Here is a 144179-nt window from a genome sequence, read left to right as displayed (position 1 = left end):
GTTTCGGGCACCTCCCTCACTTCCTGCCCTGCCAGACATGCTGGAGCCAGAAGCGGGCTTCACTGGTGAATCCCGCCAAAGATGAAACTAATAAAGGGACCAAACCTGGTTTGGCAAGCAGATTAAATCTCAAGAATGACCTTTCCAACAAGAAATGGCAAAATAAGAAGACCAGAGCCATTTTGACAAAATGGGCACCCATGGGTGCTTTACTGCAGCTGCAATTGCTGCCCGCGGTACAAACACACACTGGTAGGAAAAAGTAAACCACTGCCAGCAGCCATAAATTGAAGAAAGGGTAACATCAAAATGTTACATGAGTAACTAGACAAAGGGACACCTCCAGCACCGTATTGTTAGATATTGTGGCTGGGTCAAGAAAGTTACAAATGTAAGTAAAGTCAATTTCACTTAATTGCTCTTGGAAACAGTAGTTTAACCAGGAGAAGGTATTTAAACTTTGGGGGAATCTGGAAGACTTCCCTGCGCCACTGCACTGGAGGTGCTGTGTGTCACAATGTAAAAAGATGATGCCTATGGAATTTGTTAGACTCCAAAATCAAAAAAAACACAGAGTCTAAATCACAGAAAAATACATGAGAGAGTGGGGAAAAGGTCTCCAGGATAAAAATTAAAAGTCCTAAAGTCCAGCAAAAGGAGCTAGGGGTCTCTAAGGTAGAAGGGTATTTACAAATTTCTAAGAATTCTCCCTTGCACTCCCATTTTTATTTTAATGATATATTAAAATTAATGTGAGATGAGCAATAGGATGACTCTGCACAATGCCATAACATTAAACATATTTTAAGTTATTTCATTTTGATTAATGCAAGGCTTAAGTGATTCCAAAGAAAAAAAACAAAGTGTTAGCTTTTGTTAGCAGGCTTTAATAAAGTACTTCCTTTACCATTGCTTGCTGGTAAAACAAAAAGGCGTGCATTCTTATGAATCCAAAGAATATCACTGACAGATGTTCTAGAAGATTAGATGTTCCAACTGGAGCTAAATATTTATTACCTCCAAAATATAAATGGAAATGTAAGTTTGTGAAAAGCCTCTGGTTGACACACACAAAAAGAAGTGGTTTAATTATGGAAACATGGGAGCAAATTATGCGGTACACACTATATTTAAACCAAGCTTACACTTACTTTTGTTGGTGTACTGACTGTGTCTCAGTGGTACCCTGAACCTCTGACAAGCTCACCCATACACAAGGGCTTCAATGAGTGTAGCTATCAAGCACATTTCTCTGAAAAGGGACAACCTGACAATTGTTAGTGTAATGCAGTGCACACCTTAGGAGTTCTTAACATCAATCACATCCTCTTGAAAGGTGGGAGAGGGGTTGCCAAGTTTCTAAATAATATAAAAATAAATAGCCTAATTGGCTGTCTGTGCCTTTACCATAATCGTATTACTAGAACTTAATAATTAAAGAGCTATTAGCCATAAAAATTGTTTTATTCAAATATGTACCATGTGCTTTTACAGCCAACACATGTTTCAACCTACTACAGGTCTTCTACAGGGCTATTTCTTATTATTTGACACACCAGATCAGCCTATCAGGAAAATCAGATATTTATTGTGAGATTCACTCTGACCGTATTTGAATAGTTTTGTGCCATATTTCTCTTTCATTGGTTAATATAGATTTAACCATATTCTTCCAATGCGGTCTCTCAAAAACAGTCTGCATCTGTCGAATTTCTTAAAAATTCCATTTTGTTTCAAATGTATTCTGTTAAGATAATTTTCTTGAATGTTGATAGATTCATGGGTCTCAAAAAAAAATGTTCTGATACAACCGTAAATTTCTGACTTATTCAGTTGCCAAATCCTCATCATGTCTCAATTCCTATGACCGCGGTGTTCCTCCTAGCTATCTACCATGTTCTAAGAGTAACAGTTCAGTAATTGTTCTAGTACTAAGATAATGGTAATGGCGCAGAGGGACAGTTAGGCTATTTGTTTTGCATGTTTGTTTAAAGGTCTTGAGTTTGAGCCTTGACTAACATAGGCCATTGCTTGCCAACCATTTCATAAAATCTAGTTAGAATACTTATTCCAGAAAAACAAACAGATACAACAAATAAGTTTGGAAGAAGCTCTGACCGATTGCAGCCCACATCTGTTCTGGTTCAATGTCAATGGTGGCTGATGAATATTTTCAGGGGAGAGCCACTGATATCTCCCCAAAATGATCTTGAGCAAACAAGTGTACTAATGATGCCTTAAATGTAGGGAGCATTGGGGGCATAATACATCCACAAAGGTTTTTATAATAATAAGTTGAACTGGTCCATTTTGCAGCACACTTTTTGAGAAACATTGGGTAAAAAGCCCTAACATGTACAATTAGCTCACTAGGATAACGCACAAACCTCCAGAGTCATCCTTAATGTCTATCTTAATGGCACTGTCATGGAACAAGGTCCTCAGGCCAAACTCCTCCTCTTCGATAGGCTTTTCCCTTGCCTCATCAACTTCCTCTCATCTCCTGCTGTCCCTTCCTCTCATTCCTTGGCTACCTTGCCCACTCCTCCCTCCTCCTCTGCCCCACTTCAGGCTACCTCAACTCCTCTGCATGGAGTACCTGTGATTTGTACAACTCCCCGGAAGGTCTTTAAGGCTGGCAACCTTATGCATCTTGCCACTCTCAACTCTTGCTCTGCTGTCAAACACTCCTCTGATATCTGCCACCTCCTCGAAGAACTGGACCTGGATGTCCTCTGTCTTACTGAAACATGGTTCACAACCAGCTCTGTCACAAACTTTGACACTCTCCTTCCAACGGCTACAAAATCCTCTCCGCACCCAGATCCAGCCAGCCTGGAGGTGGTGTAGCCCTAATCTTTCCTGGATTCCCGCCACTATCATTCCCACTCAGATCTACCCCTCTTTTGAATGCCTTGTCTGCAGGCTCTCAATCTCTCCTAGCCAGTCTCTTACTATTGCTGCTCTAGGTCGGCCCCCTGGTCAAATCACCTCTTTTCTCTCTGAGTGGGTTGAACTCTCCTCCTCTCTCCAGGCCTCAACCACTCAACTCCTCTTCCTTGGTGACCTCAATATCCATCTCAACTCTCCCTGTCCCTCATCTTTGCTCTTTGGTGACCTCTGTGATTCCCTCTCTCTCTCTATCTTCCTCTTTGGCGGAAACACATTCTGCAGGTCACACACTTGATGCCTTGATCTCCTCTGGCCTCCCTCTCTCGATCGCTCTGACCACTCCTCTCTTCTGGAGTGACCACTGCCTCCTCTCTTCTCATCTCTCACTCTCTTCCCCCCAAGGCAAGCCTACCCCTACACTGCCACCTACCTTCTCAAACATCTGGCCCATGAAGGTCATGTCAGTTGAGGCTTTTGCTGCCACCTCCCCCGCCCCCTCCTCCTCCGGCTGACTCACACCTGGACACAGCCCTACACATCTCTACTGTTCTATTTCTGATACTCTTGATGCTCTTGCCGCTGTCATGAGGATCCGCTTGAAGTCCAAAGCCAAGTGCAATTCCTGGTATGAATCCGACCTAGCTACACTTAAACGTAAGCGTAGGGGGCTCAGAGGAAATGGAGGGCTTCTTGTTTATCCTCTGACAAACAGTCCTGTTGCCTGCTCCAAAGGCAATACTGACTCTCTGTCCTCACCAAGAAGAGAGTCCACATTCAAGCCCGTGTCTCAGCAGCATCTAACAACTTGGCTGAACTCTTTAAAATATGCAAGGAGCTGGCCAACCCTGCTGCAGTCTCTACCCCTCCTGTTGCCTCCCAGGTTCTTTGCAATCCCCTTGCCTCTCACTTTATCTCAAAACCCAAGGACATCCTGTCCACCCTCTCCTCCTCTTCCCCCCTTCTGCCCTCTCCATCTGTGCTTGCTGACCCACCCTCAGCCACCCTCTGCCCCTTTATCATCCTTTCCTCTTTTCTCCCCGATGAGGTTGTGAGGTCGCTAGACAAATCCGATCTATGAAACCCTCGTCAAAACAGGTTTATCCCTGTTCCTCTTAAACCATCAAGGACCACATTGACACCCTCGCCCCAGCCCTTGCAGACTTTTGCAACCAGTCCTTTGCCTCAGTATCCTTTCCCTCCCTTTGAAGCACTCCCTTGTGCATCCTCTTCTCAAGAAACCCACTGATGATCCTTCTTGTCTGGCAAACTACCACCAAATTTCCATTACTCCCTTTCTGGGCAAACTCCTGGAAAGGCTGGCCATCTCCCAGCTTAACCTTCATTCTGATTCTGTTGGCTGTCTCCACGACCACCAATCTGGCTTCAGAGCTGCCAGAAGCACGGAAACTGCTCTCCTGAACATCCGTGAAGATCTGCTCTCCAACCTTGACTCTAACATTCCCTCTGTCCTCATCCTTCTCAAGCTCTCTTCTGCCTTTGACAAGGTCAACTATACCATCCTGCTCTACTGTCTCTGTAATAACCTGGGTATCACTGATCAGGCTCTGGTCTGGAAGACCTCTTTCCTCTCTGATCGACCCTCCCAAGTCATACTGGGGTCCTTCCTATAGTCTATTTCCCTCTCTTCCTGTGGTGTTCCCCAGGGGTCTAACCTCTCCTCCTGGCTTTTCAACCAATACCTAGCAACTCTTGCGCACTGCATTTCCATTTTCTGCTCAAATTTCCAGTGCTACGCTGACGACACTCAACTCATTTTCAGGCTGCCCTCGGCTGCGTCCTCTCCCTCTCTCATCTCTGATTGCCTTACTGCCATTCAAAATTGGTGTTCCGCCAGTGATCTTTGTCTGAATGCCAGCAAGACTGAGATCCACCTCATCGGCACACCTTCTCCTTCCTTTCCCCTCACTCTCTGGCCGGCCTGCCTTGGCCCGCCTCCTATCCCCATCTGCGAGGCTAAGAACCTTGGGGTCATCTTTGACTCCACACATTCCTTCTCTGCCCACAATGCTGATGTCTCTAAAAAGTCAAACTTCCTACTGCACCTCCTCAGAGGTACTCTGCCCTTCCTCTCCTTCCCCCAGAAGCTCACTGTCTCCCAAGCTCTGGTTCTCTCCAGGTTGGACAATTGTAACAGCCTCTTTCTAAACCTACCTGCCTTTACTCTCTGCCCTCTGCAACTAATCCAAAACAGGACTGCAGGACTTGTCCTTGGCCTCAAGCCCTGGTATTGTATCTCTCCAGCTCTGAAATCTCTCCCTTGGCTCCCAGTGGATGCAATGATTCAATTAAAAACCCTCTGCATTGTCCACAAGGCTTTCTGGGGCCTGGGTCCAAAATACCTTCAGCTATCCCAACGCAAATACCTCCCCTCTCGAGATCTTCACTCCTCTACCTGTAAATCCCTCAGGGTCAGTTGTTTTTCAAAGAAACGTGCTGGGGGCAGATCTCTGTCTTTGGCTGGGTCCTCCCTCTGGAACAGCCTCCCTGCCACTCTAAAACTTGAGGCGAACCCTCCCCAGTTCTGGAAGCACCTCAAGACCTTCCTCATTGCTTCTGCATTTGCCCCCCCCTCTGCCCTGCTGTTCTGTTCTGCCTGGCACTGTGTACCTGGCCACCCTCTGTTCTCCGGGCCCAGGTTCCTGTTCATCCTGCCACCCTCGCACACTGCCCCGGGCCAGCCCTTGCACTGGGGTCTGTATCTGTACCCATACAGTCCCCCACTTTTTTATTTTTTTCTTCCTGCACTTATCTGACCTACCCTGTCAGATAAGTACCCTTAAACTCAGCACTTGCCACTTGCGGGCTGCACTTCCACTTTTGTTGCTTTTATTATTTATTTATTTAACATTATTTATTCTGTTCTCCTTTTGCTCCGCACTTTCCACTTCTCCACCCTTCTTTGCACTTTTCCCCTCCCTCTCCCCCATGCACTTGCACGTTCTCAATGTTACTGGGCTTAGTAAGATCGTTGTTTTGTTCTCCCCTGTTCCCCTCCCTTGCCGTGTCACGCTCTGAAACACTTGTGTATTAGCGCGATATAAATAAAATATCAATTTAATTTAATTCAATTCAATACAATAGATGCTAGATTAGAACAGTACGCAAGAGCAATTTTAATTTTTTTATAATGCCTGTGTCCAAAATATATTCCAGCATTGCCGCTGTAAAACACTTTCATGTAAATGCACCCACATTATGTGCCAGCATTTATACTGTGAATTACTGTTTTGATGCTGCAGTCAAAATGTATGGCATGTCATTTTATGTTATGTTACCAGGATGTATATGTCGCCATGCTGTCATTTGCATGGTGTGCAAAAGTTAACGTCATCATTCATATGGTAAATTGCTTTGAAGATGTTTTGCACAGAATGTATGCCAGCCTTAGCACTGTAAATTCATTTCATGAAGCTTTATCCACTATATATAACATTCAGGATACTGCACCCACAATATATGTCAGCATTGCAACTGTGAATCATTTCCATATAGCTCTGCCCACAATATATGCCAGCATTAATATTGTAAATCCCTTAAATGTTCCACTCACTTATGTGCCAGGATTGCCACAATAAATGAAGTACAGCTCACAATATATGCCAGCATTTAAATTGTACATCCCTTTTGCTGTGCACACAATACATGCCATCATTGATGTTGTATGTCATTTTTATGATGCAGTGCCCAAAATGTATGCCAGCATTTTTACTGTAAGTGACTTTCATGCAACAGAGCACTTTACAATGATGGGGGAAGAACACAGTTAAGGAAGCAGAGAAAGGGGAGAAGGTAGCTAACCGGGAACATGAGGATAGAAAATTGGCAGCAAGGGATCTACAAGTAACTAGGGGAGGAGATTGTGGGGAGCTGATCACTGAGTTTCAGATACGGTGGGAAGTGGAGGGTGTGTGGACCTAGGTGATAGGGAGGAGCCATTCCTTGAAGAGGAAGCTCTTGAGCTCTTTCCTGAACTATAGAAGTGATGGGGCAAGTCTGATGTTGATGGGGAGGGAGTTCCAGAGTCTTAGAGCGTAGACACAGAAGGCCTGTCTTCTGGTTCTTTCCTTCCTGCACCATCGGAGTTCAAATCTGCACATTTCCATACTTCTGATGGATTGCAGGCATCCAGAGATGCTGAGTTTCTCAATTAGTTATCTTGGGAACTTCAGGGGGACGGTCTTGTTGATGATGCAACAGGATTTGTAAATTATTCCTACTCGTAATGGGAACCAGTGCAGATCAATTATGTTCGGGTGATGTGTTTGAATTTGCTGAGTCCTTTGATGAGTCTTCCTGCAGCATGCAGACCACATCTCAGGGGTGCCAGGGTAGTCCCCAGAAAACCTTACAAAAGGGCATTTCCACCCTGCAGGTGGTAGACTACCAAGGCTTGGCAAGCAGATCTGAATTTGTTTTCTGGGATGATTTTCGGCAGGAGAGAAAGTTGGTATAAAGCCATTTGTGTCTTTCTTGCTATGTGCTGTTGGAACGTGAGGTGTCTGTCGATTTTGAACCCAAAGGACTTGGCAAAGGTGGCCACTCTCATGATGCTGCCCCCGCAATGTATGTCATAATTCCAACTGCACCCCAATTTCAAAGGTTTTGAAATAGTGGTATTGAAATTTGTTAGTTTACAAATGAGTATAGTACTCAAAATGTGTCAGTAAATGTGATTTATTCTTCTAATATTTCAATGATTAGATTGACTTTATATGGTAAGAATTGTATCTGTCAGTTTGGTTGAAATGTTAAAGTGAACAGTTTTTCTTTACAAAAGTGAATGCATTGCTCCATGTTTTAGCTGTCACTTTGTTGTTCTAAATTAGGTCTGAGTACCTGTTGAAAGATAGCTGGCAGGGAAATTGGATTGTTGTTTATTGAACGCAGAACGCTGCATTCTATTGTTTCCCTGGTCGATTCTGAAGTCAGAATGTTCGGAATGTAGTCAATACCAGTAGTTATTGACTCCATTCCAAACATTCAAATTGGCTAAGTGAGGTCAATAATGACTCGCGTGTGCCACAATATATTATTGCATGTTTAATGACACAAATAAATTGGGCCAATCAGTCACTCATCAGCATGCAGAGAGATACATACATACAATCATTCTGGCCCGTACATGCCAACTCCTGGTCCCAATACATTGACCCCCTAATAGGCACATAAACGCACGTCGGAGGTCAAAAGCCCCACGTAGCATTAACGCTACACAGCATGCAGAGGCATAGATACATGCCAGCTTTTGCACTCAAGCTGCTCTTGGGCGGCAACAATTTAACTTGCATTGTAACCAGCACGCTGGCACCAGCATAAAGTACAGCTAGCGTTGCGCCACCAGCAAAGTCAGATACAAAGTCCCATTCCGAACTCAGAATTCCCTGGAAGCTGTGTGTCCCATTGCTTATGTGTGGCAGGCAGATCATTGGCTTACTGTTTGGACCATCATCATCAGTAAGGCAGTATTGTTTAAACCAATGTCAATGATGAGCCTGTAATCCCTACTCCTCTCTTGCACTCTGGTGCTCTTAGTATTCTTCTAAATATATATGTTCATGTTTTTCGCCAATAAATTACGCATATATGAATTAAACGTGTACGTTATTTGGTAATTATACGAATTATACCAAACCCTGTTAACCTACTATTATTTCTTTTTGTTTACGTCACAAAAGGAAACCTTGAGAGGACAGCCATCTATAATGATACAGGTCCGTATGTCGCTGTCGTTGTATGCTATTAATAGGCATCAGGACACTTGTACGTTTTTTCAATACACAGATTTCTAGAAAGCACATGACATTTATACCCGACGTTAGTAAAAATGAATTGAGTTGCAGGCCAAAACCTCTGTAGCGTCTCATAGTGAGTAACCACACCTTTACCCCTGACCACATTGTTCTGGTGTGCCTGTGTGTTACCAGCGCCTGTGCAATTATTGTTTTACATTCCCATTAATAGAAAGGCTTGTGGCAGCTAGTTTGTAGTAGAGTGCTCTTTGGGTGATCAGCAAAGACTCACCTCACTCATAGGCTTCCTCAGAGTTAAACTCTGCCTTCAGAGATTACTGTGCAATTGGCAATCCCGGGTTTGAGTCCCATCTGGGGCAAACTCAGCATTTCATTCTTCAGAGGATGATATATTGAGTATCTTTTTGTTGGATAATATCAGCTTCTTTCATTACATTTCTAAGAAGTGGGGGCTAGCCAACTTTGAAAACTGCCATCACTATTCTCAGTCTGTCCACTTATCTGTGTTAAGGGATGTCATTGTTGGAGTGCCTCCAGCAGCAGTTACGGTCTTCTCTACATGTGCATATCACATGCATTCGTATTCTTTTGCTCGGCCTCTCTTCCTTGTGTTTTTTCCATTGAATGTGATCTTATGCAAAGCAGCTCACCAGCTAAGTCTTAGAGTCTAGCCAAAGGTGGATCCTGCAAAATTCGTCCTCTAAAGTTCGGTGGGGTTGGCCCCTCTCCCCCTCCCCGCCCCCGTCCAGGGGGGCGTACAGCTCTTCCTCAAGGAAGTATGGTGACTGCTTGCAATAGAAAATATAAGCAGCTATAGCATCTGGGGATCCCAACAACAACATTATTACTGAAGGACGTGGGTTTCTCGGAAACACAATCTTTACTCAAGAGGGGCTCAGCATAACACATTTGAATACCCCTAGGTTCTAAAAACCAGAACTTGGGGTGTTCCTGCACCTTCAAACCTAAACATGTGTGCCCTGTTGTACTTGCACCGATGTACCAAGACACCCAGTTGAGCAGGAAATGTGCTCTGCAATGGCATAGACTATAAATTGGCAACAGAGCAATTCCCCTCTGCAGTTCTTTGAAGATGTTCATCGTCCCTCTCGTGTTCCTCTCGCCTATTGCCCACGCAGACTTTGTTCGTAGGCCCTTGATTAACCAGCGCCTATGACTCATAAGAGCTCTCATTGCTAAACGAGGCAGAGCAGCACTTTATCGCGGGAAACACCCTGCATGACTGTTTTCACGCATTGTAAGTCATTTGCAACACTGCGAATATGCTCTGACAAGTCAGTGGTGTTCTCCCAAGGTGAGTAGTGAAATTTTTGCACTGTTTTATCGCGCAGACACATTAAGCATTAAGTGATTATTTTTTTTCCTGAGCTGCAGTAATTTGTTACGTGTCCCTTACTTTCCACAGAGCTGGCATGTTGGGGCATATGCTTTTATTTTTATTTTTACTATTTGAGCCTGCCACGGCTTAAAATAAAAACTTCCATGTGATATATATATATATTATTATGTTTTATTCAGTAGAATTATACAATCCATACGTATTATACTTCGCATATGAACGTTTTTTCATTAAAGGATTTCACAAATTCTTTAAAATTCCACAATTGATTTGGCATAAGTCAATAATGCATATAAAGGGATGGCATATTGAAGTGTGATGTCATTGTCTACTTGCATAACACAGGTTGTAAACAGTATGGGCTGCCTATATGTGAAAAGAGAGCTCAGTTGCTACTGCCATGTAAAAGCAAACCATAATACATGTATGTTTCACTCTGTGTCAGAGCTTAGCCACCATAGTGTGATGAAACCCTGTACCCTGGGGGTGGGGGATGGTTAACATGATTTGTATGTGTTTGTATTTTATTTCAAGAGACACCTCCGCTTCAACAAGTTAGACAGTCCCTTTCAATACACAAGCAGAATAATGTTCACACTCGTGCAAAATGGAAAATAGCTGTAGAACTACAGAGCGACAAGCAATCTATGTTTGTTCACTGGTATGCGTCATATTTGTCAGTTGCTAGAAATGCGTTAAGGGTTTACTGTTCAGTCAGGTGAAACGGACAGAATTTCACCCTGCCTCTGACTCTTTCTGGGTAGAGAGGACTGAATCCTTCTTGATGTGATTCTTCTTTTCAAAACCACAAAAAGCAGGATGAATTTGTAGAGGAGGAGCCAAGTGCCTCTACCGGAAGTACTGCCCCCATTTTGCCTACATGTTGGCAACCAGAAATTGTGACATGCGCAAAGTCAATAATGGCACCTATACCGCAAAGAGTCCTTGAAACAAGGTATCCATTGAGAAAACCTTATTTGATGTACCTGCGAAGAAATGACAGTCTTCTGAAGGAAATTCCGGAACAAATATGAAGATGAGTGAAAGAAAAGACTGTTGACTTCACATGAAGCAGAAATGTTGCACCTAGAAGATATGCCAATGAAGAGAGTACATAGACCTTATAGATTCTGATGGCGAAGTAAAGAATTGAGCAACATTTCAAAAGCAAAATAAACATTGCACGTACGGAGAGCACTGAAGAAACTGCAAAGCCGTTTTATAATTGTACAGATGCAGTAACGCAAATAGACTAAATAATCATAAGGCTGGCTATACGTAGTAAATAGACTGGAGGCGGTGCCGCCAATAAATAAATAGGTGTGTATAGAATCTGGATGTTCCACAATGAATTTATAGCAAATTTGGATACCATGAATTGAAGGGCTGAAAGTGTGGTGCAGTTGAAGAAAACAGCTGACTGCGAACGAAGATTCGAGAAGACTTGTCCGGCCCAGTGTCAAGGGTTGGGGCAGCCTGTTAAAACTGATATAATATTGTTTTGTCCTCATTTTATATGTTGGCCTATGCCCAGTCGCTTTGCGAGGAAATCCGTATTGCAAGGACGTGACCTTAACTGAATCAAGCCACCATTTTAGGTTAAAGCCGCCATTTTAGTTTATCGTGTAAAGTCACCCTGTGGCCTAAAATGGACGACCTGTGTTCTCTTGTACTTGCTTTAAACTCTTCAACCTCTGTAGGAGAGTTAATGTCCAACCTTCCTGCAGGCTACATGTTAGGGTCATGTAGACCTTGTCCTTTGTTGACCTCGGGATCAAGGTATTACTTGAATTGGCGATGTTAACCTACAAGTATACAAGAACAATAACGCTATCTAAACACGACATGCGAAACATCTGTTTGACCTGTATTAAAGCAATGTGTAAAGAGTGTAAAGTTAAACCCAGAGAATAATAGTGTTTGTTAGCAAATGTATTAAAAAGTAAACCGCATGCACGAGATATGTAAATTAGGAACGAACCTGGCGCGACCCTAGCCCAGTACATGATTAACTTGTAGGAGGCTGGACATTGTTAAAAAGAAACTGTATAAATACGCTGATGTCCAGCTAGCAATTCCTGTTCACTGCTCACTTTGTACCCTGCTGGTGTTCTCTGTGATGTATTGACGGCCAAATAGCTATTTGTGTACTTTGTTTTGTAAACTGTACAGAATTGCAATAAAGATTCTGGGAATCTTTACAAGCCTGTGTCGTTGTATTTCTCTTTGCATGGTGTAAAATCCTTAATATTGTATTTTCTGATTCCACAAGCCAAGAAACTGGTTATCTATTCAAGGCGATACAATGAATGTGAGAAGCAAGACGGACTCCTGTTGAGGTGTAATGAAAAAACACTAGAAGTGCCAGGTTTTATCCATTTAATAGTGTTAAATGCGAAGAAGGAGCTCAAAACATGGCCTCCTGTCAATATGAAAATAGACTTTGGGCAAGCTACACAGAGACCAGAAGATAAGGCCAAGCTCACACTCCCTTTTTTTCTCAGGCACAGTGATCCTTTGCAAGGCCGAGTTCAAAGGACTAATTGAATGGCAGACAGTAGGGGTGATGATGGATGTTGGGCTAATTGGGTGGGGAGGTAGGTCCAACACTCCAGCACCTGAGGAACCAGCTTGCATGCTTTTAGCGAGTGGAATATTCCAGAAGAGTACAGGCGTGCCTACCAATTGTAGAGGGCCATGTAGCAAAGAGCCCTATGGTTTGAAATCCATGGAAAGATTGTGTATTAGTATGACACGGAAGATGACTTGGACTAGGGTTGGGCATAGTTGTCCACCTGACTGTAGAGACCAAATCACAACCCGTACCTATATAGAAAATATACTTAGATGTTCCCCTTAAGCCTATAACAACTCCAAGTAGGTTTTCTTACTTTGCCACGTAGTGTGACGTCAATGATGAAAAGTTTTTGTTAAAAAGCTGTGTTTTTTCATGTGAATCATTGAGAATGCTTCTGTGGCGTCTGTTGATACGCATTGTACTCCCTATTTTAGATAATTGTTAATAAAATAGCGACAGTTTTGCCAACTTCCTGAGTCTGTCTGATTATTGGTGCGAGAGTAGGATCTGCATCCCCATCCATCCATAGAGTTCTACCTCATTTTAAAGGGCCTACATGTTCACTTGGTAGCAGAAGGAGGATGGTTCAGGCCCATCAGTTAGTAGGTCTTTGGTTTTTTGAAAATCAGACACCATCTGCAATCTAGCTAGAGGATTGTGAGGTTTCCTGTGGAGAGCAGCCGATATAGAACTCTTGCAAGAAAATTGATACAGGTGGGACAGAAGTAAGGGAATGGGGTTGCGGTGATAAAGAAAAGTAACAGGGGTTTGTTTAGTATATGATGAGAAGCCTGTGAATGAGGAGCGTTCTATAGAGCCCAGTTTCCTAGCTCCAGAAGCTTTAGAAGGAGTCATTTCAAAACCCAAGTGGGTACTTAGGTGGGACATAAACAGGTTTATGATAGGGAATGAATCAAACTCCAATCGCAGTATTTTTAGGGGCTAAGAGAAAAGGAGTACTATGATGAAAATGCGTAAAGTTGACTAGTCTGTCTTTTTGTGTATTTTGTAATTGAAATGAAGTGTCGAAGAGCGACAAGAGTAAATTGTGAGGTTAAAGAAGAGATAAAAAGTTGTTACCTATTGCTTAGTCAGTGTCGGCGCTGACTGAATAAGATATGTCGAGATAATTGAGAAGTAGAGGCTGGGAGCGGTGAGGTTGGAGCACGCTCCTTTTTGTTGTTTTTCTATAACATATCTGTGTAACTAAACGGTAAGTATTAACAGTTGATTGAGACTTGTCACAATGGGGGATGTTATTCCATTGATACACTTATGCAAGACGCTGCCAAAGCACGTGCCTAAACTCAAACAGTATAGTGTGGAGTGGTTAAAGGGTACAGCAGAAAAGATGTTCATGCCATGGCCACAACGGGGATCGCTGTCAAAGGCAGTTTTGCAACACATGACCATATAGTTTCAAGCTGAGTATATACAGAAGAAATTGGAAAAGAGGTTAGCTATTTTAGAACTCTTGAAGATGTACCAGGAAGAACGGGAAGATCCACCTCCTGAGGACTGGATGCTTAATCAGAGTAGGGAGGAAGGTGCTGAGACTTCTGCTCCCCTTACCTCACCGAAGTAAATGGTGATAGTACAAGAGATGTTGAATTATAACTGTTAAGGGAATTGAAGGCGGTGATAGGATAAGGGACTAAAAGACAGGAGGAGATCATTAAGGTCTCACAGGATAGGGAGGAAAAAAGTGAACAACCAAATATAACCGCAGACATAGAACAAGAGATTAAGAGATAGAAAGGAAAGAAGGATAAAGCTGACAAGGTAACGCTCGTACAGAACAAATGGATGGGTGGACAGATATTGCTCAAGCTCGATGGGAAAGTATTGAGGAAGTTAGGCAAAAGGAAGATCAAGATGAAAAGGATAGAAAAGACCGGGAAAGAGAGAAAAGACTGTAAGACGACATTTAGAAGAGAAGGAATAGGCAGCGGCAAGAACAGATGTATCAAGAGGAGCAGCAAAAAAAGGAGGAAAGGGCAGAGGAGAAAAGGAAGTATGATAACAGGCAGAGAGCATTTCAGAATGAGACAGGCAAGAGAAGAAGACAGAAGAGGAGGAAACACAGAAATTAAGGGATAAAAGAATGCAAAGATGAAGCTAAGAAGAGCGCAGAGAGAATGAAGAAGGGAAGAGAAAAGACAGGAAGAGGAAAGGGTTAGATAGTTAGCAAGAAAGCAAAGAAATGGAGCGAAAAAGCAGACAAAGGGAACACAACATTGATTGCATTCAGAACAAGTTAATGGAACCAAGCGCAGTTATATCATGTGCCCATATAGAGAAGTTCTTCCCGTCGCAGGGAGCAATGGCAGGACCATCTAGGATAAACCTAGAGGAGAATTTTGATATAGGGAGTATCGGGGAGAGGATCGATAAAGCAGCAAATTGGGAAGCCGAGGGAAGGGAGTACAGACTCTGGTTCTCCAATCACAAAGCAAGGAAAGAGACCCATTTAGCCTCGAGCATAGAGCCAATCTTTGTTCAGGCTGACTTTAAATAAGGTTGATGGGGACAAAAGCCATACTAGTTGGGGACCAGATATGTCAGAAGAAGAGAGAGAAACCTTCCGTGGAGAGGAGGGAGAAAGTGCATGTCGTCCCGAGGGATGTCTGCAGACAGACAAGGAAGTAAGATGGTCTGATTTAGAGCAACCTAAGTATAGGACGCCAGATCCCATAGCATATCCAGAGCACCGTAAAGGGCAATCGCATAGTGAGAAGGGAGAGTCGCACCATATGTGAGCAGGCTGATGTCATTTCCAGGAAGGAGGCGATGAGGAACCATTATCCCTACTATGTATAGGTAGACGATGGGAGCCGATTGTGGATTTGGGTTCACACAATTCCCTTTATTGGAAAAAAGAGGGGCCCGACCACAGTATATCCCGTTGCCACAAATGGATATGGATAATTTAAGGTGCAAACTCCCCAGTTTAATGTCTGGGGCGGGGAAATTGATTTATGAGCTAGAAAAGCTGACAGGAGGAAATACTCTGGCAATAGGGGACATTAAGGGTCTCTTAGCAGCCTTTCTTCTGGAAAGGGCTGATCACATTTGGACACGAGCAGGCTATTTAAGTGTTATGGCACAGAATACAGATCATGACTGGGCACCATTTAATAATTGTAGAGCAGATGTCTGGAGAGTGCTCAGAGTACAGTATCCTTATAAGTCAGATATGGGTACTATTATGGCTCGTAAAATGAAAGATGACGAAGATCTGCTTGCTTATATTCAAAGTATTCAGGAACATTGGACTTTGGAAACAAGGGAGCCATGGGGGAAATCTGTGCCAGTATTTTACCACATTCTTTGTCAGGTATTGCCAGAACAGGTACAGAGAGAGCTCAAGAAATTAGTGGGAATGGAAGCGAAGCCATGAGCAGAGATACAGTTGACTATAGCACATCACTGTCGGCTGTTACAAGAGAAAAATAAGAAGAAGGAAGATGCTAGAAATCTTGAGGAAGCCAAGTTAGTTCAGCAGGAAATTGTCAAAGTATGCCATAGAAGGAGCAGTATTGACAAGCAGAAAGGGACTGAGAATGCAATAAGCAATGGGTACATCTCAGGAGAATAATCAACGCCAGATGGACCATGGAGGAAATAGGTTTATGCTGCGGGGCAAATGAATGGGCTACAGAGGAAGGGGTGGTTTTCAAAATAACCAAGGCTGGTGTCTGAATATGCAGAATGATAACCAGAATGGGCAAGGGGGATTTAACCAAGGGTGGCTAGTTAGAAGTGCTCCCCCTATATGTCGGACATGTGGAATGAGAGGGCACATCACACAAACATGTGGAAGCCAAGGATATGTACAGAATGGGCAATTCTCAAGAGGGGAGACAGCATATCCTCCAGCATATAGCTCTCAGGTATGGACTGTGTGGTAACACCAGGTTCCCCGACCCTCTCCTCACCTGAACTGGTATGAGCCGTAGAGGATTCTTCCGTCTCGCCTGAGGAGAGTCCTTTCCTTCTTTGTCGCCAAGTTTCGCTGGTCTCCTTCTGGTAAATCCATCCCTTCTGCTTGTAGTTGCAGGTATGGACTCCACCGGAAGCCACTCTGCCAGAAATGTGGGTAAATCTGGCAGCGGGGACCCCAGGGAGCCCACCCCAGACCAGGGAAAAAGCTTGTCGAAAAAACCCTGGCAAGTTGTGACGGCGTATACCAGCTGAAGACTTCAATTCCCAGGATGCACTGTGATGCGAATGCGAGCATTAGCAGGAGTTCGGCGAAATGGAACAGCAACAGTACAGCAAAGATTGCCAGGCGGAGAATCCAACAGAGGAGTGGTCAGACGAAGGTAAGCATAGCACACGGCTGAATGAACAGGGAAGCACGGAACAGGTAGAAAGTACGAGACACAGGGAACAACGTACTGGGAAGAAGTCAGAAGGAGGGAAGGGCATGAAAGCCGGGAAAGGAGAAGGAAGGGATCCCGTCTGAAAACGGGAAGAAAGGAAAACACATGGAGCGTTAGGAAAATCTTTCCCGTAGCACTGGAAAGTTGCAACGCATGCGCGTTAGCTTCTTCCGGGTATTTATAGGCTGAAAGACTAGAATGCGCCTGATGTTTACAAAGGCGGTGTCCGTCTACCATTTCCACCTTCTCCATACCCGCCAGGGTCGGCTGCTCATGACAGTATGACCCCTCTTCAGTGCTCTCCCTCCCGGTTTTCCGGGATGGAGATAATGGAACTTCCGAAGCAATTTAGGAGCAGAAATGTTCCTATGTGGTTCCCATGTGCATTCGGTCTTTGGATACCCTTTCCAAAAGACCAGGTACTGCAGAACTCCCTTCTTGTATCTGGAATCGAGAATGCCGGATACTTCATAATCCTTTGTAGAATCTGGGGTCTTCTGCGGTGGTCTTTGTATCTTTCTAGAATGGGGATCTTCACGGTAGGCTTTAAGAAGCGACGTATGGAACACTGGATGAACCCTCTTGAGACTTGATGGGAGATTTAGCTTGAATGCTACTGGATTGATCTTAGCTGTTATCCGGAAGGGACCCAGAAATATGGGTGCAAACTTTCCTGGACAAACCCATCTGGGTAAGTATTTAGTAGACAACCATACGCGGTCTCCTATTTCCCACTGAGGGTTCGGGCTCCTTTTGGGATCCGCCCATCTCTTGCAGTCTTGTCGGGCCTTCTTGAGATTAGTGGACGTCTCCCGCTGCAATGTTTGTATCGTGTCCAGTAATTGATCTACTGAAGGTGTATTGGTAGGAAGCAAACCAGACAGTGGTATATGCTTGGGTTTGTATCCGTAGGTGCACTTAAAGGGACTCATTCCAATGGATGTATGGATGGCATTGTTATATGAGAATTCAGCCAGCGGCAAAAGATGGAGCCAGTTATCCTGTTCCTGGTTACAAAAACACCTAACATACTGTTCTAAGGTGGCGTTTAGACGTTCTGTTTGTCCGTTGCTTTCTGGATGGAATCCTGAAGAAAGTGCTCTCGTTATTCCTAACATGTTGCACAGAACGGTCCAGAACTTGGATGTAAATTGTGTCCCTCTGTCGGAGACGATAATGTTGGGGAGCCCATGCAGCCTCACTATGTCCTTCAAGAAAACTTCTGCGGTAACACTGGCAGTAGGGAGTCCTTTAAGTGGAGAAAAGTGAGCCAGTTTACTAAAGGAGTCCACTGTGACCATTATGGCGGTGTATCCACATGAGTCTGGTAAATCCACAATGAAATCCATAGAAATGTGTTGCCATGGACCACCTGGAGGTGCTTCTTGTTGAAGAAGACCCAAAGGTTTATGGCAGGAGTATTTACTCTGAGCGCACACTGGACAAGTCGCTACATATTCTTTTACGTCTTTGATCAGAGAAGGCCACCAAAAATGACGGGATGTAAGTTCTATCGTGGCCCTCTGACCCTTATGTCCTGCTGACTGAATATCATGGCACCATGATACCGCCTGTGTTTGTAGGTCTCGGGTAGGTAAAAACAGGGCATCGTTTTTGAAGAGAAAACCACCTTTCTTGTTAAGACTTGTTTCCGTACTGGGGTTTCTTTGTTGTCCTGCCTGTACCTTCTGTAGAAAAGAGTTGATTGTGTTGATGAATGTCTTTCCTGCTAGTATGAGTTCCTGTTTGTGTGGCTCTTCTGCTTCTTCGCAAAAGCTGCGAGAAAGGGCATCTGCTAGAGTATTCTCTTTCCCTGGAAGATAGGTGATAGAAAAATCAAACTGTGAAAAGTAGTAGGCCCATCTGGCATGTCTTGAATTACGACACTCCATCTGTTGTAAGACCTTAAGGTTTCAATGATGGGTGCGAACTAAGAAGGGAACCACGGAACCTTGGAGAAGATGTCTCCATTCTTTGCAGGCCTGACGAATAGCTAGAAGCTCCTTTTCTAGGACTGAATAGTTCCTTTCACTTGGACTTAACGTCCGTGAGTAATAGGAGACAGGGTGTTCCAAATCATCTTCTTCCTTCTGTAGAAGAGCAGCCCCAATCGCACCTTGGGATGCATCGGTCTCCACGATAAACGGTCTGGTCTGGTCCGGTTGTCTCAAAATAGGAGCACTTACAAATGCCTCTTTCAATACTTGGAAGGCTTGTTCAGTGCTTGTGTCCCAAATAAATTTGACTCCTTTCTCTAGCAAATTCGTTATGGGTAGAATAAGCATTGAGAAGTTCGGCAGGAATTTTCTATAGAAGTTCGCAAGTCCTAGGAATCTTTGAACTTCCTTCACGTTGGAGGGTACGGACCACTGGGTGATTGCTTTTGTCTTAGCTGGGTCCATCTGTACATTGTCAGCGGATAAAACAAAACCCAAATAAGGTACCGTGGTTGCTTCAAAGACGCACTTTTCGGGCTTAGCTAATAACTGTGTCTTCTTAATCTGTGTAGAACCTCTATACTCAACATGCGATGTTCATCCAGGTTTGTAGAATACACCAATATATCGTCTAGGTAGACTACTACTGAAGAGAATAGCATATCTGCAAAAACATTGTCCATAAAACGCTGGAATTGAGCAGGTGCATTGACTAAGCCAAATGGCATAACCCTATATTCATAATGACCTACTGGTGTCCGGAAAGCAGTCTTCCACTCGTCCCCTTCACGGAGACGTAAGAGGTGGTAAGCCCCTCTCAGGTCTAGTTTCGTGAATATTCGAGCTCCCTGAACCGCTTCTAAGATGTCCTTAATTAGGGGCATAGGGTATCTGTCCCGCACCGTAAGACTGTTCAGGCCTCTGTAGTCTATACAGGGTCTTAATTCAGTCGTCCCTTTTTTGGACACAAAAATAAGTGACGCTCCAGCTGATGATGACGACTCCCTGATGAGACCATTCTTTAAATTGGTTGCAAGATACTCCTTTAGGGCTTCTTTCTCGGGTAAGGACAAAGGAAACATTCTTCCGAAAGGAACGACCGCGTCTGGAATCAGGTCGATCTTGCAATATTCCTTGCGATGAGGAGGTAGTAGGCGGGGTTGTGTGTCAGTGAACACATCTACAAACTCTTGGTAGGGTGCTGGGATCATGTGAATACTATTAGAAGGGTGTAGTGCTGCTTGTACGCACCTTGAACTTTCTGCAGTAAGACAATGTTGTTCACAATACTGGGATCTGAAGTCCACTGTGTTAAGACTCCAATCGATATACGGGTTGTGTTTCCTCAACCAGGGTATGCCTAGTATCACTGGAAAATGTGCCGCCCTGATCAAATCGAAAGTTAGATATTCTTGATGGGAAGCCATTGTGATCTTAAGATCCTGAGTTTCATGACTGATGGGACCGGAGGTTAACGGGCTACCATCTACCCCTTCTACGGTTATAGGTCGTATCTTGGGGTGTCTAGGAATCTGTTGGTCCAGAGCCCATTTATCGTCCACGAAGTTGCCGGCAGCTCCGCAATCAACCATGGCTAGACATGTCACCGGTTCATGTTCGACCCACTCGATCTGGACCTTGATAACCAGTAAACAGTTATTGTTCAAAACCGGAGGCTGTGCTGGGTGACAGGGATTTACGTTATTCACCCCTTCCCTTTCCCTGTTTAAGGTTGGGGTCTTTCGTTTCCCTGTCTTCTGAGAGGGATTTCCGTACAGTCCCGTAACAGATGACCATTTGAACCACATTACATGCATAACCCAAGGTCCTTCCGTCTCTTGCGTTCACTGGTGGAAAGCGGTCCTCTTGTGGTGAATCCAATTTGCATCGGCTCTTCCATGGATCCTTTTTCAGATATTGAGGAGGGGTTTGGACCTGGAACGAAGGTTCTTGGTCTTCTTCTTTCTGCTTTCCTTTCGGCCATGCAAAACTCTATTTGTAGAGCTAGTGAAATCAATTCTTGAAAGGTATTCGGTCTGGCTACTCTCGCCAGTTCATCCTTGATATCCTCACGGAGTCCTCTTCTGAAGATGGTTTGTTGGGCCGTCTCTGGCCATCCAGCTTCGGCAGCTATCCTTTGAAAACTCGTGACGTATGTCTGGACATCAAAAGAACCTTGGCGGATATCCAACAGATTTTCATATGCCGAATACCCTACTTCGGGTCTTTCAAATCTGTCCCGGAATCTTTGGACAAAACCGGAATAATCAGTGAGAATCGGATCTGCACTTGTCACCAGAGGAGTGGCCCATGCAAGGGCATTTCCTGTCAAATTGGAAACCAGAAATCCCACCCTTGTTTTATCTAAATCATAGGTTCTAGGCCGAAAGGTAAACTGGATAATACAAGCGTCCAGTAATTCTTTAATCTTTTTGGGATTACCGTCATATTTCCCACAAGGTAATGGAATGGGAGGCAATTCTCCACGATAGTTATCTTGTTGTGGGGCATGCTGCCCTGCTTGTTGGATTTGTTGGACTGTTTGTCTGAGTGCGAAATTATCCGCTCTCAGGGACTGCACTTCTGTGGTCAGAGCCTGAATGGCATTTACCATTTCCTGAAACTGTTCAAGGGAGGCCATTTTTGGGCGTTGCAATCTCTCAGGTATGGACTGTGTGGTAACACCAGGTTCCCCGACCCTCTCCTCACCTGAACTGGTATGAGCCGTAGAGGATTCTTCCGTCTCGCCTGAGGAGAGTCCTTTCCTTCTTTGTCGCCAAGTTTCGCTGGTCTCCTTCTGGTAAATCCTTCCCTTCTGCTTGTAGTTGCAGGTATGGGCTCCACCGGAAGCCACTCTGCCAGAAATGTGGATAAATCTGGCAGCGGGGACCCCAGGGAGCCCACCCCAGACCAAGGAAAAAGCTTGTCGAAAAAACCCTGGCAAGTTGTGACGGCGTATACCAGCTGAAGACTTCAATTCCCAGGATGCACTGTGATGCGAATGCGAGCATTAGCAGGAGTTCGGCGAAATGGAACAGCAACAGTACAGCAAAGATTGCCAGGCGGAGAATCCAACAGAGGAGTGGTCAGACGAAGGTAAGCATAGCACACGGCTAAATGAACAGGGAAGCAGGGAACAGGTAGAAAGTACGAGACACAGGGAACAACGTACTGGGAAGAAGTCAGAAGGAGGGAAGGGCATGAAAGCCGGGAAAGGAGAAGGAAGGGATCCTGTCTGAAAACGGGAAGAAAGGAAAACACACGGAGCGTTAGGAAAAACTTTCCCGTAGCACTGGAAAGTTGCAACGCATGCGCGTTAGCTTCTTCCGGGTATTTATAGGCTGAAAGACAAGAATGCGCCTGATGTTTACAAAGGCGGTGTCCGTCTACCATTTACACCTTCTCCATACCCGCCAGGGTCGGCTGCTCATGACAATAGCTCACAAAATAGGGATTGGTTTGCCCAAGATCAGATAGTGTATCAAGCACAAATGCCCTGCAAATGCAACAGGCATTGCAAACACAGCAAGCACCATTGAACCTGCCGCAAGGGCAGTCACAACACGCACCCATGCAGATAGAGCAGAATGCAAACATGGGACAGTTATTGACACCCAGAGTAGGGGCTGTCACTATGTGACTTGATGCGTTCAGTGCTATCGGTGACAGCAGACCCCCAAGAGGAACTAAGGGTTGATGTTACCTTAGGAGACAAATCTTTTTCTTTTTTTAGTAGACACTGGGGAAACTCACTCATGTATACAAGAGGGAAAATATCCATTATCGGGAAATGCCATGAATGCACAAGGTTTCTCTGGAGGTATAATTAGAGTTCCTTTTACTGATGAATTGCCAGTCTCCATAGGAGAGTGTGACATGTCTGTTCAATTATTGTATTCATGGCAGGCACCAGTATTCTGGGGCGAGATTTAATGACAAAGTTAAATATGACAATTTCTTTCACTGATGAAGGCAGAGTGTGCTCCAATCCAGGGAAACATCTGAATGTGGGCAAATTTATATTGGCATTTACAGGGCAAATGGTTCTGTGAGGAATGCCATTAGAGCCAGAAGTCTTTCTTTATGGGGTATGCATTTTGATGACATGGCTACCCGGCCTAGTCGGAAAGATTATGAGAATACCTGATGAATTTTTTTCAGATCACAGATACCTATGGATGAAGAGGGGGACAGACTATTCCCCTAGGGTTAACTGCAGCCATAGTGCAAGGGGAATTGGGAATGCTAGAAGGAATCGATGACAAGGGCAGGCCATGGAGAACAGTGATTGTCAATGGGAAAGGATATAGACTTACATCACTGACAAGGATATTTTCAGAGATGACCTGCCAGATGATGAACTAATATTCAAGATGAGTATTGCTTATTGGATCAGAATAGAGAAAAGGGAATTCCCACATCGAATGATGATAGTCCGGCAGCGCTCAGCATTTTTTTATGAAGATTTGGAAAAACTGCCAACCTCTTTAAGGACTATAGGCCCCTATGATGTAGGCCTATTGAATGGTGTAAGGGAGGTTAAGATTAAGCTGAAGCCAGGAGAAATTTTACAGCGAGCAAGGCAGTACCCAATGTCTCGTGAGGCGGATGGAACAGGGTATCTTAGTGCTGTCAGAGTCACGTGCAATACTGCAATGTACCCTGTGAAAACATCGAGAGGGGGTTGTGGAGACTAATCCAGGACATGTGACCAATTAACCAGATTGTAGAGGCAGAGTTTCCTTTAGTTCTGAATCCATCAACAATACTATGAACTATCCCCACAGAGGCACGATATTTCACGCTGATTGACTTAAAAAAAAATGTTTTCTCAATCCCGTTGCATAGGGACTCCCAAGACCTTCCGTCATTTATGTTTCATCAGACTAAGCTGAAGAGCACTCGTTTGCTCCAAGGGTACTATGAGTCTCCATCGATCTTTAATAGGGTCCTGCAGATGGACCTAAAAATGTTGATTTGCGCAGTGTTTTGCTGCAATAGGTAGATGACATTCTGGTTTGTAGCACAACAGAAGATGAGTGCAGGCAATATTCGATTTAGTTAATGATCATTCTAGTAGACAAGGGATATAAAGTGGACAGGGCAAAGTTGCAATATTGTCAAGAAGAAGTGTTGTATATTGGTCAGTTCAAATGAAGGAAAGAAAGTCACACCTGAAAGAGCTGAGGCAATTATGAAAACAGCTAAACTGCACATGATAAAGCACATGCAGCAGTTTTTGGGATTGTGCAACTATGTCAGAGCATGGGTATTTGATTATAGTTCATATACAAGACCCCTTTTCCAGGCTCTAAAGAAAGCACAAGTGTACAAGGAAAAAATAGAATGGACTGAGGAAATGGAGGGAGGATTTGAAGAATTGAAGAAAGCAATTTGTACAGCTTCAGTTTTAGGAATTCCCAATTATTCTGAGGAGTTCTTTTTATTTTTGGACACAAATGGGACAGTTATGACTGCAGTGCTTACACAGAGGACTACACAAGGGTACCGAACTCTGGCATATTATAGTGGGATTTTAGATCCAGTTATGAGAGGGCACTTTCCTTCCAAACAATCACTGGCAGCAGCCGCCTATGCCATTGAGAAGTCTATCAGCATTGTGATGGGTGTTCTATGACATTGTTTGTTGAGCATGTATTGTTTGTTGTTTTGGAGAAATGTAACAGTACATTGACATCTCAGAGAGCTTCCGCAGGTGAGGTTGTTATATCGAATGCAGCGATCAAACTAGTTAGGTGTAAAATACAGGACCCTGCCATGTTTGTAGCCGAGCCTGTGGCAGAGGGTGATTGGAAGGTGCATGATTGCTCTAACTGCGAGGTGTTCTATGATGATATCCCAAGGGTAAAGGAGAATACACTCACAGGAGGGGAGGTTCTCTTTATTGACGGGTCTTCAAAAATTGAACAAACTGATGGGGAAAGGCATTCAGGTTCAGCTGAGGTAATGCACAGAGCTAATGGGGAGTTTGAAGTGGTAGCAAGTACAAGACTACTGTCTCACTTTTCGGCATAAGCAGCAGAATTAGTGGTGCTTATTGTCGCAGTTGAAAAACTTGCAGGACAGAAAGTGACGGTGTACAGGGACTCTGCCTATGTGACATCAACTGTACACCCAGGGGTGGCACGTTGGAAAAAGAGGGGCTACATCCGAGTGGACGGCACTCCAGTCCAACATGCAGTATTGTTGGACAGGCTTATTATGACACTATAACTCTCATTAGCCATCGCAATAGTTAAGTGCGTAGCACATACTAATCAAACTGACTGCATCTCTCAAGGGAATGAAGCCGCAGACAAAGAGGCCAAAAGGGTTGCATATTCACCAGATATTTCAAGTTTTGATACTCTGAATGTAAAAGAGAAAGTAGTTACAATTATGATTGTAAATGAAGGGTTTAATCATTTGTCAAAAACACAGTTGATGGAGGTTCAAGGCAGTGCTCCACAGGAAGAGCAATAATTGTGGACACAGAGGGGGTGGTCTTTATCCCCCCTCTGAAGCATTGTTGTGACAGGACAGCACTGGAAAGCCGGTGATGGCTGTAGCCTTGTTAAGGGTAGCGCTTGAACAGCTGCACTACCCTGTGCATGTAACTAGGGAAAGCCTCTCAGCACCTATTGCGGAGGACTGGTTTGTACCAAACCTGTTAGAAAGACGTTGCATTTTATCTAGTAAATTGCATTGTATGTCAAAGGTTTACCGCTGGGCACACACTGCAAACAATCAGACCAGTGATTCCACGACTGAATGGTCCTTTTCAGCATTTACATATTGACGATGTTCATATACTGCAAGTATGTAGTGGAGACAGGTATGTGATAGTGGTGGTATGCCCCTTTTCAAGATGAATCAAAGCAGGTCGATGTACACACCCTGATGCCACTGTGAAATTTTTAGTCCAAGAAGTCTTTCCTAGATGGGGAGTATGTGAGGTGCTGAGATCCAACAATGGACCCCATTTTGTTAATTAAGTATTTGAACCGATTAGCTTATTGCTTAGCATATAACACAAGTTTTCTTCTGCTTTTCATCTGCAAGCGAACAGGATATGTGAGAGGCTCAACAGTCTTCTCAAAAAGAGAATTGCTCATTTGAAGTTAACGTTATAGAAGGGATGGCTGTATTGTCTGCCCCTTGCATTATATGCATTAAAAAATCAGCCTGGGTCGGACCACCACCTCACACCCCATGAGCTAGTGACAGGGAGGCAAATAAGAATGTCCTTGTCTCCTCGATCAAGGAGCAGAAGTGATGCCCAGCCGACTGCAGAATTGTTAGGAAATGAGTTACGTAAGTATTTGATATGTATGAACGCTAGTATCTCTGTCATTTCAGATCAACTCAAGCACAAGGGGTGTCGGTCTCATGACACAGATGAAGACCATTCAGCAACCAGACTTAAAGAATTATTACCTATACCTAAAATATTTATTGGAGACCCAGTCCTAGTGCCCAACTTCACAAGGAAGTGACACAAGCCTGTTTTCGTGGACCCTTTATAGTAGAAAATATCACTCCCTCAGCAGTAAAAGTCCAAGAAAGGCACACCTGGATACACCTGGTCGAAATGAAGCCATATGCTGGTGAGACCGATCCACCCCCAACCGTTGATTCGGAAGCAAGACAAGAAGAAGTAGTTCAGCACGTGCAGACCCGATCGATGGCAAGGAAGAAGGACGCTAAGATTGCTGATTAAATAAATGCAAGTGTGAATTTGGACTGTTGCTCACCTCGGACACTCTTGATAGATATTTTAGCCGGAGTACAAGAGCAAAAGTTTTAGAGCTGCAGGAATCTTTTAATCAAACTTTAGAAAGTGTTGATGTGCTAAAAATGCCATATCTAGACTTTGCGAATGACAATTGGAAAAGGGAGCAGTTTCCTGATTCATTCCTCACTGAGTTTCTCTTTGGTTAAATCTCATGGTTCTGTCAGATGTCGCTGCCCATAGACTACTTCTTGCTGTCTTTATATACATACTCAAAGATTATGCAGCTCTTGTTTGGTGTAGTACTAATATTCCTGTGTTCCTACAAGATCCTAAAAATGACCCTGCAATTAGGAGGTTACTTAGGGCGATAATTGAACAGATCCTGCGGCTCCCTGAGCATCTAACAAGGTTGTCTGATTAAAATGTTTTTTTCCTTCCTTAAAAGTAGTACACAGGCACAATGTGGACTGTTGAGAATAATGCAGTTCCAGAAAATGAGCAACATCAGCAACGTGTGGCGAATCGAAAGTGGCGGGGCCTCATGTATTGGTGCATAATATATGTGTGTTCAAAATTCTTTTTTTTTCATGATTTTGATTCTGCCCACTCCAGTTACTTATGCAAAATTAATTGATGCGAAGAAACCAAGTCATATGTGATTGTCCCTATTAGCCAAGAAAAGGTGGAGAGAATCAACTGTGTGGTTGAATCTTAGTTGTAGCAGGAATGAAGGATGTGACAGTAGTGATAATGGACCACTACTGGGCCTGTGGATCCACAGCATACATGAAGTTGCCCACAGACTGGGGAGGGCTGTGTTCTACAGTACTTGTCCATGTTCCAGCATTGGTGATTCCAAAGAGTGACCTGAACATTGGAGAGTTTCCAAAAGCAGATGCTCACCTGAGAAAGAGGAGATCAGTTGGATTCCTCAATCAACCAAGTGGGAGAATTACTTTTCAGCTAAATCGATAGAAGCATTTAATTCTATTCCATATGAACACAGGTTGTTCAGTCATACTTTGGCAGTATTTGCGACAATTTTCATGCCAGGGATCCAGATGATGGCGAATGTGAAGTGGTTGTAAATCAAAATACTGCAAAGTGTCCTTGAAACAAGGTATCCATTGAGAAAACCTTATATAATGTACTCGCGAAGAAATGGCAGTCTTCTGAAGGAAATTCAAGAAGAAGTGTGAAGATGAATGAAAGAGAAGACTGGTGACGTCACATGAAGTCAAGAAACTGCTTATCTATATGAGGTGATACAATGAGCATGAGAAGCAAGACAGGATCCTGTTGAGTTGTAATTGAAAAACACTAGAAGCACCAGGTTTTATTCATTTAATAGTGATTACATGCGAAGAAGGAGCTCAAAATGTGGTCTCCTGTCACATGGTCAGATGAAAATAGACTTTGGGCAAGCTACACCATGACCAGAAGATAAAGCCATGCTCACATTCGCTTTCATTCTCAGGCACAGTGACCCTTTGCAAGGCTGAGTTCAAAGGACTAATTGAATGGCAGACAGTAGGAGTGATGATGAATGTAGGGCTAATTGGGTGGGGAGGTATGGTCAAGTCCAACCCTCAAGCACCTGGGGTACCGGCTTGCATGCTGCTAGCAAGTGGAATATTCCAAAAGGATATAAGCGTGCCAACCAATTGTGGAGGGCCATGTTGCAAAGAGCCCTATAGTTTGAAAACCGATGAAACATTGTGTATTAGTATGACATGGAACATGACTTGCACTAGGGGTGGGTTTAGCTATCCACCTGACTGTAGAGACCCAATCACAACCCGTCCTTATATAGAAAGTATACTTAGATGTTCCCCATAAGCCTATCACAACTCGAAGTAGGTTTTCTTACTTTGCCACGTAGTGTGACGTCAATGATGATGAGCTTTTGTTATAAAGCTGTGCTTTGTCATGTGAATCGTTGAGAATGCCCATTGTACTCCTTGTTTTAGAAAATTGTTAATTAAACAGCAACAGTTTTGGCAACTTCCTGAGTTGGTCTGATTACTGATGCAAGAGTAAGATTTGCATCCCGATCCATCCATAGAATGCTACCTCGTTTTAGAGGGCCAACGGGTTCAAATTCATCCTTTTCATTGAAATACAGCTGCCTTTTTCTTACATGGAGGCAGCCATTACAGATCACTGTTCAGTGTATTTTCTTGCTTGAACAGAAGCTGCCATGGGAAACTATGAGTTTCCCAGATTCCCCTACCTTTTACAATAATTCCCAGAAAAACTTCAATATTTAAAAAAAAATGTTTAGCACTTTTAAGGCCTGTTGGAGAAAGGTATATGATATGAATCATTGTGGTATGAGCTGGCAGCAATTTTAAAACGTGGGTTATAATTGAATAATATAGAAGAAGTGTCAATAGCATTTACATAGCATGATGAGAGTAAAATGTTATTTAAAGGAAGAAAGCAATACGCAAGTCTGTGTTCTTTAATTGAGATTTCCAACATCATACATGCCTTGCAATTCTGGTCTAGCTTTTAAATTTCTACGAAATAGGTCCCGGAATCATAAAAGGTAGAAAAGGACTAATAGTTTCTACAGAACTAACAATAGAATCAGTGGTACACTTAGTAATGGCAATAGAAAGAAGCCACACCCACATGCATGCAGCTTAGCCTCTGTCCATCACTCTCTTAAACATTAGCACCTCTTTGTCTAACTATACATTCTCACATTTGATGTGGCCCTGCTGGCCTTGGGCACTGTGCGGCAATTATCCCCCCATGAAAGAATTTGCCAGGAATAAGTGGTGGCTGTTAAGGGGGAGCTAAAAAGCTTCACTGGGCAGACAAGGGCAACAGAAACCTACTAAACTGAAGAGAATATGCACAGGGGGAAAGGTGGTGGTGGATTCTGAGGGAGTGGAGCAGGTTAGTGTCAGAAAGAAAGAGAGGTAGAAATAATGAGTTTAGTGATGGGAAAAGTAGAGGTAAAAAACAGGAAAGAAGGAATGAAAGGCGAAAGTATAAAGAAAGTAAATGAGCATGAAGGAATGAAATTAAAGAAAGGGATACAGGAAAAAATTGAATCGGTGAAAAGAATAAGACAGCCAGGAAGAGACCAGAGCAGCTGTCACATAAAGAAAGCACATTGGAGGGAGAAATGGCCAATTAACCAAAAACAAAAGGTATGGATGGTGGAATGGAGAAAAAGAAATGAAGAGAGAAAGAGGGAGAGATCCTTCACACAATGTAATAAAGCAGAGTAGAAGGGAAGAAGCAGGAACAACTGGGCAGCAGAGTGATAACAAGAATGTGAGAGAGAATGAAAGGCATAGAGAGAGACAGAGAGTGGCAGAGAGAGGGTACACGGAAGGAAATAGTTGAAGCAAGTACATAACAGAGGGGAACAAAGTTTGTCTGAATGAAAACATGAGGAGAAATTGAGTTGATGATGGGAAGAAAAATCAAAGGAGAGACATCAAGAGGATTGAAATGTATATAATAAAGAGGGTGGAAAGTGGGGAACGAATCTGGAAATGTATGGACCTCAAAGGGAAATAGACTGATAGAGATGCAAGGAAACTGAGAGAATAAGGTAAGCGAATGAGATGGTAAAAGGAGGGGGATGTAACACTATAAACTGGGAGGAACGTACCTGAGAGCCTGATAATGAGTAATTATAAACTGTTACCGTGGGTAAGATACTATATAACTGTGCGCTCTTTACCACACTTGTCAATGAATCGAATGCCAGCTGCGGTAGTCTTAATGTCTAAGAACCACCCACTGGGGTTCTCTAAATTATTAAGTATCCCTAAAAAATGTCATTAGACTAAACCGCCCTCAGCTTAATTGCAATTTGCAAAACTTGTGCAGTGGTAGTATTTGCATTCCAGTATGAAGAATCACATAAAGTAGTGAATATTTCGGATGCTATTTATTATGAACAGCCGACACGTGTTTCGACCCTTCTGGTCGTCTTCAAGGCACGCATCAATTTTGGTATCCTTGTATCTCTCAGGGATTGTTAAATCCCAGTTCCTGTCCAGTTAAGTGTTGTCTACAGATGTTTGGATATGCTTATATTAATTTGCGTTTACTCGGGTATTCCATTATGGTTTTCCAAAGCTCTAATGCCTATATTCCAATCCTAGAAGAACATACATTTTGGGATAAATCCCCTGCAGAGATGCCGTCATAATAAATAGGATCCAAAATATTCACTACTTTACTATGTGATTCTTCATATTGGAATGCAATACTACCACTGCACAAGTTTTGCGAATTGCAATTAAGCTGAGCGCGGTTTAGTCTGATGACATTTTTTAGGGATGCTTGACAATGAGTAAGGCTGGTATTATTGTGTTGTAGAGGGTGCATTCCTAATCTACTTCAACTTTTTTGATATAACTGTGATAATTATGCTTTCAAATACTTCCGGTGTGAAGGTGGAAGTATCTTTTAGCCCGCAGGGCACCACTTCTACTGAATTATATAGGAAGAGTAACTGCTTACGAAATTACCTGATACTGGCAGAGATGATTCAAACCAAGGGCCTGATTCACAGAAGCGTTTTATAATGACACAAATCCGTTGGAAAGCGTTCTGTGAATCAGCACTAGTGTCAAAGAGAAAGGCACACAATACATGTGGAAACGGTTAACATTGCAGTAACCTAATGTGAGGAAATACAATAAATCATCCCTACAGTGGGAGATTAATTAATTTAAAACACTAACAAACATGATGCAAAGGACATTATACATGGAATCCAATGCCCATTTGGTATGTTCGAAATAGGTATGATATCAAGAAAACCAAAGGTACGCTGCACAGAACACAAGCCCAATGTTAACACCAGAAATGAAAAAATCTCCAGTGACTAAACACTACATGAGAGCTAACGACACTGTGGTACAAATGCAATTTGTCATCTTAAAACAAGTTAGGTTAACGCAAACGGGAGGGAATTTTAACACATTATTGTCAAGAAAGGAGATTTTGGAAGAAGATTTTTTGATCGGAAAAATTGAAGCATTAGAGTCAAGAGAAATTAATATAGAGTGGGATTCCTCACTGTAACTTTAAGTGTCATTATTTGGGAAATGGAGGATATATAGAGAAACTTAATATTATTGATAAAACTAAATGACCTGTGATAGTCACTCTCATTAAAAATAATTATCTTTGATGGCTTGTAAAGTTTAAGAATAAATACATAACCAAAAAGTTTTATTATGGAGAAATGAGTTATCAATTATTAAATCATTATTTAGACTCACCATTTTAAAGTAAATGATCAAATCTAAATGGCACTGTGATACGTGGGGGATAGATGAAAACCTGCCATACTACATTCAGCGGTTGTACACTAATACATCTATCTCTGTTCGGTTGCATCGGCCAGGATTGTGTACAAAATATCAAAAGCAAACTGTGGCCTAAAACAAGGATGTGTCACTTGGCACCTATCTTTTACAATTTATACATGGCTGATTTCAACCAGGTTTTTGGCGAAATCCGAAATTTCCCACCAAAAATAAATGCCGTGTGGATACCATGGTTTTCCTATGCCAATGATATTATAATCTTAGATCTCAGACAAATTGGACTATAACGCTTGAGGTGTGTTCTAGGTTTATACGTTGCAAACAACGCTATGGATATAAATGTGACCAAATCAAAAATCATGACTCTAGGTAAACAGACACTTACAAAAACCAAATATGTGTGGCATATAAATAATGTTACCATGGAAAGTATATCGGGGCTTCCGCAAAAAAATTAAACCTAGTCTGGCCTACCATTGGGAGAGGATTAACGCCAAACCTGGAGAAAATGACTGACCACTACGCACTCTATAGCGCACTGGGAGGACATAACGTTGTGGGTCTACTTGAAATATCTCGCTCAAGTATGATCTCACGCATCTTATTTGGCCTCATCAATTTTTTAAAGAAAAACAAGTATGCTGGCTGGGGAAACTTATGGTAACAATGTTATGAACTGTCATAAATTACCCAGGTTATGTACCGACTGAGACCTTGAGACTGGAGTTTGGCACAATCTCATTGATGACAACTTGACGAGTTCAAAGAACTCTACTGTACGCAAAATGTTTAAATACTAGTCAAAATACAAATGAGCTACTATTGCTGTTAGGCTGTGGTGAAAACAACCACAGAAAAAAAATATCTCCATAAATTAATTAAAAAATACAGTTGTCAGTTTCATAAAAACAATAGACTTGGAGTCAGACATCCTAAGCACAGATCCAAATTACGAACTAAAAATAAAAAACAAAGCAAAATACTGGGATAGGGCAATGAATGTGGAAAAGCTAACAGAACAAAACTAGGTACAAAGAATACTCATCACAGGGTTTCTCATGGTACAGACCTTGTGATTACCTGATTAAACTATGGTCTATGGAATTAAAAGTTTTGCCTTACATCTGCGCCTGAACATACTATCAACTATGGAATATATTGGCGATTGGCAAAACGCTCCGATGGAGCCCCGTCGCTGTAGACTGTGTCACAAGGAAATTGAGACTAGTCGCCATATTTTGACAAACGGTTTATCATTGAAAGAATGCTAAAGGAAGGCATGTGAACATTTTGTTCACAGAATAGAGGATATCGCCTGGGACCAATTTTCGTCCACTTTACTTGGGGCATACTCAGTAGTAATAGTTGCAGCTGCCAACTACATACGGAAGGAAGCAGAGAAGGAATTTGCCAAATGCATAGAAACACAGACTGCTTATCAATTTCTAGTTATACATTTTTCCTTTTTTATTAAGCATCTATGTATTTTTCTTTGTTAGATAGGAAAAATTGTAAATTATATTAATGTGTTTTTCTTAAATTGTCATTTATTACATAAATGTGCTTAAAGTTTTCTGTAAATAAACAAAATGCACAAAAAAATAGTAATGGGTGGTGTGAAAGTGGTGGTTGCAAAAGAGCGCTTTGGATAGTAATGTAGATGGTTATTCTAGAGACAGGGTGTTTTTAGAAAGATTTACATGTACTAGAAATAGGAGATGAAAGAAAGAGAAGAAGCAGATGGGGCAACACAATGAAGGAAGAGTGTGGTAAACTGAACAGTGACCGTAAATGGTCTTATTATTCAGGTTGGTTGTCTAGAGTTATGGAAACATTTCAAATGTACCAAGAAACTCAGAATTGAGGACATTGACGTCATCAATGTTTGCCACATGAAATTCACCTGTGTCAACCCGAATGCAGTAAACTACCATCTGACAATGTCAGGGTAGTTCTTTGCCCACAGTCTGCTAGAAAGTGCAGAAAGAGGAGCATCATGGGAGATGGTGTAAGATGTCAGGTTTGCAGTGGGCAATGTTACAATAAAGAAGGCAGAATAACGGTGCAGCAAAGGATTTATGTTAATACATCATTCATCATCATACCATATTTAGGGGCAAAGTGGACATCAGACAAGGCAGAAAATCCAGAGAAGGAGAATGGGGGGCAGCATGGGAGAACACCCATTACATAGCATTATGGCGGATGCATGAAGGGTGTCGGCTGTGTAGAAACCAGTGGACCCATATGCAGACAGAATGATAACATAACCTGGGTGTTAGAATACCATGCCCTTCCCCCCCAGGTACTAACACGAAAAAAATGGGTGAGTGTTGTCAATAAAAGGCAGTGGGATTTTATTGCACAGTTATGGTCATAACAAAACATAATCATAATTACAGTTAAGCATAATATGCTTTACTTTTGGACATCGGGTCCCTAGGTTGCCCCACCTGGCCCGTGTCGCCTTTCTTGTCCCACAACAGAGTAGTCACCGTACCGTGACCTGTCTTCTTTCTCTTTCTTCTAGCCCTTTTTCTAGGGTGGGAGGGTTCTGGGTAAAAGTAGAGAGATGCTGTGTATGTAAAGTAGTCTTTTGTTTGGGTCCCCGTGCAGGGACCACAAACTGGTTCTCTTGGGTCCCCGTGCAGGGACCCAAACTGATTCTGTTTTTCTGCTGCCAAGGCAGCTCGTTATATTGGAGACAGGGGCTGCCCCTGGGTCCTTGTTGTGCCTGTGTTGCCAGCTTCAGGCCGGCTGACACTGACCGCAATTGCACCTTATGGTGCCTAACACATTGTTCCCTGCCTACTTCCTGCTTTTCCGGTCACTGGTGCCTCGCACCCCTTTCGGGAGGAAGCGCAAGATGTTGATTTAACACCTTGCCCTTCCATCTTATTGCTCCTGCTGACGACTGTGTGTCTGCCTTTGGGCGGGACATGCAAACAGAGGAGGGGGGAGAGAGGGAGCAGCTGCATGTGTAATCTCAGTGCTAGGGCTGTCCCTGCCCTCCCTTTTCTGGCAGCCATGGGGCACAGGTTACCTGCCCCCACCAGTTACAATTTGGCGCTGGCCAAAAGTGCTTGAGAGGTTACGTGCATGCAGGAGACAATCGCAGAGGCGAACATAGGGAAGTGCAGAAGGTGGGTAAGATGTGCAGCATTGCAAAAGGACAGGAGGGGCTGGGCACACCTCAAAGCATTGAGTAGGAGACCTAGATTTCAGCATGGGAGAAATCAGTGAGCTTAGTGGAAAGAGACAGCCGAAGACAGGGGAATGTCCTGAGGACGCAAGAGTATGTAGCACGGTAGAAAGTGCGGAAATAGGGTGCAACAGAAAGCCCAGCAAGATGGATGAAGGAAGGGATACATGGAGAGTGGTGCAGGGGCGGCAACATGAGATGCAGCAAGGGAGAAAGATATGCGGTGCGGGAAAAAGGCTGCAGCGCAAGGAGGTGTGGTGCAAAGGTGGAGGTAAGCAGTGGATATGAGCAGTGGGTACAGAAAAAGAGAGAAGAGAAGGGGCTAGGGCATACAAAAGTTGGATTGTCACAAGTAATGGAGTACAGTCAGGACTTGGGCAGGCGCTAGGCAGGGACGAGCTCCGGCAGTGTTGAGGAAGGGTTCCCAAGCGGGGGCCCTACCGGGGCCTACTCTGACTAGCCCCAGCCATGCCGACACCTCAGGCAGCCTGTGTAGCAGAAGCACTGCACAGTTACATGGGCTGCCTGCAGGTATCAGCACTTTGGATTAGAAAAAAAATAAAAGGCATTGCCTTTTCTTTTTTTCTAAACTGAAGTGCTCACACCTTCAGACAGCCTGTGTAACCGTGGCTTTGTCTACATGGGCTGCCAGATGACTATGTACTCTGAAACAGGAGAAGGGCTGGAGGGTCCGGCTATCCTATTGTATCTGAGGAAAGAGTAATCATGCAGCAGACAGACCTTTCACTCAAGGTGCCGATGGTTTTTAACCAAGCAGCCCCTTCAATGAAAGGGCTACCTGTTGCATCTGAGAGCTGGGGCGCACTTTTATTTAAAAGAAGGGACTGGGCGCACCATAGGTAATAATGCCGGTGTGCCCCACCTCTCCTATTTTCACCAGCCCCCCTTTAGTCGAGGGGGGGCTCTCGTTAGATGTATGGCCTGATTACAAAGCAGTGAAGTGATCAAAGGCGAAAGGGGTGCGTGCAGAGAAGAGAGGGGTGTCAGAGGGAATAGAGCACAGGGACAGAGGTGGTTATGGAAAATTAATTCATTGAAAATGGTGGTTCATGGGAGAACTGTGTGAACAGAAGGGATTAGTTAAAGGGAGAAATGTCAGGTACACAGAGAAGGGCAGGCAATAGGGGTACTTTGAAGAGAGTGTAGAAGAGAAGAAGGACACACAGAAGAGAGGCAGATTTAGTATGAACAAAGGTGCCGCGGGATCGGTGTGTAGGACTTGCAAGGAGAAAGAAAGCTATAGGGAGAAATAGGAGTGTAGCAGCATGGTGAGATCAAGCATGCCGGAAGAGAGAGCCAATTATAAATAAAGGGGTAAACCTGCATTCATATCCCTGGTCCTTCAGGTAAAGTACATAGCAATAAAGCAGAAAATGGACCAGTAGAACGGGATGAAACCCAATGCCCCCCTTTTCGTCTACCACCTCCTAAACACCACCGCTCACCTCTTTTTCCCCACTGGAATGCTTTTTCTGTCCGTTCCTTCCTGTCTGCAGTTCTTTTCTCCATTCTCCTCCCACCAAAGCTCTCCTCACCCCTGGTCTGTGCCGTCCGAACTGCACAACCATCTCTCCATCTGTCTCTTAATGCCATTGCCCTGCTACTGAGAAAGAAAAGAAACACATGCTTGGCTGTACCATTATAGTCCGTCGTGGGGCATCCACCCCACTGCTTCTGAAGTTGCCGCCTGTGGGTACCTGCCCAAGCTACCTCTTTTCCTCCACAACTGCACTCGCTGCCTGGAGGGAGCCGCCCAAGCAACCTCCTCTCTGAACTTGAGGGTGATGGTGCCACCACCCATTTCCCCTTCCCAGGGACACTGCATCCCCTCTCTGACTGCCTCTAACGCTCACAATGATCTGTCCTGGCTTCTCCCGAACTCCTGCTCGGTAAGGAGGATGGCATCACACACATGCATCCCTCTCCCCCAGCTCCTCCCTCAAAACTCCCATGCCTACCCCTCTGATCCCCAGATCTGTGCTTAGAAACCTCTGGGTATTAAGCGTGTTATAAATAACCAATTATTGTATTGTATTGTATTATGTGGGGTGGGGGTCCCGTGCCATCAGACCCAACTCCTGCTGCTTGAGACCAGCACTGGCCCAAAATGTGCCCCACAGCCCGGTTAACATCCCCTGCACTGCTCTACTCCTTTCCACGTGGCCTGGCCACCCCAAATTGGAGGGCCGCAACATTCCCTGGGCCCCATGGGGAGGAAACACTACCCCCCCCCCGATATTAGGGCTGAGCTCCACCCGGAGGCAGCCCGACACTGCCCCTGCGAGCAAAACGGCACTGAACATTTCGGCTGCTCCCCTCATCCTCCAACCTGCAACCCATGCCTCTCCTCCCACCGACACCATGCCGCCACATAAAGCAGGGCTGGCGACGGTTCAGACAACACGTTCAGCCCCAACTGCTGCATGTTCGCGAACCTTCGCCGTTACCCATATAAATAGCCTGTGGGGCGCTCTGCCCCCCCATCGCAGTTCTCTGCCCAAAGTGCAGCACCCAAACATCCCCAGGGAGCAACGCAAATCCTGTGCTCCCCAGGGCCCCCTGCTGCCCCGACATTGAACTCACCAGCATGTCTGTAATTAATCTATTATTTTCCCTTTATCCCTCTCTTGTCTTCCTTCCTCTCACAAGCCTCGATACCTGCACTGCTCTCTTCCCCTGCCCCTCTCTCACAATTCATCTCTCTCTCATTATATTGATCACCATTTGCAACACACTCTCACCTGCACCCATATCTGCCTATTGAGGCACCTCTCTATTGCTATTCCCCACATGCCTCTTTGACGTACCTCCCTTTTGAACTCCAGCCTCTTCTGCTTGCAAGTGCCCTCATGTCACAGACTGGGGTTCCTGGTGGCTCTCTCTTCCTACCAATAAAGCAGAAAATGGACCAGTAGAACGGGATGACACTTCAATATTTCAATACATTTCAAATTTTAATCAATAAACCCATAACAAAAAAACCTTTATGTTTCATAAAAAGATGTAAAAAACAATTGATTAATTCCATCAATCACAGCCTCATATAAAACTCATTCATACATACATATATAAAAACAGAATATAACATTTAGACCAGTGTGTACTGATAATATTGCCACACAAAAAATCTTTCAATTGTCATATTTGTCAATGACCCAGTTCATAATATCAGGTGTCATCTTGCATCTGGTATTGTATTTGTCCAGATGGCTCACAAAAGCGTCGACATATGTTTCGGTCAAAAAAGACCTTCTTCAGGACGTAGGGCTCTGAATACACACACCCCTTCCTCAACGTATATAGGCCAGTAGTCAATCTAAAAAAACAAATAAAAACCATCAAAATAGTGTCATCCCTATTTATTCAAGACAGTGACCAATAGTGTCACAAAATGTGCTAATAATCTATAAACACATAAGCCCCTACTCACCCCCAAGCTCTAACTCTAGGGATGGTGAATGAGACATCGGAATCAATCCTTCACTGAAATCTATACAAATGTAGAGATCTGTGGACCAAACACAAAACAGTTTTTCATCAGTGCTGGAGTCTTACCCAAGAGTGACCAATATTAAGTTCTGTTTTAAAAAAATGTATAAAAAGAACTTATGAAACAACTCACAAGCACCACTTGTCCAGAGTACAAGTATCGGACAGGCTCTGACTGCCACATCCACCACAGAACCCAAGACAGTTCTGCGGAACAATGCCTCTCGATCTTCGCAACCCCCCAATGAATGATACACGAGGCTGCAGAAAGAAACACAAAGGACAGAGCCTTTCTATGCCTTAGCAAGCCTGTCCGGCATTGGGTTTCAGGGTTACAATGACAGTCAGGGGAGGAAATACTCATTTCGAATAATGCAGCTGCCATTTAAGGAGCAAGAGTGAAAGAGGCGCAAAGACTGGTATTTTGGTTATAGGATGATATGAGCAGGGTCATATTTCAGGTTGGGGAGCGGAGGAGAAAGGAAGTAATAGGGAGCTGGTGGAGCTCATTGGGTGTAAAAAGTAATAAATAACTAAATAAATGTGCACATTACTAAATGAATTGCATAATAAATGAAGAGAGGATTGGAAGTTTGGGTTTCATGAGACCGGTTTTAGGTGACCAACAAGGTGGTCCTCACTTTTGACGCGGGAAAACGCTGCCCACGGGGACGACCAGGAGCCAAAAGGAGAGACGATCAGATGTAGCTCAGGATTACATTTACAGTAAATTAAATTTAATTGCCAGGAGCTTATTTTATTTTAGGGCCATGGTATGTCCAGCTAAGAGAGCAATAGATTTTAAGTTGTATCTATTTGTGCTGAAATCCTATCATCGCAGAGCATATGTGATCACATTACATGGTGGTAGACGTCATAATGAACAGAAGGTCCCAACACCTTCTCTGGATCTTGGCATCCCGCGATCAAGAAAATGGAGACTGAAGCACATCAGGACACTGAGGCTGGTTTTCAAGAGACATCAGTTTATTCATTTCAGCAGAGCAGGACACAGCAAACAGCATACTGAAGAAAAATCTGCAACTCCCAACTTCCCTCTGCTCTCAGCCCCTTATATACAATCTTAAAAAGTGAGCTAATGCAATGATCAATGTACAACCCTTTTTCCTGCCTGTGATTAGTTGGCCTACCTGCCACTCAGTCTCAGTCTGAACAGGTTTCCTCTAACTCATTCTACACCAGTGGACTCTTCATGAACTTCTATGACAAAAGTTGTGCACTGACTTCATCATGACTAGCAGAATTCAACCATCTTAGAAATTGCCTGACCATGCCTGGCTTATCACAAAATGGTGGATTGACCTATTCTTGATCAGGACTTATTACCTGCTCCAATTTAAATCTAGATTTTTAGTAACTTATGATAAGCATGCACTAGTTGGCATACGTTCTATCACACAAGACATTATTACCCCAAACAATATATGTCACCCTAAAAATGTGCTTCATGCCCTTTGTAGCCCTACAAATCTAATTTTTGCACATTCGGGACTGCTGATCATCCTGATAAGCTATCTATATTTGGTTTGAGGGGGCTGGGGTCTATTTCCTATAGATTCAGATTGAGCCTGAGGGGGTCTCCTCCCTGTACAATGACAGACACACAGAATGTTGTGCTGTAAGTAGAGTATAACTTTGGGTCCAGAACATTTTTCATGACATGAGTTAGACATTGGTATACTCTTTAGCACTCTTTTAAACCCCAATCAGTACTTAAAGGTTTGTAAGCATGGTTCACAGTAAGTTTGTTAACTGCTGCATATGTGAAACTGTTTTAGTTCCACAGATATAAATTCACAAAGATGCCAATGGCTTATTTGAGTACCTGTTATAAGATGAGCTGGGAGGAATGAGTGTCCTTTTTCCGAGAGTAACTGTTGGGGTGACCATCCAACGAGGATATATTTCCATGTTATTAGTACATTACAATAGGTAGTCACAAGTGCTTGCAGGTTTAAATGGAGAATGGATAGAAATTAAAATAAATAAATAAATAAAATAGGTTAACTTTGTCCAAAATACAAGGTTTCCTTTACAGAGTATGTTTCCCAGTTAGGGACTGACTGAGGACAGTTTTAGCATGGGCAGGCTGTTTCAGAGCAAATGGGCAATATCTATCTTTATATATAAAGCTGAATGTATGTATGTTTGTCTGGCTTTACAAATCCACACCGTGGAACCCACGTCTACCAAATTTTCCATGGATTCCTCTTTTGTCTGGGGCAAGATCGTGGTCTATCTTTGGATGCAAAAATCTCATATGTATAAAAAAATGTGGATGTTTGTCCGGCCATACAAATCCACACCGTTGAACCCACTGCTACCAAATGTTGCATGTATTCCTCATTTGTCTGTGGCAAGATTGTAGTCTGTGTTTGGATGCAATACATTCACTACATAGACACCCTCATTTACTGATGCTAACCCTAATTCACTACCGTATGTACTAGAAGAAGGCATAATTTGGGAAATTGTCTGAAGCTAAATGGTTGTTGTGGTAATTATTCCTTTGAAATATATGACTACGGTATACCGTTCAAAAAGTCCTTATTAAAGCATTTTTAATGGGAATAAAAACAAAAAAAGAATTTTCTTTTTTTATCAAGCCACTCTAAATATGGGAAACGGCAAGGCTGCAGTTTACTTAAGTTCATTCACAAGAAGAGAGCACAACCAATCAATCTTTTTTGGACATTTTCTCAAATGTGCTGAAGCCAGTGAGTGACTGAAACATGCCGCACAAAAAACAAACATTGCCTGGAAATGCTCCATCTGATGCAATAATCAATATCAAGAGCTTCTGGAACACAACAAACAGCAGCTCTGCTTGCCAACCAGAGGACAAGAACAACTTTCAGAGCAAACAGAAGCAAGACATACTGACATGAGGACAAGAGAAACATCCTCCAGTTCCTATAATACACCACTTGATCAAGACACGGGCACTGCCGGGTACCCTAGTTAGTATTTGTGAAAGTGTTTTTGTATGATTGGGGTTGGCTCCAGCCCTGTATTAGTTTGTGTGCTGACATTTTGGCCCAATGTCAGCATACAAGTCTGAGGTGTACTGGCGACAGTGTAATTTGACCAACCTCAACCATTTGCTGTTCGATCAGTACAGGCAATTCCGGGAGATTGACAATTTTATGATCTTTCTAAAATCGGCAGTTAGGAGACAATATAACTTACCCACTGCTATTGCAGGCCGCCACATGCATGTCAGCTACAGACCCGGGCAAAACAGGAGTTATGGCTAGCGTGTAATACAAGGAAAGTAAGGATCTGGGCAGATTTAGGCCGGAGTGAGTTTGATGGTGCAGAGGTGTAGGGGAGCAGCGTCCATCACCATAGGAGGACTTGACAGAGGGTGAGAAACAAAAGGAGGGTCAGGGAGGAAAGGCAGGGATTGTGTCAGGAATAAGGGCTGGTGCCGCCGGGGAGTAACTAAGTTTGCTTATTAAAACATTGGTAAAGAGAACTACATTTCCCAGCATTCCGGGGACGACCTGTAGTTCGACGCAAGTTGCCGCGCGTTGCCAGCTGCAAGTAATGAAAGGCAGCATAAAGCCAACACGCTCGCGCCCGCAGGTGTGGCTTATTTTGTGTTCCTGGATGGGTGCGGTCGCAGCGAGGCGTGAACGGAGCTTTCCTTGCAGCCCGTAAGACTTTGGAGCAAGACGAAGCGGGCGGACTGGCTGGCAGTTGCTACGGCGCTTTCTTCAGACTCCGAGTGGTCCCGTGGGGCCGCTCGGAGCTCAGATAAGTAACGGGCACATTACGCTTCAGGATAAATGCGGGCGGGCTGGCTGACAGTGGTTAAGGCATTTTCTTCAGACTCCCAGTGGTCCCGTGGGGCCGCTCGGAGCTCAGATAAGTACTGGGCACTTTACGAGTTTACCGCAAAGTGTGTGTGTTTTCAGTGAATCCTTGTTAAGGACTTCGATGCTTAATACTCGTGTGTTTAAAGGCACACGGCAGAATTCGGACAATGTTTATGGTTGCTAACTCAGCAACATACAGTACAGGACATTTAGGGTTAGGGGCTGTTTGGGCACAACAGTGATCTGGTGTCCTTGTCTGTGCATGTACATTATGGCTATATGTGTTCAGTGTTGCTTCAGCTTGCCCAACGGGCAAGTGGCATGTATTTCATGTATGGAATCTAATTCCATTGTTTCTGTTCATCTATGTTTGCTATAGGTGTATCTTGTTACATGTTCACACGTATTAAGGTGTGTTTATTCGATTTAGAGGTAGGCTGGAGGCAAGATTAATAGCGCATACCCTATGTGTTTGGTTGAGTAAAGAACTAGATAAGGAGGTTTTTTCCCTGTTCTTCCCCTTTCCTATCCACCTTAGGAGTTCCCTAACCCTCTATCCGGTGTTCCTATATCCCTACCCTATCCACAACCTCTTCCCAACTCCTCTTCCCCCCATTGGCTGCCACGTGGTGTCCTGTGTAAATTATTCAGGCGCCTGTGCCAACCACGGGTGGAGGGTCGAATTCATTCGGCTTCTGTGGTTCGGGGGAGAGTGTCGATTCCTCTCCTCCATTATTGTGTGCATTCTGACATAATAAGTCACCCCCATATTGGGATACTAAAACCACCAAAGCCAAATGGATACGTCTCCTCCGCCTTTAGCCGATGTGCTAAACGCTCTTCAAGATATTCAGTTAGAATTAGCACAGGCACGCCTAGAGTCAGACAACTTAAAAGTACAAGTACAAGGTTTGGTGGCTGAACGAACTCCCTTGGAGGGGGCTAGTGGGTCTACTGTTAGAGAACCATCTACTAGTCAAAATGCTACCGTTATTGTTCAATCTCCTAGTAATGTACCGTTAGCAGCACCTGAACGTTTTTCTGGTGATCCTCGGAAGTATATGATGTTTCTTACACAATGTAGATTGCATTTTCTGTGTAAACCCACGGCGTTTGAAACGATTCAGGCCAGAACGGCATTTGTAATATAATACTTGACAGGGGATGCGGCGGCCTGGGCAATGCCCTTGGTTCAAAAGGATGATCCTTTGCTCTATAATTGGGATGGTTTTTTGGCACTATTTGGAAGGTTGTTTGATCGGCCGGAAGTGTCTTTGGCACAAGATAAAGAATTATTAGGGTTGAAGCAGGGTGCTAAAGACTTGGTAACATATGTGACCCAATTTAATAGATTGGTGATTGAAACAGAATGGCCAGAGGCTAAACAAACAGTGTTATTTTATCAAGGATTGAAGGATGAACTAAAGGATGCCATTGCTCAAGTGGAGCCGCAACCTAGAACATGTACAGCTATGATAGATTTGGCATTGAGACTAGATCACAGATTGAACGAGAGAAGAGGTGAAAGAAAAAGACCGGAGGCCGTCTCGTTTGCAAGACTAGATAGAAGTAGAGGAGGAAGGTTGAGTGAGGTGGAACCCATGCAGATTGGTAGTATCAGAGGACCTTTATCAACAGCAGAAAAAGAGCAGCGTAAAAGTAACAATCTATGTCTCTATTGTGGACAAGCAGGGCATTTTATCCGGAATTGCCCTAATACTCCTCAGAAAGGGGGCGGGGGAGACAAGAGCAAGAAGGAAACGGTAAAAGAGATGAGCCGGCCTTAGGGGGAACACAGGTGTCTGGCCCGATTGAAGCAAAGTTCCCCAGATGGGTAGCAAACACGGTTGGAAGCAAAACCTCTAATTTTTATATATTGGTGACATTATGTTTTGCGTTGTCCAAAAAAGAGGTATGGGCAATGGTGGATTCAGGGGCTATGGGAAATTTTGTAGACATTACTTTGGCTGAACATTTAGGATTACCTGTGCAAGACAAGAAGAGGGTGGAAGGTGTGCAGTCAGTGGATGGGTCCCCGTTGATATCCGGACCAATTCGGAAGCAGACTGAGAAATTGGAGATGATATGTGCGGCAGGTCATAGAGAGGAAATCACATTTGATTTGATAGCAGCACCTCAGTTTGGTGTGATCCTGGGAATGCCTTGGTTGAAAGAACATAATCCAAGAATTGAATGGGTAAAGCAGAGGTTGTGGTTCGATGAACATTAGTATAGGGAACATATGTTATCAGAATTGGGGCCGGCAGCATTGTTGGTGGAAAGGAAACTAGATGTGCCAGTAGTAGGAGCGGTGGAAACAGAGATCCCTGCCCAGTATATGGAATTTGCAAAAGTTTTTGACAAAAGAGGAGCGGAACAACTACCTCCGCATCGACCATATGCTTGTGTTATCGAATTAGTGGAGGGGGCCAAGTTGCCTTGCAGTCGGATATATGCTCTCACTGAAACTGAAAACAAACATCTCAGGGAATATCTTGATGAGATGTTGGCTAAAGGGTTTATCCGACATTCAACTTCCCCTGTTTCTTCCCCCCTATTTTTTGTTCCCAAAAAGGAAGGCATGTTACGAACATGCATTGATTATCGTGCACTAAATAAGGTCACAATTAAGAATAGGTTTCCTTTACCTTTGATTTCTGTCTTGTTGGATCAAGTACGGTCCGCAAAGATTTACACTAAGTTTGATTTGAGAGGTGCCTATCACTTGATAAGAGTTATGGAGGGTGATGAGTGGAAGACGGCCTTCAGAACTAAGTTTGGGTTGTTTGAGTATCTTGTAATGCCATTTGGCTTATGTAACGCTCCGGCGGCCTTTCAGTTTTTTATGCAAGAAGTATTGCGAGATTTCATTGACATTTTTGTTATCGTTTACATTGACGACATTTTGATATACTCAGATTCCCCAGAACAACATGTTGGACATGTACAGGCCGTGTTGAAGCATCTGCAGGAATACCAACTGAGTGTAAAATTGGAGAAATGTGCATTCCATGTAAAACAGGTTGAATTTTTAGGATTTATTCTGACTCCAGCAGGAGTGGTTATGGATCCCAAGAAAGTGCAGGCAGTAACTGAGTGGCCTTCCCCGCAGTGCATTAAAGATATCCAATCATTCTTAGGGTTCGCCAATTTTTATCGGCGTTTCATTAGTAATTTCTCCAAGATAGTCTCTCCTATCACACAATTACTTCGGAAGGCAGTAAGATTTGTTTGGAATTCTGAGGCAGAAAACGCTTTTAAAGAATTAAAGAAAGCCTTTACTACAGCACCAGTGTTGAGACATCCAAACACTGAGAAAGCTTTTCAGGTGGAGACAGATGCTAGCAATGTGGCCATAGGAGCTATACTGTCACAGAAAGAGGAGGATGGAGTATGGCATACAGTAGCATTTTTCTCTAGGAAATTGACCGGTTGTGAGCAGAATTACTCCATTACTGATAAGGAATTGTTGGCCATTCGGGCAGCCTTTCTAGAATGGAGACATTATTTACTAGGGGCACGGCATCAGGTGGTGGTGGTAACGGATCACAAGAACTTGCAATATTTTAAAACTGTACACACCCTGAGTCAGAGGAAACTGAGATGGTCCCAGTATTTTAATGAGTTTGATTTTGTGGTAACATTCAGACCAGGAAGTAAAAATGGGAAGGCGGATGCCTTATCCCGACAACAAACTACAGACAATCTAGTAGAGGAAGTCAAAACAATTATTGCCCCAGAAAAAGTTACTGGAGCAGTCACTAAACATTTAACTGACCAAATAAAGAAGGTGTTGTCACCAAGTCAAATGCAGAAGTGGAAGAATATGGATGTAACACGGATGGTGCGGGAGGGGTTGCCTTACCATAATGGGCATTTGTACTTACCCAACAAAGAATTACAAGAAAAGGCGTTGTATTGGTGCCATAATTCTCCTTTAGCAGGACATGCCGGGCAAAGGAAAATGCAAATCATGTTAGAGAAGTACTTTTGGTGGCCTACATTAAGAAAAGATGTGGAGAAATATTTATTACATTGTGAAAATTGTGCGCATAATAAGTCTGAGCATGTAAAAAAGAGAGGGCTTTTACAACCATTGGCCACTCCTGAAAGAGCATGGACTCACCTGTCAATGGATTTCATTACTGACCTACCACCCGATAATCAGTTCGATACCATTTGGGTGGTGGTAGATTTCCTGTCCAAACAAGCCCATTTTGTTCCATGTGTTGGAATTCCAGGAGCAGGCAAGTTGGCAGAGTTGTTTTTGCAACATGTAGTCAGATTGCATGGTCTGCCAAAGACCATTGTGTCGGATAGGGGCTCGCAGTTTACATCCAGGTTTTGGCGTGCTTTCTGTCGGATGTTGGGAATTAATTGTGCTCTGTCCACTAGTTATCATCCCCAAACCGATGGGCAGACCGAAAGAGTGAACCAGACATTGGAGCAATACCTGAGGGGTTTCCTGGGGGATGGCAGAGAATCGTGGTTGCAGGCACTGTGGTTGGCGGAGTTTACATGTAACACTTTTCAGAGTTCTTTGGGAATGGCACCTAATGAATGTTTGTATGGGCATGAACAAAACATGATACCAGAACAACTACCGAACATGGAAAATATGCCAGCGTTGCAAGAGCGAAAACAGTTGCTTCTTCAAGTCAGACAGAGGGCACGCACAAATTTGGAGAGAGCCAAAGAAGCATATAAAAGACAGGCGGATAAACATCGACAAAGGAGTCCGCAGTATCAAGTGGGGGATCGGGTTTGGGTATCAACACGCAATCTGTCATTGGTAGGATCACGTAAATGTATGCCTCGGTTTATTGGTCCTTATGAAATATGTAAGTGTGTATCAAATACTGCTATGAAATTGCATTTGCCAAAGACTGTGCCGGTACATCCGGTTTTTCATGTATCTTTACTTAAACCTGCAGCTCCCGGAATGAAGACCAAACGGCCTCTACCCATTGTACAAGATGGACAAGAGGAATATGAGGTTAAAAGGATTTTGGACGTGAAAAGGAAGAAGAAGCATCTATGGTACCTCATTCAATGGGTAGGTTACGGACCAGAAGACTGTTCATGGGAACCAGCAGAGGTCGTACATGCCCCCAGGTTGGTGAAATTATTTAATTTGAGACATCCGGCAAAACCAGGTCCTGGAAAGAGGCCTGGGAGAGGAGGTAATGTCAGGAATAAGGGCTGGTGCCGCCGGGGAGTAACTAAGTTTGCTTATTAAAACATTGGTAAAGAGAACTACATTTCCCAGCATTCCGGGGAGGACCTGTAGTTCAACGCAAGTTGCCGCGGATTGCCAGCTGCAAGTAATGAAAGGCAGCATAAAGCCAACACGCTCGCGCCCGCAGGTGTGGCTTATTTTGTGTTCCTGGAGCCCGTAAGACTTTGGAGCAAGACGAAGCGGGCGGACTGGCTGGCAGTTGCTACGGCGCTTTCTTCAGACTCCGAGTGGTTCCGTGGGGCCGCTCGAAGCTCAGATAAGTAACGGGCACATTACGCTGCAGGATAAATGCAGGCGGGCTGGCTGACAGTGGTTAACGCATTTTCTTCAGACTTCGAGTGGTCCCGTGGGGCCGCTCGGAGCTCAGATAAGTACTGGGCACATTACGAGTTTACCGCAAAGTGTGTGTGTTTTCAGTGAATCCTTGTTAAGGACTTCGATGCTTAATACTCGTGTTTAAAGGCACACGGCAGAGTTCTGACAATGTTTATGGTTGCTAACTCAGCAACATACAGTACAGGACATTTAGGGTTAGGGGCTGTTTGGGCACAACAGTGATCTGGTGTCCTTGTCTGGGCATGTACATTATGGCTATATGTGTTCAGTGTTGCTTCAGCTTGCCCAACGGGCCATGTGTCATGTATTTCATGTATGGAATCTAATTCCATTGTTTGTGTTCATCTATGCTTGCTATAGGTGTATCTTGTTACATGTTCACACGTATTAAGGTGTGTTTATACGATTTAGAGGTAGGCTGGAGGCAAGATTAATAGCGCATACCCTATGTGTTTGGTTGAGTAAAGAACTAGATAAGGAGGTTTTTTCCCTGTTCTTCCCCTTTCCTATCCACCTTAGGAGTTACCTAACCCTCTATCCGGTGTTCCTATATCCCTACCCTATTCACAACCTCTTCCTAACTCCTCTTCCCCCCATTGGTTGCCACGTGGTGTCCTGTGTAAATTATTCAGGCGCCTCTGCCAACCACAGGTGGAGGGTCGAATTCATTCGGCTTCTGTGGTTCGGGGGAGAGTGTCGATTCCTATCCTCCATTATTGTGTGCATTCTGACAGATTGGTTGTAAGAAAGGGCAGCTTAATGAGAAAAGTGCTAGCGGAGGGGGATAACTGGGGGGAGTTTTAAGGGAGTACCCATTTGGAGGGTAAGATTTGGTCCATGAACAGGCAGTTAATGAAGAAAATTGAAGGGAACAAACGGTTGAATGGAGTACCCAAGAGAGGCTAAATGGGGGCGAAGGAACATGCAAGCACATGAACAATAAGTTGGCAAGTGAACAAGCTTTTAGAGTAAAGAAAGTGATGAAAAGGGGGCTAAGGACACAAGGAGTAAGGGAGCACTGGCAGGGTTAATAAAATGGAGCAAAACATATAAATAAATAAAAACATAAATAAAAAAGTTTTGGGGGCGTAGGGATCTTTAGGGAGGATTAGTGATTTTAATTTGGGAAAGCGGGGTATAGATCAGATGGGGTGGATGCACAATGGCCGTAGGAAGGTAGCTAACGGTATTGAAGGGGCAGGAGCAGGGGCATATAGATTGGGAGCAAGAGTGGCATTGGTGGGGTGCAGAAAGTTGAGGGGACTGGGGCGGATGGTGCATAGGCGACAACCCGTGAAGATGAGGGATGTGGAGGTGCTTTGTGAGGTAGCAAAGTGTGTGAATTTAAGTGCATGGACAGAGGGTGTATGGACAGCCCCTGGTGCATTGAGGAACATCAGGGGCTGGATCACCACAAGGATGAGCATGGGGTGGCATGGGCCAATGAGGAAGGATTTGGAAGTATTACGTGAGGTGCGGCAAGTGCAAATTAAGTGCGACAGAGGGTGTGACAGAAGATGCAAGGATGACCCATGGTGCAGTGTGGGATGCTACGGTATGGCAGTGCATGAAGGGGGTTGGAGACGGCCAAAGAAGTACTGGTGCAGGAATGCGTTAAGTGATATGCTTTCCTGGGGATTATTGTTGAACAGGCTAGCCCAAAAATCAAGACTAACAGGTGAGATATGCAATAAAATTGATAACAGTGCAGGGATGAGGGAAAAGAAGGGGGATGCGGTATGGTTTCGAACATTAATATTGCGGAAAGTATAGAGGGTGGTCACAATGACCTTGGTTGGTCAGGGCAAGTAGAGCATACTTTTGGGTCTATACGCATGGTGGTTGCTGGTGTTGGCGGGTTGGTCAGGCATGTTCATTAAATCGTCGCCATATTACTTCATTGCTCTTATTTCCTGTGGCTGGCAATATCTAGGGGAAATATCTATGGAGGACACAGGGGTGAGATCGGAATTAGTTTGCCATCAGTGGAGTGCAGGGAGATATGTTGGCCCCGAGGAAGGAGAGCAAGTACAGGGTTAGTAGGGAGAGTGTATCTGCGTAATAGGTAAGCAATATGTAAGAGGAGTGGATTACGGATGGTATGGTCAGGGGGTCAAAGAGGGTATATATAGGGTACCGGCAGGAGGGCAATATTGGAATGTCTGGCTGTGAAATTGGTGCAATGGTCCTTCGGGCCAAGTGTACAAGATGGGGAGAAAAGCGCATTGAAGAATGGAGAATGGGAGAGGGACAGTGTGCGGTTTCTTGTTGTTAAGAACAGGGGACATCAGGTTTTGGACCATAGGTCATAGTTTGTTGAATGACATTGTTGCATGGCATCTGGGTTTTGTGAATGAGGAAAGAGAACATAGGGAAGGGAAAGGAGGTGTGAGAGGTGGTTGAAATTTTGGTTAAAGTGAGAAGGCTTTGCAGTTAGGTAGGTGTTTGGTTAGCTGGGTAAAGGAGTGTGGAGGGGTTTTACCTGGGTGAAAATGGAGCAACAGCGATGTGTCCGTTTTTGGTAGAAATCAAGTGGGAGAGAAGGTAATGGCTAGGGCTGGTTATCATTGCAGGCAGGGGATGGAGGAAATGGACAGCAGGGAAATGTTTGTGAAATTAAGGGGTTTATGGAAGGTTTTGGCAGCATGGGGGAAAACAGGACAGTGGTTGAGGGTCATACTCCTCGAGGTGGGGAGTTCCAGCTGCAGGGAATATTGAGTAGGTTGAAAGAGCGGCGGATTAAAGTTTCAGCTGCAAAGTGGGTGAGGGGTGATTTTAGGTTTATGATAAAAAGTGTTAAGTGCAGCCAAGGAGGGGCAGCAGAGTGATGTTTTTCTAATGGTTCTCATGTTGTCATTTATTTTTGCAGATGCGTTGCGGATGAGCAGTGTGCTGGAGAAGAGAAAGGGTGACTTGTGCAAGGTGTCATGGAAGGTTAGTGTAGAAAGGGTTTTCGCACACAGTGGGTGTATGTCTATGTGCATGTGTAGTTTGGTGATTAGGTTTGGTGGGTTTTAGGGGAGGGTCTGTTATTGTTTGTTTATCAAGAAGGGGGCACGGCATGCAGAGGACAATGGGAAGTTACGCGGGGAACATGGCTTCCTTATGGAAAGGGAGATGGGCCTGAAAGGGAAAAATTTGGACGGATGCTGTCGACAGGTAGAAGTTAGGGCAGGGCAGGAATGATTATATTTGGGCTGAGGGCTGGTAGAGAGGGGGAATTGGTGAAAGGGGAAGGTTTGGGGTAGAGTCACAGAGAAGGGAGGAATTGGTTGAGTTCAGTGAGTTAAAGGAAGGGCATGCAGGCTTTGGCCTGGGGCCAGGAGTGGCAAACAATTTAGCGATTAAAGAGATGGGTTCCGTCTCAATAGCAAATGAGGCAGGGGTGCTATGTGTCTGGGTGTTAGAAGGGCTGTGATGAGAGTGTTTTTTAAAAAAAGGGGGATTGTGGGTGGGGCAGAAAGAACACCTCTGGGAGGGGAGAGGTTTTCTGAGTGCTGGGGACACGGTCGGTTAAATAAATGGTTGGTTGAAACTGAAGGATCATTATCGTGATAAGAAGGGCGGTTAGTACTGTTTGGAGGGACAGGCTAGCCCAGGGTTACAATATAGAGCAAGAGGTAGGGAAGAAGGATGGGCAGTGGCTCAGGGAGAGGGCATGGATAAAGTTGGGAAAGATGTTGGGGAGTGGAAGCGGGAAGGAATATTTGAAGGGAGAGAATGTGGCCTGTCACATTAAAGCAACCTTTTCCACTAATGGCGAGTCTAGGTATTTTTTACAGTTTGGCACAAATGTGCTTGGCAGTAAGAAGTGCAGAGAAGAGATGGGAAATGGGATGTCAGGGAAAAAGGAGTGTACATGAAATATAGATGGGCTGTGTTCATGCTGGTAGAGAGTTTCCCAGACCCCCCTCTGTTTTGCATACCACGTAACTTTGGGTCTCACCCTAAGTTACCAGGGGAATCCAAACGTGGGCCCCTTGCTCACTGCTCTTAGAGAGGCACAGCTTCACCTGACTGATGATGCCCAACTAGGCTGAAACACGTGTATGGGGTTGCTGTGGTACTCTTGTTCAGAGATGAATTGCCTAGCCTTTTGGTGCTGGACTGCCCCTGGGCAGGACAAAGACTGATATGCCTGGAAATGTCTTCTCTGTGAAAAGAACAGTGAGCTAAAGACTTGGTTGAGACTCTCCCAGGGGCCCTCCACCCAAGAAAAAGTCAATGGGCTGTGTTGTGCTGGTAGAGAGTTTCCCAGACCCCCCTCTGTTTTGCAGGAAATATAGATACAGGGAAAGAAGTCCAGCAAGATGGACGTTTAGAGTGATAGAAAGGGATAGCAGGCTCAGAAAGGGAAGAGTGCAAGGAATGTGGAAGATTCGGGTGGGGGAACCACCTGCAGTGGAGTTATGGTTTGCCCTGCCTTTACAAGACTGCACATATGATACCAACAGGGTATTTTTGGAGGGCCCTGCCAGTCATGAGCTGTAGCAGGGCATGATCACCTTGCCATGCCTCACACAGGCTCATGGAGCATCTCCAGGATGCCAATTTGCAGTGAGGGAAATAGCTAAAATAGTGGCAGCATGCTTGTACTTTTGTATTCATTCGTAATCGCACACCCAATATTTTGCAAATAACATGGACAGAAAAAAATGTCGGAATAAAACTGTTTCAAATACATATTTGTTAAGTAATGAAATGGTACTACTTGTGTCCCCTGGGGAACGGTTGCCCCTCATGGCACCAACTCATTAAAATGCTGAATACGAGCTAGGGAACCGTATGTTTGCTCCCTGGGCATCTTGCCACAGGCTAGTGTACAGGTGAATTCTAAGGCCCAACTTCCCTTAACTCATACTGCCGGCTGGCAAAGTATTGCTCTCATTTCGTGTGTTCATCATAGTTAAGCACTTTGTTTGAGGACATTTGAAATTATTTGATACATAGAAATTCAATGTCGTGTAGTTGAGATATTTGCTTGATTTCCTACACTGTAAAATATGAAAATATGAATTTCTGTTTGACCTCGACATGCCAACCTTAGAGCCCATTCCTGCTTTGCCAACCCCTGCGCTTTCTATCGAATAGCACGCATGTTAAGACCGCCATAGACGGGGCAGCCTTCGCAATGCACTTCACAGCGTATCTGTGGGTAATTATCATTCCTTCTGCTTCTACAAGTTTGAATGAGGCAATGCACATGAGTCACCGCTTTTGTTACAGCCAGAATTTTCCACCACCAATTCACCTTTGATATGCAAATGAGGAGAGGAGGTTTTTTGTTTCTGAATACAAGGGAACAAACTTAAGTTCGACCTTGCAACACGGCCTGCTGCGCGAGGCGATGTTCTACCCAGCATCATTTGGGACATAATTCTTCGCAGACGTTCGGTTGTGCAGAAGGGACCGAGGCCATTTTAAAACATGCCACTTTCTAGAAAACTAAGTGAACCAGTGAATGTTGCTATAAATCAATCACTAAAATATTCAATAAAACAATACAAGGAGAGATGGGGAGTGACAGCTCAAAGGCACGCCACGTTAATCCCTCCAACACACATATGCGCCTTGATTTAGAGGCTGAACAAACAGAATTTCAGAAAAAAAGCACGAGCCAGATGTGAAAAATCACCCAGTAGTGGCTTTTATGCTGGGTTTGACTATGCAGAAGAATTCATAGTGCACAGACCAATGTTCCTGCCCCTGGTCGTGAATTCGTAACACATAATCCTCCAGGCATGGCCCATGCATTTTAGTAGAAGCAAACGTTCTAACCCTTATCAGCTACATTCTGAGCAGTGTGGATATATTACTCACGCCTACCAGATACCACACACTAATATCATACCAAAAATACGCGCACAGCATCACATTTATTAGCAAACATTCTGATTTTAGACCGACACTGAGGCTCCAGATAGATATGGCATGGTCAGGTCTTATTCTACAACACATTAGATTGCAGCACCTAATCGAATATCGCTGCCTATAAGCTAATCACAGGGGATCAACGGGCGTAAATGAATGTCGAAAACGTTTACCCCAAAATACATCTTGTACACACCAAAGCAAATCTTTAAATCTTCGACGCGTCTTGTACCTTTCTTTACTTATGGAATTCCTCTTAGACCTCATAAAGATTCTTTGTGTGCTATGCTAGCCTGTGCTTTGTACAGTAGGGGTGAATAATCGATTCTGTAGAACACAGAATTAAGCTCAAGATGGTTAGAATGGTTGATTCTTGGACGCTTTTGTGAAAGGCATCCCACTGGCTCCCCATAAAGGAGAGGATTATCTCCAAAGCCCTGACCATCACCCATAAGTGCATTCACCTCTCTGCACTAGCCCACCTATCACAAAGAATCCACCCTGCCTCCTCCACAAGACCTACCAGGACACCCTATGCCAATATGCTCTCCATACCCAGGGTTAAAAGAGCTAAAGCAGGTGGCGCCAGCTTCCCCTACCTTGCCTCCCTACACTGGAACACCCTTCCCTCCTCCCTGCGAGCTGAACCATCACTCACTGCCTTCCGCAAGGCTATGAAAACTACTCTGTTCACCTGATAAACCCTACTTGCTGATGTGACGACCCTCTCCTCGCTCAGGGTTACTGTGAATGCTCACTAGTGCAACTATTCTTCTTCAATAAGGACCTTCTACACAAATTATGTATAATACTGTCTAATGTTTGAACCCTGTATGTACTGTAACTACATTTTGCTACAAATAACAGCGCCACAAAATCCCTGGGCTGTTAGTGCACTATACAAATGTAATAAATAAATAAATAAATAAATAAATAAATAAATAAATAAATAAATACAATGTATGGTAGGTAGTGCCAGTTATCTACTTCGTATAACGGACGTATAACGGACAGTGAAATCAGAATTCCTCTATTTTTCACGTGTGAATCTTAGTGTTAGTGTAGGACAATATGGGGGATAAATAGAGCAAAATCCACAGATCAGGAATGTCCCTCATCTATGAGAGGACATAAATACATAACAACTCTCCCTAATTCGTATGTGTGTTTTCTTCATACACCATAAGAGGGTTGCTTTAGGAGCATGCATTTTGGTTGTGGACCTGACTGTATCTGCAACAACATATAATTAGTAAATGCCACTGTGGGTACACTGATGGCTTGCCCATTTTCCTGCATCTGGCTTAGAAACAGGCCCAGAAATGCTTGGTGCCAACAACCGATATGTATCGTAAAATCCCTTCAACAGTGACACCTTTTTTAGTGTGGCTGGCTCTTGTATGCAGGAGATTTACAGAAGCTCAGCGGAATCCATGAGGATTCACATGTATGCTCGGCCATACTAGTGTAGGCCATCTGAAATGGTGCAGACAGCATACAAATGGTGTCTGCCATTAGAATCTGCATCCGATAGCTTCATGTGAGGGAGTCAGAAATGTGAGGAGGACAACTTGGTAAAGGTTTTTCATAAGATGGCATTTTATTAACTCAAAAATGTTTGACAAATACTGCACTATACCCATTCCTGAAGAGAATTTCCCTGCCTATCCCTGCCTATCAAAGTAAATGAATGAAACACTCTAACAAAAGTAATCTGATCTCTCACACATATACATATATCAAAGTGATAATGGGAATAGAGGCAAATTCAAAGATAACTGAAATAACAGTTATATCCAACATAAACCTGATCATTGTATGTCCTTGCAAATGGGGTTAGTTCCCCTTCCCCAGATTCAAAGCCGGATTTTCAATCAGAGTAGGAAAGTTCAATTCTGTAACCAATTTCTGATTATAAAGTTCTTCTGGCTCCACTTGGACTTTTAACCAATAGTTCACTTAGACACGAAGCCTTTGTCTTTCTATGTGTACCAAAAGTTCAACACAATCACTTCTACAGTTCTTCTGTGTCAACAACAAAGATTGTCAGGATGATTCCACAATAATTCATGAAACCCTTTAGTGTCTCTGCCGCTTCCCCTTTTTCTTCACAAATCCTTTAACCACAATGTAGTACTTCAACAATTTCTTCATGGTTGACTAACCTGCCAGGACAACCACTAAAAAGTCCCTATCCTGGTATACTTGCCTGCCAGGACAAAAGCTCCTAACTCTGCTACAAGTATTATGTGGTAAGGTCTACTTAAAATCTTGAGGAAAGTCTTTAACTTTCAACCACAGAGACATTCATTACTTTTGTTCAGAAAACATGTTACATATTGGTGCTGTTTGTTCCACTCTTGGTTTTGCCAGGGGCAATGCAGGTTATGATCCTCTTCTCTTGAACACTCTATACCGAGAGGGCCTCTCTCCTGCCACTTCTGTTTTCCCAATTTCACACCAACAAACTGCTGATCATTTTCTTTCTTATACTCACTTCTGTTTGGCTTGGGCAATGATTGTTGTTATCTTGCTTAACTATTGCCTCTCCTTATTCTGGCAACAACAATTATAATCTTCTTGCAACAATGTTCTCTTGACTTTCAGCCAACATGACCTAAAAACGCTACAAAGTACTGCCCCCTCTTTTATTTGGCAATGTAGGTTATGATTTACTATTTTCTGTATTGCTTCTTCTTTATTTTGGCATTGGTGTTTGTATTTGGCTGGCTTTTGTGTTGCCTCTTCTCTATTTTGGTAAAGGTGCTGACTTTTACAACAAATATAATTGTTCTCTTCTTGCCACTTCCCAAAGTTCATATTCCACCAGCATGCTTTCGTTATATTAGATTGGTATTCAAAACAACTGTCAGAGTTCAGAGATGGCATACGGAGAATACTGGGATTACCCATTCACTGGTAAACTCACCGGCTTTTGCACATGCATCTGTGCGAACCGCTGTCACTGCTCACTCTGCTCTTCTGCCTCTGTCTGCATGGCAGGCTGCTTCTCGGCTCCTAAGGCCCTCGCCAAACAGGAAAAGAGCTTCCCTCGTTTCTAGTGTACACCAGTTTTCACCTGCCACCTGGACACTGCACGCCAGCAGGAGAACCTGTCTCTGTTCAAAGGGAAAGCTTGCCTCAATGCCGCTTCCTGCTGCGTGACCCTTGTAATTCAGGTTATTAACCTGGGAAACCCTCAAAGGACCAACACCTGCTTCACAAATAGCAGCAGCTCCCGTGTCTCCCATCTTCTTCCACTTCTGCTGCTCCTGGAACTGCAACAGGTAGTCTCTGCAGCTCCACCCTCTTGTTGTAATGGCCTGCACCTGAGGGGGCCTTATATATTCAAAAGTCTGGCTCAGGTGTAGGTCTTTAGAACCTCTAACCTGCATTTTGCAGTTTAGTGCCTCTGAGTCCCTCTTCCTCGTCCTAGTACTTAGAGCATTGTGAGACTTGAAATCCCCAATGTTCTGATCCTTTCTTTCTTCCAAACCACAAACTTCAACATTATTACATTTTCTCTGTCTAGTAAATGAATCATTAGGCAAGAGTGTTAGAGGAGTTGATGTCTGGTTCAGCTTTAAGGGATAGTTATATTTATCCGAAGTCAGGGTTTTAATATTCTGATTCTCAGATATATTCTTTCTCTGGTAGCCACAAGAGATTTCCCTGTCCTCAATGTGAACATCTTTATGAAAGGAAGGCTGACTCTGATAACAAGCCATTACATATTCTGCCATTGTAGAAATAAATCTCCCTTTCTGTAGAAGACAAAGACTGTGTCTCTCCTAACAGAATCCTTGTGTTCCCTTTGGGCCCTTCAACCTCCCAGGTGATCCACCTGGCTAATACCACCCCCATTGTTGTGATCAGGTTACGGCTGCCTTCCCGATGCCACCTGGGAGGAGACTTTAGGCAAGGATTGTGTGAGGATTCTACAGGATTCCTCACATACAGTACTGCTGTGAGAGTTGTTCAGTCTGCAGTAAACATATATGTGCATGTGTTTCTTCATTAAATGTCAAAGCATGAAAATAAAAGCTATAATGTCTCCATGCTTTATGATAAACACAATTCGCAAAGAGGGCTAGCCATTGGGACATACCTTCGAGAGTGAATTCTACAAAGTGTCGGGGACACAAAACAGAGAATAATCTCTCAGAATTGCATCATTGCATCATGAGCATGCATAGCAACAATGTATATTTTCCTGCCGTGGGCAACACACAGACACACAGCACCTTGTAGTACCCTGACATTTCATATTATGTCATGTTACAAAGATTTTACACTGTGCCAAATCACCACTGTAGTGGTCTCACATCCTTCCAAGTCTTGTTCAGAATTGAAGCATTGTGACCCTGCCAGGGGTCTCCAGACTGTAGTCTTCTGAGGAAGAGGAAAAGGGACATACCTGTAGGGGATACAGGACAAAGATGCATTAAACAGGGATTTAAGCAGAGGTGGGGGTAGGTTAAAGGGAGAGGAGAGATGCTTATGATAAAACGGGTGCATGTTGATTCAACCAATGTGGATAATGGATACAGAGTGCAGAGAATTTAGAGGGTCCATTCAGAAGTTATTTTTAGGGGCACCTGTATGTATTTGAATGCTTTTTTAAGAAACTTGCATACGTATAAAAGAATTGTGATGTGTGTCTGCATGATGCACACAAGATATGCTACAGCAAACTCTTTAACGTGTGCAGACTTTTTGTTGTCAGGTAATGTGTTTAATTTCTACATTCAAAGAAACTCCAGAACAGTAATTCGGTAACTCCTGGGAGTGGAGGTCAAGAATGGCCAAGTCAACAGTAGACAGTCTGATAGGTGTATGTGAAAAGAAACCTAGAAAGAAGAAGAGAGGGATAGGATGGATTTCACTGTTCCTTTGTATGCAGTGAAAGCCAGGCACCCTGGTAGAATTAAGTGTCATAACCTGGATCACTACTGCATGAAATATTTTAGTGTGTACAATACAGATGAATACAATACATTAATAATACCTAGTAGATTGAGGGCAAAGAGGCATAGTGTAGATACTTAGTATAAACAATCACAGGTGTTGCTAACACAAGACAGGTAATAGGAATATCCCCAATAACATTAATGTAGCTATTTCTAGCACTAAGGTAAGATAAATAAAGCTTCAGAATGTACATTGCCTCAGACCATTGTCCAGTTAGAGCGCTTAATGCCACAGTAAGACCACCTTAAGTCTTCTAGGATGCAGTCCAACAATGTAAAGATCAGTGCCCAAAAGATCTAGCACTGGTGGACCCCTCATCCATGAAATTCCACAACCAGCCAATTCTAAAGTAGAGAGCGAGAGAAAATCTATTTCTTTGGCTTGCACCATTAAACATTTTACACCATACAATAATTAACATTTCCCACACATTTAAAATATTGGACAAAAAGATGAACATTTTCAAACAATAGAACAAGTTAAAAACGCACACATTTCCACGTACAATTAAAGAGGCCTGTCTAATTGCAAAAATGCTGCTTTAACAAATGTGCTCATGCCCATTAATATCATTGATGCTGCAGACAAACAGCATTGCTTCAGCAGTAGTTCTAACATTGTACTTAATAAAAGGCCCCCTAAACTACAGTCTTCTAATATCAATCAATTGGTTGCAAAGCGACATAAAATGTACCAAGTGTTCGGTAACCCCAGAACCACATATAAAGAGGTCTAGTATTTGTGATCCAACCCACCCTCTCCCTTAAAGGCAAGACGTTCAGTCTTACCATTTAGGCAATATTTCTATATTCCGGGAACCACAGTTGTATAATCACATTATCAGCCTGGGTCACCCAAACGGCAGCAACCAGACGTTTCAGTGAATTTAAATTCCTACTATGGCTTATCATTCTTTTATAGTCTAGATAGTTACCTCTGTTTTAAAAACCAGCATACGTATTTTCCCATTACAGAACTTCATAAAATCCAGCCCCCAGCACTTACATTCATGCTGGGGACTAGATTACACATACACATTTTAATCCAGGGATATTTCACATGAGGGAAGAGGGACCACATTTCCCTAATATTAAAGATATTTACTGCAAATTGCAGAAACAGGTCTAGTTTTTATGTCAAATAATATGATCATATCGCACAATAGCTAATTCATAGGAAAAATACATTTTTATTTAGAAAAAACACATAATTTCATAAAAACAGTGTTAAAAATACACAGACATCACAACCCTAAAACCAGGTTTTTACAGAACGATTACACAAGACATATAAATGTAAGGTAAGAAACAAACATTACACATTCAAGATTGAAAAAGACAACACCAACATCTAACATACAAAATTCAATAAAAAAGTTAATTTGTTGCGCTCTATACATGATCCAACATGTTTCTGTCCAGTGACTCATTGATGTCTGACATTCATCAGGGGTAGCTCTTCTCAAAAATGTAGGCAACCGTCCCCAATAGTCCTGGTAGGAGTGGATCTTAAATAGATCTTTATGGAAATCTATAAACAAACATTTAGCCATAGTAAAAAATGTGCGTACACCATATTTTCATAAATCATTCTGCTATTATTGCAATACGTCAACATTTCACAAAAGGCGTCTCTAATTAATACAGATCATGGAGATGGCATCATTTAAACCCAGCATCCGGGAATTAAAACATATGCACAGAAGTGCAGGTTTGTAAAACAAAAGCGCACATTGCAACCTTTTGCAAAACATGCAATCTGACTAAATATGATTAGAAGGAAAACATGTAGAGGCAGGTTGCTGCCATCAAGTACCTAGATAGAGTTTTGCCCAGCGTTCTTTCATATGAATATGAATTTCCGTGTCTTAGAGCCTTGAAGCAACTCATCAAATGTTGTTGTTGCCACACTGCTACTGGTCCAAACGAGCCATGCTGCTATTATAGCGCTTTTGCAGCGAGGACGGACACATCTCAAAGTACCCTGCATAAACTGGCTGCAGTGTTTTGGCATCACCAGGCACAGGATATTGACTCGTGCTTAGTAGGCCTTTTGAAGACCTTCCAGTCACTTTACCAGTACCATCATCTGGCATAATGGTGGTGGTTGTAAGCACCTGGTCACACCCTACTCGTGTGCTGGAAGAGGGGCCTCCACATGACAGGGGCTGTCCCTGAGCCAAGCAACCAAGCATTTCCCTGACATCAGAGCCTTATGGGGCTTATAGATTACTTGCTTGACAAAGGTATCTGCAGCTGATTTTCATTAACAGCTGCTAAACATCAACGGGTACTAGTGACACCTTGCTTTCTCTGGTCAGCTTTGCCTAATGCTGCGGTGAGAGAAATTATATTGTCCAAAGATGTATCCGTTCTTCTTCATTTCTGGCCGTAGTGTCCATCAAAGACTTCATAAGATACTTGATCTCCTTCAGAGAGGCATTACATTGATTTAGATACTTAGCCAGGTAAAGAAAGTTCTAAAGTAAGGATAAAAGGGTGATTTCTTTTAAAGAAAGATCTATGTAAGGGTGGCCTACAGTTGGTAGGTTCCCTGCTAAGAATAGGGCCATGAGGCTACAGCCTGAGCAGTCCTTGGGGCTTGCAGCAAACATATGAGGACTCCTAGAGAGTAATGGAGACCGTGAATCTTTTAGGCAGTTCCTGGTCAGACTGGGAATAATCTGCATATATACCACCTGTATCCCAATCTGCCCTGAGCTGCAGTCACGTATTTAGCTGAACATGTGGATGTAGGGGGAAGCCAGATATGTTTGGTAAACCAGCTAGGTTTACTACACATCCTACTCTTTGTACAGGATTGAATTTGACTGCTCTGTTTGGCAAGAATGCTGGAAATGGGTTTAGACAAAGGACAGTCTTTGGGCCCAGAATGGAGGAAGCGGGAGTGACAAATTAATTTGCTCAACAATGGGCTGCTGAATGAGGTTCTTTTCCCACAGAAAAGAGAAATTGTGACATGAGGAGCGAATACATTTGGCAAACCTTAAAAAAATGTAAAGGCCTAGGCTGATTGCAGTAATATCTGTCAAAACACAAATTAATTTGCTCCAAAACAGACTCCAAAACAAGTCAACTTTCTCACAGGACAAACAGTGATGTGGACAGCTGATGAACTTGAAAACCCTTCACAAACCATGGAACTTTCTGGTGGGATTTCATTAAAATCGTTCAATACGCACATTAATTTGCTCGAAATAGAATCCTTACACTTCCACAGCTGGAGGAGAGGTATTATATTACATGGTATTTGAATATCACTTAACTGCGTTTGATATGACCCTGAAGTGTACATGTAAATGTGTTCAACATATGACTTATAACTACTGTATTACTATATAGAGTAGTCATATTCTGGATAAGACAGAGTGACCAGTTAATCGACCTGCGGCCCACCCAAACACACCTGAATCTGTACAAGTTAGAAAACAATTTATTTTCTATATCCTTTTACACAGCTTGAGTCCATTTTCTACCGTGGATATTGTTTCATAGTAAAAAAAAAACACATTTCTTTTATACATATGATTGAAAAATGATAACATTTATTTAGTCGTACATCATATAATAGGCTTGCATTTCCATACAATATATATGTCTATCGCTAAGCAAATGCCATAGTCACTACAGTTTAGGTGGCAAAGAACAATTAGTTGAGGAAAGAAGTAAGAAGAAAGAAACCAAAAACAAAAACCAAAACCACTTGCAATGTGATTTGAACATTTAGAAACTTAGTGAGGCTTAATAAAGACAATGTGGTAGACAACAGACTCCCTAAAGGAGATTCTTTCTTCCAGTCGCAGCCAATGGTATGCAATTTTTGCCTGATGGACATTTCATTTTATATACATTTTTGGTACATCTGTGGTTTTCCATATTAAAGCATACATTCTAGCTGCAATGAAGTGTATACTGTATATATCCATCATCTTTCACAATGAATTTAACATCCAGACTGGTGGGTCTACAAATAGTCAAAGTAGAGAGTGAATTCAACTATTTGCTGAACTGTATGTTTCAGCAGTTTGACAAATCCCTAGATGCAGAGGGAGAGCCTCTTCCCATGAGGCCAGCCAGGGAGGTTAGGTATCTACCTGATAGTCCCCCTAGGGGTGTACATAGTGGGACGATTTGATGGGGAGAGACTCCCCCCTCGGCACAGGGACAAACATCTAGGTAGAATGTGGTATGGCCCCATCCCAATCACCACTCCTAACACTACACATGTTCTACACCCCAATAAGATACTCAGTCACCCCATATACATGTGTAGAGCCAGTAACATAACAAGTACTGAGACAAAGAAGAATACAGGCTACCCACTCGAGGTTGGTAGTACTAGTACTGAGATGAGGAGAAGGTGTGATACCATGAAGAATGCGGCAAGGACTAAGGGTGAGCATTCAGATTGTTAGCAATTAACTATTCACATTAAAACCAAAGAAGGACTGCAGAATGTGTGGAACCAGTTGTGGGGTAGCCAACAAAGAAGCTGTCAGACACAGGAGATTCAAACCAGTGGGAGCCCAAGAACCGGAGATGCAAACAAGAAGAATGGATGTGTTCCCCAGAGTCCCCTGACCAGCAAATCCAGGCAGAACACAGCTTCAAGAAATAAGCATGAGAGTCCATCTCCCTCGTCACAGTGAGGGTGAGAAACCCATTAGTCACCAGAGAAGGGTCTGGGACCCAAAGGGCAAAGACAAAAGCATGTGATTACATGCACTGTACTGGTCGCAGTCGGGGACTGCATGCTCATCTCTATTATCCTGGTGCATAACCCAATCTTGGGTTTTTCACTTTTCTTTGAGCCATCTACTGGCCAGTGCCTCATTGTTGGTGCCTTCAAGATGGCCACACCCCTTGCCATCAAGTGTCTTGCCATAGGCCATCCTTCACTCCCTCCTCCCATTGGCTGCCATTGACCTTAATGGCCAATCACTGCAACCGATAGGTGGGAGCCGGCAGGCCAAATAACTAAGGCCAACGATGAAGGCCCCTGTCTGCTCCCTGTCTGCTACTGTAATGCTGCCCATTTCCCTTGCCACCCTCTGGTTGCCTTGTTATCTGTGTGCCCCCTGCTCCACCCTCCGGTTGCCTTGTTGTCCATGTGCCCCCCTCTGGTTGTCTTGTTGTCCATGTGCCCCCTTTCCCCCTCTGGTTGCCTTGCAGTCTGTGTGCCCCCACATCCCCCTCTGGTTACCTTGTTGTCTTTGTGCCCCCAACCCCCCCCAGTTGCCTGTGTTGTCCATGTGCCCCCCACACTCCCTCTGGTTGCCTTGTTGTCTGTGTGCCCGCTTCCCCCTCTGGTTGCCTTTTGTCCGTGTGCCCACCACACACCCTCTGGTTGCCTTGTTGTCTGTGTGCCCCCGAGACCCACCTCTGGTTGCCTTGTTGTCTCTCTGCCCTCCAACCCCCCTCTGGTTGCCTGTGTTATCTGTGTGGCCCCCTGGTTGTCTTGTTGTCTGTGTGGCCCGACCCCCCTCTGGTTGCCTGTGTTGTCTGTGTGCCCTCCTCACCCCCTCTGGTTGCCTGTGCTGTCCATGTGCCCCCCTCTGGTTGCCTGTCCAGTCCTTGTGCCCCTCACCCCTCTTCTAACTCCCCCCTTACCTTCCTCTCCTACCACTGCAGGAGTTTGTCTTGATACATTATGGTTTACCATCACCGTCTTGTTGCCAATGCTTGGATTTGACTTTGATGGACTCATTGACTCATGGTGCTTCACCCTTCTCAATTCTCATGTTGGACTTCCCCTGCATTTCGTACTCAGTGTGGCCCTGAATCATGCTGTGCCCGTCTTCATCTTGAATCCTGCCCTGCATTTGCTGTTCCCTTGCAACATTATGTGTTATTATTGACTTCTGCAACTGTATTCCCTCCCCCTCTTGCTTCTTTCATTCTTTTTCTCTGTTTTTACTCTCTGTCTCTCCTCCTCTCCCTTCTCTCTCTCGCTCTCTCTCCTCCCCCCTCCTGTTACTTCTTTCTCTATCAGAATTGTACTTGGACCTAGTACCTGATAGCAACAATGCTGGTCTCCTCCCCTTTCCTTGACTTGTGTTCCCCCCTCCAGCAGTATCTGAATGTCATCATGCTTAGTACGAGAGTCGCTTGTTTTTTTCCTCTCCTCCCCTCGCCTCCATTTCTCCCTCACCTCTTGTTAATCTCCGGCTCTACCAGAAATGTTGTCAGGCCTGGTTTGGTAGTCACTTGTGTGTTCCCAATTCTTTCCCGCCCCCTCCCTTCCTTATTTGTGTCTTAGCTCTTGAACTATCTGAAATGACGCAAGGCTGAGTACGGTAGTTAATTTAATATTCTTATTGTTCATGGCCTTTACGAATGTCATTGTATATTGCCTTGTTCCCTCCCTTGCCTTAAAGCGCTTTGAGACACATTGTGTATAGGCGCTATATGAATAAACGATCATATCATAACTATCATATCAGAGGGAAGCTCTCCCGTCACACTAGTGTTTAGGAAACCATTAGCTACCAGAAAGGGATCTGGGAACCTTGAGAAAAGAAATCAAGAGTGAAATACCCTCTTCTTCATGGTAGTACTTGGCAGGAGAGTAAACCAAGTCTGCCCAAGCTGAGAGACAGGGAAGCCTGGGTTTGGACCCTCCAAGTGAAAGAAAGGCCAGGCAAAGGGAGTCATTCCCTTTGATGCTATTAAACCGTCCAGCCAAGTGAAAGAGAAACCAGGGGAAGGGAGTCATTTGCCCTCAGTGTTGTGAACTGTGTTAAAGCAAGTGCAAGCAAGGCCATTAGAAGGGAGTCATTCCTCCTGGCATTGTTAAACCCTAAAACCAAGATACCAGGAGCAGGGAGTCATTCTCCTGGTTACCAAAGTGTAAAGCCTTTCTTATACAGAGTGAAAAGAGAAAACTCCAGGACTCAGCGCCAATAGAAAGGAAACTATTGCTTTAATGTACAATCAAATTTGAAGAGTTAGCCCTCTCCTTGGTGACTACACATGTTTTGGCTCGCCTGATCCTTTATCAAATCAGGCCGATAATAACACGATAAAGTCCATATGACTGTTGTCAGGTGAAATGATAACTGGGACAAATCCCCTTTCTTATACAGACTGTTAGAAAACAGGTAGACTGTCTGCCAAGGAGAAGTGTTTTGAACTGTTGCCCTTTTGCGTCTTTGACATGTCTATTTTGACCCGGGGAAGGGTACCAATCCCCTAAGAAGAAGCCAACACCTCAAAATTCACTGTTATCCCCAGTCTAGAAAAGGAAATCATTCTTCAGGACCAAGAAGACCTGTTTTATCTTTAGTATTAAGTGTAAGTCTCAGTTTCTATGGGTGAACCCTTGGTGACAATGCAGGCTTCCTTCTCTGACACCTCACCTGGTTGGTATGAAGATTCGTCTGTGGACACATTCTACTTCTTTTTCCTTCTTCGCCTAATAAGCAATCTGCCAGGCAGTGGGGACTCCGGGGAGCTAACCCCAGTCCCGGGAAAAACCATCAGGCAGAAAAAACCTGGTGTCTTTGAGTGGTGCAGGCAGGTTCTGATTGGTGGTTTATAGATCCAAGTCGACAAGGCACTAAAAGATTCCAGCGAAAGTCAGAGTGAGAAATCACAGTGTAAGTACTCCGGGCGTGAGCAAGACCCAGAATGTTCAGAAGGAAAGAGAGCGAAGGAACTCCAGGTACCAGAATGCATTAAGCCGGGAGCCAGAGGCAATGTAGAGTGCTGTAGGCAATGGAAAGGATATGAGTGCGGTCCGGGATCATAATAAAGCTCAAGCCGCATGTCATAGAGAAAACAGCTCACGAGAGGCAGAGGGAGAAACAAGGAGCTGCCTGCACCAGCGGGAACAGCAACATGATGCTGAAGGAGGGAGCCAGCAACAGCAGCGCAAGGTCACACAGAGAGAAAGAAAGGGAAGCAAGCGGGTTCCGTGGAAGAGAATTGAACACAAGCAAAAGGCATGCAAAGGCTGATAGAGAGGTGCGATACTACGGAGCGTCTCACCTAGCTGTGGAGCAAGGGTTCCAACACACCGAAGCGATGCACTGAAGCCGGTATATGCATGGCGGCGGCCATGTTGGAGGAACGCTAGACTGCTGAACACGTTCCGATAGTAACTTGTCGGGACTTCAATGGAGTCTCCAGTGATTCCAGACTTTCCCAGGCTGCATCGTGACAGTAAGGGACAGGAGTAGGGTTTTTGACACAGGACGGTGGACTATTGATTTACACAGACATTCTAACAGAACCCATAGTACTTTAGTTGAGGCATCGAAAACCACTCTTATGGATAAAGATGGTTATATGTTCTCTTTATTTCCAGACTAAATAAAAATCAATAATAATCACAATGCTACCTGTGTGTCAGTCTCTCCTTCTGCACCTTTACAGCAGGTAAACTTAATTGGGGCTGCCTTCATCAGGACTTTGAATGAAGACCGAGAGACTCGCAGCAGAGTTTCTTATTCATCTAGGACAGAGCCGACAAATAGTTTTCAAAGGGCTTAGACTTAGAAGACCACATTGCTCACAGGTGCCATGTGTGAGGAAATGGGTCTTTTCTCAGGTAAATGTGTTTCAGTTTAGTTGTACTGGAAATACATCAGATGTGCACCTCTGCACAGACAGCAGGCGAGAGGATTGTTCTTACGTGGCTGTTCATACTCAAGTGAACACAGTGCTCCAGAGGCATGGGAGAAGCCACGCCCAGAAACACTGCCTGATACATGGACTGTGACAACTGAGCCAGTCAGAAGAAAACTTCGAGCCACTGATTTTGCTCTGGCCACAAGCACTCTGTTCACTTGAGTATATATGAACATCCGCGTAAGAACAATCCCCTCACCTTCTGTTTGTACAGTGGTGCGCGTCTGATGAGACGCTGATTGAAATACAACAATGTACCTTTACGGATGTCCAGATCAGGCCATCTGCCCAACAAGTATAGTGCTATTCTGGAAATTGGCACACAGATGGAAACAATGCTCCACAACAGCATATGTGTCCCTCCTTATTTCACTACAAACATCCTCCATAAGAGACACATGAAGGCCACTGGTGGTGCACCAGAATATGGCTTGCCTACAGATACAAAAATGCTCTCCAGGCTTTTCCATGTCTTAAAATCGCAGCAAAAATGGCTCTGAATACAAAATATTGCCGCAAAATGCTGTTGTTTTGCCAGCACAATTAGGTAAAGGATGCGGGGGAAACCCCCGGACCCATTATACCATTTAAGGGGATCGGGTGACACTCTGCAACCTCTGCTCCCCTTAAATGGCATAATGGGGTACACCTTTACCGTGTCAAACCACAGCATTTGTGCCGCAAATTCTTTTACCGGCAATATTTTTGCAGCAATTTTATTACCTGATACTCTCCAGGCATAGCAAAGACAGAGCAAAACCACACAAGTGATAAAAGCAATTGCCACACTATGTAGTCATAGAGGCAGGAAAGCATAGGAAAGGGGAAGGGGTTGAACTGTTCCAAACTTGTCCCATGCTGGAATAAACACTGGGAAACAAAACTAAATAAAAACCTCAAACAACAGATAAGTGGAAACATCATGCCCCGCCGTAGGAAAGAGGGCAGTAAACAAATCTAGGGGAGAAGAAAGCAGACTCCAAGTAGCAGAGAGGTACTTTGCCCAGTAGGCCCACTATAATCTCGAGACACAAGGGAGGCCCATTGAATAATACAGGAAGCATGCGAAGCTCAAGGACTAACACTGCATATCTTGCAACGGGGAATAATGTGGTATGTGTTGCCAATTTTCTATTTCCCTTTCTCCTGCCCGTTCCGTGGTTCTCCCCTCTCTGTAGGCGGCATGAGCTTTGGGGGTAAGTGCACATGACTGGGACCAAGAAAGAAGCAGCAAACAGAAGGCGGTGCAGAGGGCGGCCACGACGCCGAAAATGACCAGAGCAGCATCTCCGGCACGCAGGACCTAAGGTGCTTTATTATGCCTATGCATTAGTAAACGAAGGACACGAGAAGGAATCAGTGTTATGCGATGTTTCAGCCAGAAATAAGAATAATCACACACATGTCTTTCTGAAACACGCATTCAGGCTGTTCAAAAAAACAACTGGCCTCGTCAATCAATCGGTGTTGTGCTTTTGGGTGAAATGTGAAAAATATATTATTTTCACTAAGCGCTGTGATAGCAACACATGCAACCACAAACGTTGTCCTATGTGTGCATAAACAGCTCGATATCTCGGCCATTTCAGATATGAATTGAGTGCCAGAGTGTTTTGCTGGCCGGCGTTGGCTGGAAATAGAGTTTTCGTTGCCATTGCCAATGGATAAACAGGAAGTGACCTTGCTCTGGAAGGACATTTTTAACTTTCCATAATAGGCGAAAGGACACGTAGTCATGGTTTGTTTTGGATTGAGTGAGTTATTTGATTCAACTTGGGAAAAATAAAAAGTAAATTAAAAAAAATGACGGTAGTAGCATAATGAGCTACTCTCCCTATATATATATATATATATATATATATATATACTCCCGATATCCGATATATATATATATATATATATATATATATATATATATATATATATATATATATATATATATATATATATATATATATATAGGGAGAGTAGCTCATTATGCTACTACCGTCATTTTTTTAATTTACTTTTTATATTTTATATATATATATATATGTATTATATATATATATATATATATATATATATATATATATATATATATATATATATATATATATATCGAGAGTTTTTATATATATATATTCAAAAAAGTATGGCCGAGGAAAGTAATTCAAACATATCCTCCCCTAATTTAAATGTTGTTTACCCATTTTCCACAGATGAAAGTTGTGCCAAATCTGCCCAGACATCTCCTTCACTTTCACTATCTACATTTGATTTTACCAGTGAGTATGCAGACGGAGGTGAATCGCACATCAAGTTTAAAAACTCCCTTTGTAATCGTGATTTGCTCACACAAAGCTCATTTGCGGCTATTTGTTTAATTGATTATTTTCTTGGATCTTGCGACTTGTCGCATGAGGCCGTGAGTTACCATGCATCTGTGGTTGGTTCACTGGCACCGGGTGCAGTCTATTTCAGACGAGTCGTCGCCAGGCGATGGGGGATGGTAAGAAACGTGCTGTCAGCAGGAACCACCAACTCGTGTCTCCTGTCCTGCGCTGCATTCACTCGCCTCTCCAAACGGTCCTCTTCAGCAATACCCAGGGGGGAACTGGGAACTAAAGGAGCCCCTGGGAACAATATTAAAAGTGGCCCCACATGACACATTTTCAGCAAACTCAACCCCTTTCCTATGAGAAAATCTGGAAATAAAATAGTTTACTACACAAAAGAGGCCCAGGGTTCAGACGCCTAACTGGGTATCTCTAGAGTTCCCTGTAGGCCAGTCCACCCCTGGCAATACAGGGCGAATATCGTGTAGGAGAAATCGTGATTATAGGGAAATACACAAAATAGAATCTGAGTGATCTTTGTTTGAGCGCTCCACCATATTTTGTGGATTGAACACTTGCCTCTTTGGCAGGCGGGAATCCTGTTTGCCCTTGCCATCACTCTTCTTCATATCACTGCTGTAGGCCGAAACCTGTTGTGAGCCCCCGGTTCTTTTAAATGGGGGCAGCTTGGGGCAGCCACACACATGCCCTGCTGGTTCGGCCCTCAAACTGATTTTCCACAGAGAAGGTGCCAGTAAGAAGGGCAGGAAAAGTGGGCAAGAATGCCTCTCCACCTCACGGTGGCCTAATGTGTACCCTGACACAGTGAGCAAGGGTGGACTGACCTATAGATTTCCTGGTTAGCCTCTGCACCCTGGGCCTCTTGTGTGGTAACCTATTTTATTTCCAAATTGCCTCATGGGAAAAGGGTTGGGCTTTCTGAAAATGCGTAATATGGGGCCACTTTTAACATTATTTCCACGGCCTCTTTTGGTTCCGAATCCCCCCCTGACTGTGAGCCATGACGGGGCAGGCGGTTTGGGACAGAGCCAGCATGGGTCGCGAACAGGTCCACCAATCTCCCCAGATGAAATTCTCTGAAGCAGACACAGACAAGGTGTTTCATTTGAAATCCAAGGACAAGGCCTGAGGATGTCTCTGTAATTAAACAATCCAGTCCCAAACTATATGAAAGGGGCATTTTTAGATGGCTTATCTGTGAAGCAGCCTTACCCTGTGAAGGTCAGACGGTATAGTGGCTTAGCACCAGGGGAGTTGCTAGGTCTGGAAAAGACCCGGGGCTAAGCTGATGTCGGAACTGTTGGGATTGGGGGCTAGCTAGTCTTTTGGCTGTAGCTCCTGAGATTCTATCCGGGGCTACAACCAAAAGATCAGGGGCTATAGCCCCCTTAGCCCCCCCTAGCAACGCCCAGCCATCTATCTAAAGGCTGAGTCATTGGGTCAATCCTAGGATAGGTAGCTCAGCTGGGGAGAGAATGCAGCCCTAAGACACTGGAACAAGGTTCGGACAGGACATTGCATATTTAAGGTGCTAGGATCCACACGCCCATTTGTGCAACTGGGGGAAAGATGAGCTGGGCTGTGGTGAGCTCCTGATCTATTTCGTATGAACAGGGGACTCGGGAACAGTCCGTCTTGGGATGGTGGCCTCTGGCTTTACATTTGCTTATAGTCTTGGCTAGCTCAAGTGATATTGCAGGGATATTCGAGGCCTGGCTAAGTCACTGGTATCGAGTAGTGTAGGGATGCTACTATGACATTATCAAGAAGTGGATGGCACTTTCCCAGTTAAGTTCAATGTGCATTGATGAGAGGTGTTTTTCTTTTACTGTTGGACTCCTGGGCATTCATCCAAGCCACCCATTATAGCTGTACCCTTCCTCTGTCCCCCGTTGTATCCTACCCCCGCTGTATATCTGTAATGTTGTTATCACTGAAAAGTGCTCCGTAGTGTATCTGTATTGGTGTATTCCTCTGTAAAGTGCTCTGTTGCTTCTCAAAGCTAGGTCTGTGCTTAATAAATATCTTAATAATAATAATGATAATACTAATAATATTAATAATAATAATAATAATAATAATAATAATAATAATAATAATAATAATAATTCCTCAAGTGAAGCGAGAGATATAGGGCTTTTTTCAGTGGGTGGAGAGACCAGAGTGAGGTTGTTGTCCATTGACATTCTCTCTCAAAATAATCGACATACCTTCATCTGAGGCGCCCTTCGGCTGGAATTGTCAGGAAAGTGTGATCAGGCACTCTCCTGGTGTGAGAGTTTTCAGTCCTTAACCTCCGCTTTAGCTGGAAACAGCCCATAGATAAGTGGCATAGAAGCTACTTTTACTCCCTAAAAACAGGCAAGTACTCCCAACAAAAAACAAGCATTGGTAAAGCCAATAATGTTGGTGTTTACTGCTGTTCTTTGCATTTTTCATTTAAAAGCACCAGGGTGCAAGGAGGAGAGTGCAATTGTTCAAAGGAGGATGAGATAAGGGGTGCAGATGTGCAAGAGAATGAAAAGGAAGGAGAATAGCACAAGGAGGGGCATGATTGATAGAGGGTGCCATCAATGATGAGCAAGGTGAGATATGAGCGACAAAGGTTGAAAGTGAAATGGTAAGAAATGAAGCGAGAATGTGAGAAGAAGGATGAGAGGGTGTAGAGAGTGGGGTTGGGGTAAGTGGGTTGTTGAGAGAGTTTTGGTACAGAGAGTGGTTGTAGGATGGTGGGGATAGAGATATTGAGTGAGGTTGGGAGGGGGTAGAGAGAGTGGGGATAGGGTGGGTAGAGTTACAGAGAGTGGTGATAGGGTGGGTGCTGATGGTAGAGTGTAGGTAGGGTGAGTGGTTGGGGGTAGAGAGACTGAGGGAGTGATTGAGGGTAGAGAGAGTTGGGGTAGGTCAGTTAATGTTAGAATGAGTGTGTGTAGGGTGGGCATAGGGAGAGTGGGGGTAGGGTAGGTGAGTGGGGTAGATAGGGTAGAGCTAGTGTGGGTGAGTTGGGGTAGAGGATGGGGGGATAGTGGCTAGTGTGGGTGGGAATAGATTGAGAGTGGAGGTAGGGTGGTTGGGTGGGTGGGGTAGAGAGAGTTGGGGTAGGGTGGTTGAGTGGGGATAGATTGAGAGTGGGGATAGGGTGGGTCGGAGTAGAGAGAGTGGGGGAGGGTTGGTTAGGGTAGAGAGAGTGAGGGTAGGGTGGGGGTAGAGAGAGTGGGGGAGGGTGGGTGTTCGGTAGGGGTAGAGAGCATGGGCTTTGAGTGGGGTAGGTAGGGTTGGTGGTGGTAGAGTTGGTGGGTGTGGGTAGAGAGACTGGGTTAGTGTGAGTGGGTGGGCTAGAGAGAGTGGAGGTATCTAGAGAGAGTGGGGGTAGGCTGGATGGGAATAGATGGGGTGGGTGGGTTCGGGGTAAAGAGAGCAGTGGTAGGGTGGGTGGGTTGACCTAGAGAGAGTGGGGGTAGGGTTCATAGGAGGGGGTAGAGATGGGCAGTATCGTGGTGGCTGGTGGCAGAAAGGGTGGGGGTAGAGAGAGTAGGGATTGGGTGGGTGAGGGTAGAGAAAGTGGGCATTGGGGGCTGGGGGAAGACTGGTTGGGGGTTGGGTGAGTGGGGGAAGAGAGTGTGGGTGTAGTGTGGGTGGGAGTAGAGAGGGTGGGGATATAATGGTCTGGTGGGGGTTTAGAGAGTGCACGTCAGATGGGTGTGAGGGTTAGTAGAGAGATTTGGGGTAGAGTGGGTGATTTGGAGTAGAGAGAGTGGATGGAGCTAGAGAGGGTGCAGTAGGACAGGAGGGGATTGAGAGAGTGCGGGTAGGGTGGGTGCGGGCAGAGAGAGTTGCAGTAGGGTGGGGTTAGATTGTATGGGTTTCATTTGCCAACCTCCTTTGCCAAACTTTAGAACACTGCATTGACCAAAACTGATCTAATCCAAATGATTGGTCAATTCCTCAGTGGTTTCACTGGTCACTGGGGAGACAGTTGGCATGCACAGACTCATCTGGTATGTGCACATGAGGACATCAAGAGAAGCGCTGTCCTGTACACTTCTCTAACATTGACCTCGTCTTTCTTACAGCTCGCTGTTTTACTTGTGAGACATTTACCTGAAATGATGACTTACTTGCAATGTACAAAGTCTCCTTGCGGGAACACGGCATCCAGGAGCAGGGAATAGCCAAGTCTTTATTCTAACACTACCAGGGTGTCCTACAAAGAATAATTATAATTCCAGAGCTACACAGAAGGCTTGAATCTGTACACAACAGAAGCTGCTCTGGCTTGCAACACGCCCCAGTATGAACTTTGATTTCCTAAAATCAATACTTTTTATTGTGAAGCACTTCGTTGAAATTCTGAATTAACTTTAGTTACCTAAAGCAGTACCATTAGTCTCATTGCAGTCACTAGGCTTTTGATTCCTTTCTTTTGGAAGGATCTCTTATAGATGGTGTCAGGCTACAGCGATACTGTCGACGCTCAGACCAGACATTGCAAATGGGTGCTAAATTCAATCCCCCACTCCCCCTCGGCTATTATAAATAACACAACGGTTAATTAGGCCGAGGAGAGAGAGGAAGGGTACACATTTGCCACTGTTGACATTGATGATATCTTGTGATGTTCTACAACTCCCGAAAGGACATTTACTAAACGTGCAGGCCCTGCTTATTAAATTAGTAGAACATCATTTCGTTACAAAAGTAAAAAAGTTCCTATCCATCTCTGGCACCATTGAATTTCTAAGGCCACCATGATATTATATGTTATTTATAAAGTGCTTAATACCCAGCAGTTTCTAAGCGCAGACCGGGGATAGAACCTGTGGTGCCCCGTGATGTCTTGCTTCCAAGGCAAGCACATTTCCCCTGAGCTATCCTCTCGAGAAACCATGTATTCAAATGTTTTGTTTTTAAAGGCTGCACTGTTGAAAGCAGGCCTCTTCCTTTCATAGTGTGCAGTGGGGCTGCTGTGAGGGTCCGCAGCTCAGCTGTGGCCTGACAACATTATGGGAGATCTTCCCGAAAGAGAGCAAAATAAGGCTGAACTGTTCTTTACTACTGGCAAGCCTAGATCCTGAACATAGAGCAACGGTACTGCTGCGGATAACTACAATTAATTGATTCTTAATTTCACAATACAAATAATACAGAATTTATAAGGGTTTTGAATTGTTCAGAACGTTTTATCACCTGAGTGCCTGATCTCATTATACCATCAGAAATCAAATGCGCAGAGACCATGGAAATTCATCATGAATTCCAAGAGCTCAAGGATGCGTTTGCATGAAGCCCTATTCTGCACCGCCTTAAATCAGGAGCCATGCATGTGATGAACAATGGCCTTAATTGGGCCATTGGGGTCTGATTGTCTCATTAAAATAGGATAACTTTCTCAATAAAGCCCATGGCATATATGTCTGAAAATTATCATGAGCAAAAAGCAACAACAGACTACCAGGAAAGGAATGACTAGAACTGATCTCTGTGTGGTAGTGCACACATTGTTCATGTACCACCAATGGTGCTTCTTCAGCTGTTACTGACGCCATCCTAGATCTGCAACACCACACACCTGATTATGTTGACTTAAATTCTACTGGAACGTACCCACAACATTTGCTACAGGTAATATAGTCTCTTTATCATAAATCGGACATGTTATTGTTCTAAACTGAATACCAGTGAATTTAAAAATATTCCTGCAAAAATGTATCTGTCTGTGTAGTTTACCATACTGCGTTGCGTCTGAGTGGAGACTGTTTCATCTCCAAGTCTTAGAAGCATTTCTGCTCCATGATGCACACTGACTCTCATATATTGTCCAAGAACCACGCGCAATCCGGCTAACATAATATGACAACCGGACCACTGCACAATTCCCGTGCACTGTAGCTTTCAGGAAATGCTGCCTGCGTGGGAGAGTCCAGATTTGATCCTGGTGGTTCCCTGTTGGCCAAGGAGGACCTGACACCTGCTCCTGCCAGCAGTGACTCAGGGGAATACGTGACTAAGACATTGTGGTTATCAGAATTTGCATACAACAACACCAGGCTTAACACTACTCAAAGGACTGCATACTGTTGCATAATGGCTCTATACCTGCATGTTTGTCTGTTGAATTGCCTAACAAGTACACTAAGAAACACGCTGACCAGACACAACAAGATATGTTCACTTGTGCATTCTCTCGAATCCACAAACGTCAGATGCAAAATAAATGCTGATGCATAGAGAAGGTTGGCACACACATGCTCCCAATGGCAAGGGTATGGGTTCAGGAACGTTTAATGGTGGGTTTGCGTTGTGGCTGAGAAACCCATGCCATGGAAAACTTTCTGAAATGTCCTCCGTTTTTTGAACATTCACCTAGGACTCCAAACCACCCTTCTCGAATTTGCTTCTGGAATATTGCAAAAACCAGTTGTCGTACAGGAGACTATGGCATATGTGGTGCAGTCTGTACTGGTTTCTCATTAATGTGGCAGCCAATTGCTCAGTCTTACGGACTGCATGGGGTATTACTTCTGAATAGCTGTCCAGGCAACCAGTCGAGAAGACCCCTGCCTCTAATCTACAGAAGTGATGTCATCACCAGCAGACAAGCCAGCCTGGTCTGGTCCTTCTTCCTTGAGGGAGTGTGAAAAGTGCACTTTATTCAATGGGACAAAGGATAATGCCGTGAGTGGTCTGCTACAAGTGTGAGTGGTATTTGTGGCCCATCCACCCTGCAGGCTACAATGGAACATAAAGGTTCACATTATAGCACTGTAAGCACGCCAGGGCCCGATTGTGGACCTCTCGAGGTGTCATTATGTATCCCTGCTCCCACACAGCAGCTAGAAAACAAGGCATCATGCCTGCGTACATTCCAGCAAGACTTGCCAGTGGTAAGTAACCATATTGCATGTGTCAGTAGTGTGTGTGTGTGTATTGTGTCCAAACTAGGCAATGTCCTTCATCGTTGAGATTATGCTTTCCTCACATAGTTCTAACGCTAGCATAGTATAGTATCCCTGCACATTTGGGGTATCTTGATTAAAGTACACTTCACTTGGACACGAGGGGAAGTCTCAATTGACCAAAGGATCTGTCATTGATGAGGAATGGGACCAGAAAGAGGAGACACAGTAAGTCATATCTCCAGATACTGATGGCACCTTAAAAATGTGTGAACGTTAGGAACCTGCGAATAATTACCCATCAAGTGTTTATATGTTATGACATTCAGAAATTATTTATTAATTTCCAGGAACTCGATATGCTAGCATTATGGCAATATGTATCAAAGACACCAGGAAATCTCTCAAATCCAGAAAATTCCAAGATCCCTTTTCTGTCCCCATTGCTAGCGTGTGATACTTTGAGACATTGCGAGACAATCAGTGCTGATGTGGGCATTGAAAGACAGCATGGGATTTATTATTATATAATTCGTTTATAATATCCAAGATGGGCATGAGAACTGCGGACCACAAGATCTGCGAAGAAATGTCCAAACCTCTAACAGAGTTACTCCTAAATATGTCTACACCTCTTGAAGGCTTTTCTTAGGTACTAACAAGCTCACTAATATATCTTAACTCTGGGAAGTAAGTATCTTCAATTGCACTAATTTGATTCTGCATAATGCCCCATGCTCTCCTTCTCATTCACACCTGTTGCAGACAAACACTACCCCGTTACAATCCCTCGAAAATCAGCTCCTACTCTAAGAGAACAGAAAACCTTATGAAAACTCTCGGCACCGGATGGTTTTCTTATGGAATTTTTCAAGAATTAAATAACAATTTGGACCCTTCTATTAACAAAAATGGCTAGCTGCATTAATATGGAAAATGACCCCCCTTCTTCGTGGAAGGAAGGAATAATTATACCTATTTTCAAAAAAGGTAGCCACAGTGATCCAGTAAACTACAGACCAATCCCCCTCATCAAATCAATACTTTATGCAAAGTATGCAGTAATGTTTTATGTGATCGATTGAACACCTGGGTCGAGGATAATGATACTTTAAATCATGCCCAAGCAAGCTTTAGGAAAAGAATGGTGACCGCTGACCAGCTGATCAGATTAGCACTCTTATTGAAAAATATATCATCCTTAACGGCGAATCCCTTTACATCCTTTTTGTCGACCATAAGCCTGCTTTTGACGCGATTAACCAGAATTAACTCTGGAAAAGCATGAGCGAATTGAAGATGCACCCTGAGATTTTAAGAGCTATTATATCACTCTACACAGGGAACACGGCATACTATGATGGGTCCATCCTGCATTTGTCTGCTGCCTTTTTAAATTCGTTTTTGGTGTGTTCACTTCCTGCATTTGTTTGCTGACATTTTAAAATCGTTTTAGGTGTGTGTACATCCTGCATTGTGGGAAGGCATTAACTGTTATCTGCTCCCTCACCCTACTCAGATCCCAGTGTTTTTCCCCAGTCCTGTATTCTGTCTCCACCCATTCCTACTCTTTCCCCGTCCCTAAGTAGCCTCAATCTGGTTAAGTGTATCGCACTCTCTGCTGTTTGCTTTGATGCTCTCTATCTCTCCTATCTTCTCAAACTGCTTCTCTATCTCCTATCCGTCACCTCTTGCTAAGTCTGGCGGGAAGAAACTCAAGAAGGACACACTGGCCTCCAACACAAGATTTCCTATTGCTGACACCTAAGTCACTGCTTCTCCGAGAGAGACACTCAACGACATCCGACCTATGGACCCTCCATATGGTCGCTCTTCTCTCTCCTTTCTCTTCCTAACCCATTGATGGTAGCACCCGCTGGGAGGTAATTCTTGCCCTTCTCTCCACCTTCAGGGTCATCATCAATGTCTACCGGATTGGTACCATCATGGTTCAGGGTCCTCAGCCCAATCTTCTACTCTTTGATAAGCTCCTCCCTCGCCTTATCAACCTTCCATCCTCCATCCTTTGCACCCGTTTCACTGCCACCTGCTCCTTCAGCATCCCTGGCTCCCTTGCCAACAGTCCCAACCTTGACTCCCTTGCTGCCGCCTAACCACTTTCTTCAGCTTCCTTGCTGATGCTCCCCTCATTGACAACCTAATCAGCCTCCTCTTCTTCGGTGCACCTGCCACCTACTAACACCATATCTGGGGCTCCGTTGCCCCCTGCGGCCCCCCTTTCACTTGCTTCTATGCCATTAGTGTCATCCACTACTGTCCCACTCCCATGCCGGCCTGGGCCCCTCTGCCTCCTTCTATCTCTATACCAAAGGCACTTTCACCATTTATAGGGGGGACATCTGTCCTCTGCTCCACCCCCCTGCCCGTAAGTCTTTCAAAGACGGCAATCTGCTTCACATTGCCACACTTAACTCTTGCTCTGCTGTCCAACACTCCTCTAACATCTGCAACCTCCTAGAACTCCTGGATTTTGATGTTCTTGCCCTCACCGATACCTGGATCAAGAATATAAAATAATCTCTGCACCTAAAGCAAACAGGCCCGGGGTGGAGGGGGTTGCTGTGATGTTCCATGAGTGGATTCCTATGACTGCCATTGCCACTCAGGCCTACTCCTGCTATGAGTGGCTGGTCTGCAGGCACTACCTCTCTCCTAGCTCTTCTCTCCTTCTGGCCACCTTCTATCAGCCACCCGGTCAGCCAACCCTCTTCCTCTTAGAATCGGCTGACCTGGCCTCTTCCCTACTCTCTCCTCCTCCTCCTCCTCCCAACTCCTCCTACTGGGTGATCTCAACATCCATCTAGACTCACCCGACTTCTCAAGACCTTTCGCAATCTTTGTGACTCTCTCTCCCTCTCCATACTACCCTCTGGCCCGACGCACACTGCAGGGCAGACAAACGGAAATTTGATTCTACAGGCACACCCTAAGACAAACTGGCCTGCTGCCTCACTCAAAGGAAATATAGACTCTGCATCCACTCCAAGAAAACAGTCTTTATTCAAGCCTGCATCTCTGCGGCATCTAACAACACGGCCACACTTTTCAAAGTCTGCAAGGAACTAGCCAATCCTGCCACAGAATCCTCCACCATTGCACCCACCCAGACCTCTGCTCGGCCCTGACTGCACACTTCACTGCAAAAACACATGAAATTCTATCCTCGCTCTCCTCCTCACCACCTCAGCCACCAAATATCTCTTGTGCATCTTTTGGCCTTCACCACCCCTCCCCTTCATTGCTCTTCACTCCCCCTGTCACACCTGAAGAAGTCACCAGACAAATCCGGTCTATAATGGCCTCCTCCAAATAAGTGGACCCCTGTCCTTCCAAAACCATCAAGGACAACATTGACTCTCTCGCTCCAGCCTTGCCCAACCTCTGCAACCTCTCCTTCACCACTGGAATTTTCCCCACTGCTCTCAGGCGCGCCCTTGTGCACCCTCTGCTCAAAAAACCTTCTCCTGAATGGAGGGGCCATTCTGGCAAACTGTCGGCCCATCTCCATCACTCCCCTTCTGGCACGGAAACTGCTCTTCTGAACACCTGTGAAAACTTGCTTGCAACCTTGATTCTAACTGTCCCTCTGCCCTCATTCTACTTGACCTCTCCTCTGCTTTCGACTCTGTAAAAAACAACACCCTGATCGCATGTCTCTATGATACCCTGGGCATCACGGATCAGGCCAGGACGTGGCTAACTTCCTTTCTCTCTGACAGCACATCCGAGTTGGAAACGGGGCTCTTTCTCTCCTCTATCACTTTCTCTACCTTTGGTGTCCCCCAGGTATCTAAAATATCCCCCTGGTTCTTCAATTGCTACATGGCCACCCTGGCCCGTAGGATCGCCATTTCCATCTCCAACTTTCAGTGTTATGCAGATGACACATAGCTCTCTTTCAGGCTACCCTCAGACTCTTCCTACTCGCTCATTCCTGACTGTCTGTCTGCAATCCAGTCGCGGTGTGATTCAAATAACCTCTGCCTCAATGCCAGTAATGCAGAGAATGTCCTCATAGGGACCCCTGCTCCCGCTATCCCTCTTTCCCTCTGGCCAGCCTCCCTGGGCCCTGAACCTCTACCCACCAATGAGGCAATAAACATGGATGTCACATTCGACTGTACTCTCTCCTTCTCTTGCCACATCTCGGACATCTCTAAAAAGTCCCACTACCAACTGCACCTTCTCATAGGTATTCTACCTTTTCTCACTTTCCCCCAGAGGCTCACCATCTCCAGAGCCCTGGTCCTCTCTATGCTGGACTACTGCAACAGCCTCTTTCTCAACCTCCCTGCTTCTACTATTCGTCCTCTTCAACTGATCCAGAACAAAACTGCCAGACCTATCTTTGGCCTCAAGTCCAGGGGCTGCATCTATCTGGCACTGAAATCCCACCACTGGCTCCCCATGGCTGCAAGAATCCAGTTTAAGACCCTTTGCATTGTCCACAAGGCTTTCTGGGGCTTGGGCCCTCTCTATCTGCAATATCTCTTCCTAAATACTCTCCTTCCTGAGCCCCGAGCCCTCCTCTCGTCTTCCTCCAAGGCTCTGCAAGTGAGCCGATTTTCCAAGCAGAAATTTGGGGGAAGATCTTTATCCTCTGCAGGTTCCTCCCTCAGGAACTGCCTTCCTGCCCCTCTCCATTTTGAACCAGATCACCTTAAGTTCCAGAAACTCTGCAAGGCCTTCCTCTTCACCTCTCCTTTCTCTCTCCCTCTCCCCTGCTAACCACCTCTTTATGCTTTCTTCCTCTTTCGTCTCTACTCTCTGCTCAGTTTGCCGACTGGATGCCTGGTACACCTTTAGAGCCTCACAGGTCCCACGCTTCCTCACAAGTCTTCTGCACTTGCCTCCGGGCCTAGTGCTGCCACAGCACTACTGCACTTTCACTTACGACCCATGAGTGTGGTATCTCTTAGCACTTAACCCATTTTCTGGGTGCAATTGATCCCCATTACTCAGCCCCGCCTCGCACTTCCTGTCTTTGCACTACACAACCTGAATCTACCACACCTAGTAAACCTGTTTGTCTTGTCTCCCTTACGTCTTCTCCTCCCATGCATGGTTGCGTTTTGAAACACCTGCTGTATAAGCACATAATAAATGAACAATTAATCAAACAATCAATCAAATAGCGAATGCACCAAATCATTCAAAGTTGGTCAGGGCATGCAGCAAGGGTGCATCCTCACCCCACTATTATCTGACTCCTTCTTGAATACTATAGCATTAAAATTGAACACCGCTTTGGTAGATTCAAGAGGATTTAAGGGTGAGAAGTTACGACCGCTGCTTTATGCAGATGATGGGGCCTTCACCTCAAAGACACCAATGTGCCTCAAAAAAGCATTTTCAAAGCTAACTGCGAGAAGGACCTCATCATTAACAATTCCAAAACTAAAGTAATGCCATATCATAAGACCAAAAGGAAGGACGTTACCATCATACACAAGGGAGACCTGATAGAGCTTATGCACCACATTGATTATTTGGGTGTCTGTTTCTGTAGCAAGGGGACATGGGGCCCACAGATTGATAAAAGCACAGTTATCCTGCATAGAATAGTTGGCGTCACCCTTTCTCCAACTGACATGGGGTTTGACACATAGCTCCAAGCCTTGACATCTACAGATCCCAGGTAACATCAGCCGTATTGTATGGAGCAGACATTTTAAGCTACTACTAGTATAACCTAATAGCGCTCCCAACTTAAGACTGTGCATGGAACTCGGACAGGTAGGCATAGAGTAGATTGCCCAAGTGAAGGCAGCATTGTATTGACTGCACATATGGGCCTCACCTTAATGAAGTGATTATGCAGATGCCATGCTCTGGATACTACGATCTTGCAGAGGAACCACATGGGTTTGACCCAGAGTTGTCCGCTAGATCCTATATGCTATAGGTTGGGAGTATTTATGGGAAAATGCAGAGAACATAAATCGCAATCACACCCAGAATGTCAAACATCCATACCATGAACCACAGCCAGGTTTAGAAAGGGACAAACAATACTCTCTGTCTGATGACTATATGGCAGTAAAACATGTATTTCATTAAGAACTGTGTCTTTCATTGTTAGAAACCCCTTCACAGCGATCATTGTGCACAACGCTGCACCTGGGCATACTCGCTGTTGCAATGGGGAGGAAGGATAGTTCAGGGGCAACGTTTTTGTCTTGGAAGCAAGGCAATGCAGTGCAACACAGGTTTGAATCCCGATCCCGTGCTCAGAAACCACTCCTGGTATTAAGTGCGTTATAAATGAACAGTTATAAAGAATTGGAAAGATAACACGTGAACAGCATGTGTATTATGCCAACATTCCACAGAAGACACAGGGCACTTCCTACTTTGGTACCCAACGCTGGTAAAGCCAGAAGAAATTGGCTATGCTGTAATTAAGAAATATATCACCAGCACCACGGAAGAGGCATGCGAGCTGAGATTGAGGTGAGTAACTGTTGTAGCACTTAATCTTAAAGCAGCTTGGATAATAAGGGTAATATATAATGATAAATAGTTTGGTTCTCTCATATAAACCTGCAAAAGAGAACATGATTTCTTTTTACAATTCAGGATCTCAGATCACTTTTATAAGATACTTTTTTTTTTATTTTTAGAATTTTTAAAGCGCTCACACAGCTCACGGGCATCGAGGCGCTATTACAGGAATCGTTTTTTTATTTATTGCTCGTTTCTTTTGTCTTAGTGCGTTATATATAACACGCTTAAACACGCAGGGGTTTCTAAGGGCAGACCCGGGGATCGAACCTGTGTTGCTTTCTGTCGTCTTGCTTCCAAGGGACGCACGTTGCCGCTGACCTATCCTCCCGGTACATACCAAATTATTCAGGGTTTTAAATATGGAAGTTGAGAATGTTTGTCCTATTGTAAACTAATGAAATGCTAACTTGAATTTACGCCCTAGTCCTCAATGTATATACATCATATTTGATATGAACTCTGAGTCGTTGTTGAATGTTATTTATATTTGGTGTCGCTTTCATGAATAATAAAGTTTTCTTTTTTTTAAATGAAGACTCTCAAGAAATGTATTTTATTTATTTATTATGCATTTGTAAGGCACTTTTTTATTTTTATTTGTCATGGCTGTGAAAATACAACCTTTCAAATATTTAACAAAATACCATCATACATTCATTTAAAATTCTTTACAACATAAAATTCAGCACAATAACAAATTCATTTTTGGCAAAAATGTAAATTTCTGGTACTTTACATTTCTAGCAACCTATAGATCAATTTTAGCGGATCAATTTGTCTAGTATGCCAGTATCTTAATCAAGTGAATGTGGTTAGTCCATTAGATTCAACGAATCCACAAATCTGATCAATGCCAAATTCATTTTTGTCAGCTGACTGTTATACAAAATAGACCATAATTCATCAGCGTCTAATAAGTGGTTTTCTGCAAACATATGTTTAAAGAAGCGCACTCTTACGTCTAGTAAGGCGAGACATTCAACTACCAGGTGTTTTTGGCTCTCTGTCTGTTTTGGCTTGATGCACAATCTACATTCTTCATTTAGACTTTGTTTCCTCCAAAAAAGTATCTCTGTCAGAACCACTAGGAGATCCTTATGGTTGCAGTGGAAGAGGCATCATCCCACGTATTCTCGGAAGAAACCAAGATGGCGCCTCTTTTGTTCCGTTCTTCCAACCCCAGCGCAGCGGTCTAGTTCTTTTCAAGATGGCGACCGCCATCTACCCGGAGCTATTTAGTTCCTTCTGCAGCTTCGGGTAGGTGCGTTGCTACTTGCTACTTGCTTGCTTCTACGCTACGCTCCGCTTATTATTTCTTTTCTTACCTTTTCTCCTCCGTTATATCATCCCTTGTCTTGCGCTTCCCGCAGCGCTTCCTGCTCTTCCCCTTCGGTGCTCCGGTACCGTTTTGCTCCTGTCTCGCCTTGCTGCTTTCCGCTTGCCTTCTTGCGGTTCAATATTGAAGCTACCTTCCCCCTTCCTTGTTGCTGTTCGCTGCTGCAGATTACGGGAAGGAATTCGGCTACACTCCATTGCTGCCATTGCTGCTACAGTGGAAACAACACCATCAGAAGTCTTACCTGCATCTCCACCGAAAATCCTTGGACTCCGTGACGGCATCTCACAGACAGGTTTTTTTCCCCGGAGGGTTTCCCGTGGATGCCGCCCTCCGGTCTCTGTGAGTCCAATCATTGGCCTCATTAGAGACTCGAGGGAGGCATACCATTTTCTTCAAAAGAAGCAAACTTATATCGTCAGAAGTTCTGTGAGTACTTCAAACTCTCTAGTATTGTTACAATCTCATTCGTGTGACATAAATTCAGCCTTATTCAAATAAAGCTCATCCTACTTTTTGGGTCTGTAAATTTTGTTAAGTAGTGTTCTACACAATGAAGTTTCTTATTTCTGTGTGGCGAGTTCCTCAGCGATTTTAATTTCATGCATGATTCTCCTGTTTTTATCCAATCATGCCACCACAGTTTTTTTTAGCTTTTTCTGGATTAGACACAAGGAGAATATCATCAGTATCTGCCTCTTCAAAAGCCTTTTTTATTTGCGACCACCAGGTCGTTCTATTCAGACACACTGTCTCTAAGATGTACTTTCCTACTGTTGACATTATGGATTTTTTAACATCACCATCAGATATTTACGGTATAGTCACATTAATTTCCACACATAGTTGGCGTAGAGAGACAAAATGCCCAGTTCATGTCGAAGACGGCACATAGAGACAATTTGTGGTACACCGGTGATTGCTTTCCAAAACTTCTCCTCCTTTTTTTGCCACACCACCTACCAGATTTAGTCTCTCATCTCTGCACCATATAACAAGTGGCTATGACCGTTTGGAAGTAGAATGTGGTTGCCGGTAGTAATGAGAATTTCCCAAATTTTACCTGCACAATTTTAGCTTCAGAGATCCCAGTTTTCATTTTTTCATCTAGGTCTCAATGGTAGGGTTTGTCACTCAGACTGTTACTAACAGTGAGACCGAGATATTTATATTCAGATACCACTTCAAGGATTACATCCTGAAGGATCCATGATCTTGCTTTCTTATCTACTTTATTGTTCATACCTTGAATCAGGATTTTACATTCCGTTTGATTTATTTTTAGTAAGTTCGAATCAGCGAAACTTGCTTAGACATGACAGAAGGGCATGCAAACCGATGGAAGTTCTAGCCAACAACACGAGGTAGGTCATTGGCATAGACCAACCAGGGGATCACCTGACCTCCTAATCGGGGAGTATCTGATACAATTTCTTTAAGATCATGACATATTTCAAAGATGAAGAAGTTAAATAGTGTACTAGCCAGTACACAACCGTGCTTCAATCATTTAATTGTCTCAATTGGCTCCGATAGGGTACCATCCGTTGAGAGTCGGATTTGTACAGGGGTATTTAGATGAAGTTGATGTATCCAAAACACTAGGTGGTGAGGGCATTTGGCTCTTATTAGTTTTTCAATCAAAAGTTTCCTACAGGCAGAATCGAAGGCTGCCTGGAAGTCTATAAAGGCAAGATATACCGGTTGGTTCTTTGCTTGTTCTTGCTTCTTTATAGCTTACAGGACATGTAGGTTTATAGCTGTGCCCATCACTGGCATAAAGCTCGTTTGATTTGGATCTCTCAATCCCCTCTTGCTAGCCATTCATTGAAATCTCTCAATAGAAGCCTCACAAACAATTTGCTTGGAATATCTAGTAACAATATAGGTCTATAGTTTGAAGGATCAGTGTTAGACCCCTTTTTATGTATTGGAATTGTTATTGCCTTTTTCAACGATGGCGCCAGACACTGGGCCTCATTACGAGTATGGCGGTAGGGGGTTAACAGCACCGGTGAGGATGCCGCTGCCGTTAACCCCCTACTGCTGCATTCCGAGGTCCCACTAGGGCCGGCTGGTTTAGCAGGACCCACTAAGGGAGTAGGGAGCTAATAACAGGCCCACTATTTCCGGGCCCGTTATTTGCTCCTTCCCCATTCCCATTGAGCCCTATGGGAGCTCGAATGGGAATGGGGAAAGGTTTTCAGAATGGGGACTTACCGGGTCGTCCAAGGTGGGAATGACCCGGTAAGTCCCCATTCCGACTGCACAGACCCGGACACGGGTTTGCAGGCAGCCGTGGCGCTAATTGTCATGATGCCTACCCCCGGGGACCCAGACCAAGACCAGCAACCCCGGAAGCAGGCATCAAGTTATACTAAGCAAACCCAACAACCCCTGCTAGGGGCTATTTGGGTGCAGTCATATGGAGAGTCAGTCCTGGCGCCATAGGCGCCAGGCTCATAGATTAAATCTTACCTGATGCAGACCATGCTGCAAACTCACCTGATGCAGACCATGCTGCAAGAGCTCCAAGCCAAAGGAGGCTTGGAAGGGACTACTTTACCTAAGGGACTATTTTTTTTACTCGGTGGGGCTGGGGAGGAATACTTACCTGTGACTACTTTGGAGGCTATTTAAACCACGCCCGAAGAGCAGCACACGCTTCGCGTTATTCTTCATCCAGCAGCGTAACGCTCACTGTGCCTGCAAGTCTGCATCCAGTCTTCTGCCACGCCCGCCTCGAGTCTGGAGCTCCTAGAAAAAGGGGAGAGAAGGAGAAAAGATTATAACAAGAGCAATACCTTTGATCCTTACCTGAATTCCCAATCCATCGCGCCTTCGAGCTGGAAGAAAGAATTTATTTTATGTGCGTCGCCTCGCCTGCATCAGCGCCCCGCTGAACTCACCGGCCTTTGCAGCATCTTCACATTCCACCGCATCCTTCTGCATGCACCTGCCGCACTCTGGCACCTAAGGGGAAGACAAGAACAGCAAGGTGAGCCAAGGGAATACACAGAGGCAATATTAGTTACCCCCCATAGACTTACCTGAATTTACCACCGGGGTACTATTCCTCTTCATGGGTCGGTGCAGCTTCCACTGCATTCTCTCCGAACCCCGGCCCCTAAGGGGAAACAAAAGGACAGCAAGGTGAAACAAAGGGACAAACAAGGGGAAACCTCCTCACCACAATAGACTTACCTGATTTTACCGCCGGAGGCATTATTCCCCGAGACTTCATACTTTCTCTCAGCGCCTGAATAAGGGAGAAAGCAACAGGTTACATATTGACATTATTTTATCGAACTGTGTTGGATAATACAAATCCTTACCTGAATATTACCGGTTGCCATGAGGAACTCTTCGCTAGGGTCAAGCTGCAACCTGCAAGGAATCGGACAAGAGTGAAAGTCAGACATTTGAACTCTTACGAACTACATAGTTACGGCGTCTTGCCGGGAATCTCAGAGCCAATATTGTTCTGAAACTCACCAATTTCTTCGAGCCAGTGAAGCAACTGGGAATCTACGCGCCCCTGCGCTCAATGCAGAATGGAGAGCTCATCTTTCTTAATCATCAGGTGAGAATATAAGAAGGGACACCAGAGGTGATCAGTGGGGAGTAGGGGGGGGGTTAACGCTCAACTCCACGGATGGTTAATTCCCTTTCTCCATTTGCAGAAGAATATTCCTACGGGCCAAGCAAACGAAGCTGGGTGGGCCAGTCCAGTCCGTCATCTCGGCACTACGCATCACATTGGTGGAGACCGCAGCTGTCCAGTTCAGATCGACGCCCCTGTGGGAGCCAGGTGAGCGCAACACTAATAGCACCATGGCTACCTTCAAACTCGTAATGAGGCCCATTGTGTCCTTACAATCTGCTTAAAGATCTCCATGAAGATTTGTGCCCAGGCTAAGGAATGTTGTTTAATTACAAAATTTGAAAGTCCGTCAGGACCCGGTGCTCGAGATGCTGACAATTTTGAAATGTAGTACAAGATGTCAAATTGGATGTTAACATCTTGTGTCTGCATCTCCATTACAACTGGATGGCTGTTGTTTACATTAGCATATACTGAGTTGTAATACGTTGCCCACACTTTTTCTGGAATGGGATTCATTTGAGATATCATTAGTGTTTTATTTTGAGTGTTTTTCAACAAAGACCACATTTTTGCAGAATTTTTGTATTTCAAAATTTTGAGCATCATCTCAGCATCTCGTTGATAAAGTTGGGGTTGTCTTGCCCGAATCCAATTTTTATAATTACACTTTATAGTTTTCAGACATTGGGTTCTTCCTGAATTGCTCAAATATATAGTTTTTCTTTTATCAGCTCTAAATTGGGCTTCTGCATTGCAAGATCATGATCATACGTGTGGAGATTGTTATTAGAACAATTCTTTCCTATATTTGTCTTCAATTTAAAGATCTGCATAACATCAACATATGATATTGATTGTTCAGTGTTCCTATCATTTGAGCTGTCATAGGCTCTTGTCAGCCTAGCAAATAAACTTTCCAACACTTTAGAAGACCATCTGAATCTATTGCAGGCCGTGTTCAGAGTCAAACCGCAAGCTGCTGATATTTGAGGCTTACTGCCAACATTATTCCACTCCCATTACGTTTTCAATATGTCATGATCACTCACAGCCTGTGGTATGATCTCAAAACTACGCACTTTGTTAAACAATTCAGCATCCACATAAATGTAGTCAATCAAGGCCTCTTGCTTTCCTCTATGCCAAGTTGATCGATGAGGTATCAATCTATTCCACAGTTTTATAGTGTTCGATGGATTCACTCCAAATTTCCTCATGAAATGTATGTTCAATTTACCTGTTATACTTACATGATTACAATTTGTTTCCAAAACAGTCAGATCCAGCAAGTTCTCCAATGCATCAAAAACAAATCATCTCTTATGGCTACATTGTTCCAATATATATTAATGAGACAAACTGTTTCAGTGTTAGTAATAATCTGAACCATTTGTAGAAAGCTATTTGGGGATACCCATGGTTCAATTTTCAGATTAGAGAAAGTTTTCACTGCTACCATAAGGCCTGCCATCGGCCTACCCTTTAGTGGCATGATGGCAGGTACAAGAGACATGCTGTGATTGTCCCATATCGGTGGAACTGCAAGCCATATCTCTTGAAATGCTACAATGGGCCTCATTACGACCCAGGCGGACTTCGCGGTGCTAAATGCACCGCGAAGCATGGCGGAAAGCCGCCGATAGCGCCATGGGGGTTGGCGGATTTACCGCCCCATTCCGACCTCGGCGGAGCGGTAAATCCCCAATCCCCATTCTGCCCTTCCCCATTCCCATTTTCGCCCCATAGGGTATAATGGGAGTGGGGAAGGAGTTAATTACGCCACCGTAAAATACGGTGGCGTAATTAACAACGAGGTCCCGTAGCGCCATGGTTTTCTCCGGCTGGTAAAACCAGGCGGAGAAAACCTCCATGGCGCTACGGGAACTCGTAGTATGGCGGAGAGGTACGCCATGCACTACGCTGGCGTAATACCCTCTCCGCCAGGGTCCTAATGAGGCCCAATGTCATACATCTGTAGCAAATTGTGTTTCATGCTGTTTAGATGTTTAAAACCTTGTTTATTCCACGAGGCTAAGGTACACTTTATGCAATCATATTAACATTGATTTATTCTTGTATCTCGTGTATTGTTCATTTGGGTATTTACTGTTGTCATAGTCTGCTGTTGATTGCCCATTTGAACTTTTTGACCAGTGTAGGTTTTAGAATGATACTGGTTTCTCACTGTTGTAATGGTGTGAGGCTCTTGACCAGATAGGTCTATCAACAAAAAACCCAATTCATATCATTCTAATCTTGCTTGCCAGAGTGCTTTTTTTTACCAAACATGATCTCATCCATAATTTTGCTACTGCTAGGTCATGTTGATGAACGAACTCTATTTGGTCTATATCTGCGGAGCACAGTCCTTCCAATGCTGGCACATCGGCAAAATGTTTAACAGAGATTGTCAATTTAAAACAAAAGTTTGATATGGATGTGAACGACATTGCAATGTTAAGCATTTTAGCTCCTGATTTCGCTTTGAATTGCCAGACATTTGTGTAGGTGTAGATGGTTCTTTAAACTGCACAAATGATGCACTGCGCTGAGGAGTATCTCTCAGTTGCTCCCCACTATTCCGAGCTAAGTTTTGCAGAGTCACCGTGATCTCTCGCTGATTTATTAGCTCCTCTTTTTTCCCTTGGGAAAAGAAGCGTCTGAGCGATTGATCTATTTCGCCTCTCCATTCATCCATAGTCATTCCCCTTTGTTTATTTGACTCAGTAGAGTCATTTGACATTATTTCTCCATTCAATCTCTCTTTCTGGTTCTCAATTTGTTGGGCGGCATACTAACAGCTTCATTCATTGCGGATTTCTGGGTCTCAGCAATTTTTACTGCCCCCGACATACTCATATTTTGTTGGTTAGATTGTTCATCTAGGGGTTGATAACGTGGGCATAAATCCAACTTTTGTTTAACCACCGCAGCTCTTTGTGAGACCGCCTTTCGATATTTATTGGCTATAGCGGTTCTTGCCACTGCCGCTGCTGATTTTGGTGTCATCAAGGAGTGAATGAACTGACGAGAGCCAGTTGGTTTAGAATTAGCTGTCATTTTTACATTCTTTGATTTTTTTGATGTTTCCAGGTGTGGCCCCATTGTAGCTTTATTTATTGGTTCAAAATGGTGTAATTTGGGCTGGTGTTTCCATTTCCTTGTCTTCAACTTGCATTTCCTTACTACTACGAGCCGATGCATTTATGTGTTTTGTCTTAGCTTTCTTTTTGAGACATAACTGGCCTACTAGTGGGTCAAGATCAACTCCCTTCGGCCTGTTGATTTGCAAGGCATTCAACTCTGATTCCTTTTTCTGGTTACTGTGGTTATTTCCTTTTTGGATTCAATTAATCCCACAGGACTGTTTTTATTTGTCTTTTTCGCACCAAGTTGCAGTAAAGTTTGCTGATCTAGGGTTGAGTCTATCAAAAATATATCATCTTGAATATACTTTGTTTTATGTATGTCTATTAGATCATCTTTGCCAATCGTTATTTTATACGATTTTATATTATCACCACACCGACATTGGGTTCGATTAAATTCCCCCTTTTGGGTTAGGTGGGTCAAAAGTTTAAGCTGATCATTCATTTTCGTATCTAACATGTCATAAAGACGTGTGAGGGAAAATAATGCTGCATTCATTGTCTGTAAGGACGTTTCCAGACCTATCACGAAATTCCCTGGGACACTTTGACGATCTCCATTGGAGTAGCAGGTTTTCTTCTCGGGGGTTGGGTGGGGAAATGAGCATGATAGGACTGATGAATTATGGGCAGTTGGAGAGAACATTATTGGTGATTGTGATAGGTTATAATTATTAGAGCTTGTCTGTTTTTCATGATCATCCTCTTCTAACGTGTGCGCAGCAAAGTTCTCTTTTGCTTCATGCATATTCGCAACAATGTCATCGTGTCTCAAGGCCTCTCCTTTCGTTTCTGGCAATAATGAAATAATCTCAGGCATATTTTCTATGGAAGCATTAAATACATTTGCTTTAGCATCATTCACCTTTTGTTTGTTTTTCAAAAATCTAATTTGCATTTTGTCAAAAGTGGGTTCTGTTAATTGATATTCTATGCTTATATTTAGGGCACTCGCTAATGCTAAGGAGTCCGGAGGCGTGTCGGATATGTTTACTATTTCCCCACTGTTCAATGACACTATGTTTATATATATAAAATATATGAATATATAAATATATAAATAAATATATAAAAATATAATGTTTCCCTGTTTTGCCACATTAGATCTTGAGCGGGGCAAAGGGTGACCGTTTGAGTAGGTACCCAGTTTGGATCCATGTGCACAATAGGAGCGGATGTCAGCCATTAGAGAACAAGCACGTGCGTTTGTTGATGATTTACTCACGCAGGCTAAATGAATTGTGCGCAATGATGATTTGGGCGTGTGCACTGCTTGAGCCGCACGGGCTGAGATTTCACATTGGGACGGCATGTCTTCAAGGACCCAATCATTTCTAGATGTAGCAACGAATTTGCCTCTATTGTTTTGTGGATCTCTCACAGACACCCTACCAAAGCCACGTAATCTAAGTAGGGTACTTGCAAATCACAATGTTAATGGCAGGCACCTGACCAATCCCAGAGTTGAACACCACAGTCCACCACAACGTTAGTTTATAAAAAAAAATATAATTCACACCCTTCACCCACCGCCCGCTGCCAGCTGACAGCCGACAGCACTTCACCAAGCACTTCCACCAAATGCGCGCGCACCAAATGTGCGTGGCCAACAGTGTCATGGCGTTGTAGGAAAAAGGGGTGGAGCTTAGCGCTCAAAACTGGAAAATGGATAGAAAAGAATATATATTAGATTTATATCACTAATATAAGGTCTGTGGATGTTATAGAGTCTTAAGAAGTCTTCAAGTAGTTTCTGGGGGGGATACCAGTAAACAAGGAAGACCTTTGTTTTAAGTCCAGCTGAGCATTCAGGAGCCTCCACAGCCGACAGCAATTCACCAAGCACTTCCACCAAATGCGCGCGTGCCAAATGTGCGTGGCCAACAGTTTGATGGCGTTGTGGGAAAAAGGGGCAGAGCTTAGCACTAAAAACTGCAAAATGGATAGAAAAGAATATATATTAGATTTATATCATTAATATAAGGTCCTTGGATGTTATATAGTCTTTAGAAGTTTTCAAGTAGTTTCTGGGAGGGGTCGTACCAGTAAACAAGGAAGTCCTTTGTTTTAAGTACAGCTGAGCATTCAGGAGCCTCCACAGCCGACAGCACTTCACCAAGCACTTCCCCCAAATGCGCGTGGTCAGCGGTTTTATGGGAAAAGGGGGGTGGAGCTTAGTGCTCAAAACTGCAAAATGGATAGAAAAGAATATATATTAGATTTATATCACCAATATAGGGTCAGTGGATGTTATAGTCTTTATAAGTCTTCAAGTAGTTTCTGGGGGGGTCGTACCAGTAAACAAGGAAGTCCTTTGTTTTAAGTCCAGCTGGGCATTCAGGAGCCTCCACAGCCAACGGCACTTCACCAAGCACTTCCACCAAATGTGCGTGGCCAACAGTTTTATGGAGTTATGGGAAAAAGGGGCGGAGCTTAGCACTTGAAACTGTAAAATGGATAGAAAAGAATATATATTAGATTTATATCACTAATATAAGGTCTGTGGATGTTATAGAATCTTTAGAAGTCTTCAAGTAGTTTCTGGGGGGGTCGTACAAGTAAACAAGGAAGTCCTTTGTTTTAAGTCCAGCTGAGCATTCAGGACCCTCCACAGCTTACAGCACTTCACCAAGCACTTCCACCAAATGCGCGCGTGCCAAATGCACGCGGCCAACAATTTTATGCCGTTATGGGAATAAGGGGCGGAGCTTAGCGCTCGAAACAGTAAACAAGGAATTCCTTTGTTTTAAGTCCACCTGAGCATTCATGAGCCTCCGCAGCCAACAGAACTTCACCAAGCACTTCTACCAAATGCGTGCCAAAGTAAATTGTGTTTCAAAGGGACCACAGGGCAATTGGGAGGGAACATTGGAACAAAAGGCAAATATAATAGCAATGAAGACAAAGAAAGAGGCGGCCCTACTAGGCCTTGTGAGCATTCAGAACGTGCAAATGCTCAGTGCAACATAAAACTGGAAGGGATTTATTTTGGTCGAGCCTATATTTATTTAGTTAGTATTTGTACAGTGCTTAGAGTGCACCGAGTGCACTGAGAGATTTGTTTATGTGTAGATTTACACTGAAAATCGAAATGTGTGTTAAGCACGTCCGTAAAATGTATGCTAGGGTTTAACACACCAACACATTTTGTTGAAGTCCTTATATTATGCAAAGATGACCACATACATGCAGACAGTCCTCTGCGTGCAAAATTGAGTGTTGTTTATTCCTAAACAGTAAAACACGTGGAAATGCCACCTGCTGTGTGTGTGCATGTCTGGAACCATTGACAAGGATTATCATTGACGCATTCTATTTTTTTTTTCAGGCAAAACATGTGTTGGATTGCCGAACAACCTAAAACATCTCCCCCAGCATCAAAATCAGATTCGGGCAGAGAAGCTGTTGAATTAGTTCTAACGAAAATCACACCCTCGTGTCAATGCAGACAGTTGTGTCACGTGAAGCGGGATAAATAAATGACCATGTTATGTCAGCAACTGAGAAATGAAAAAAAATCCGGGGGATAAATAAAAGTGGGGTTAAAAGTGTACTAACGTTCATGTGTCCTCAGTGAACTCAGTCCCGTGCCAGAAAACCTGCCGGGACCTGGTGGCGCATGCAGAACGGAAGTCGGCACGTGGCAACTAATCTGCAAATACTGGAAAGGATCACTGCTTGCTCTAATCCTTAGTTTCTGCAGTGTGTGGTGCCAAGTATGAGCAACTAACAGCATGAGGAAGCATAACCCGGAGACAACAGAATCGAAAACTGGGCCTAATTCACAGTGACCTGCACTGGAGAAAATCAGGAGATGCCCGTGCACATCTGTGTTCTGCACCTGCTACCTTAGACCCCAGTCCCGAAATCTAAAACCTCAGCATATCTGGATGTGCCCGAGGATCATTGGACATGCTCAAGAACAGAACTTTCACCAAACCCCGGCATATCTGTTAAAGTTTCCCAATGACAAACATCATGATCTGTTCCTGAGATTCCGGCTAAATATTCTACGGAACAACACCAACAGAGGCGTTGGTAGGGGGGGGGGGGCTAAGAGGGCTATAGCCCCTGGTCTTTTGGTTGTAGCCCCGGAGAGGATCTCAGGAGCTACAGCCAAAACGCTAGCTAGCCCCGAGTCCCAACAGCTCCGACATCAGGGTAGCCCCGGGTCTTTTCCAGACCTAGCAACACCCCTGAACACCACACTACATAGATACGGCTTGACGGCTCTACTGAGATGCAGACTTTGCAATGCTGATGAAGGGTCCCTAAAACATGTGACTTTGTACTGTAAGGTACTGTAACACTTGTGTATAGGCGCGTTATAAATGCCACATCATATCATATCATATCAAGGAGTTGCGAAGCTTAAGCATGCTGTGCCTATACTCTCATCTATCGGCACACTTTGGACTGGATGCCGAGGCATGGTGGGAGGCTCGGTATACTGGTGCGGTGCCCAGATGGACCTATGCATTGACAACGTATTTAGAATTTGCTTTGGGCAAATTGTAAAGAATTTAACATGATGGGGGAAGGTGGTCTTTTTTTATTAGACTTAGTTAAAAGTTTGTAATAAACTGTAAACAAAAAATAATAATAGAATTTTGCTCAATGGAATCTCTGGAATGTTCTAAGCATCCCCAGATTCTCTCCAGTATTAGCCTGCAGGAATTAGGTATGTACAAAGCAAGTTTGTCATAGTACTAGTCAATTTGAAAAAATAATTACAAAAATCGATGTATGGTAGCTTTTACTGAATTAACTGAAAAAATTATGCTGCAGTGGAATAATGCATTTAACCCTCTGACCTCTTTGTTCTGCAGGCTTACACCCCTGTGCAAGGAACACTGATTGCTTCCTCCTTTTCAATCGACTTCTCATGCACCCACCAAATAGGTCACCTTTTCAGATGTCAGAATCCTCTACACGTTTTCACGGAGAAAGAACACTTTCGTTGGTCATTGCTTGCTTGGCTGTACTCGACTTTACTTGGCTGTACTTACCCACTCTTTGATTGGTTAATTATCCCACATCCACAGAGAATTTCAGTGATTCTCTCCGTTATTGTCAGTTACTTCCTGAAGCTGTTATTGCCTTTTTCTTTACTGTTACACATTATGCAAACTGAAATATGTTTGAACGCTGCCAATCACTTCATGCCGATACAACCAAAATGACTACATTCGTACTCCTCTAATTGTTAGCAAATAACCCAGGTAATATCCTTGGTTTTATTTTTGTGCATTCTTGGGTTCAAACCACCTTTGTTTTAACTGTTATTTCCCCAGTTATCTTCCCTGTATCCAGTCCCCACCAAATTAACAAGGGGGGTCCTGGGAGTCCCTCTGCCAGACATTAGTCCTGGTTACAAGAGACTTACCCAGAGTCTTTAGCTCACTATCTTTCACAGAGAAGAAATATCCCAAAGCCATCCAAGTCTGCATCCTGTGGACTATGTATTGGTTGCACCAGTGGTTGAATTAGCAATAGTCATTCGCTCGTTGTTTATTCCAGGTAAATACACTTAAATACACGTTCCATTTCAAAATTCTACTACTGAGGACAGACTAAAATGCTAGTACATCTTTAAACTATTATGTACTCACCAAGACAATACATTTAAACCAAAGAAACAAATGACCAGCCACTTAATCAGATCATGATTATAACCCAACATCCATATGTTAAAAATACAACATCGATACAAAAACTTGAAAAAAGTGCACACCGTTAATATTATATTTTTAAATGTCAAGATTACTCAGGTGGCAATATTCATATTCTTTGCACCTTCTATTCCATGGAGGGCAAAAAAAAACAACAAAAAAAAACATTACATTAGCCATTGAGGAATCATGTATATTCTGCAGTCATCACAATTTTGCTTTGTCTACTCATTGTACTCCATGCATACTTTACTCTACACCCTCCAACCTATTCCACCTCAAACTCCCTTTTTCACCTTGCCCATGGTCCTGATGCCAACTACTCTTGGTCTTTCCACACTACCACGTAATCTACTTATCATTATCACAGTAGTTGCAGGAAAATGATGAGTCTATGTATTGGAGAGAGGTAATCACTTTGGTTTACCTGCAATATAAAACAAGTTGGAATCTGTTCTTCTAGGAGGGTTCAGCCTTTTCTGACTTGTTGAATTGATAAAGAATGGTGCTTTTTATTTCCTCATGGTGGAAAGCTATTCGGGCACACTTCCCCAGCTAGTATTTAGAGGGCTCATGTACACTGTCACCAGTATTTTGCTGACATGCTGTGCATCAGACAGTGTTGTGTATCTTAATTACCCTCGGACCTGTACTGTACAACTTGCTCTTCCCTCACATCAGTCAGTATTGTGTAGTCATGATTCTAGAACTTGCTGACTAAAAGATGGCAGCCTGGGAGGGGCGCTTCCCAACTCCCCCTAAAGTTGCTTCAACAGCACCCTCTGTGGTCCATACCCACTCCCTTATCTAACACAAACAGAAGATGGACTCTGGAACAAATGTGTAGATCGGAAGGCACCATTGAGGGCATTTTACTCTCCTGCAGCCTGCCCACTGGGAGCTCGTTCCCTGGAGCTCCTCGGCTCTCTTCAACAACACACTGTAGAAGAAATGATAGAGATAAGGGCAGACCAGAAAGTCCAGGAAGCCTGCATTTCCAAAGTTGAAAAAGAAATGGCTACTTTAGAGATCAGCACAGCAAGCTGAGATATGGATGTTAAAGAGAGTTACAAAGCCACTGTTTCCCGGCACAAATGTTAACCAGTTTAGAAAAAAACAACAGAACAATACTGTATTGATTGAAATGGCGCCTTTTTATTAAGCATACATGTTACTAATTAATGCAATAAGTGTCTTGCAGTTATGCACTTAGTTTATCACTGTAATAAATGTCTTACAGTCTGTTGGTGTGCTCATTATTTTCTCTTTGTTTAAGTCCTTTATCCTCTTGCTTTTTGCTTGTTCCTCTTTTGTCCTCTTTATACTTGTCCTCTTTTGAATTATTTGTGTCCTCTTTTCACTGTAATACATATCTTACAGTCTGTTGATGTGCTCATTAATTACACTTTGTTAAGGTCCTTTATCTGCTTGCTTTTTGCTTGTTCCTCTTATGTCCTCTTAATACTTGTCCTCTTTTGATTTATATTGTGTCCTCAACACGTGTTTCCCCGTCTACTTATCTGACGGTTCTTCAGGAGGATCTTTATGTTTATCTGTTCTACACAATTGCTTTGCTTCGAGCTTACTTTACTCAGTTGCCTTTCCTTGTTCCTTGTTAGGTTTAATATTTGTTTGCTGTGGTTTTTTATCCTTGTATTGATGGTTCGGAAATCACTGAAATATGTAACTGTTCTATTGCATCTGTGTTTCAAATTGCCTGTAAAAGAAAAACCTGCGTCACTGTTTAATTTGCTTTCTGTCGGTCTGTTGTTTAAACTAATACTGATCATTCAGTCCATCATGAAAACATGGTTATTATCCAATATATATGAGACAATAATTCTTTTCGGTTTCCACTGTTTCTAAAAAATGCCTTGTTTTCTGGAAAAAGCCTTTTTGTCTCTCCGATTTTCTTATTTATGTGTTAAGCTTTTAAACAATTGTATATCCGTTTTTGAATTCAAACTTATTATTACCTTCTTATTTCTTTCGGAATATCAAATGTTATGTTCGTCATTTATGTGCTCCTTCGCTGGATTCCAATGTTTTTACGATACGTCTACATGGGAAATGTGAAAATAGTAATGTTTTAACCCTTAGTAGTAACTGACTTCGTAGAGATGTTTAACATCTACTTTCACATAAAGCACAATCATGCAGTCCTAATCTGTCCGAGTCTCTAACATCCTTGTTGCCTTACCGTTGTTTGTGTGATCTCCGTGCTTCCCCCGTGTGCGATGGTCCGCCTTCGTTTCTTCTGTTTGTCGTATTCGATTCTCGCGGCTGTGTTAGTTACATATTGATGCCGATGTTCCGCATCACGTGTCTCTCAAGTTTGCGATCACGTGACGTTTGTTAGTGACGATTGCCATTTTGGTTTGGGCATGTTATTCTCTCTTATCTTACACATTTTGAAACTATGTTTGTTATTGCTTCCTTATTTCAATTCGAACTTGTGGTTTTCCTTCTTATTTTGCATTTCATTGGTACCTCGCATTTTGAAAAAAACATTTCCTTGTTGCGAATGTTGTATTTGTTATATTTTCTTTTTTACAGGCAATTATTTCTATGTTATTGAGTAGATTCTTACTTTTCTTACATTTCGTCTTTTTTTGCTTGCCAGACTTCTAATGTTGTCATATACTTGTATATGTGTTGTTAGCCCAACGGCATACTTTATTCATTGATGTTGCTTCAGAGGAAATGTTGCATTTCCTGGTCTTTGTTGAGTCCAGTGTGGCATGTATCAAGATGACAAATCCAAAATGCCTCTCTTTTCCTTAGCATTTTTTCAACATTTCCACCTCTGGGTGGAATTACAATTTTTTCAATGCCAAAATATTTGAGCTTTCCAATATCAGTTAATGAATGATATTGCTTAAAATGGTATGCCAGAGGTGTTTCGGGTATTTCACTTCTTATTGACCTAATGTGTTCTCTGATTCTGGCCCTGAGCATGCGTTTAGTGCTTCCAATATACAATTTCGTGCAGATCCATTGTATTGCATATACTACCAATTTACTGTTACAGTTGATGAACTGTTTTATTTTCTTAGTTTGTCCATTGGGCAATGAGATTTCTGTTTTCTTGTTGTCTGAAAATTGGCATTGGTTGCAGGAACCACACTTGTAATGTCCTGTCATTGGATTTCTTAACCACATTTGTTGTGATGGGGTGATATAAGTTTTCTCTGAAACAAAGTGAGATGGACTGAGTATGTTTTTAAAATGTTCAGCCCTCCGATAAGTAGTACTAGGTTGCTGGTCTAGTAGTTCTTCCAAGTTTTTGTCGGTTTGTAGTATATTCTTAAGAATATTGTTCAAAGTTTTATTTTTGCTGTTGTATGTTGTGATGAATCTTATGGTTTCTCCTGTTTGTGTTTTCTTGGGATTGTTTCTAAGAAGGTCTGTTCTTGTTTTGAGGTTGGTTTTCTGGTAACTCTTAATTAGATGTTTATAGTTGTAACCTCTATTTTGGAATTTTTTAATGCTTTCTCTTACATGTTTTTCAAAATCTTGTTTCTTTGTACAGTTGCGTTTAATTCTTAACATTTCCCCATATGGTATATTTTTAGTTATGTGGCTTGGATGATTGCTTGCAGCATGTAAAATGCTATTAACTGCTGTTTCCTTTATGAAGAGAGTTGTATGGATTTTTTTTGTTTTCAATGAAGAGGTTCAGATCCAGGAAGTTGATAATACTTTGGCTGTATTGTATGGTCAATTTCAAATTGTAGTTATTGGAGTTCAAAAATTCATGGTATTGTTTCAATTCATTTCCTGTGCCGTTCCAAATCATGATAATGTCATCAATATATCTGCCCCAATATGTCACCTGGTTAGTTATGTTGAAAAAAGGATGGGTCCACGCATGTTCTGTCTCGAAATGTCCCATATAGAGGTTGGCATAAGTTGGGCATATTTTACCCCCATTGCTGTTCCTTGAATTTGTTTATATATTTCTTTGTTGAAGGAAAAAATGTTATTGCGTAATGTGAAGTCAAGCATCTCTAATAGCATCCGATATTGTACTAGAAATGATATTGATCTTGTTTTTAAGAAATATTCTGTGGTTGTTATGCCCTTTTCATGTAATATACTAGTATAAAGACTTGATACATCTAAGGTAACTAACCAGAAGTTGGGTTCCCAGTTGATGTTTTCTAATTGCTGGATTACGTGTTTGGTGTCCTTTATATAGGATGTGAGTCCTGCTGCCAGAGGTTGCAATTGGTGATCTATATATTCTGAGATCCTTTCTGTTAAGGACCCTATGCTGTTAATTATTGGTCTGCACTGTGGTAGTCCTTGAAATTCTTTATGTATCTTAGGTGTGAAGTAGATAGTTGGCATGATAGGATGGGTACAGTTCATGTATTGATATTCTTCATCAGTGAGTAAGCCCATGTTATTCCAATGCTCGCTCATCAGTTTCCAGTCTTCTTTCAATTTTGGAATAGGATTTGTGGTTAATTTTGTATAGCATTGGATATTACCCAAATGTCGGTTAGCTATTGTAATATAATCCATGGTGTGTAAGAGAACTATGTTGCCTCCCATGTCGCCATTTTGACCGTGATGTCTGGATTGTTTCGAAGGTTGTTGATAGCTTGTTTTTCTTTCAAGGTTAAGTTTTGTCTTATTCTTGGTTGACTGTTTTTCAAATACATGAATCTGAGATCTTTTGTACCGCTTTGTAGAATATGTCTACCACGTTGCCTTCTGGTAAAATTGGAATGAAGGAGGATCGAGGTTTTAATTTTGTACTGGCTGATAATCCTAAAATAATGTTTTGTTCTTCTGAAAATGATTCTACTGTGTGTATATCTTCTGATTCCGGTAAGTTTAAAAGTTCTAAAGTTTTCAGAACATGATCCACTGACAATTCAGATGCTGGTTGATTAGTAGGTCTCTGATTTTCACTAATGCAGTTGAGAAAGCGCAATTTTAATTTGAGCTTTCTGCAAAACAGGAAAAGATCTTTATTCACATCGAAGTAATCCCACTAACTGGAAGGGCAGAATGATATACCCTTGTTTAATGCTTGAATCAATTCCGGTGGAAGATCAGTGTTGGTAAGATTCACAGTTAAGTTTTCCTCTGTAATTGTAGATTTTTTGATCTCGTTAACATTCCATCTGGGTTCTGTGTTTCGCTTCTTCTGTACATATGATCTACGTCCTCTTGACCCCCTCCGCCGATATTTGGTTGTCTGTTGGGTATTTTTGCCCAACTTGGGTAACTTCTCATCTTCTTGTATTGTTGGTATTCTTCTAAAAAAGTTGTCAATGGTGTGGATAAACTGGAATCTTGGGTGCCTGTTGCCTCTGCTGGGGCTTGTGTTGGGTCTAAATCTTTGTCACTTATTGAGTCTGTGTCTGACGAGGACGGTATTTGATGCACACTTGTGAGGCATTGGTTTTTGTACTGGTTTGGTGATAGGTTTCTGGAAGGTGTATACTCTCTTGAATTTATAGTCCATTTCATCTCTTATTAATTGTCTTTGCTTTTTAAGTTTTGTTGCTTCCATGTGTTGTTCTATGATTTTATCCAGGATCTCATAGTTCTTAAAAGTTTTCTCTGGGATATTTAGTGCTTCTATTTGTCCTTTAATAGTTTCGATTTCTTTCAATAATTTTTCATGTGTTTTCTTTGCATTTATAATTAGTTTATGTATCATTTCTTTGGACGTATTTGTCAAGACTTCTTCCCAATCTTTTAGGCTGTCTATGTCGTCTTCCTCAAATGAAGGGAAGATACATATTCTAAGGCCTCTCAGAATTCTGCCTACTTCTAAATATTTTTCTAAGGTTTTAATGTCCCACCTTCTTGACATATTTTTTTTTAGGAATCTTTCTTGTTCAATGAAGAATTGTCTGAGTCACTTGGTATGTGTCTCATCATTGGCTGTCGCTTTAATAGTCTGGCTTGAAAAAAGACGTTCCGCTTCCTTATCTCTATTTGCAAAATTCTTCAACATGATAGTAAATTTAGTGATATTAAGGTGAGAAATGGTCTGCCTTTGCTGCCTGGTACTCCTAATTAAATTTGTAGAAAATCAGCCTTAAAACAGCTACTGCCGCCCGATGTTGTTGATGTGTGTAGGTTGTTTAGTTAAAGATTCTTCCTTTTTGTAGTCTAACTGGCAGCTCTAATTCAAAATACAGTTTCCCTCAGGCTGTCCAAGGGTTGAAAAATTGAAAAAACAACAGAAAAATACTGTATTGATTGAAATGGCGCCTTCTTATTAAGCATACATGTTACTAATTACTGCAATAAGTGTCTTGCAGTTATGCACTTAGTTTATCACTGTAATAAATGTCTTACAGTCTGTTGGTGTGCTCATTATTTTCTCTTTGTTTAAGTCCTTTATCCTCTTGCTTTTTGCTTGTTCCTCTTGTGTCCTCTTTATACTCGTCCTCTTTTGAATTATTTGTGTCCTCTTTTCACTGTAATACATATCTTACAGTCTGTTGATGTGCTCATTAATTACACTTTGTTTAGGTCCTTTATCTGCTTGCTTTTTGCTTGTTCCTCTTATGTCCTCTTAATACATGTCCTCTTTTGATTTATATTGTGTCCCCGACACGTGTTTCCCCGTCTACTTATCTGATGGTTCTTCAGGAGGATCTTTATGTTTATCTGTTCTACACAATTGCTTTGCTTCGAGTTTACTTTACTCAGTTGCCTTTCCTTGTTCCTTGTTAGGTTTGATATTTGTTTGCTGTGGTTTTTTATCCTTGTATTGATGGTTCGGAAATCACTGAAAAATTTAACTGTTCTATTGCATCTGTGTTTCAAATTGCCTGTAAAAGAAAAACCTGCGTCACTGTTTAATTTGCTTTCTGTCGCTCTGTTGTTTAAACTAATACAGATCATTTAGTCCATCATGAAAACATGGTTATTATCCAATATATATGAGACAATAATTCTTTTCGGTTTCCACTGTTTCTAAAAAATGCCTTGTTTTCTGAAAAAAGCCTTTTTGTCTCTCCGATTTCCTTATTTACGTATTAAGCTTTTAAACAATTGTATATCCGTTTTTAAATTCAAACTTATTATTACCTTCTTATTTCTTTCGGAATATCAAATGTTATGTTCGTCATTTATGTGCTCCTTCGCTGGATTCCAGTTTAGGGTTGGAGAGTTACAAAGCTGCTGTTTCCCGGCACAAATGTTAACCAGTGTAGGGTTAGAAAGTTCCAAATCGAAGTTAATTCTAAAGGGACTAGTGATTGCCCATACAGTGCAATGGCAGAAGTGCAAATTCAATATATGTGGCTTGGGATTGATGGTAGAGATGGTCTCTTTTTGGAATTCACGTTTGTAGTGTTGGAAGAAAAGACGCCAATGCATGCAGGTCGACTTTGAAGCAACAGGAGGTGATTTTGGGCTACAAAGTGACCCAATGATAGGTTATTGTGCATCTTCCTTGTAACCAATAGACAAGGTATTGGTTCAACCGCTGCGCGTAGACCATTGATCAATCCTCTCCTTAATATACAATGTTATCAAAAGGTATCAGTTTTCTTTCAATTTTTTCGCAAATGTGAGTTTTCAACAGATTCTTAACGTTCAAATTTAATTTCAATTGGTGATTAATATGCTCCTGCCAATACGTGTTTCGAACCTACAGAACACAGGTCTTCTTCAGGGCCAATGTATCACCTTACTCTAGAAAGGCCATGTCATCCAGTTCAATCACAGGATTTATCCATAGTAATCAATCATTTGGACTATGGTGAACATTAAACACATCCCCATCTGCATGTGTAATAATGAATGGTCTGATTTCTGAGCAGTTTGAACACGGATGAGGAAAGAGAAAGGGAATTGCACAGTCTGCTTCATTGATCACCATGTCAATCGAATCCTTGCCTGCAAAGTTTATAAGAACAGTAGCTATGGAGTATAAGGCCTGTGTAGGTGCACTACAGAAACGTTGGTTCTTTTCAGAGGAACTTCTCGTAGTTATGAAGTTAAACTGAATGCCACAGTGGGGTATTTGAAACTCTTGTGAATATGTCTCATTACGTAGACCCTCCCCGACTGAGAAACATGACATAGAAGTGAAATTTATGGACCTGGATTCATAGGTGTCTAATGAAGTCGAAGGATCTCTGGATATGGTTATAGGCTGGTAGGGTGGGGTTGATAAATCTAAACATGGAGAGCTTGATGGACAGTATGACAGGGTCCACCACAAATTATCACTCCTGACAGTCAAGTAAAGTTCCATTGGTGTTTATTGAATGGTTACAGAAATAATGGCTGTGGGTTGTTATGGGAGGACTTTAGGGCCTGTCGGGGCTTTGAGATAAGTTTGGTGCTACGGCTGTCCCACTCTCTCAACTTCTCCATCCTTTCCCTCCTCCCTAACACAGGCGTCCATAACGGGTGTTAGTCATACTGCCAGGTGACCCCTACTGTCTGTTGTTCTTCTTAGGGCTTATAGTGTTCTCCCTGAGGCACTGCCTAACCTCCTAGTGGCCTTCTAACTCCCCCTAATCTAGCCGTGCTTAATTTTCTAGTTAAGCTATGGGTGGTGCCTCCTTTCACCCAGTTTCACCGACTTGTCACTCATGCACAAACTCTACTGACTCTCTCCTATAAGGGGCCCCAAGATGTTATCCTCCCCACCACAATTCTATCCCTCTTGCTCTTACGCTGTGCCGTCCTACCTCCACACTTTGATGCTACTTGTCTTCCTGCTTCTCAGTTCCTCCACCCAATCCTACTATTAACTCCTATTATCACTACTGTTTTTCGAATCCCTCCTTTCTAACATATCTCCTTGCCACTACTACCTCCCTGTTGCTACTACCGCCTCTACACTGTTGCCACTACTTCTACTCCCTACAGCTTCTCACTACTACCGCCTCTCTACAACCATTACCAATCCATGCTACCACTACTCTGCCTTTTCTGCTACTAACGGTATTGCTCTACAACTGTTGCAATTTTTCTCTCTATAATCACTACCACAATCTATGACCTCTACTACCACTACTTCTCACTACTGCAACTACTTATCCACCTCACTACTACTCCCACTACCACTACCTCCTACCAAAACTACTACAACCTCCTCTTACTCCCACTCTACTCCTAGTCCACTCACTCCTTACTCTCAAGCACAAAAACTCCATGGACCCCTCTCACCAGTGACCTCCACCCTCCTTCCACGATCTCCTCCTCTGGTTTCTCTGACATCCTCCTGCACCTCCTGTCCTCATCCAACTAACCCACACTAAACTTTTCCAACTTACCTCATAAATAGCCCACCCTCTCCCAGGATTGGCCTCTTAACCTAGTCAATGATTTACCTGTCTTCCAGGGGCTATGACAGTTGATAGGCTGGGGAGGCTTCTTAGGGACTTGTAAGTCCCACCCCCTTCTTTATAAGGTTTTACTGTGTTTCTAACATACACAGTGAAGTGCTCTATGTGGGACTGTTGCCCATGCTAGGTGAACCTTTGTGCAAGCCTTTTTGTATCCATTTCTTTGGTGGCCATGGCCTTCGTGGAGGCCATTCTTTGCAACCATTCCTTTGTGGGCTAGTAGATCTGAATTATTATGGTATAGTGTAGAGGTTCTCAATAATAATATCCCTGTTGGTTTAGTGGGGTTTTCCTTTAAGGGAGTGAGCTGAAGCAGCTGCCTGATACTGGTGCTATGCTCTTGCTCTGTATTCCACATCAGTCCACTACTTTCACGCAGTGTAGACATACCACCCCGTGGTGACTTCCCTGGTGCCTAATCCGCCCACTCCATCTCTGTTGAGGGCGGGTCCTTTAGGCCACAGCACCAAGCACCTTGTGTCGGGTGTTGGTCCCGTTTTATGGCAACATTCTGTTGTGGCTATGCCAGCGACTTCTTTGTTCCGGCAGGTTTCCATAGCCTGACCTTCCTTTCCTCTGCGTTGCGTTTTGGTGTAGCTGGCACCACTGCCCCTGACCATGTTGCTGTCTCACACTGTGGCACTCCGAGGTCTCTGCTGCCCTCACAAAAGGTAAGGAGGGCATGGTAGGGGAGCCTTATTCTCACCAGCATCACCAGTGTTAGGGGGTTGGGCTCTGTCCCTCCCTCCCGTGACAGGGCCGAAACCAAAGCCCTGTCACAACAGTCTGAAGTTCATGGTCGATAGATGGGTTGCATTCATGTTATTTTTTGGGGCAAGATCATTTACTTAAAATGGTCCTATCATCCAAAGTTATCCATGTTCTTTCAATGTCTCCTTTGTGTGTGCCCAGGTGCCTGAATTACCTACAGAGGAAGTACTCCTGAGAAAATAAACCACCCCATAATGCCTTGAGAAAGTACATGTGCCACGGATATGGCTGTTATACCCTGTTGCAGCCTACCAGTTTTCAAAAATCATGCTTTTGCATTCACAGTTCAATATCTGGTCTGAAGACATGAGCATGACTGGAATACTGAGGAAGATCATGTGTAAGCTGAAACTATAGAATTGGGCCTAATTTCTCCCCAGGCCATACTTGCAACAATGCACAGGGTGTACAAGAACAAAAACATACTTATCGGGTTCCTGAGGAGCTGCTCGGAAAGATGTGCAAATCTGTGGGTCTAACCCATACATGTTTACAGACACAAGACACTTCATCCCGCAGTAACTCTTGATTGGTAAGCCAAGATAACATTTGTGCATGGTCAGGTTTGTGGGAGACCTTCATGACCAGAGGTAGACAAGATATCAAAATTGGTCCTAACAATGTTTTTCATAGTGGTGCCATGTTATACCGGGTGAGCAACGTTGGGATCACGACCAAACCCTTTAAGTAGTGTTCACAGAGGTTTTCCCCACAACAATGTTTTGGAAATAATTGGTCAAAATGGTTCTTTTTAAAGCACATTTGTCCATATATAAAGATTAATAATTGGCTAAATATAGCAAAACTGACATAAGATTTGTTAAGAGAAACAATCTTACTGGAAGCTTTATAAGAAACGAGCAAAAAGTACTCATTCTTCGAGCAGGTTCTGTGTACAGACATGACAATACTCTCATCAATTGTTGAAAATCAATGATCCTGTAGGTCACTGTTCTGATTTGCTTTTTTTGCTTGTTATGCTTTACACTCTGAAGTAAACTGCTCTGAGAATGGGTGCGTATGGCTGGCTGACATATCCCTGAACAGACTTTGGGTGGAGGCCGGAGTTGGAGTGCTGCTACATACTGGGACTTTCTCACCTGTGTCCCTCCCCACCTGTCGCCTCACTTTGGTGTGGTGCCGTTTGCTGCGGTGGATTGTAGTGCAAATATCTTGGAAACCGTGCATCCTAGGAACGTGACAGTTGGTTTTTCAAGGTCCATTTTGTTCCTCTTGCCGAGACCGGTCCTTCTTTGACCATATTGATGTTTCGACCGATTTCAGGCAACCGTCACATGTGTGAAGGTGCAGAAATCCAGGAAAGGGGTAGGGTGCACAAATGTCATGTAGCCAGTGATGTTCTGACGGAACAGGTAACTATGCAAAATATAGTGGAGATTGGTGAAACGGTGTGGAATTGTATAAGGAACAATGCTTCACCAAGCCACAAAGCCACACACAAATTTTGACTTTTATAATTATAGATTATTTACTGCAAATGCATTTTTGGATGGAGGAGAGATGGAAGGAAGGGCATTGTGTGGAAGGGAGAGTGCGTAGGAGGAGCAGAAAACCAGGGTACCCGTACAAGAGAGGCCTGGTTCAGGGGCCCACCATAAAATATACAGAGTACCCTGTTAATGGCAAGAGCAGCTGGCTGACATATGCTGAGCCCAATACAGAAAGCCAAAAAGTATTCTAGCAGCACTAGATGTGAGCTGAATACTGGAACTCTCCCTGCATACGATATTGATGGAAAAGAAAGAAGGTCAAGTGTAGGATGACTCCATATTGATCAGCGAGTGTATACACCATCTCGAAATGTAAATGCTTTATGTGCTAGAGCAATACAGAGGAGTCCAGGAAATACAAAGCAAAGCCTAATGGGAAGAAGCCAGCACCAGAGGAGAAAAAGCTGTATTTGGAGCCAGAGTACACCAAATCGAGGGCCACAGATTTTGAGTTTAAAAAGCTTGTGACACTTCCACGAGATATTGACCTCAATGAGTGGCTCGCAAGTAACACAACAACGTTCTTCAACCACAGCAATCTGCAGCACAGTACAATCTTTGAATTCTGCATTGCAGACACATGTTAAGCCATGGCTGTAGGCAACACACAGTGCTACCCGTATAATGTACGAGGGAAGAAGATGTAGTACACAGCCCGTAATAAGTCGATTTCATCATGAGCTCCATTCAGAAGCTTGTGACGCACCAAGATATTTTCCCCCCAAAATACGGCAAGGACTTTCCAAACTCATTTGACTGGCTGGTTAAGAAGATACTTCGTTATCTCTTCCATTTGCTGACCCACATCTACTCTGGTCACTTTAACCCAAGAAACCCAAAGAAACTGCCATCATGGACGACCTAACAGAAGTGCTCTGCAACAACAGCAGCGCCGATATCAACAATGGAGGGACTGACAATGGCGGCACGGTCGAGACACAGAACCACGCGAAGGAGTGATGCGCTTCACCCTGCTGCCATGAACACACAAAAAACGGATGGTGGGGTAATTATCGTGGAATAATGACCTGCCACCAAGTTATGGTTATATGTTGGGGAAGGGTCATTGTCCCAAGCGATAATGACCCCTCCTGAGGTCTATAAAGCCCCTCCTGAGGTCTATAAAGCTATTAGAACCTAGTAGTAATAGTAATAAATATTTTTGAATTCTCGTGGTGAATTAAACATGTTAGTTTAATAGTGAGTAAAGTAAACAGACAAAACTGAGTTACTAAATTAAATGTGTGTTTCTTTTGTAATCTTGAAACAAGGTTGTCTTCGTAAGTTAAGCTTTTAAATAGCAAATTTGGTTATAGTGGAGCAGGTTAAACATGAGCTAGGTGTCATGTAAAAGTAAATGGCTTTTCTATGAGAAAATGAAAGAATTTTTCCAAGTTTTATCTTTCCCTTTTTTGTGTTAATTGTATTGTATTGTATTGATATATATATAAAGCACTGACTAAGGCCCAACGGAATGTAGCTGCTATGAAACTACAATCAGGGTAATTGCAATTTTCCAAAATCTGCAAACGTTGAACCAGAAAATCTGGATGGCCAAGATAAATGCCATTACAATTATCGAGAGATCCCATGATGGAAGAAGTGATGACTGTTGGGCATAGCTGCGATGGAATGAAAGGTAAAACCCTTTTTAATATTTTATTTTTGAGGAAGCCAAATTAGCAGACCAAGGAGATGTCTGCTTCTTTCGAGCCAGAAAAGAGAAGTTTAATACCCAGACTCTTAACAGATGCACTGGCAGCTGGACAGACATGGCCCAAAAGAGTCAGGCCAGTATACCGTGTTCCAAAACGTTGTAGGGTTAGGTTTTCTGATCACTGAGATCTCAGTTGTGTCCCCATTTAATTTCAACCAATTACTGGGCATCCAGTTACCAATAAATGATAAACAGCCTCTCAGTTTAGATGGGGAATCGATTTCCAGAAAGTCAAGTCAGAAAACCATCTGAATATCATGTGCATATGTATACAAATGTACGCTTTGTACCTCAATGAGGTCAGCCAGTGGTCAGAGATAAGGATTAAAAGAAGGTGAGAAAGATTAGAACCATGCAGGATGCCATAGAATTTAGATGTTGGGGCAGAACAAATAGAAAAGGAGACACTGTTAGTGTACAATCTGAAAGAAGCAAGAAAACCAATAAAGGACAGAACCAGAGATGCTAGGCCTCTCTAAGCAACGAAGGAGAATGCAATGAATAATTGAATCAAAAGTCAAGGAGAATCAACACTCTGACCTCACCACGATCCTGTAATAAAGCCAGGTCATCCAAAATGGAAATCATAACAGATTCCCTGTCCATTGATGGTCTGAAACCTGATTGAAAAAGGTGTAAGAGATTATTAGTTTCTAAAAAGCAAGAAGGTTGTGTGGTTACAATGACTTCCATAAGTTTCATCAGAACAGAAAGGAGTGATATAGGTCGATAGTTAGCTGGGATGGTTGGGTCCAAATGAGATTTTTTCAAAGGTTCAGTGGCGAAAGCATGCATAAGAGAGGCTGGAATCCACCATCAATGAAGGAATAGTGAAGAGCAGATGTGAACAAAGGAATCATTCCTTGAAAGAATAATTGGATTTGGTGAAGAGGAATAGGATAGAGAGGGGAAGACGTTTCCAGTCTTTGAAGGGCCGAGCCAACATTTCATCAGTGATTATTTCAAAACTAAATGGTTCTTGGGTAGTGCCCGAGTTTGGACTCCCTAAAGGCTGAATAGGCACTGAGGAACTAGAGCCAGCCAGACAAATGGTTTGGTGAATATTTTGAATATTCGCAGCAAAGTTGAAGCTAATAGCGTTGCACATTAGCTGGGTACATAAACAGTCAGTTACCAGATGTGGAGGAGCAGACAGTTCCTTGGCATCTGAAAAGTTCGCGTGAAGAACAAGCTGCTGATGTGATGCATTGGGCGCATTAATGGGATTTGGCTGATTTAATGGCTCTATAATAGCACAGTAAAGCCTGTTTATAAGCCTGTTTAGCAGTACCATTATAGCTTAAATGCCATTTTCACTCTACACGATGGCTTGCTTGCTTAAGGGATTTAAGATCAGAAGAAAACCATCGGGCAGAGGACTTGGCGCGGCTAAAGACAATTTTGGCTGAGGCAAATAAATCAGCAACATCTGTCAAGGCACTGGCTAGGGGAGTGCGGGGGTCTAGCTTGTTTTGCTGACAAAACGGACCGTGCTGGACTGACCATAAGTGGTCAGCTACCAGAGTCAGAGGCAAATAGGTTGTTGCAGCAAACAAGCTCCTCCCAGAGAGGAAGTGGCTTGTTGAAAACACGTTTTGCCAGGAAATTGAATTGTTGTTTCCCTGTTTGCTTTTGATGACAGAATGCTCACAATTCAGTCAATACTAGTAGGTAATGACTGCACTCTGAACATTCTGATTGGCTGAGAGGAGGTTAATAACGATTTCCAGGTAGTAATTGGTTTTTATAAGAAGCAACAGTAACAACTTGTTTGTTTTGTGGTTATTGAGGAAGACAATCACACGATTTTCCAGTGGCACATAACAGCCAGCTGGGATGCCTTGTGATACCATTACATTTCTCAAAATATTTAGAACAGTACTCCCAGTTGAACAAAAAAACATTGTTATCATCCTCTTCCCCATAATACACGGTATAGGTTGTTTAAACCTTCTAAGGAATTGTTTTTGTTTTGACTAATTTCCCTATCATAGGCACCTTGAAATAATGCAATTTATATAAATGCAATTTCTGGGAAGCAGCTCAACCATGGCAAAGTGTCATAAAGTAACATGAATAGGAAGGAATCACCTAACATGTGCATGCATGGATCTACTATGCTCTGGCGGTCAAACATGAACTCTCTAGAAAACAGTTTGCTAAACAACGCATGAAAACTTTTTCACACAAAAGGCAAGCAGATAGCACAATCTGCTATAATTTACCTCTCATAATTGACGTATAAAACCGCAGGAATTCAAATTTCAAATAGTTATGTGTTGGCAACAGAGAGCGCCTAGTTGTTTACGTTCAATTTTAATTGACAAAAAACCTTGCCATTTCAAGCTGTTCAGTGAAGATGTGGCTTTTCCAGCAATTAAACATATAGCAATGTCTTGTCAGACAACCAAACACTGAATAGAATTCAGCATTACATTGTTACCTTTCGTAAACTAGCTCAGTTCATCAGCGAAATTGCAATGCGTTTAAAAAAGATTTTCTCTTCCCAGAAGCATCAACTGAAACAATAAAAAGCAATTCACTGAGAGACGTTTTTATGGGAGGGCAAAAGGGGCACTTGCCCAGGGCCCCCACCTTGAAGAGGGGCCCCACAGGACTGCCAGATCTGAAGTAGTAAGATTCGATTGTTCACCAGTCTTAAATGGCACCCGTCAGCCTTGATCAATTCGTCATGTATTGTTTTCTGTGTTCATTGTGGCATACATAGTTTGTGTGTTCCTTATTGCACAACTCTGTAGTATTCTTTCCTCCCTGTGGGAATTATGTTGATCATGTGCAATAGGCAATGGTGAAATGCATATTGATAAATTGAGTGCCACAATGGTGCAGCAGTTAGATCAGTGTGTGAAGCACCCATTGCAGAGATATGTGTAAATATGCAAAATTAGAATATCACATTCCAGCAAGGCTGGCCGAGCCTTTCCTATGTCTGATAAACCTGCCTGCATATGTACTTGGTTTTGCAGAACAACATCTGCTATTATAAGCAATGTACCTGCACCAGATAGGGGTTGCTATACAAACTAACATATCATCCGTATGATGAAGGTCTAGGAATTGGTTTGTTCGGATGGGGTGTTGTAAAACCTAGGCAATTGCTTACAACATTGATATGATATGACATGGCATTTATAACGCGCCTATACACAAGTGTTTCTAGGCGCGACGAGGCAAGGGAGGAGGAACAAGGGGAGGACAGACACCGATGATACTAGGCCACGTGTCATTCAGATCGCGCAAGTGCATGAGATAGTGGAAGGGGGAAAGTACGTGGGGGAGGGACAGTGCAGTACATGGGTATAGAATAATAACAAGAAGTAAAAGTAACTGCCAGCAGGTGGCAAGTGCAAAGGTAAGTGCAGACATCAGGTGTCAAGTGCTGGTAGTAGGACTGAAGGGATACAGAAACAATCCCCAAGTGCGGGGGATGCCAGGCAGGAAGTGCAGGTGTGTGTGACTGGCGGGGGAGGGACCTGGGCCCGGGATCAGAATGTGGCCAGGTAACCAGTGCAGATTCCATTTCAGCCAGGAGGTCAGCAGGGGAGAGGAGGAGAAAAGGCAGAAGCAAAGAGAAAGGTTCTGAGGTGCTTCCGGAACCGGAGATGGTTCTCCTCGAGTTTCAGGGAAGCAGGGAGGCTGTTCCAGTGGGAAGCCCCAGCCGAAGAAAGAGATCTACCACCAACTCGTTGCTTGGAGAAGCAACTGACCCTGAGGGAGTTTGAGGCGGATGAGCGAAGACCTCACAAAAGAAGATATTTAGTAAGAGAGAGTTGAAGGTATTGAGGACCCAGGCCCCAGAAGGCCTTGTGGACAATGCAGAGGGGTTTGAACTTGATCCTCGCAGCCACTGGGAGCCAATGCAGAGATTTCAGTCCTGGAGAGATACAATCATTGAGCTTGAGGCCAAGGACAAGTCTCCCACTCCTGTTCTCATGAGTTGCAGAGGGCGGAGAGCAGAGGAAGGCAGATTTAGAAAGAGGCTGTTGCAGTAGTCCAGCCTAGAGAGAACCAGAGCTCTGGAGACAGTGAGCTTCTGGGGGAAGGAGAGGAAAGGTAGAATACCTCTGAGGAGGTGCAGCTGGTAGTATGACTTCTTAGAGACGTCAGAGATGTGAGGAGAGAAGGGGAGTGTGGAGTCAAAGATGACCCCAAGGTTTTTAGCCTCAAAGTTCTCTGGCTAAGAGAGGCCGGAGAGAGAGCGACAGGAAAGGAAGTAGCGGGTGTGCTGATGAGGAGAATATCTGTCTTACTGGCATTAAGACAGAGGTCATTGGCGGCACACCAATCCTGGATAGCAGACAGACAGTCAGAGATGAGAGATGGAGAAGAGGTGGCCGAAGGTAGCCTGAAAATGAGCTGTGTGTTGTCGCATAGCACTGAAAGTTAGAGCAGAGAGCGGTAATGCAGTGGGCAAGAAGTGCCAGGTATTGGCATAAACCGTTAGTCCTAAAGGTGAATAAGTATCCAAATTCAAGACTATGGAACAAAAGCGTTCATGCTTGTATCCTGGATTTGCCAGCAGTCGATACAGTGATCCTGTTCAAATCATCTGATATATCTTACATTACTGTGCTGTCTTCTGTGAGATTTGCTGGTATCGTTTAGCCCATTACTTCATCTTTCTTCTTATGTAGGCCATTTGGATGGAAGGGTTGGTAGACAGAAGAGAGTGGACCAGATGTTGCAGGCCCCAGGCAAGCATATTTTAAGGTCTGCTTGTTTGACACAAAACACGGTTTGCTTTTTGGTAAAAGTCAAAGGTTTCTGTGCACTTTAATAAATGAAAATGTCAAAAGACATTGTTTTGGAAGTATTTAAAGCTTTAAAATACAAAAGACAAACCCATACTAAATGTGTTAAATCGCATCGATTGGTATGCTGGTAATTATATACTTGATGATGGAGAGATAGACGCTAGAATCATTCCCATTTTGCATAACACCCTTCTATAATATTATGTTTAAAAATGGTCATGTTTGGTAATGTGATTTGTGCACTTTCCAAGTCTGTTTTTATAAAATGAGATTGTTTTAGTGCATGGTAAGAACTGGAAAAGAAAGTGTTCAAATGCAGAAATTGCAGAGTTGGCACAAATCCGAGCTTCCCCCCTTAACCAATGTGTAGTCCTGGGCATTTCCTTTAATCTTGTATTCCCTAACCTCTCATATTGCCAATCCCTAACCTTTCAAAATTATCAGCCCTTCAGAGTGATTTCCTTCTCATGGTATAATCTTCATAAAATCCTTATTCATGGTTTCACTGGATAAAGGGTTGCTTCCACTTTAATAGTGAGCATATTTATATTGCACGCCACAGGCATGTTGTTCCTTTGATATCTAATGGAAAAACTATTTGAAAACCATATCCCACTTCTAATCTCAGTCTGTCTGGATAAAGAAACCTAGCTGATAGCTTCTATTCTGTCTCCACTATCCATGTTACGGTATGTGTAGCTTTCTCCTTTCTTCCAATTGGTCTCCTCTATGCATACATGAGCACTTTTGCATTATGTGAGGCAGCTAATGCGAGTTCTCTGTCTATTATGGGTTACATGTACCTTTTACATACTGTCCTGCATTGATACTACATCTACCTTCCTGGATGTTATTGATAAAAAGTATCCTCTATGTACTAGAACAGTAACCTCTTAGTAGACTGCTAATGTTGGTCTTCAAATGCTACTTGTTTATCATTCTGATTAGAGCAAGACTTAAAGGGAGTAAACATGCTTCTTACGCTGCAAGACATCAACCTATAGGTTTTGAGCGCTCAGGTGGGGAAAGGTGGGCGCGACGAGTATTCTTGATTACTTTGGTTTGGTGGAGGGGGGGCCCCAAAGATGTCCGTGCCCAGGGCCCCAAAAGTGCTTAAGATGGCCCTGAATTCATTTGTAGCATCTCGAATGCTGGTGAAGGCAGGTTGCCATTTAAAGTACTACTTTATTGATACTAGAAATTGCAGTTTGATTCTGCGTCACTGAAAGAAACCCTGGTTCTGACACCTGTGGTTTCTGTCCACCACCTTAACCTCTGGCCAGCTGCAGAAACACCTAAGCTGCCGCTACCGGGCCCTCCCCAGCATATGGAGCACTGGCTTTGTAATTCGAAACTGTGGTCCTGACAGGAGCCATTTGGCAACAGTGTGGGGAAATAATGTACCTGTTTGTACCCATTCTTCTCTGTCCAGCTTCCCCATGCATATGGAGAAGACACCATACAAAAGGAAGGCTCTGTCCTTTTCACTGATGCTACTGCAGAGAGAAATTGTGCTGGGTGATCACATCAGAACTGTAATTCCCACAGGGAATCCTCCTTTGAGACACTAAGCTGTGGTATGGCTACACTGACCACAAGCCTGTCACCTGCACTCCACCCAAATAAGCTTAATATTGTCTCTAATTTTCCTCCACCGTCAGTACTCTGCCTCATTACTTGAGAGAATATAAATACTTGCCTAGGGGCTCTTCAAACCTTGGACTTGTAGTTTGAGCTGGACTTATCCTTTGTAAATCTTAGGGTTGATGGCCCAATCTTGTCCATTCTACTGTGCTTTTACTTCTGCATTGAATGGTTGTTATTATGTACGTTCTGTATCCGTGAACCATGTATTTTGTAGCGCTTTGAGGCCTATGGGCAAAAAGCGCATCATGAGAACTTGAAATAAATAAATGTATAAATAAATAACAGGTTCGGGTTCAGCCTCCAGAATTCCAGCTCCCCTGAATTCTGTGATTCAGGCTTCCTCTAAGAGGGGCTCTTTTCTACGATGTACCTCTCTGCCGTTTGAGTAAAAACCAGCAGAGATGTCTATCGCCTAAAAGAGCGGGAGAACACACACCGCCAATAACCAATGCTGCAAAGAAAACACATTATGATTAGAAGCAATCAGGCAATATGGAATTATTCAGACAATCAGATATTACTCTAAGTACCTAGACAATGACTGAGGTGGTGTTGGACCTTAATTAATGAACCTAAAAGAAAACCCAAGACTATGAGTATGCACAAGTGATAACCACAAACTCACTATGACTGATACAACACCCAGCAGACCTGATAAGTGGGATTCCTAAGGAAAATGGGTACCAGTTGAAAGGAAAACAACGGCAGGTCCAAAACAACAAATGGGAAAGTTAGTAAGGAAGAGCATACCCGGGCGGCACGAGGGTCGCACTAGTGAAGGGTTGGTGCATACACTGGAAAGCGTCACTTCTATGAACTTGGTTAAGGTAGAAAAGGCAAGAATAAATGATATAGTTCCAGGAATCCGCACAAAGACTGATGATTTTTCAGGTAATGAACAATACAGGAGAATTGGATGAGTTTTACCTTAATTGCACAAACACAGGCCAAGTTGGTGAAGCAGTCTTGTAATGTGCAGCGTGGTAATCCGCGTAGGAAGATAGTTCAAATTGCGTAGAGCGGCAAGAAAAACGTAATCTCACCAGGCAGAGCGAAAGTACAGTGGAAATCCAGGGACAGTCCGAGTTCAGCAGCAGGGTACACAGATCAGGCTGGAGGAAAAAGCAAATGCAATCCAAGGACAATCCGAAGTCGGCAACAGAGTTCAAAGTCAGGTTGAAGGAACAGGCAAGGAGAATCCAAGTAGACATAGGTGGGTCGAAGATTCAGGAAGTCAAGTAGGCAAGAGGAAAAAAGGGAATAAGCACCGGAACGGGATGAAACCGAAGGAATATAACGCCACAATTAGCAGCAACAAGCCGCTGAGTCCCTTCGGCTTTTATGGTGCAGGGGGGCGGAGCCTCCTTACGCGTTCTCTATGCACGGGACATCTCAGCTGATGCGACGTTCCCTGCTGCACAGCCAGGCGCCATGGCAAACGATACCGAAGCCACAACGAAGTTCTGGAACGCGCTTGCCCCCGTATGTTGCCACCAGAAATGGGAGGTACTGCAGGACGAGGCCGATATGTAACAGCATCCGCCCCCAAAGACACCGGCCACCCCCTGGCGGAATGGAATTCCCTCAAAACCTTAGGACAATGTAAATTAGCAAGAGGCTCCCAAGTATGATCCTCAGGACCAAAACCCTTCCAATCGACCAGATAAAGGATAGTACCTCTGGATACCCTGTAATCCAGGATGCGAGATACCTCATATTCTTCTTAACCATCTACCACAACAGGGGATGGATGCGCCGGGAGCCTAGTGGAAGGAACAAAAGGCTTAATGAGGGAAACGTGAAAGACCGGATGTATACGCCAGGATCTGGGCAATGACAACCGGACTGCAGCAGGATTGATGAACTTATTAATGGAAAAAGGACCCATGAAGCAAGGCAACAACGAGCGTTTGCCGGCAATCCCTAAATTACAGGAAGACAACCACACCTTCATGCCGATCTGATAGGTAGGTGCCGGCAAACGATGTGCATCAGCTGCCTTCTTTGCACGGTCTTGGGCCCTAAGGAGATGACATCGTACATCTTTGTGCACTTGATCCAGATCGCGGACGCAGTCACGCGCAGCCGGATTGGAATCTGGCAATGATGTATCAATTGGTAATGTTCTGGGATGACATCCATAAAGGGCAAAGAAAGGAGAAACTCCAGTAGAGGTGTGCATAGAATTATTGTACGCAAATTCGGCTTGTAGCAACGCCGTAAACCAGGTTTGTTGAAACTGGAGACAGAGACAGCGTAGGTACTGTTCAATAGTAGCATTAACCCTTTCAGTTTGCCCATCTGTTTGTGGATGGTAAAATGAGAGTATCTATCATCGATTCCAAGAGAAGCCGTAAGAGCTTTCCAGAAGCGTGAAGTAAACTGTGTTCCCCTGTCGGAGACAATGACAGACGGTAGCCCAAAGTAGCGAAACACATTAGACATGAACAACCTGGCCAATTCGGGTGCTGAAGGCAACCCGGAACAAGGCACAAATATAGCATACCCACTACTACCCAAATTGTGTTGTGTCCTTGTATCTCTGGTAATTCGACAATGAAAGCCATCAACACCATATGCCAGGGTTTATATGGAACTGGTAAAGGATGTATTAACCCTACAGGTTTGGTTCTGGAAGTCTTGCGTTGAGTACATTTGGCACACGTTGTTATGTAGTCTTGTACATCGCGTGCCATGGACGACCACCAAGCCCAATGTCGTAATGCTTCCAACGTTTTCTGGTTACCTGGATGCGCAGCGACAGGTGAATCATGATGCCACTGAAGGGCTAAAGTGCGAGCTTGACCAGGCGGAATGAAAACACGTCCCTGAAGGAATGGTAAACCTTGCACCAGATCCAAGTTCAGTTCTGCAATCTCATTAGGATGAGTAGAGGCCCAATCCGTAATAACGGATGGCAAGGAGGGTTGAACAGAACAGCCACATATGACTCTGTTCGGTTGAAGCAGCTTATGTTCTGCCTGTATGAGCCGGTTACCTGCACAAGAGCGAGAGAGATCGTCAGCTGATACCTGAGCCTTGGGAGGACGATAGGTAATAACAAATTGGTATTGTGAGAAAAACAAATGCCAACGTGCCTGCCTGGCAGTGAGACATTTCATGGATTTGAAGGCCAACAAACTCCTATGGTCTGAATAAACAGTTACAGGGTGTCGAGCACCAAGAAGATGATGCCTCCATTCCAAGAAGGCATCCCTGATGGCCAGAAGTTCACGTTCTGTAATTGAGTAATTTCTCTCATATGGTGTCAACTTGCGAGAGAAGTAAGCGATGGGATGTACATCGCCCGAAAGAGAGCACTGTTGTGATAAAACAGCACCAACTGCATAACCTGAGGCATCTGCTTCTACAAAGAACGGAAGATCCGGGTCTGGATGCATAAGAACAGGAGCAGTAGTGAAAGCAGATTTCAATTGATCAAATGCTTTCTGTGCCTCTGGTGACCATACATATGAGACTTTGGCACTAGTCAGGGAGGTCAGAGGAGCTGACAGATCAGAAAAGCCATTCACAAAACGCCTATAAAAATTAGCGAAACCTAAGAAAGACTGTAGGGCCTTAACTGATTTAGGTATAGGCCAGTCTAAGATAGTCTTGCCTTTGGATTGACTCATCCGAACCCCATGGTTCGTTAAATCGTACCCCAAGAACTCTACTTCGGAGGCATGAAAGATACACATTTCTGCTTTCACGAACAATTCATGGTCTCGCAGGTGTTGAAGCACAGTTTTGAAATGTTGGACATGTTCGGTGAGATTCTGTGAGTAAATTAGAATGTCGTCTAAATATACCACTACGTATTGATCCAAAACATTGTGGAAAATGTCATTCATGAAGGCCTGAAAAGTGGCCAGGGCATTGCAAAGCCCGAAGGGCATCACCAGATATTCGTATAGACCATACTGTGTTTTAAATGCGGTCTTCCATTTGTTCCCTTCTCTCATGCGTACCAAGTTGTACGCTCCTCTAAGGTCAAGTTTCGTATAAACCTGCGATGAACCCAACTGATCGAGGAGAACAGAGATCAACGGAAGGGGATATTGGTTCTTTATTGTTACCGCGTTCAAGGCTCGGTAATCAATACAAGGACGCAGGTCGTCTCCTTTTTTCGGAACAAAGAAGAGAGGAGAAGCGGCTGGAGACTTTGATGGCCGTATAAAGCCGATAGAAAGTGCTTTGTCTATGTACTCCTTGAGTACGACATCTTCTTTGAGAGGGAGGGAGTACACTCTCCCAACTGGTATCCTTCCCCCTTGTATAAGATCTATTCGACAGTCATAGACCCGATGTGGGGGTAGTGTTTCTGCCATTCCTTTGTCGAATACGTCCATGAATTCTGCATATTGAGATGGAACCACGGGTGTGGAAGATTTAGTGATCGCCCAAATATGCATGGAAGGAGAGGCTAGTGCTCTAGCCGGACCATCTTGGGTTATCCCAAGCAATGAAGTACATTGGGTAGTACAAATGGTTGACAGGAATTGGATTTGGTTTGTTGACCAGTCAATGGCAGGGTTGTGAAATTGCAGCCACGGAATACCAAGAATGAGCTTATAAGCTGGAGCCTTGATAATGTCAAAGGAGATTTCTTCCGTATGTCCATCCTCAGTACTCATAATTAAAGGAACCGTCTGATGGGTGACCTGGCCCGAAGCAAGAATAGACCCGTCTACGACATTGACAGTTTCAGGGTGTTTTTTACGGAGTAAGGGTAATCCTGACTCAGAGACGTAACCTTGATCAATATAATTGCCTGTTGCACCGGAATCTATGATCGCTGTAGCTTTTAATGACAATCCCGTGGTCGAGGAAAAATCAACAGGGAGACGAAAAAGCTGAACAGGATCCTGCAAAGGTGAGTCCAGAGCAAAACATCCCGACGTAGGGACTCTATCTACTGTTGGTATTTGGCATTTCCCGCATTGCGTTTGGGTTTTTTAGGACACTCGGGTAACAAATGATCTGAGGCTCCACAGTACATACACAAGTTGTGTGACCTAAGATATTCCCGTTGAGCAGGCGTCAGCGGACCCCTAACCGCTCCTATCTGAATGGGTTCAGGGGCAGGTAGGTTTGTGGACGTGGCTTTAGCTGCTGCCGGGGCAAACACAGTTGTTCTTTTTTCCCTGCGTCTTTCGGCCTTACGGGTATCAATTTGGAGGACTAAATCAAGTAATTCTCCAAATGCAGTGGGAACGACTGGAACAGTGGACAAAATGTCCTTCAGTTCGTCAGAAAGATCTTGATAGAAGAGTGCTGATTTCTTCTCTTCAGGCCAGTCAGTTTCGGCAGCCAAATGATTAAAGCGGGTTAAATAAACCAATAGGGTGTTATTCCCCTGTCGGTGTTTCAGTAACTCCAGGTTGGTGGCTTGAGTGGTGTATCTCGTATCAAATACTTTACACATCATGGTGACAAGGGGATCACAATTATAGAGCAGATGACTGTTAGACTCCAACAATGGGTTTTCCCATGCGGCTGCAGTACCGCCTAGGAGTGACAACACGAACGCGGCCTTAGTGGTGGAAGAGGGAAAAGAGGCCGGGCGACAGATTTGCACTGATTGACGAAAGTTCTGTATTGCTTGGGATTACCCAGAAAACGTTCTGGGGAGGCCGGAGGAAACTAAGTGGTAAGCATTACCGGAGCTGGTTCCTGACTGGGAGCTGGAAACCCTGACCCCGAAGCCGTAACTGCAGTGTCACTGGGTTGTGAGACTGGAGTAGTCACAAAAGACTGAATAGCGTCCACCCGTTGACGCAATGCCTCCTGTGCGTTGGTCAAACCAGTATGTAGATCCGTGACCATTTGCACAATCTGATTCAGGGCATCGGTTGTCTCTGTAGACATTTTTATAGGCTACTAATTCTGTTACTTACCGCTCTGTATGCTGATTGGAGCCTAGGTAAGACAACCTCGCGGAGGGAGGTAGGATTTAACAGGTTCGGGTTCAGCCTCCCGAATTCCAGCTCTCCTGATTTCTGTGATTCAGGCTTCCTCTAAGAGGGGCTCTTTTCTACGATGTACCTCTCTGCCGTTTGGGTAAAAACCAGCAGAGATGTCTATCGCCTAAAAGAGCGGGAGAACACACACCGCCAATAACCAATGCTGCAAAGAAAACACAGTATGATTAGAAGCAATCAGGCAATATGGAATTATTCAGACAATCAGATATTACTCTAAGTACCTAGACAATGGCTGAGGTGGTGTTGGATCTTAATTGATGAACCTACAAGAAAACCCAAGACTATGAGTATGCACAAGTGATAACCACAAACTCACTATGACTGATACAACACCCAGCAGACCTGATAAGTGGGATTCCTAAGGAAAATGGGTACCAGTTGAAAGGAAAACAACGGCAGGTACAAAACAACAAATGGGAAGGTTAGCAAGGAAGAGTATACCCGGGCGGCACGAGGGTCGCACTAGTGACGGGTTTGTGCATACACTGGAAAGCGTCACTTCTATGCACTCGGTTAAGGTAGAAAAGGCAAGACTAAATGATATAGTTCCAGGAATCCGCACGAAGACTGATGATTTTTCAGGTATTGAACAATACAGGAGAATTGGATGAGTTTTACCTTAATTGCGCAAACACAGGCCAAGTTGGTGAAGCAGTCTTGTAATGTGCAGGGTGGTAATCCGCGTAGGAAGATAGTTCAAATTGCATAGAGCGGCAAGAAAAACGTAATCTCACCAGACAGGGCAAAAGCACAGTGGAAATCCAGGGACAGTCCGAGGTCGGCAGCAGGGTACACGGATCAGGCTGGAGGAAAAAGCAAATGCAATCCAAGGACAATCCGAAGTCGGCAACAGAATTCAAAGTCAGGTTGAAGGAACAGGCAAGGACAATCCAAGTAGACAAAGGTGGGTCGAAGATCCAGGAAGTCAAGTAGGCAAGAGGAAAAAAGGGAATAAGCACCGGAACAGGAAGAAACCGAAGGAACATAACGCCACAATTAGCAGCAACAAGCCGCTGAGTCCCTTCGGCTTTTATGGTGGAGGGGGGGCGGAACCTCCTTACGCGTTCTCTGCGCACGGGACGTCTCAGCTGATGCGACGTTCCCTGCTGCACGGCCAGGCGCCATGGCAACCGATACCGAAGCCACAACGAAGTTCTGGAAAGCGCTTGGCCCCGTATGTGGCCACCAGAAATGGGAGGTACTGCAGGACAAGGCCGATATGTAACAGTTACAGGCAGACAAGAGCCTTTGTGGAAGCTGGGGTGTGTCAAATAAAACTACTGTGTTCACTCTACACAAGCTCTCTGCCTGTTCAACTGGCCTGCAGCCCCCAGACTTCCCCCATTGGCTCTGAAGTTCAACGCAGCTGAATGATGGCCAGGTGAATCTCTACCATTTTCATGTCCACCACGGGGTGTCCCTGATCCACCTCCTCCTCATTCCACAGGGGGGAATGGATTATGGTGCAACAGGTTTTTGCAGGATGAGCATCGCCTTTTTCACGGTGGGTTGATACACATAAAGCTACAGAGTGCACTCTTCAAACTCTCTCTACCTATATGGCCTGCCTGCAGACAACCATAGGCTTCACCCCCATGATCAACATCTTGGGATGAGCACCTTGGTTCTAAAGGTCACTTCAACTGATTGAGGATGCCAGCAGATTTACACCTCCATAATGGCTGCCATGCTGTCCTCTCACTAACTACCAGTCATTCGAACCATTCATTTGATTGCTATTAGCCTATTTAACATGTTTTAGTGGCTATGGGAATATTTAACCTGTATTTCGGACACTGGAAGCCTATTTAGGCAGTATTGAACCTGTTTTGGTTGCTACTAGCCTATCTAACCCGTATTTAATCTGTTCTGGTCACAAATAGCCTATATATTTGTAAAAGGGGGGGCGGTGGGTAGCTGTGGGTGGGGGTCAACAAATTGAAAACATAATATTATGGTCCACGCTGCTGGAAAAAGTTAGTTTGAACTTTGTTTAAATCATTTAAATAATTGCATGTATCAAAACAGATATCACGTAAGGAAGTTGTCCCATTTACAAACTGAATGCAATCATGTATTCACATGTACGTGAATGAAAATCAGTTTTTTTAAATGTTAAAATTAAGAACAAAAGGCAAAAATACAAGGAATGTTGAAAGCATGTACAAAGAGATGTGTATGAGAAAAGAACATTCTAAGTGGATGACAAATTCAAAAATGGGAAAAACAAATTATTTAGAATGAAATGAAAAGAAACCAGTGACATTTATTTTGGCTTACAATACACAAAGAGGATTATGATGACAAGTGAAAAAGTAAAATTACTAATCCTAAAAGAACCAATTTTGCTGATTGTTTTCACCTTATTGGTTGAGTGCAGGTCTGCCTATATAACCTGCATTTAATCTCTAATGTTTGGTTACTACTGCCCTACTATACCTGCAATTAACCAGTCTTGTTGGATGGGGCGCTGTTGCACACAGAAGAAATGGCTGCCTGATACGTGTGCTCCCGCCCGACTGAAAATCCTGAGTCAAATATATCCTACAAGGGGCTGCCCACAGAGCTGAAACTGAACTAAATAAGTAGCTGAGAAACCCAGGTGCATACGGAAGAAATCCTGACCAGATACGGCCACGCAATACCCGGTAACGGCCATGTGAAAAATTCCCCGACGCGGGATGATGGCTCGGGCCGTGTTGGATTACCACGAGCTGTCACTGTGAAGATGGGGACGCTGCAAGAAGGAGGGCCGCTGGTGGGCAGAGCCTCAACCTGTGGAGTGTCCCGAGACACGGCTGATTAATGAGGACCGAAGAAAACCCCAAACCATCCCGTGCCAAAGAGTTGATCGGTGCACACACTCAGAAAACAACCAGGGAGGCTGACTGCGGGAAGCGATTCCATCGGGGCCATAAAGGACCTGATTGTGCAGTGGGCCTAGTGGGAAGTTGGTCCTAACAGACACCGCTTTGGCTCACGCTGCTCGCGGCTGCAGGGGGCTGAGCAGAGGCATTTCACAACACCAAGGAAATGTTGAGGCCCTGAGGAAGCGAGAGGAACAGCACGCATGATGACTGGATCGCGGCAGACCAGCGGCGGGAAAAAGACACACGGTGAAGGCTGCGTCCCACTGAGTGAGTACGGCAGACACGCGTTAAAATAAAGAACCCACAGTGGGAGATAACAGCCGGGGCGAACTGTGCGAGAGCCACTGACTGCGTGATCACCACGGAGCGGAAGGTGGAATAGGCACGCCCTGTGGTGTCACCGGTTAAGGGCCTGTGAACCTGTGTATACACTGAAGACAGAAGAAAGAAGCGCGTATGCGCCACGCTAGCATGGATTGTTTGAATGAAACGGCTTCCTGCACATAAAGTAACGCACGCCGCAAGCCCGGCAGCTACCCGCTGCGGTACAGTAAGATTGGTGTACAGGTGAGAAGTGACACAAGTGCTGGGGGTGCTGTGCCCTGCTGCCGGCCAGATCGGAGTCAAATCACCAAACCTAATGCACACCCGTTTTTGCCGGCCACTGGACAGCACCGCCTACAGTCTTACACCAGCTGGCTGAAGTGTGTAATTGAAATAATACCCCTCCAACACACAAGCCCGTAGTTGCACAAATATACTTTTTAAAAAACATATATTTTTATTGATTTTCAAAACAAACAAAAACATAACCAACACACCCGACAGTTTCTCATATAAATTACACAAGCTTCCTTTACATTTATGTTTATAATTGCTGTCATCCACCCTACCCTCCTTTTAACTCGAGCTTCCATTGCCATTCTTCGGATTATCCTCCTGCTTGGGTTCGTCTACTTCCTCGTCCTCAGGCTTATTCTGTACACTGGAATCAGCCAGGGTGGGCCCTGACAATGAGGCCACCATTTGTCCCCATTCTATCAGAGGCCCCACTTCGCCATCCTCCCCTTTGTCAGCTGTCTCGTACCATGCTACTGTCTCGGCTTCTGCCCATTTCAGGAGGTCGTACCCCCATATCTCAAGTCTGGGTCTATGGGCTGCCTTCCAGCTCATGGCTATCCTCCTTTTGGCAAGGATGTAGGCCAGGTCTTTAAGTTTGGTAACATGTTTTAGATTGAGAGGTCTGGTGAATCCCCCCAGCATGCATGCCCATATGGATTCCACGTCCAGCCTGATTCCCTTTTCAGCTAAGCGTAGCCTTGCTTCCTCCCAGAATTTACCCACCTCGGGGCACGGCCAGAACATATGAATCATCCCAACTTCCCCTTCCCCACACTTGGGCACTTTTGTTCTTCTTTGTTCCCAAATCTAGCTACTTTACTGGGGGTCATGTACACCCTGTGGGTGACATATAGCTGAATTTGCTGCAGCTTTGCGTTTCTGGAGACCTTTTTGTGATATCCCTGGGCTCTTTCCCACTGCCCGTATTGCATAGCCTCTCCCGCTTCCTCCTCCCAATCTCGTCTTAATTGAAGCGGCTCCTTTCCCACCTTGGACATCAACAGTTCATAAATTCGGGACGTTTCGTGCCCTCCCTCCCAGATATCATACATGGTTTCTATGGCAGTATCAGGTTGTTCTGCTAGTACTGTTTCAGACCACGTTTCTTTCACCCGTTTGATTAGTCTAGTATATGTGATGTATTGCCTTCTGTGTACCCCGGTCTCTTCCACCATTGTTTGGAAGTCCAGCGCCTTCCCGTCTTGCCATACGTCTCCCAGAGTCTCCAGGCCGACCGTCTCCCAGTGTTTGCGGATCTCTTTCCACAGTTGCTCATCCCCCCAGGTCAGCGCCACGAGTGGCGTCTGCGGGGAGCATGGAGTAGAGTCAGCCATGATCTGGCACGCTTTGTGCCATGTCTCCCAGCCCAGTTTCAGCAATCTAGGTTTTCCCCGCAGCTCTAGTTTGGGCAGCCATATCAGTTCTTTCAAGAAGTAAGGGTCACAATCCCCCTGCAGTAATCTAGATTCCGCTGTCTCTTCTTCGGACCGCCACCTAGGAACGTATTGTAGCTGCCCCACTAGGTGGTATATCTCAAAGTTCGGCAGGTTTATGCCCCCTTTGTCATATGTGTTCTGTAGCTTCCATAGGCCACTCTGTTTCTGGAGTTATACCACAAAAAGCCTCTGCATATACTCTCCAGTATGATGAAGAAACGTTTGGGCAACATTTATGGGATGTTTACGAAAAAGTGTAGTAGCCCATGTAGGACTACCATCTTGAGCAAAGCCACCCTACACACCATTGCCAGGGGGAGCTTAGCCCAGAATCCCATGCTGTTCCTGATCCCTTTCACCGCTCTCTCCGTATTGTGTTTATCCTCGTCTTCGGTTTTGTGATATACATTAATCCCCACTCCCAGGCTATCTGTAAATGATATCAAGTGCAGCCCCCCCTTCATATAGACCCCTATTTCCTCGTATTGCTGTCTTAAGTAAATTGCTAATGGTTCTAGCGCTGGAATGTATAGCATCGGGGACCATGGGCAGCCCTGTCTCGTACCTTTGCTAAGTTGCCATTTATCTGAGATGATCGCTCCCATTTTGACCCTAGCGATCGGGAACTGTACACCATTTTTACCCACCGCAAATATCCCGGTCCCATCCCATATTCTCTCAATGCCGCCAACATCCAGGGCCACTTTACGGAATCAAAGGCCTTCACTGCATCTAAGGAGAATATTGCTATCTCATAGGGGTCACCCTCCACCTGTTCTATTATGTGGTGGAGCCTTCTGTGATTTTCGGAAATGCTTCTGCCTGGGACATATCCAGTTTGGTCGGGGTGTATGAGTTTACTTATCACCCTCTTCAACCTGTTGGCCAATACGGCCGTGAGGATTTTACTATCCTGGTTTAACATGGATAGGGGTCCAAACGACCCCCATTCCGTGTTTGGCTTGTCAGGTTTGAGGAGTGGAATAATCATCGCCTCCCTCAGGGATTCTGGCAGTCTCCCTTTCTCAAAGGCCTCATTTAGCATTGCTAATAGTGGGGGGAGCACTTCTTGTCTATAGGTTTTATAGAATTCACTAGGGAGCCCGTCTGTCCCCGGGGCTTTGCTCGTGGGCAGGTTTATTACCACTGTCTCTAATTCTTCTATCGTGATTGGAGCATCCTGGTGCTCTTTGTCTTCCTCATTCAGTTTAGGTAGTTCTATATCTTCTAGCGTTTCTTAGATCTCTTGTGCTGTAGTGTCCCCTGTGTCTTCAAATAGGCGTTTATAGAATCTAAGGAATCCCTCATTTACTCCCTCTTGGGTGTTCCAAACTTGGCCTTCTTCTCTCTTTATATCCCTGACCGCTAATCTTGGTGTCTCATTCTTGTATAGCCATGCTAGCAGCCTTCCGGGTTTGTCACCTCCTGCGTGCTGTCTTTCAATATATCTTTTGTGGTTCAGGTCACATAGCCTCTCCCAGAGCCCACTACAAGCCTGTTGCAGCTGGCTCTTCTGTTCGGCATCTTCCTGTGAGGTGCCCTCTCCATTCATGATTGTTTCTAGTGTCTTTTCTGACTCTTGTAATTCCCGTCTATGCCTCCCTGGAGCCCTTTAGATTTTGATATGGCCGCACCCCTCACTACCACCTTAAAGGCATCCCATAAGGTTCCCTCAGACTCCACACTTCCTGTATTATTCTCTAAGTACCTGATTATCTCCTCCCTTAGGTCCTCTCTTAATGCAGTGTCTTTTAGTGCCTCGGCACTGAGCCTCCATGTTGGGATCCTGGCTCTGGGGGGCTGGTGACCCCACCTCAGCACCAGGGGGGAGTGGTCCGATAATATTCTCGCTTTATAGCCTGAGCCTGTCATTTCCCCAGCAAGTTCCGCTGCAGCGAATATATCATCCAGTCTCTTGTATAAATCGTGGTGGGCAGCATAGTATGAGTGTTGCCTATCATTTGGATGTTGTTGCCTCCATATGTCTTCCAGCCCAAAATCTCTCAGCAAGGTTTGTAGCATTTTCGCCGCATGGGGGGGCTTGTCTAGTTTAGTGTCAGATCTGTCCATTTTAGAGTTCAGCGTGCAGTTAAAGCCCCCACCCCATAAAACCGCGCCTCCTGTATAGGGGCTGATTTTGTTATATAGTGTCCTAAAATAGGCCACTGTATCCTGGTTGGGGGCATACGTGTTTATGATACTCAATTCCCTGTTCTCTAGTAACCCCCAAATCAGAACCATCCTCCCATCTGACTCTTCCGTGACCTGTAGCAATTGCAAGGATACGTGCGGCACCACCCAGGTGACCACCCCCCTGGCATATGCCAAATACATTGCTCCTTTGGTAATCCCCTTCCACTTTTTTTTAACCACCTCTAGTTTTTATTTGGTGAGGTGGGTCTCTTGTAGTAGGGCGATGTCTATTTTTTGCCTTCTCAAGTACATCACCACCTTGTTCCTCTTCAGATAGCTGTTGAGGCCTCTGAAGTTCCAAGTGACTATTCTGAGGTCTCCCATTGTCACCTGTCCCCTCCTTCCTCCCTCCGTGTCCTTCCCTTCATGTAACTTGGCATGATTGTAAGCTCGTTCCCTGATTAATTTTAACATAAACTCTCCCTCTGCCCTCCCTTCCTTCCCTTTCCCCAATAAACACACCCCACACTTCCCAACTCCCCTCCCTCCCCCCACCCGTTCCCTTCCCAACTGTTGCCCAGCTCAATTCCTGGATCTCAGCCTATCCCGCATTTGGTATTTTCTCGGGGTTGCCGATGTAAGGAGCCCAGCAGGGGGTTACCGATCTATCAGTAGCCTACCTAAACTATCTATGGAGGTGTGAGAGCATGTCCATGAAGGTTCCTGCAATTTTTATACTATATGCTCCATGCTCGGTTATGTCTCCTTATTGACCCACCTTTGTTTATTCTGTCTGACTTCCCTTTAATCTATATTCAAGTCCCAGTGTCAGGTTTTACAACACCTCGGTATCAGCTAGCGCCGTCTTACTTGTCTGATCCATCTCCTTCCTGGTTGTCTGGTTGTCTGGTTCCGATGGGCCGTTCTGGGCATTCAGCCATTCTGTCGCGTCCTCAGGGGTGTCGAAGAACAGGGCTCTGTTTTTGTGATAAACCTTCAGTCTTGCCGGATACATCAACATGTATTTGTAGCCCGCATCTCGCAATCTTTTCGTAACTGACCAATAGTTCATTCGTCGTCCCTGCACCAAAAGTGTGTAATCCGGATACGCTGTGATATTTGCGGATGCTCTTTTTATCTTGCCTCTTTTTGGAAGTGTTCTAGGATCTTTTCCCTATCTCAGTAATTTAGGATTTTGGCGATTATTGGTCTTGGGGGGCTCCCGGCGGTGGCCTCCTTGTTAAGGCTCTGTGCGCCCTTTCTACTGCGAATTCCTGGGTGAGGGCCCCTCCCCCTGTTTCCTTTAACATCAACGTCTCAATGTATTCTGTTGGGTTTGATCCCTCTTTGCCTTCCGGTAGTCCCACAATCCGAATGTTGTTTCTCCGATCCCGTCCTTCTGCTTCCTCCGGTCTATTTTCCAGGTTGCTCACCTGTTGTTTCAGGATGTGGATCTCTGAAGTGTGAGCTGCACCTGTTGCCGTGTTTGGGGGTCACCTCTTTTTTCAGTTCGCCTGTGCGCTCCGCTAGCGCTCTGACATCTTGTCTGAGTAAATTGACGTCCTCTTGGACTGCACCCACTTTGAGCTCCAATGCTGCTTTAAGTTCAACCATGGCTGACTCCAGCTTAGTCTGCCATGTCAGTTTCAGGTCCGCGATGGCTTCTAGGATTTGTTGATCCTTGCTCTCAGGGGTAGTATCCCAGGGGGAGTTTTTCTCCTTTCTCCTTGCCCCTTCAGCCAGTTGCAGCATTCTTGCATATTCCTCCAGCGTTGGTTGTTTCCCTTTCATCTTGGTCAGTTTATTGCCCATCTTGGCGTTATTGTTGGTCTTGCTGCAGGTTTTCAGGAGCATGGTTTCAGTCTCGCCGGGTCTGTTACGTGACCATTTATGGTGCCTGGGGAGGCTTGGGTTTGGGTTCGCTTGTGCTGTTTATGCAGTCCCACGAGTGGGTTGTGCTCTCCCACGTCTCCCAGCTGCTGTTGTCAATGTGGCCTCTGTGTTCTGTCTTCATGTGGCCACTTCCTTATGTCTGCCCACCAGGGTCGTTGTTCCTTGTTGATCTTGTGTCTGTGTCTGACCCAATGATTTTAGCGTAAAGCAGGCCTCTTCTGCTGTGTTTACCTGTGCCTTTCTTAGCATCCCTATGTCTCTGTACGTGAGTCGCACCCAACCTCACCATTGCATGCTCCGTAGCTGTTTCGCCTTCAGGCCCTGCTATAACTTGTCTACCGGTGTCCTTCATTTGGTCTTCGATATCTGCACTTCCGGGCGCACTTTCAGGTTTTATTCGTCATGCTCCATTGTTGTGTCACGGTGGTCACTTCACTTGCTGGTGCTGGCTGCTCTCGCCTCGCCTTCCCCCCATATCCAGCTGTTTCCCGGATGTGGTACGTGCTCGCCGCCTATGTTTTGCGTGGCCGGCCTTCTCGCCTATGGTGCATTGTTCATCCCACTTCATGAGTCGTGCTGCGCAGCGTTTTGGGGTGACATTTCGCTTTTTGATCACAGGGTTACTCCATTTGTATTTCAATCATGCATCTGTAAATGGGCTCTCCAAGATGTCATGTTCTTCCTTTTGGTGGTGTATTGTGTTTGCCCACCTTTTGGCATTAGGGTATGGGGATTTGTGTTGTTTTCCAGTAGGTGATTTACACCTTGTGTGCCCTTCCTTGGTGGGGTCAATGTGCCTGTTCTTTCCACTGTGGCTTTTCTTTCTTTTGTGGCTCGTTTCGGAACCCCGCATTCCCCCGGGGTTCGGCGGGGCTTGCTTGTATGGTGGCGCTCCGTGGACCAAAGTCACACGGGCATCATCCGCTGTGGCAGGTACCGTGTAATGCGCAGTTACGCCATGCGTCACTCCAAGCCCTGTCTGGCTCTCACCGTGTCATGCTCACCTTGCTCCCCCAGCCTCTTCTTGTCCGCCTGCGGCCCGTTATGATGGTCCGTTTGGGTCGCGTGCGGTCAGCTCCCTCTTGTAGTATGGTTATTGGGGTCCTTCATGGGTCCTCACATTGTTTTCGCTGGGGCTGCTTGGGCATGTTCCTCCCCTCCGGCCGGGCGCCTGTGGGTGTCCGTTTCATCATGTTCCTTTGTTACGTTCCCTGGACCTGAGGCACCCTCTGCGCCCACTTGTCGCGTGTCGCATCGGTTGCCTCTTCTCCGTGCAGCTCCTCTTCTGTTCCTAGCAGGGGTCCGTCTGCTTTTCGGTGGCGGTATGGCACGGCTTTCCCTACCGTGTCTGCCTATTCACCTTTGATTCCTTTGTTTGTTTCGTAATGGCCGCCATCTTGTATTTCTTGCCGTTTCCCAGCCGTGATCTTCTGCAGCCTGTAAATGCCTTCTTGTGCTGTGCTTTCATCCGGAATTGCAGCCATGATATGCACCGTGCGTTTACGTTGCTATTGCGCTCAATATCTTCTTGCTCGTCAGCTTCCGGGCATGTTTGTGTCCAGGATCATGAGCGGATCGACAGGAGCTCCTCCAGACCACGTCCTATTCCGTGGCCATGTATCCATGCCCCGCTGCACAAATATGCTTATAGAGACCAAAAGGCTGAGGAACACTACCTCCCGGACCTAAATTTGAGCAAGAGATCCGCAAAGTAGAAGAGGCCTCGTTGGGAACTGACAGTGACACAGTGGCCAACACTGCGGGCCGGCACTACCTGGACGACATCTGAAACGATTAAATAAGCACACGCTTACTGTAACAACACCACCATACGTGGGGGGACACAGTCCACTCGCAGATCCCGGATGCCGAATGGTGACATCCGAACAGCTTCATAAATCAGATACAACAAATTTAACAGGGTTGAAAAACACGGGCGATGCTTGGGACAGGAGAAAAGCGGCATATGAAGGAAGCAAAACACCTCCACAACATCACACCAATAAATCGGGCGATTGCCGTATTGAGGAATTGGCATCATTCACGACCATCTTCATACGATTGGCTCTGGCAGCGCGGCATGGATAGAACTGTCATCATCTAAGCATAAAATAAAAAGGATGGAAACCCCTCACCACGCAAGCCCTGACCAACCCTATGCGAACAAGACCTTAACAAAAGATTGGGTTGGTGGAATCGGACACCGTTACGGGTGAACCACACAACTGGACACATTCCGAACATTACAAACCAAGCAGCGCCAGAAATTCCAACATTTGAAATGGGTGAGCCACAGAAATCTGGGAAAACAACAAAATCATCTGGCACTAAGAAGAGAGGCCCCATAGACACATTCACGAACACCTAACAACTCTAACACAACGGCTGAGACTGAAACCAGTGAATGGGAGGACCGACTAACAACCATAGTGCAGAATGGTTTCCTTGCAGTCCACGTCAAGCTTGACGATATTGTGGCCACTATTGGTTCACTGAAAGCCAGAGTGGACAAGGAAAGTGCACGAGTTACAGAGGCGGAGAACAGAATCAGCTCCAATGAAGACACTATTGCACATCATAGCCGGAACATCACTCAGCTGAAGGAAAATATGTCCAAACTACAGAACAAGTGTGATGATCTCGAATCATGATCAAGAAGGAACAATGTACAAATAGTGGGCATGTCTGAATCATTCGGGAAGGGGCAGATGAACAAACAAGTCGAGGCCCTGTTCAAGTCTCTTTTCGGGCCGGAATCCTTCTCAGAACACTTTCTGGTCGAAAGAGCGCACCGCACGCTGCCACCACCACCTAAGCCTGGAGCACCACCAAGCACGATCATCACCTGACTCCTCAATTATAGGGACGGGGATGTAATCCTGAGGCTGGCGAGAGAGCATGGCACACTGCAATATGAGGAGAGCCGCATACATATATACCCGGACTTTGTGGCAGGGGTGCAGGCAAGCAGAAGATCACATGAACCAGTCAAGAAACTCCTGAGAGCACGCCAAATAAAATACGCCCTGATATTTCCAGCCAAAATGAGGATACAGCATGGACGGAGGGCACATTACTTTGAATACCTGGCTGAGGCCATGGCCTATGTGGAGTCCACCATACCCTTACCTCCTAATGAGCGCAGACCTGAGCAGAACAACAGACCCCGACCTGCGGACTAGAGACACTACCCGGCTGATTGCACACAATGCACAACTATATCCTTTTTATTAGTTAACGTGTTGATTTGATTTCAGCGGGCGGCCCTACATACTACCCTTGAATACGGTGGAGGGCCCGGACCTGGTGGTCATGTGATGCAACATGGCTACCCCTGGAGAACTCCACAAGTTTGTGAGGGAACATCAAGTTGGGGTTGATGATGCGGGTGGATGGGGGGAGTTACAGGGGGAGGGAGGTTGCTCCACCGAAACCGTACCAGCACGGTTTACATTGGGTGGACGGTTGAAGGTTAAAAGTTTTAAAAGTTCTAATTCACGTGGTCTTGCAGATGAAAACGTCACTCATGCTAAATGCTGTCTCTACACCAGTAAATTCATGACTAAACACAAAACATACATGAAACCATCACTGGCGATGGGCTAAGAATTAGGCTCCTGTCATGGAACATCCGTGGACTCAACAACCCCACAAAACCCAGAATAATCGGTGCCTACGTGAACAAGGCCTCTCCCCAAATAGTAATGCTACAGGAAACACACACACAGGGACCTGGAAACACCAAATCATTACCATCCTGGGGTAAGCAAAGATATCATTCTGAATACTCCTCTCAGGAGCTGGGATTCCAGGTTCAAGGACAGGTTCCCCTTGGGGAGGTTTAGAATTATTTGGGGGAAATTGACAGGCAGATCCATCATGTTAGTCAACACATACGGCCCTAACATAGACGATCCTGGCTTTTATCTGAACATCCTAGGAACACTTGTCTCCTATTAGACAACTCTAATATCATATGGGGGGGATTTTTACCTGGTCCTGGACACACTACTTGATACATCCTCCACAACCACCAGGGCGCCAGCTAAGGCGAAGACCATGTTGAACCAAATCATACCACAACTGTCATTAATAGACGCATGGAGGGAACTACACCCCAATACGAGAGAATACACATATTACTCCACGGTACACAATTCGGAATCACGTATAGATTATTGGCTACTCTCCGATGCCCTCTCCGACTCATTGGGGAAATGCAAAATCCATCCATCACTCCCCGGTGACACTAGAACTGATATTCAAGGATACCACAAGACCTGCAAAAGAATGGAGAATGGTCGCTAACATATTAAAAGACCCCAATGTAGTCGAGTCCCTACACGTGGAAATAGAGGAATTTTTTGCCAACAATGCAGGAATGGTTGAAAAACGACGGGCTTGTTGAAATCTGTCCGATGAGAGCTGGCAGATGTCGAGGAACCAACTCCGAAAGCTGGAAATCCCCTATAGTACTACCCATGACAGAGCAACCCTAGCAGAAATAAATAAGCTCATAAAAGAGTTTGACGGATTAGCAACCAGGGAAATCCAATATACTGCGGCTCCAACCCAAGCACGCAGATACAGGGAAAGTAGGTAGATTACTAGCCAACCTCATCAAGGCCGACCGCCAACGGACTCTAATTACGAGTATCAACTCAACAGAGGGGGGGTGATCACAGGAGAACAGGCCATAAACAATGAATTTACAAAATTTAACAGGGAATTATACACCAACCGGGGCGTAAAAACTGAGTTGGATATACTAGAGTTCCCGACGCTCCCCCTAGAAACCAAATTGGCTCTTGAACAACCAATAACTGAAGAAGAAATTATTGAAGCAATAAAGGAATTAACATCTGGGAAAGCACCGGGATCTGATGGCTAAGGGATCGAACACTAAAGGGAGTTTTGCACAGAACTAGTGCCCATAATGCTAAAGGTATGGGAGGAATCACTGGAACGGCGTATACTCCTTGAAACATTGAGGGGAGCAATAATAACAGTGCTACCGAAACCCTGGCATCCTCCACTGGACATGTCGTCTTATAGACCTCTTTCACTAATCAATGAGGACGCAAAGGTGTTCGCAAAAGTACTTGCAAATAGGCTGCTACCTAGTATGCCAACTCTGGTCCATCCAGACCAATGTGGGTTTATCCCTACAAGATCCACTGCATTAAATCTACGCAGGTTGTTTGGTATAATGGCGCAAATAAACCCCCAAGCAAGCGCAGTGGCAGTATCCCTAGACGACGAAAAGGCATTCGACTCAGTGTCATGGGTGTACCTACTCTCAGTACTAAAGAAATTTGGAAATGGGCCCCAACTTTGTAAAATACGGTCAATTACTGTATACAGCACCGGGCACCAAAGGCCTTACTAACCACACGATCTCAGAACTATTCCTTTTGGGCAGAGGTACCAGACAAGGCTGCCCATTCTCGCCTATATTATTTGCACTCACCATAGAACCAATAACACTGTGGCACTGTCAGGTCCGCCTCAATCCATCTCCCTATATGCAGACAATACCCTTCTATATATTCGAGATCCTGAAACCAACCTAACACCTGTCATAGCTGACATTCACGAATTTGCTAAATACTCAGGATACAATATTAACAGAGGGAAATCAGAGATCTTTCCCTTGACGCCAGCCACCACATGCCCGATGACAACCTCTGGATTCCAATGGTCAACTCAACATATCCGATATTTGGGAATACTAGTATCCAGGGATAAACAGACACTATATACAGCCAATGACGAACAAGTCCTACAGCTGCTCGCCGCCAAGCTCCAAACCTGGGCCAATCTTCCCATATCAATGTACGGCCGGGTAGCCATATTGAAAATGATTGTCCTCTCTAAATTACTCTATCTCTTTGTAAACATACCTATATGGCCGGGGAGAGCCATACATTTACACGGCTACGCTCAATGGCTGTAATGTTCCTCTGGGATGGCAAAACCGCCCAGATGAAATGGGAGAAAATGATTGAACCGTACTGCTCTGGGGCAATTGCGGCACCAGACTTTGAACTGTATTTTCAAGTAGCACAGGCGCAGTTTGCCAAACGTTGGTATGACCTGTCTGAGCGCTCATCCCACATTTGGCTAGAGAAATTCACTGCATCCCCTATTGACCTACAGTCCATTATCTTTAATGCTAAATACAAAGATACATGTCTCTATGACCCTGTGAGAAGTACGGTTCGAGCATGGGGCGCACTATATAAAAGATTATAAATAGACACGCCATATGACCCAGATGTCCCTCTATGGAATTACCCTGACATCCCACCAACATTAGATAAGTCACTGCAATGGCTGTGGGATCCACATAAGGAAATCAAAATGTGTGACATGTTCCCGAACTGGAAGTTTGTGAGTATGAATGAATTCCGTGATATAGTGGGGGGTAGGGGGGGCACTTAGAACACTCCAATACAACAGAATGAAATCAGCGTTTAGCACACACTGGCCACTCTTCCCAGATAAACGCCCCCTAAATCCATGCTTACAGGCAGCAATGTCCGACTCAGGAATGGGAACCTCTAACCTGTATGCATTGACACAGACACACTCCCCCACACTGAATGAGGTCAAGACAAAATGGGAAAACGACTTAAGGACGACCATCACAGATGAGAAATGGTCTAGGTACTGCATGCTGACCAAAACCGTATTGATGAATGCAGGCCTACGTCTCATACAATTTAAAGTCCTCAACAGACTTCATTATACCCCAGACAAAATAGCTAAATTCACAACTGAGGGCACCAGAGACTGCCCCAAATGTAAAACACCTCAGGCGGGGTCATTTCATATGTATTGGGAATGCCCGGCGGTGGCTGAGTTTTGGGGCCAGTGGCAGAAGTGATAGAGGAGATAACTCAAATTCTGGCCTCCATGACTCCCCAAAAATATTTATTCAGGGATATCAGCAAGAGTGCTGAGACCATTAGAAGACTGTTTAATGTTTCATGTATAATTGCGAAAAGGTGCATTTTGACTTGCTGGAAAAATCCTTCATCACCAAGCATTGAACAATTTCTACGAGAACTGTCATACGTTAATGAGTGCGAAGATCAATATACGACTGTAACTGTAACTAACCGCCCCAAGGACATATAGGCCCCGTTCCGAGCGTATTTATGTGAAATGTCCTCGGATGACGATGTTGCCATGCAAATGTTAATACACTATGAGATAAATGTAATGTATTTAATAACATATATGTACGATATTGTGACTGCAAAGTGAGTTGTATCTGCCAAGACCATCAATAAACAGAAGTAAAAAAATAAAAAAAAATAAACAGTCTTGTTGGATAATCCAGCAAAGATGTTCTCAGCTCTGGTGCTCAGAGAATTAATACGTTGGGCCAACAAGACGGCAAGGATGGATATTTTTCAAACAGGATTTTGTAGAGGAGTAGGACAGAGGTTAATGGGTTTATAATAGAGCTGCTGAAGAAAGAAGATATATTATGTAAAATAAAACAGTATACGTGGCCGGTATCGATTTTTCTATGGCATTTGATATGGTGCCTGGGAATAAGTTATGGGTAAAATTAAATAACTGGGGTTGCCCACCATCTCTACTGGCCATTTTAATAGGAATGCATTCTTCCACCTCAATATGGCTCAGGCTAGATAGACTGTGGAAGTTGTCATCTCCTATTATATCCGAATGAAGGCTGAAACAAGGATGCTTATTGGCGCCACTTCTATTTAGCTTATTTATCTCCGATATTGGACAGGCCTTCACCTATATTCAGTGTTTTCCTCCTAAATTCGACGGTATCCATCTTAATTACTTACTCTATGCAGGTGATATGGTCCTTATGGACCACACTCCTATTAATTTGCAGCGCCAATTGAGGTCTTTAGAGAGTTACTCTAAGAAAAATAATCTATGTATAAACGCTGGGAAAACTAAAATACTCACTCTGCAACATAGAGTTGGGAACGGAAGACAACATTTTAATTGGGTCTTCCCTGGAGAAAGTTGAATTCTTTACATATCTGGGTTTTATGATATTAAGTAAAGAAAATAGGTCTCAGTTGCCGACTGGTAAGCTACGAACAATGACGGCCTTAGCGGCCCAGGCTGGACACATGAACAGGAAATGTGGTCAGTTCACGCTAGTACCAGTCAGGGAGTTCTATTGTATTATGACATATGGCGCGGAGACAAATGTGTTTTCTTTAACCGGCAAATGGGTAAAACTCGAGGGTGTTTTCTGGGTACGACGTCCATTCATCGCCTTTTTTTTCTGTGGCATTTTTTGCCACAGATTGTTTACAGCAAAAACCCATTGAAAAATATGGGTGGGTGGGTAAAGTAGTATAAGGTGTAGGGGGCGTGGGGACTAGATTGTAAATAGGTGGGAAGGGAGTGTGAGGGGGGTACCTCCCTCAACAAAAACAAAATTTGATACGTTTAGAAGCAAAAAATCAGTGGTAAAAAAATGCTACGAAAATAAAACGGGCGATGGAATGACATAGAACTGTTTTCTGGAGAACAATTTGGCGATTGCTGCAAAGTGTACCGCTGCAGCAATAAGATACGACCTGGAGCTGATATCCCTAGAAGCGGTAGCCATCTGGAAAAATAATAATTTTTTAAGGAAGATCTATTCAGCTGAAAGTAAGTCAATATGAGGGTTGTTAAAACAGGCCGTCACAAACAAACTCTCTGTCCCTTTGGTAAAATGGCAGGCCCGTGCCTGGATATTTTGTGCATTTTGGACTTATCAATCAAGTTTTTACTAATAAATCCAATAAAGGCAAAACGGAGAGCATGGGAAAGGGATTGGATAAGGACTATTGAGCTTGTCAGGGACTATCATTTATTCTAAGGACTACTGTTGCCTTATTATCTGATTAAATGTCCGGGGGAGAATTTGCGGTCCCAGTGCCTAAGGCTCCGAATTAATCTGTTTCCAACAAACAAAATCTTGGGAGCGATAGGAGGGTTAGTTCGGGGCCTGAGGTTGTGTAGGTTCTGTAAACAAGAGAGCGTTCTAGAAACAATTTACCATCGGATTGCTGAATGCACCTCACTTACGGCCCAACGTCAGATCTATTTTGCGCATATTCTGAAATATTATAAAGAGGCCAACACATCTTTTTAGATAAATCATTTGAATGGTCTTTGGCTGCAATGCATTTTATCCAAGAGGATCTTCCTACATCTGTTGCTGTAACTTTTAGTAGATAACTGAGTGGGGGTGGACTTCTTAGTTTTTGTTCCTAGATTTTAGACTATAATCATTTTAAGCGAATTTGTTTTAATGAATGATGAAATATTTCAAATATCGATGAATTGTGGTGGGTCGTTTTGGTTTTAGATTATAGATTTTAGATTCTAGTTTTAGGAGAATGGGGTTTAAGTAAGGATTCAATATTTTAAGCAACAATGAAAAGTGTTCTGATTTGAAACTGTAATAATGTAATGCTGTATTTGCTTTTTTCTTTCTCTTTTTTTGTGAAAAGTTCCTTGTGAACGATAACACAATAAATACAAAAATAAAAAATAAACAATTACCAGTCTTTTGGTTGCTAAAGGCACTTAATTTGCTTTTGGTTTTTAATGACGTATTTCACCAGTATCTAGGCTGTTTTGGTCATTACCAGCCATATAACAGATCACCAAGGATATCAGAACCTCCTCTGATTCCCATCATTCCATTCACCCGTTCTCTGTCATAAATATAGCCCACCTCACCATGCTTTTGCCAATCCTCCTTCTCCACCTCACTGTTCCATCTCTCCCTCACTCACAGTGTCTTTGCTTATCACTATGCTCTCTCCCACCATTCCCCTAAACCCCCTCTTGTGCTCTCCCTGACATCAATCCTCTCAATAACTGGCACCCTAACTGCTCCTCTCCATCCCTCACTGAAACTTCCAACTTCATGTATTTTGTCTGCCTTCCCTCAACCACTCACACGTAATTCGTCACACCTGTTCCCCCTACTGAACTCTCTTTGACACCCTGGAACACCCAATCTCCCTCTAACAAAACCTCTTTCATCACAGACCATTTTGCATCCCATTAATCAAACACTGTGTGATGACAATAATTGAAGTCTACATTACCACCACATGATACTTCTACACTTTCGATATTCCACACCAACCTTGCCACCTTTTGTCACTCCCCCGAATCTCTAAGGAAGGTGTTGATGTTTGCCTAAGCATCAATAAGTCCATATCTTCAGCCCCATTCCTTATTCTGACTTTAACCTCTCTTCGTCTAACCACACCTGTGCCCATCTTCTTGCCCCCACCTCTCGTATTTCCCATTTCATCTGTTGCACACTTGGCACTCCAAATCTCCTCATCACTCATCTTAACCTACTACTTGAGTCCTTATCAGCTGATGTTCCCTTAGGTCTTAATAGCCAATCACAGTGTAATCCTCGTCAAGATGCAACATCCACATATTGACTTCCCTCTCTCTTTCCAATCTCTCGTCAGCTTACATAACCTTTCAACTTACAATTGTGGGAACTCCTGCCATCTCATCTTCCTTTCCTTATTCCTCCATTCCTCTGGTTTCTCTCTTGACCACTTGCATTCTGATTTCACACTAATTAACTGCAAAATCTCCATTACCTGTTCACCCCCCACCGCCACTCATCCTTCATGTATCACCAGGCAGAAGTTCAAACCTGACTCCATAGAACCATTGTCAAGCCCTCCCTTTAATATATGTCTCCTCCACTTGCCCACCCCATTTAGATTCCCTTCATTGAGTTCAATAGTTTTAAGGCCTCCTCCTGCAACTATCACTATGCTGGTCACCCCTTTTGCCACCTCCATCAATCCTCGATCGCCCCATCCACCCAACACCTGAAGAAGTCCAATGCATCACTACCTATACTGCTGGCATAAATACCACTCTGACACTCTTTGCCCTCCCTTTCATGATCCTCTCCTTCCCTCACAACAGATCTTGGCTCTGATAAATCTTTGTACTATACTGGTCTTATATCATCTCTCTGCTCCCGTCCTCACAGACATTCTAGTAGACTCTAGACTCTGCTCTTCCCCCACCAACAAACATTCCCTTTCATCCACTGTTTCAGAGTTTTCTTCCTACTTTTCCAAAATCACTAAAATATAAGACCTCTTGTTAATCCATTTAGTTCTTCCCATATATCGCTCATTGAACTCTCACCCATCCATCACTCAGCTAACCCATCCTGCATTCCCATTGTTACCTTTGCTCCATAATTACAAATGTTGCAACTCTCACATCATCTATCCTCCTCCATTTTCAACCTGTCCCTCTACAGGTATCTTCCATTCCTGATATAGAATTGCCACAGTTATTCAAATAATTACCAAAACCCTGCTGACCCCAATAATGCCTCTTTATACAGATGTGTCTCTCTCTCTTTCCCCACTGCTCCAAAGTCTTCGAGCAAGTTGCCTTTGACAGCATTATCAGATCCCTTGAGGACCACTCACTCCATGAACCCCTCTAAACAAACTACCATACCAAACACTCTACTGAAACGGTTCTCGCTCACATCTCCAACTTTCTAACACTTCACACCATTCTGAAGACCTGATCTCAAATCTCGATTCTAATATCCCATCTGTCCTAATCCTACTCAATCGTCCTTCTGCCTTTGACACGGCCAACCATGTTATCCGGCTCAATCACCTCAGTGATAACCTGGGTATCACTGATCAGGCCCTGGACTGGCTGACCTCCTTCCTCTCCAACTAACCCTCCCAGTTCCAACTTCCTTTCCTCTATCTCTATCTCTACCTGTGGTATTCCCCAGGGGTCTAACTTCTCTCCCTGGCATTTCAACCAATACCTGGCACCGCTTGCCCCCTGCATTGCTGCTCTCTGGTCAAACCTTCAGAGCTATGCAGATGAAACCCAACTTGTTTTCAGGGTCCCCTACGCCACCTCTTCTCCCTCTCTCATCTCTGACTGTCTGTCTGCAATCCAGGAGTGGTGCGCCGCCAATGACCTCTGCCTTAATGCCAGTAAGACAGACATCCTCCTCATTGACACACCTGCACCTTCCTTTCCTCTCACTCTCTGGCCGGCCTGTCTTGGCCCTCTCCCTGCTCCCACTTGCGAGGTTAAGAACCATGGGGCCAGACCTCTCCTTCCTTCCCTCTTATTCACAGTGTTCCTCAAGGCTCTGTACTTGGCCCTTTCCTCTTCTCTCTCTACATCTCCCTCATTGCCCCTGTTATCTCCTCCTTTGGCATCTCCCATCATTTCTATGTGGACGATACTCAACTCTTTCTCTCTTTCTCCTCCTTCACACCTGACCTCCACCTTAAACTCTCCTCTTGTCTCACAGCCATCAAGA

At 44.0% G+C, this 144179-nt stretch overlaps 1 pseudogene; it reads left to right on the top strand.

Moving 5' to 3' along the window:
• Positions 1-47463: 47463 nt before the first annotated feature.
• On the top strand, positions 47464-109699 carry LOC138528013 (MOB kinase activator 2 pseudogene; annotated as a pseudogene).
• Positions 109700-144179: the final 34480 nt, after the last annotated feature.

Source organism: Ambystoma mexicanum, chromosome 7q (assembly GCF_040938575.1).
Source record: "Ambystoma mexicanum isolate Mex_15411 chromosome 7q, UKY_AmexF1_1, whole genome shotgun sequence".
NCBI lineage: Eukaryota > Metazoa > Chordata > Amphibia > Caudata > Ambystomatidae > Ambystoma > Ambystoma mexicanum.
The sequence above is the reverse complement of the archived record's forward strand: the minus strand, read 5'-3'. Positions and strand labels throughout refer to the sequence as shown.